This window comes from Plecotus auritus, assembly GCF_963455305.1.
Source record: "Plecotus auritus genome assembly, chromosome: 7".
Taxonomy (NCBI): Eukaryota; Metazoa; Chordata; class Mammalia; order Chiroptera; family Vespertilionidae; genus Plecotus; species Plecotus auritus.
Genome location: NC_137774.1, coordinates 11,989,881 through 12,132,268, shown reverse-complemented (window position 1 = coordinate 12,132,268; position 142,388 = coordinate 11,989,881). Strand labels below are relative to the sequence as shown.

General features: G+C 45.2%; 4 protein-coding genes across 12 annotated transcripts in view; 3 read left to right on the top strand and 1 right to left on the bottom strand.

Annotated features, from left to right (window-relative positions):
* Positions 1 to 3,144, top strand: part of FAM117A (family with sequence similarity 117 member A) — a gene marked incomplete at its 5' end in the record, with an annotated part of 41,888 nt that extends 38,744 nt beyond the window's left edge. Inside the window, one exon of the mRNA XM_080680578.1 lies at positions 1,887 to 3,144. Coding sequence (XP_080536704.1) covers positions 1,887 to 2,187 — 301 coding nt within the window. The 3' untranslated portion in view covers positions 2,188 to 3,144. The remainder of the gene's footprint in view (positions 1 to 1,886) is intronic.
* Positions 3,145 to 5,084: 1,940 nt separating this feature from the next.
* Positions 5,085 to 12,339, top strand: SLC35B1 (solute carrier family 35 member B1). 4 transcript variants are annotated; one of them, XM_080680585.1, is made up of 9 exons: positions 5,085 to 5,523; positions 6,441 to 6,544; positions 7,148 to 7,278; positions 7,568 to 7,598; positions 8,162 to 8,319; positions 9,486 to 9,612; positions 10,373 to 10,479; positions 10,644 to 10,797; positions 11,987 to 12,339. In XM_080680585.1, the coding sequence occupies exons 1-9, from the start codon at positions 5,318 to 5,320 to the stop codon at positions 12,037 to 12,039; spliced, it is 1,071 nt and encodes a 356-aa protein (XP_080536711.1). In that variant the 5' UTR covers positions 5,085 to 5,317; the 3' UTR covers positions 12,040 to 12,339. The 4 variants fall into 4 exon arrangements, with proteins under 4 accessions (XP_080536711.1, XP_080536713.1, XP_080536712.1 ...); XM_080680587.1 differs by having other exon boundaries at positions 5,298 to 5,523; positions 7,173 to 7,278; XM_080680586.1 differs by lacking the exon at positions 6,441 to 6,544 and having other exon boundaries at positions 5,308 to 5,523; positions 7,173 to 7,278.
* A 17,289-nt stretch (positions 12,340 to 29,628) lies between these two features.
* SPOP (speckle type BTB/POZ protein) lies at positions 29,629 to 104,193 on the top strand. Of its 5 annotated transcripts, none has more exons than XM_080680582.1 (12): positions 29,700 to 29,931; positions 56,541 to 56,599; positions 66,760 to 66,811; positions 83,075 to 83,218; positions 84,277 to 84,398; positions 86,208 to 86,359; positions 86,482 to 86,609; positions 93,797 to 93,974; positions 96,748 to 96,803; positions 97,288 to 97,410; positions 101,226 to 101,368; positions 102,934 to 104,193. In XM_080680582.1, the coding sequence occupies exons 4-12, from the start codon at positions 83,141 to 83,143 to the stop codon at positions 103,076 to 103,078; spliced, it is 1,125 nt and encodes a 374-aa protein (XP_080536708.1). In that variant the 5' UTR covers positions 29,700 to 29,931; positions 56,541 to 56,599; positions 66,760 to 66,811; positions 83,075 to 83,140; the 3' UTR covers positions 103,079 to 104,193. The 5 variants fall into 5 exon arrangements, with proteins under 5 accessions (XP_080536706.1, XP_080536707.1, XP_080536708.1 ...); XM_080680583.1 differs by lacking the exon at positions 56,541 to 56,599 and adding an exon at positions 75,997 to 76,062 and having other exon boundaries at positions 29,705 to 29,931; XM_080680580.1 differs by lacking the exon at positions 56,541 to 56,599 and having other exon boundaries at positions 29,629 to 29,931.
* An 18,205-nt stretch (positions 104,194 to 122,398) lies between these two features.
* On the bottom strand, positions 122,399 to 126,898 carry NXPH3 (neurexophilin 3). 2 transcript variants are annotated; one of them, XM_080680591.1, is made up of 2 exons: positions 126,463 to 126,898; positions 122,399 to 124,158 (listed from the first exon to the last, which is right to left on the bottom strand). In XM_080680591.1, exons 1-2 carry the CDS (start codon positions 126,514 to 126,516, stop codon positions 123,454 to 123,456), a joined length of 759 nt encoding a protein of 252 aa, XP_080536717.1. In that variant the 5' UTR covers positions 126,517 to 126,898; the 3' UTR covers positions 122,399 to 123,453. The 2 variants fall into 2 exon arrangements, with proteins under 2 accessions (XP_080536717.1, XP_080536716.1); XM_080680590.1 differs by lacking the exon at positions 126,463 to 126,898 and adding an exon at positions 126,132 to 126,457.
* Between the last annotated feature and the right edge of the window lie 15,490 nt (positions 126,899 to 142,388).

The following is a 142,388-nucleotide window of genomic DNA, read 5'->3' as shown; positions in this document are numbered from 1 at the left end:
TTGTGGTTTCCATGGCAGTCAGGAAGTTTGGTCACAGTGTATGAGTGGACATTTAGCTGGGACTGGGTTTGTGGCCTTGAGGACTCCATTTGCATCTCAGGTAAGGGAGAGGCCGGCCCAGGGTAGTAGCAGGAGGCACATATGTAACCCAGAGTAGGAGTTAAGGAGAAAACCATAGCCAACTGGGGTGTTTCTCGCATCACTGTTGCCTGGTATCTCTCCAGAACCCTGAATCCTCTGGGTGAAATGGAGGGAAGAGGCCAGATTGTGTAGCAGACTCTGGACTTTTGTGCCCTTCTAGTCCACGTTATAGCTGAGTATTTACAACATCGAATTGCTTGTGGAAATTAGGCAGTTGCTTGCTCGAGTCTTTTGTAGACTCAGTGTTGGAAGAGGTCTTAAAGTCATCTCATCTAGATTCCTGCCCATGTCAACCCTTTAAGAAAGGTGCTAATCCATCACTTCCCGGGATGGAAGTTCTCAGCTCATTGGGGTCTCTTCATTGTGTCAACTTTCCTGTTGGGAAGTTCTCGTATTTAGTGGTTCTTTTGCCACATTTTCCTCTTCTTATCTAGCTGCTGACCCCGTGAGATGGCCTGGATTTCCCAGGGAGGGAATCAAGCTGTTCAAGGTCATGCTGGTTGCCCTCATGTCCCTCACACGTTGCTTGGTCTCTGGGTCACCTTCCTCGCGTGCGTCAGCGCACCCCGAGAACATTCCCTCTCCTGCCCATTCCACTCTTCTTCCTGGGTTTGGAATTCTTAGAGTTTACACCTAAAGTAGTAACCAACTTATCAGGCTCTACACTAAGTGCCTTTTTCTGTACATACTATACTTCAAGGAAAAGGTAGTTGATGGGAACCATTGGCGACAGAGCTTTCCCCATCTTCCTACACATTCAACTTCATTCAGGATCCTCACAACCAGCAGCTTCTCGGGCTGTTTAAACCTCAAAACATGTTTATACACTTCCTTTTTTTTTTTATCATAAGGATTCCTTATTCTAGAACTCTCCGACCTAACCTCCTCTTACCCTCCCATTTCCCCTACATGATCAGAAGGGTACAGATGATTCTTTCCTCGTTAAAGGTGAGACAGTTCAGGCCACGACCACATGGTGAGTTAGAACCTAGAGCTCCTGATGAGGTCTGGCTGCCTTCCCCACAATGGTTACGATCTTTCCCTCCTAGTACATATTCTAAAAATCACACCTTTCCAATGTGCTCAAGAGTGAGATTCTTTAGGCCAGGAGATTTCAATGGAGGACAATTTTTACTCCCACAGGACATTTGACAATGTCAAGAGACATTTTCGGTTGTCACAGCCTGGAGGGAGGGGTCAGGTGCTACTGGCACCTACTGGGTAGGGTCCAGGGATGCCATTAACATCCTATAATGCCCGGGACAGCCCCCACAACCAGTGATTATCCAGCCCAAAATGTCAATAGTGCTGAGGCCAAGAAACCCTGCTTTAGACTGTAAAAAGTCTTAGAAAGTCCTTTGCCTGGATCTCTGCTTTCAGGCAAGGGGTCTGCCCCCAAAACACGGTTTTACTGATGAAATCTCCCAAATTAAAAGATCTCTTAGTCTCTTCTAGAATCAGATTGTCAGGAAGTTCTCCTTCCTGTCTAGCTTTAATCCCTCTTGTTTCAATTTCCTGTTGTTCAGCCATATTTCTAAAACACAAGAGCCAAGGAGCCTAAAAACTGGTTGTTGCTCAGTACCCTTTCTATTTTTTGGTCAAGTTACCATCCTGTTTTAACAGAGACCCAGTTTCTCTATTCCCTGAACGCTGGTGGTTTCTTTTTTGCTCCGAGTGTGCATGCGCGCGCGCGTGTGTGTGTGTACACATGTGTATATCTGTGTGTTTCTTTCTCCATCCTCCAGGTCTCCAGGTCCTGATGTGGCCTTCCTGACTTCCTGTCCCGACAAGAACAAAGTCCATTTCAACCCGACCGGCTCGGCCTTCTGCCCTGTCAGCCTGATGAAGCCCCTCTTCCCCAGCATGGGCTTCATTTTCCGAAACTGCCCCTCAAGCCCAGGGTCCCCTCTCCCTCCCGCCAGCCCCAGGCCACCGCCTCGGAAGGATCCAGAGGCCTCCAAGGCCTCCTCGCTGCCATTCGAGCCATGGCAGCACACCCCGCCATCAGAAGAGCCCGTGCTTTTCCACAGCTCCCTGGTGGTCTGAGGGCCACCCCCACCACTTTACCATGGAGACCAGTGCCTTGGTGGCAGGCCCCTCCCTAGCTCCCCTGAGGTGGGGGATAAAGGAGCCCTTCCCTCTCGGCCTTCGAGCACTTTCATTTATTGTGTCAAAGCCCTGGGTCCTCTTTCTGATGGACGCTGTCCCTCCTAGTGGGAGGGGACCTGCCTTCTCCACTAGCAGCGGGGCAGCTCACAGATCATACCTGTGTTCTTGCCACCTCTCTTACTTGGTGGAAAACTCACCCAGAGGGTCTTGGGCCCCCTGCCCTTGGGTGTGAGTCCAAAGGACTGTATTTGGGACCCTTGTCCTTGTCATGGAGCAAGCTGGCCATGATCAGGGTAGAGGGGACACCACAGATTTCTTTCCCTCTCCTCCATAGACATAGAAGAGGAGACGGGAAGAGATAGATACCCACATCTTCTCAGCCTCCATCCCATGCTTCCCTCTCATTGGAAGAGCTGACCAAAGCAGCCCTAACGGGCCGTAACACTTGACCAATCCAGCTGCTGGCAGAGAGGGGACCTTAGCGTTTTCCCAAGTGGCATTTTCATCTCACTTTCATCCTAAGATTGTCTTAAGCAGCAGCTCAACCTGCCCAGCCCCAGGTGGGTAGGGGGAGGAAGGAAGAGCTGGCATTCCTCCAGGTGGCAGGTGGGGACTCTATACCCTCCACCTGCCCCAGGACTGGGTTGGATTAGAAAAATGCCTATTTTTCTTGTATCGATGTAGAAACTCTATTTTCTCCCAAAGACACTATTTTTGCAGCTGTTTGAAGTTTGTATATTTTCCGTACTGCAGAGCTTCACAAAATTGAAGAAGAATGTTAATGTTCAAGTTTTCTTATCCTGTGTTTAGAAGTTGTTGTTTTTATTTTGTGTTTTGTTTTTTTTTTTTTGCAGATCTTGGTGTTAATAGACCAAATAAATAAGTATTCCCAGCAGTTTGAGGTTCTGTTCAATAATGGGGGGGGGGGGGTTAGGGAGAGATGGAAATTGAGGGTATTCTATTGATTACTTCATCCTTGTCTTTAAGAGGAGCCTTAACACATAATGATGTCAATGAACAGAGTCCCTGTCCTCAAGCCACCAGGCTTGGATTCTTTACATGGATGAATAAACAGTGGATCCATGGAAAGAGCGCCCAGAATGAAGAGTGTGGTGGAGGTTTGGTGAAGGAGTCATCTTTTTCTTGAATGAGTCTGGAAAGCTACCTTGGGAGGGTGGGTTTCAGAGGGGAAATTAGGGTGACCAATGGAAGACAATCTGACATTGTGGGTGCTCCTTGACTAGCAGAAGAAATTTTTTATCCTTCTGCTGCCTCTCAGCTATTAACAGGGCCACACCTGTAAGAGCTCTTAGACTTTTTGGCGAAATGGAAATAACCATCCCAACATTCTGATGGTGCTTTGCGGTTTACAAAGCATTTTCACAAAAGACACTAATCCCCAATGTATGGATGAAAAGTTGACTACCCCAAGGGCAGTTATAATAACTACAGTTATATCTATCTGAAAGACCTCAAGACAAACTCCTATCCCAACTTGGTAAACATCAGATAACACTTGCATAATAAATCCCACTGTACTCCTGAGGGAAGGACAGAAAGACTGAATACGTTTACCCCGAAGACAAAGAAAGAGACAATGCTGGGATCGGGAACCAGATCATTTGAATCCAGTGCCCATGCTTCTAACCACAGTACTGTCCCACTTGTTATTCCATCCCCATTCATTTCAGGTGAGGAAACGACTTGGGTAAGGGAATTGTTTGAAATCCCAGCTAGTGAAGAGGCAGAGATGGGAACTGGGAACTGGAACCAGCTGCTGCTCAGTGCCCTGCAATCACTGACTGATTCAGTGGATAGACACAGTGCGAGGGCTAATGTATGGAGGTCTCTCCTCCCCCACTAATATGAAGGAGAGAAAGGATTGAGGACAGACCCCATCTTCTCTCTCTTACCCCTCCCCCTGAAAGATATTTGGCCTATTCCCTAAAGCCTGATTAGTCAGCCGGGCCTGGAGTGATGGGTGTGGTGCTGCCCTGAGTTTCCTTCCTTTGCCCGAGGCTGTGCCAAAGGAGCAGGCTGCTGGAAGGGGAGAAGGAGCCCAGATAGCCCAGAGTGCAATGAAGTGGGAGTTGGGGGTGGGGAGTGGAAAGACCTGGGGTCAGTCTTGCCCCGGTTCTTGGTGCCAGCAGGTGGATGCCCCACACTTGGATAAGGGAGGGGTCCAACAAGGAGCTCGTTAATAGGAAGGAATCGGGAGGGCAGAGGGAGGGTTTGCTCCATTGTTGGTAAGTTGTAAGACCCCAGAGAAAATTCAACAGCTTCCATTTCCACCTCCAGGTTGTGAGGAAATAAGATTGGGATTGAGAAAGAGTAATTAATACTTTCGCACAGCACACTTTACAATTTATAAAACACTTTCACAAACCTCAGCTCATTTGATCCTCACTACAGTCAAGAGGTGACAGGGTGCTTTTAGTAATTATCCCTAGTTTACAGACAGAAAACTGTGGCACGAAATTAGGTGACATACGTAGGTTGCCCTGCCTTTAAGTGAAGGAGGGGACAAAAGCCCTGCCTAGTGAAGTGCCATAGGAGGAGGATCGCTGTCCTAAGCCGGGCCTTGAACGTTCTGGTAGAGTTGGGGGTAGACGCTGGGGGGCGCTAAAGCTCCACTAAGCATTTCATGGCGTTAGGACCCAGTAGAAGCCTGACGGCCGACCGGGAAAAAGACTATTCGATTTGCCCAGCCGCCCGCACCGCCTTCTCCCCGCCCACATGTCAGTCTTTACACGGCACAGCCAATCGGTGACCTCCACATCCTTCTACATCATCACTCCACGCCCGCATAACTTGTAGGTCGTCCCGTTGAGCTCGGGGTTGTAGTTGTCCTCGGAGTTGCCTGATTGGAAAATCTCGAGGGCAAGACATTCACCTTGGGGCAGCTGCCCCTCATGGCCACTAGAGACGAAACCAAGATCCCAGGGTGCTTTTCCTTTCCTTGGAAGCGGTTTCTGGGTTCTGAGAAGTTTCCCCCTCGGCAGCCCTGAGCTGGCAGTTGTGGCGGTGGCTGTTGGGCCCTGCTAAGCGGCCGTCGCATGCAGCTCCTATGAGGCCCCTGTCGCCGGTCGGCGATGTCCGGCTGGAGCTGTCGCCGCCGCTGCCGCTGCCGGCTGTGAGCGGGTCTCCAGTGGGGTCTTCTGGGCGTCTCATGGCCGCTAGCAACTCCCTGGTGCCCGACCGGCTGCGGCTGCCGCTCTGCTTCCTCGGCGTCTTTGTCTGCTACTTCTACTATGGGATCCTCCAGGAAAAGATGTGAGCGGGTCCCCGGGTGGGGAAGCAGGCATTCCCCGCTATCCTACCTCCTCCCCGCAGCCTGTGGTGGGGTTCGCGGTCTTCACGCCCCTGCCCTGGGTGTTCCCTCTCGCCCTCCCGCCCTTCCAGCACCCCAACACCTTTGCAGCGCCGCTCAGCCGCCTTAGATTTCCAAAATGCGAAAGTTGGTCTTTGGATTCTCGGGACCTGGTGATTTTTCTTCCCTTGATTCCTTTCCCCCCCTGTTGGTTCTAAGGGCTTGGGTTTTACAGGCTGGGATTTACTTCCACCCCCACCCCCACCAGGTTTTCGTGACCTGTGCCGGTTCCTCTTTGGGCTCCTCAAACTTTTTAAACGGGGGCCAGTTCACTGTCCCTCAGACCGTTGGAGGGCCGGACTATAGTTAAACAAACAAACAAACAAACAAAAAACTATGAACAAATTCCTATGCGCACTGCGGGCCCGGGACGAGTCGGTTGCTAAGCAGGACAGGCAGTGGCACCTGGCGGGCCGGATAAATGTCCTCGGCGGGCCGCATGGACCGCGGGCCGTAGTTTGAGGACCCCTGTATGCTTGCAGACAGCTGACTCGCCCTCCGTCTTGCTGCTGTAGCCCAAATCCCTTCTGCTGCCTGGGGTACCTCGTTTCACCATCTAATTTTCTACGTTTCTTCTAACTCCATCCTTTAAGGACATTCTTGTCCTAGGCTACAGGATTAGCAGGCTGGAATGTCTAATTTCTAAATCCAATAAGGTGGGCCCCTTCTGTAAATGAGCCCAGTGATCCTTACCAAATTCTCCCTACCTCCAGCGAGACAAGATAATTTCAAAGTTTAAAGTGCCTCTGGACATATTCAGTGACACTGAAGGAAATATACTGATTCCTCCCCGTTCTTTTTTCATGCATTTCATTTCTAGAACAAGAGGAAAGTATGGGGAGGGAGCCAAGCAGGAGACGTTCACTTTTGCCTTAACTTTGGTCTTCATCCAATGTGTGATCAATGCTGTGTTTGCCAAAATCTGTGAGTACCTAGATAGTATTCTGTTACGTGCCCGCCCCCCCCCCCCCCCTTTGTATCCGGGACTTTAGGCCGTGATCCAATCGTAAGGTCTAACTCTCAAGATCTCCCACCCCGCTTAGCACTTACATGGCCTTTCTGTTGAGTCTATAAAACTCACGGCTTTGGAATGGAGTAAAATCCTGTTTCCTTAAATTAGACCAACTGAGTCAAATGTGCAGAGAATGGGTCCTCTGTATACAGATGCCCATTGAGAATACTTAATTTTTCTTTGTCCCTTTGGTTTTCCTTTCTGTGTCAACTTCAAGCATGTTTTGAACTTTCTCCCTGTTCCCTGGGGCTAACAGCAGGCTAACTAAGGCCCTTGAACGGAATGATTCAGTGCCCCACCTCTGCCCTGCACGTGGTCTTGTGCTAGGCTTAGGTGGGATTGGAGAGTTGAATACTCTACAGATACTTCCCAGTGCAAGAGAACAGAAATAGCTTGTACTTACCTTATTTGACAGACAAGTGTGTTTTTTTTTTCATGTGGCTTCTACTTTTGCTCAGTGGTCCACTCTAGGCCCACCAGGTTTTTCTTGCCTGTTTGTTTTTGTCTTCTCCCAGTGATCCAGTTTTTTGACACTGCCAGGGTGGATCGTACTCGGAGTTGGCTCTATGCTGCCTGTTCTATCTCCTATCTGGGTGCCATGGTCTCCAGCAACTCAGCACTACAGTTTGTCAACTACCCAACTCAGGTGAAACCTCAGGATGGGATGAGGGTTGGATCAGAAGTTATTTGAAAAGGACTAAGGATTTTTCCCTCAGGTCTGTGACTTAAATAAAAAGAATGTATGTCTGAGGAATTTAGAGTGCAAAGAGCCGTAGCTCTGAGGTTTAGCGGTGGTGGGTTGGCCTCAATAGGGCTGCTTTTTGGAGGCTGCAGTCTCTGATGCAGGCCCACACTTACTCATCTGAATGCAGCACTTAGCACAGTACCTGGCAAATCACAGATGCTCAGAAATTATTTGCTGAATTTAATTTCAGGTCCTTGGTAAATCCTGCAAACCAATTCCAGGTAAGGAGAAGAAGATGGTCTCCCATCTTCCATCCTCCCTTCTTATAATAAACCCTCACCTTTTCTGCTGGAGCTCTGAGTCTCTACAGGCTTCATCATCCCATTATAGCTCCCTCCAGGACTTCCCTCCATTCCTTCCCCCTGCCCTCCTTCATCTGTGCCAGTGCCTTTGGTGTTGGATGTACATGAGCTGGGAGCCAGAGGCTTCACGTGGTCAGTCACTTTGGTGTCCCAGGTGTTTACATTGTCACCCTAACTTCCGTTTTGACCATCAGTTATTTTGTCTCAACTTTTCACTCTTCCTCACTGCACCCACCTTTGCCCTGTTCCTTCCTGGACCTTTCATCTTGGTTATCTACCTTTTCCTTCCCTTATACCCTGTTGCTCCCGTCGTCTCTATCTAGGTGCCAACCTCATACCACACCCTCCTCTTATCCTCTATAGGCCTTCCTTCACGGACATACTTTTCTCCCATGAGTCTTTTCTTGGCTCCTAGGAGGAGAGTGTTGGGCTTATCAGTGTCTGCGGGTTCCTGAATTTTCCATTCTCTTTCTTCCCTGTAGTCATGCTCCTTGGAGTGACCCTCTTGAAGAAGAAGTACCCAATGGCCAAGTACCTGTGTGTGTTGCTAATTGTGGCTGGAGTGGCCCTTTTCATGTACAAACCCAAGAAAGTAGTTGGGATGGAAGAACACACAATTGGCTACGGAGAGCTGCTCCTGGTATGTGTTCCTGGTGGGAAAGGCGACCTTTTTCAGTCATCTTAACCAAGGAAAAACCCCATCGAGGCAGGCAGAAGGCCCGTTACAGGTCTTGAGAGAGGTTGTGGTGTTCCTTGCCCCCATTTTTGGTCTTTGTCTCTTGCTGCATGACCCCTGGATCTGCTAGTTCCATAGTAGGGAACCTGAAATATTTAACTGCAGCTCAGCTCTCCTGGGAAAAGGATGACACTGAGGCTTATGTCTAAATGCTCCTGTGACTTTACAGAGATCTGAGAACAAAGAGTGAAGAATTAGTATGTCTCTCACTGTGGCTTTCTGAGAAACCTGAAGCCAGAGTTAAAAATCTATAATATTAAAAGTGCAATATGCTAATTAGACCGGACAGCCGAACGACCTTTGGATGAAGCCGGGGCTGTGAGGGAAGCCCGGATCCCGGGTGCCAGAGGGAAGCCGGTGTTGGCTGCCGGCAGCCAGGGGAAGGAAGGCCTACTCTTGCATGAATTTCGTGCATCGGCCTCTAGTCATACTATAATAGCTATTGCTTACTGTATATAGGCACTGTTTCAGGTGTTTTACATACTAATTGATTAATTTTTGCAACAATAACCTCATAACATAAATAGTATTATCTTCATTTTACAGATAAAGAAACTGAAACAGGTTAAGTTACTTGCCCATGATCACATAGCTACTAAGTGGTAGTTAGTGGCTAACATTGCTCAGATTTCTAATCCAAGCTGTGTGACCACAGAATCCAGGCTCTCAAGTGCTATCTTCTATGCCAGCAGGCTAATGTGCTGGGAATAGATTTTCTCTCTCTAGCGTTAATGGAAGAATGTATGTGGCTCACCACAACCTGTCCTCTGTCCTTGCACGTCAGGCTCCATAGCAGTGTGTCAGAAAGTGGTAGGCTTCCTGCCCTGTCCTGATTACATTACAACCATATGGCTCAGGTAGCCTGTCATTCCAGTGCCTGGGGGACCAGGCAGCTTGTATGGTCTCTCCCCATCCTCCACCCATGACCAAAAGGCAGCATTTTGTTCTGAGGACTCTGTCTTAAGGCAACAGCTTTCTGGGGAGTCTCAGAAAGGTGAGAGTCCTGTGTCCTGAGTCAGGGAGGGGCACTGTTGGCCGTCTCACCGCAAAGTACAACCTTTCTTTTCCAGTTATTATCTCTGACCCTGGATGGACTGACAGGTGTTTCCCAGGACCACATGCGGGCTCATTATCAAACAGGCTCCAACCACATGATGTTGAACATTAACCTTTGGTCGACATTGCTGCTGGGAGCTGGTAAGGAGCAGTTCTGCTGTTCTTTCTGTGTATCACCAGAGGGCAGACTGCCCTCACTCAGTGGATCTCTAGCTCAAATGACAGTTGCTCACTTTGCCCAAGCCAAAGTCCTCCCTTGACTCTAAGATGCCCTATGTCCACGCCGCTGAGAATTGTCCTGGGTAAACCTTCGCCGCAGGCTCGGCTTGCTCCTCATTCCTGGCTCAGTCGGGGCGCACTGTGCTAAGTAACATGGGAGGACACACAGCGGTAGAACCAGGGGTGCCTTGGGAACTCGTCCTCTTCTAAGGGAGGTGAGACATTGGCATGTGGTGTATGTTGAATATAGTTTGAAAATGGCTGTATCTGCTTTTAGATCAGTGCTTCATAATCTTTTCCAAATCTGGGCACATGTAGAAAGTATGTATTTTTTTATAGTATAACAGAGGAGGCTGCTGATGGCTGGCAGTGACCAGTGCTTGGGGCTGCCTTGAACTAAGGATGTGTGGATCAGTATCTCCACAACATCTGAGGATCTCTGCTTTCGACCACTTTTGGCAGAAGTAACTAGTTAATTATCAAGCCATTTTAGGAAGAGCCTTTAGTTAGTTTCTCTAGTCAGAAAAATAGAAAAAGGATGCCTGATGGGAAGATAAAAGCTCACTCCATGCATTTCCCACATCCTATCCTCTTTCAGAGTACTTTAGTGGGCCTTGTGCAGGTGTATGCAAGGTTATGGGCACACAGGATGCACCCTTCACCTTTTGACATTTCTCCCTAGCAATCCTGTTCACTGGCGAGCTCTGGGAGTTCTTGAGCTTTGCTGAAAGGTACCCTGCCATCATCTATAACATCCTGCTCTTTGGCCTAACCAGTGCCCTGGGTCAGGTGAGTGCTTTGAGAGGGGGTGGCTTGGCTTCCCTAAGAGACTGGCCTGGCTGGGAGAGGAGGGGTGGCAAGATTAACTCAGATATCCTGTTTCAGACTTTAGACCTTCTGGCAGATACCCAAGAACCAACTCGACCCCCCCCCTTTTTTCTGTCTTTCTCTAGAGCTTCATCTTCATGACAGTTGTGTATTTTGGTCCTTTGACCTGCTCTATCATCACTACAACTCGGAAGTTCTTCACCATTTTGGCCTCTGTGATCCTCTTTGCCAACCCCATCAGCTCCATGCAGTGGGTGGGCACTGTGCTTGTGTTCTTGGGTAAGTTCCATGCAAAGCAGGCATCCCTGGGCCATACAGAGAGTGACAGAGCTTTATTTTTCCTCTCTAAAATTTACTTGTATAATTATGAAATTTATTTAGTTATTTTATAGAAAACTTAAAAATTTTAAATTAAAGTATAGTTGGCATATAATAGTGTATTCATTTCAGTTGTACAACATAGTGATTCGACATTTTTATACTTGATGTGATCACCACAATAAGTCTAATAACTGTATCATGCCAAGTTATTACAATATTATTGCCTATATTCCCTATGCTGTACACTACATCTCTGTGGCTTATTTTATAACTGGAAGTTTGTACATCTTATTCCCCTTTACTTTTTTCACTCATCCTCTGCCCCCCCAGACCCCTTTTGTTTATTGCCATCAGTTTATTATTTGGTTTTGTGAGTCTGTTTTTTTTTTTGTTTGGTTTGGTTTTTTTAGATTTCACATATAAGTGAAATCATACAGTATTTGTCTTTCTCTGTCCGACTTATTTCACTTAGCATAACACCCTCTAGGTCCATCCATGTTGTTGCAAATAGCAAGATTTCATTCTTTTTTTATTACTAACATTCCATTTGTGTGTGTGTGTATCACATTTTCTTTATCCATTCATCTACTGATGGACACCTACGTTGCTTCCATGTCTTGGCTATTGTAAATAACCTTGCAATGAACGTACATTTTTTGAATTAGTGTTCTCATTTTCTTTGGGTAAATATCCAGAAGTAGAATTCCTGGGTTGTAAGGAAACTTCTTTTAATCTAGCCTTTCTAATAAGCATTTAATTTTAGTGATTTCCTTCCAGTGACTCAGGTTTCCCCAGAAACTGATCAGGGTAAAATTATTATATTTATTCTGTATTTTATGCTTTCTATGGGTGAGTTGAAAGGATGAGCTTAGAAATTTTGACTGTTCCTTTCAGTCTTGCTGTAATACACACACACACACGTGTGTGTGTAATTACCTGTGTCTTGGTGATTTTTTTTTTTTCCATTTGATGCCTTTCTCTTTTCTCCGAGGGAGCTTTATAAAACCCATGTTTGGAAACTAGTTTTATATAAAGCCCCAATTTTGGAGAATCAAGGCTGAACTTTTCTCCCTCCCCCACCCCCCCAAGTCATTAGTAGGTTTTCTTTTCCCCCATAATTCTCAGCCCATTTTCTCCCTTTCCATAGGTCTCGGTCTCGATGCCAAGTTTGGGAAAGGAGCCAAGAAGACATCCCACTAGGAAGAGAGACTACCTCCACCGCAGGAATATTTAAGTTATTATTTCAAATAGTGATATCTTTAGCAAAATGGACACAATAGGGATAAACGACTGGGTTTGTCTGTTTTTTTGTGTTGTTTTTTTTAAAGGAAGCAAAATCACATATTCTGGGTGGGAAAAAAGCACTTGGATTTTAACAAGACAGCGTTGGCAGTTTCTGTTCTTGATGACCTGGAGCACAGCCTAACGCAAAGAGAAAGGGGGCGTGTTACCCTTTTATTAAGATTGCTTCTGGAACAAGTATTGTCGGCAAAGCTCTTCAAAAAAAAAAAAAAAAAGAGAGAAAGAGGGAAGAGGCAGACCTTGATGCCCATTCCCCAAGCTGCTTCCTCTCAGGTGTGGTTACCTGGTTGGGTGGCTAATTCCTTCAAGAGTCTAAACCATTATAGGGAGGAACTTTAATAGATTGCATCCTCCATCCCACAGGTGAGAGTCTAAATGTGCCAGGAGAGGTGGCTGGATTAGAGCCTTAGAATGTAAAAAAACACTTTCCCCAAGCTCTGATGGGGAAATATTTCTTTAAAAAACTAAATATATTCTCGCCTGAGGAAACTTCTCTTGAGGTTGGGGTAAACTGAGCCCAGAGCCTCAGAGTCTGCTGTTTTCACATTTTCCCACTGCCTCCCCTTCAGCCAAAGCTCATCCAAGAGCGGAGACCCAAATGTATGTCATGAACAGCTTTGGAAGGTCTGATTCCCTCTCCATCTCTAAGTCCACCTGGTCCCCTCCTGGGGAGGCTGGATTAATCCTTCCTATTCTCCTACCCTCTTCAGCTGCCAAGGTATTGCAGTCCTCTGCTGTCCTGGCTGAGCCAAGGTGTCACCATGCCAGCTTCTGTCTGTTGCTGGCGGAAGGCATGGTGGCTGAGTCCTGGCACAGAGCCGCTGCTGAGTTTTCTGGGTGGCAATGAGGGGAGAAGGCGGAGCATGGACCAGAGCCACCTGCCTACTGCTGCCTTCGGAGTTGGAAATCGCAGTCCTCCAGGGACCACACTTTACACATGAAAGTGCATTTCTACCAGCTGCAACTTTCACTCCATCTGTTCAGCAGCCCCGGCCCTGGGCTCTCCAGATGGGAGCCCAGCCTCCTTCCTGAGCCCTGCCTTGCCACCCCCCGCCCAGTCTTTCAAGCCCTGCCTCATTCGCACTCATCTCCCTCTCTAGGGGCCTGGGTGTTGCTGCAGCTCTGGCGCTAAGGCCCCCTCTCATTTTGAACTTGAGAGAAGAGGTTTTAGGTACATCTACTGAAATTTCTTCACTCTTTACCCTACTTTTTTTTCTTTTTTTTTTAATAATATATTTTTATTGATTTCAGAGAGGGAGAGAGAAACAACAATGAGAGAGAATCATCAATCGGCTGCCTCCTGCACGCCCCCTACTAGGGATCAAGCCCACAACCCAGGCATGTACCCTTGACCAGAATCGAACCTGGGACCCTTCAGTCTTTAGGCTGATGCTCTATCCACTGAGCCAAACCAGTTAGGGCCCCACTCTTTTTCATCCTGAAAGTTGCGTCAATTGCTGATGGTTCTTCCAAACTGTCGACTCCTGTGGATCAGTTGGGTAGTATGTTACCAGGGGCAGTGTCTACTGTTTTAACAAGAGACATTTTCCCAGCTATCAGAACACCCCCCTACCTCTACCCCTGCCATTTCCAACTAGCTGTCTCAGACATGCCTAATACTAGTCACCAAGAACAAGACAATTCTCAACAACCCAGCATGGCTCTCACCTGTTACTAAAGCAAGCATGCCCTACCAACAGTGGGCTAGGAGACAGGTTCTGGTATGTTCATGCAGTCCCCTGTCCACCTAACACTCCCTTTTGTGTGCCACATGCTGGGAAATGCTAGGAGCTCAAAGTTGAGTAGGACCAGCACTTACCCTTTAAGGGTTTATAGTCTAATAGGGAGATGGGTAAACAAATCGTTGCATCTCAAACGTTCAGGGGTAGCAAGGAAGGGAGGTGTCTGGGCACGGTGAGGCTTGAGCTGGAGAGAGTGTGGGAAGATGAAAGGAGGAGGTAGTGAGCTTTGGGTCCACTGCCAAGCAGAGCATGGGGTTGTAAACTGGCTTCTCCCGTGCTTCTCCCTCCAATCACTTCAAGTGAGAGCTCAGGCAGAAGGGTGGCTCTGCAGTGAGACATCTTCCAATTGAATTGGGAGATATTTGAAAATGTGTGAGCTGCCAGCTTGTTCGGGGTGGCATACTTACCTACAGGATCACGGGAACTGAGGGCCAGGTTAGACAAGTCAGTAACACTGTTAGGTTTAATAGGGCTGATACCAACGAAATGCCAGCCAAGTTCAAACAAAAGTATGTTGATCCCTAACCTTGGGCGGCCTGATGCCTCGTGTTTCTAAAGATCAAAGGACTTCCATGTGCAGTTAATTCTCGCTATGTGTGGGAGGGAGGGAACCAGCACAGCTTTCCCCAGACACTATTCTCTGAGTTTGAAGTGTATTGTACTGTGTCTATTTTGGTCAAACCATCAGATCCACCTCCTCAGCTGTTTGTTTTTGTTAATCCTCACCTGAGGATATTTTTCTATTGACTTTTAGGGGAGAGTGGAAGAGAGGGAAAGACAGAAACACCCATGTAAGAGAACACATCGATTGGTTGCCTCCTGCACGAGTCCCGACCAAGGCCCAGACCGGGGAGGAACCTGCAACCAAGGTATGTGCCCTTGACTCGAATTGAACCCGGGACCTTTTGGTCCGCAGACCAATGCTCTATCCACTGAGCCAAACTAGCTAGGGCCGTGGTCGGCAAACTGCGGCTCGCGAGCCACATGCGGCTCTTTGGCCCCTTGAGTGTGGCTCTTCCACAAAATACCATGGCCTGGGCGAGTCTATTTTGAAGAAGTGGCGTTAGAAGAAGTTTAAGTTTAAAAAAATTTGGCTCTCAAAAGAAATTTCAGTCATTGTCCTGTTGATATTTGGCTCTGTGGACTAATGAGTTTGCCGACCACTGGGCTAGGGCAAGCAGTTTTTTCGTGTCCTGTACACCACTTAGCCTCTGGCAAGGGGCGTGACCCACAAATGTGATTTGGGATAAAACCATGGGGAAAGCTGTTCCGGAATTAAACTTTAGAAGAAACAAAAATTATACATTGTTTTCCAAAGGACTTAAAGGGGCAGGATTTAAACACTGGCTAATCTTGAAAGTGAGGTATTTAGGAATGGATGGTGTGCTTTCTCACAGCCCTGTGACACCCTCATGAAGAGGACTGAGCAAGCATCTGCACCTAGATAAATTAGTTTTTTAATTGTAGAAATGAAAAAACAAGTTAGGGAAGCTTGTGTGACCTGCGGGAGGTCCCTGGGCATGTCCCTGAGAGATTAGCTAGAACTCAAGGTTCCCTGAGTTTTAGTATCTTGGACCTGTGACCTTGGAGAGGAGCAAAGCCCCTCAGGAGACACATTGCCTCTGCAGTCTGTCTGGTCCCACTTGCGGTGGAACAGTTTGCACATTTTATGAGTGGTGCTGGTCACTTTCCCCAGATGCCCTGGCAGAGAAATTGCCCTGGGTCTCTGCGGGATCATTCGGCCCTTCCCACTGAGAACACACCAGCTGTCCTTAGGAGCAGCAATCTCATGTATTTATTGAGCTCCTCCTTTCCCAAAGCTTTTTAGTCCGTGACATTTTATCCTTACAACACTCCTGGGGAGAGCTTGGGCCAGAAACAAGTCTCCCCACATTTGAAACTGCATTAACTGAAGGTCACACGACTCTGTGGGAGGGCAGGGCCCCAGAGTGAGTCCACTCGACACAGGTCAGGTCAGCGAGCTAAGCCCAGCTGTTTGGATTTCCTGATCTAGGAGAATTTCCAAATAATTTGGAGGGCTGACAGGTATGCTGTTTTTTTAATCTTCCTAAGTAAGGACATTTGAAACTAATATCACCATTATGGCTTAGAAAAGGACATTTTAACTCTTAAAGGTATAGCCCTGGCCCGTGTGGCTCAGTTCAGTGTCATCCTGTGCACCAAAAGGTTGCTGGTTTGATTCCTGGTCAGGGCTCGTACCCAGGTTGTGGGTTTGATCCCCAGTCGGGTTGCATGTAGATCAATGTTTCTCTCCCTCTCCTCTCTAAAATAAAAAGACGTATGTATTTTTAAATTAGGAAAAGCTACCCATATCAGAAAAAAAGACCTTTCCTCCAAAGAAGTGATCGTTTCACCATATAGAAAAAAAGATAAATTAATTTTTTAATTGCAGAAAATGTTCAACATAAAACATCCTAGGGTAATACATGGTTGTGCATTTCATTATGATTGTTTGATACAATTAGGTCAATTTGGGTCTATTTCACAATTCAGTTCACTGGAACTGGAATGTCCCATAAGCATGCTGACAAAGATGGAAGCAACCTGCAAAGAGGTTTTACATCATTTAGCACACACAGAGAGTGAAAACAGCACCCCCTGACCTAGGCCACTCCTGCCTTCTCTCTATAGGGCCAGGAGCAGGCTATGGGGGCCAAGAGGCTTCCAGGTTAGGGCTGCAAGAGGGAGACTCGGATCCTCTGCTCCAAAATCTTTTGCTCACCCAGCTGAGAGTATCCAGAACTTATTCTGGAAGGTTTCACCCACTAGTGAAAGCCAATTTCTGACAGGCACAGCCCTCAGACTGGGAACCAGTGGGCTATGCCTGCTATGGCAAGAAAGATGGGAAGGGAAGCCAAGAGAGTCTGGGAATGACAGGTTATTTCATTCAGGGCCTTCCACTTGGCTGAGGCGCAAGTCCATGAGGCCTGGTGGGCTTTCTGTCCCAATACGCCTGCCCTGTGAGTTCTGGGAGAGGGAGGAGGTCAAGGCATTTACCAAGGACAGAAATGGACTCCTCTGTGTTTCGTCATGGTATGTGGGTGGCCTGAGCTATAGAAGCTCCATGTTTCCGCTTAGGTTCTGACGAGCTCCATTTCCTCCTCAGGATCTAGAACTGCCACATTCATACCACATCCCTAGAAGGAATGCATCCCTTTTACATGAAGGCTGGGAACTCCCTGAAATTTCTTGTAAAAGTGTGTGTGTGTGAGCCATGGCACAAGTGCTCACACATGTGTCGAGCTAACAGGTTCATTTCACTGTAAAAAAAGAATCCATGGCTCTCTTCAGTTTCTCAGAGGCTCTCTTCAGATTCTCAAATATACAGGGTCCCATACTAATGGGACTCATTTCATTAAAAGTTATTTCCCAAATGGAGGTGAATAACTGGGCACTACTGCAAAATATACTAGTAAGAAAGCATCATTTCCCGCGCTGCTTATATGGAGGGGTGGGGTTGAGGTTGCAGAGATACCCAAAGAGAGGAATCCATCCAATTTCATTTCTGCTTGTCTCCCAGCTCCTACACACATTTTATCTAGGATTGTCAGTGTTAGTGAATAAAAATAAAGGATGCCCAGCTAAATTTAAATTTTAGATAAACACAATTTGTTAGACATACTTATACTTCAAATTGTGCATTATTTGAGACCAAACGTTTTTGTGTTGTTTATCCGATAATTCAAATTTAGTCAGAATTCTGTATTTATCTGGCAAGACTGTTTGTGGCTTTAGCCATTGTCACATACATTCTCATGGGGCCTCTCTTTTCCTAGGAGAAGGAGGCCCTCTAGATACATCACGATTCTGTGCGCAGGGCTTCCAGACGCTGTTTTTCAGGGCCGAGCATCATTTCCCTTTTGGTCCCGGGAGGCGCAAGCCCGGACTTAGTCAGCAGGGGGCACCATTTTCTTAAAATAGAACCCAGTGGAGTGTAGGGGCCTTAGAAAGGTAACGGGGAGCTTTGACTTGAATTCTATTTGCAGCTTCTGTCTTTCTCTGGAGCTCACTTCTCTCCACCCACCACTCTGCCAGAGTTATCTCTGTGAACCAAGAATCGGATCCTGTCACTTCACTCCTTAAATCACTTCCCAGGTTCCCTGGGTACCTTCTTACTGCGGCATCCAAAGTGCTTCAGGATCCCACTGGTGTTTATTTTCTCTGCTCAACTGCTGCTGCTTCTACCCTTCATGATCCCACCCACCTCACACTTCCGGCACCTCCATTCACATGAACTATTTGCAGTTTCCCTGTGCACTATTTACTATCATGCCTTTGTGCCCACAGTTCTCTCTGCTTGGAATTGCCTTTTCCACCTGGTGCTTCTAGTAACTCCATTCATTCAACACATCTCACAAGTATGCATTGAGACCAACTGTGTACCAGGCTTTGCTACTCTCTGGAGATACTGTGGAGAAGATAGCCTTCCCTTATGCCTCTCACAAGGGGAGGGGGGAAACAACAACTAATTAAATCAATGAAGTATTTGGACCTAGTTCAAGGGTTAACTCATCTGACTTCCTGAAGCAGAGTTAATGGTTCTCTACTTGGGACCCTTTGATGCCTTTTCATTTTAAGGGCCCATGTTCTCACACCTGCACAATCATTGCAAGGAACATGAATGGATGAAGAGCCAGTTGAATTAATGGTGAAGAGTGTGGGTGGGAGATGGGAGTGTGTAGCCTGAGACAAACTGAGAATGCCTTTCCCATCTAAATGGGACACTTTCACAGCCTTCGAGTTGTTGCTAGATTTGTTTTGTGTTTTTTAAAAATATATTTTAATTGATTTCAGAGAGGAAGGGATAGGGAGAGAGAGATAGAAACATCAATGATGAGAGAATCATTGATTGGCTGCCTCCTGCATGCCCCACACTGAGCATCGAGCCCACAACCAGGGCATGTACCCTGACCGTGACCTCTTGGTTCATAGGTTGATGCTCAACCACTGAGCCACATTGGCCAGGCCCAGATTTGTTATTTCAAAAGAAAATGGAAATACTGGTTTCCACGTGAACTTTTCCAATTTTTAAAAATTCCTTGCCCAGCTACATTAAACATGCCTACAGGTCAGATTTGGCCTGTGGCCACCATCATGTAACACTCTATTATTGTCTTGCATTTGATTAGTATTCATATATACTTTCTCCCCCGAGACTGTGTCTTTAGCTCCTAACACAATGGCTGGCACATGGTAGGTGCCAGTCAAACATCAACACATGTCGGGGGAAGGGCTGAAAGAAGGGAGGAAGGAAGGAGACAAACTGGGAACAACAGTTTTATTGATGGGAGTTTTTATTACAACTGCTTTGGGTGTGGGGCACATGGAACAAGAAAACTTGAAACTATTTCTGAGTGTGTGTGTGTGCATGAGTGTGAGTCCCCATGTGAGCAGGTGTGACAGCTGAAAAATGTGTCTAAGAACGACTAGCTCCTTTCTTGATGGGCTCCCAAGCCATCCCTCCCCATTCTTGGCGGGTGAGGGGGAGGAGAAGAATGCAGGCTCTTGGTGGCCTCCTGGCTTCCTTCCAGGGCCTGTAGTCACTGGCACAGAGATCAGAAAGAGCTTATATGGGCTTTTGGCACCAACTGAGACATCCTTGGGGGAAGGTGTCTGGCAGCTGTTGCCACCCACTGCCTACCCGCTAGAGTGCCCACTGCATAGCAAGCAGTTGTGGGGATCAAAGTAAAATGCTTTCTTTTCTCACTTGTCCAAAGTAAGATTGTCGGAATGACCCTTCACCCTGCAGTGGGGATCAAAACTCCCAGATTAAAGGGAAGCTGGGGTGGCTTAGACGGCCCATCACAGCTCCGAGACAGAGCAGGGGCTTGGCCCCTGGAGCAGTCTGCTGATTGTTGGTAATAGTATGCTGTCCATTTTTTGTTTGTTCTTTAATTCCTCACCCAAGGACATTTTTTTTTTTTTTTGCATTGATTCCAGGAAGAGAAAGAGAGAGAAAAATCAATCTATTGCCTCATGCAGGTATCCTGACCCCCACCCAGGATCGAACCCACAACCTGGGTATGTGTCCTGACTGGGAATTAATTGAACCCAAGACCCTCCAGTGCACGGGATGATGATCTAAACACTGAGCCACACTGGCCAGGGCTGGCCTTGTGTGTGTGTGTGTGTGTGTGTGTGTGTGTGTGTGTGTGTGTGTGTGTCAAGAGAGGATGCTGCCTTGAGCACACACAGAGCATCCTGTATGTATTCTTGGTACCCCAATGAATATGGACATATCTTTGGAAAATAGACATCTGAGATTTATAAAGTATACTTTGACTAATTTTCAGGAGAAGTAACTAGATCATTTAAGAATCAGAGCCTGCATCTTGGCTCCGAACTCTCATGTGAGGCCTGGAAAATGCAAGTTTCTGAATCGGAGAGGATGGAGGGTATTGGCCAGCTTGAAGTACATTGGAAGCACTCATTAAGCTAGACTATGGAAATTTCTATCCCATGATGCTCTCTCTGGTGAGAGGTATCTTGAAAGCTAACGCTGCCTCCAGCCTCCAGCATGCCTCTTGCTTCCTACCAGCACTTGGCCAGCCAGAAGCTTTGAAGCAAGACTTTCCAGGAAGCAGTCTCTCCTATGGGCACTGCTGACTCAGCCCAGACTCCGAGCTCTTAGCCTGGTTCCTGGCCCAGAGTAGCAGGAAGGGGCAGTGGCACATAGGGGGCTGTGACCCTAGGCTGTGTGTGCTGCTGGGAAAAGGTGGGGGGGGGGAGGGCAGAGAGAAATGGGGCATGGACCCTGAATTGTTTAGGCCTTTGCTAAGGCAAGGGGAGGGAGACTCAATAGTAGTCTGAACCCTGGCTGATGCAGCTCCATTGGAGCGTCAGCCTGAGAACCGAAGGGTCTCGGGTTCATTTCTGGTCAAGGGCACATACCTGGGTTGCAGGTTCCCTTCCCTGGTTGGGGCTAATGTGGGAGGCAACTGATTGATGTGTCTCTCTCACATCGATGTCTCTCTCCCCTTCTCCCTCTCTCTCCTCTCTTTCCCCCTCCCCGCTTCCTTCCACTCTCTCTAAAATCAATGGAAATAATGTCCTCCAGTGCGGATTAACAAAAACAAAAACAAACATACACAAAAAAAACTAACAGTGGCTTGAATCCAGCACCCTTGGACGAAATCTCTTTCCTAAATTCCCAGAGGCAGGGATGGTAGCAAATTCAGTACCTTGAATCTGGGAGTGAGAACATTCTTTGATGTAGTCCCTGGCTCTCATTTCTAATCTGCTGTGGGGGGGAGGAGATGACTATCTCTCTGGGGCCTCCACCTGACTCTCCAACCTCCTCTTTCCCCAAATGACTCCACTCGGATTAAAGGGAATTCATGCTCCCTCTCTCCTCTTTGCTTTCTCCACAAACTACCTGATTCCTTCCATCTGCACTGCTGCTTCCTGCTTCCCTCCTGCCTTCCCTTCCTTCCTTCTAATCTTCACTGACATTTTCCTTTTCTCCAGAATTTCTCTCCCCTCCCCTCATCCCCTCCAAATCTGATGGTGAATTCTTTCCCTGGCACAGCCCTCCACTTGTTCGCCAACCCTGCTGGGTTGCTTTCCTCATTTCTGTAGCTTCTGTCCAATTATTTCTTTAGCCAGGCTCATTGGGAGCCCTCTGCTCTGGCTACCCTGCCTCCTTCCTTCCTGCTGCTGCTAGCAATGCTATCACCCAGGATTCAAACCCATTTGGGGAAGGGGGTGGAAAGCTGGTTTGACTAAACTGGGAGATGTTTGGCAATTTGTTCTGTGTCCTGCTCTGAGGGTCCCAGCAGCGTTAAGAGAATCTTAGGGAAGACGACACCATTTCATAGACCATTAAGGGCTGCAGGATCTAGTGTTCACGAAGAACGTGGGATCAAAAGCCTTTTTGCAGTCAGCCAGTCCTTAAAAACAAGGGCCCAGTGACGGGAAGGAATGGAGGCCTTTGCCATGGAAAACAAAGCTGTGACTCAAAGGCATCGTGTAGATGCTTCCTCGCTCATCCACGTTCCTGAGTTTAATGTCTTTGGCTTGGGAATTAACTTTGAAACTTTTCCAACATAGATAAAAATAGACCTCATAAATGCCATCATAGGCACTTTTCAATAAGGTGGCCTTTTAAGGGAAGACTGGGCTCCCAGCACTGGGTGTGAGTCAAGGAGCCTCTTGAGCCAGTGTTCAGCATTCTCACAGGCTGCTGACCAGCCTGTGGCCAAACAGGGGATGCAGGAAGAGGAAGCCGCTGGAGGTTTCTGTGCCTGAAACTACAGCAACCAAGTTCCTGAAAGGAATGTTTATTTTACTCATTCATCCATTTATTCATCACACAAGCATTTCTCTGAATATTTATTATGTGCCAGGAATGCTGCTTGGTGCTGGAAATACCATAGACAAACAGAAAAAGGAATTCCTGTCTCCAAGGAACTCACTGTCTAGTGAAGGACACAGAGAGGGTATCAGGCAACCAAGAATCAGGAGGTATTGCCATGGGAGGAGAATTATGGGGAGACATAGCTTAGAGTTAGGGGACATGCACAGCTTCCTGAAGGAACAGATGGATACATCAAAGCCTGAGAGTCAGGAGAGAATTAACCTGGGGGAGGTGGGAGTAGGGGAAGGTATGGAGATGACTGTTCCGGGAAGAAGTAACAGCATGTGCAAAAAGGGAGAACTTGGTTTACTCAAGAAATTGAAAGTAGCTCTGTGTATGACTGGAAACCATATTTTTTTAAAAATATATTTTATTGATTTTTTACAGAGAGGAAGAGAGAGGGATAGAGAGTTAGAAACATCCATGAGAGAGAAACATCATCAGCTGCCTCCTGCACACCCCCTACTGGGGATGTGCCCGCAACCAAGGTACATGCCTTTGACCGGAATCGAACCTGGGACCCTTCAATCCACAGGCCTCTTTGGCTCTGAGCCAAACCCGTTAGGGCTGACTGGAAACCATATTGCTAAGTGGCGTTGGGAGGGTAAGAGACAACGGCATGGCCAGTGGTAAAGAGCCTTTCACTCCTGTTAAGGAGTGTAGACTTCATCTGGAGGGCAATGGGAGCCAGTGAAGGGTTGTATGCAAAGAAGTGACTCGGCCAGATTGGCATTTTAGCTGCAGAGCAGAGAATGAGCTAGAAGGGGGAAGGCAGGTGAGGAGGCTTCTGTGATCCAAGGAAGAAATGAAGACGTATCAGGAAGATGGAAGGAAGTAGACAGAACTGGGAGATAACTAAAGTATAGAATTGTCAGCACTTGGTGTTGAATTAGAAGCGGGCTTGAGAAGTCAGGAATAATTCCCAGTTCCCAGGCTGGCGCTACTTGATGAGACAGAGAACACTGGAGGAGAAACCAGTTTTAGATCTGCTGACTCTTTGTGTCTATGGAATATCCGACTGAAGATATCAGGTTGGTAGCTGGGTGTGTAAATCTAGAGCTCTAGAGAAAGACCTGGCTCAAGATAGATTTGGAATATTCTTCAGCAGATGGATGGCAGTGGAGCTGTGAGAGTGAATGAGCGATCTCAAGGCAAGTGAGGACAGAGTGAAGAGGAGAGGAAATGAACAGAGTCCAAGGAAAGCCGATATTCAAAGGATGGCCAAAGGAAGCAGCCAAAGAGGCAGAAGGAAAACCAGGAGCAATGGTCTGTTGTTGGCCTCCAGCATTCATTTCCCCCTTTTTCTGCCAAGAGCGCTCTGACCTTCCTTTGGGGAATTCACTCCTCCCACATTCTCAATCCTGTGGTTTGGATCCTAGGGCAGAGACGCTGGCTGGTTCTGCCTGACCCTCCTAACTCACTTCCTACAGCCTCCCACTTGTTCTCTATTCCAACCACATTAATATTCCTTGAGTTTTTAAAAAAACCATGCTCTCTGACCTTAGGATCTTTATCTCTCTGGACTGCTTTCTTTCCTCATACCCCTTCTCTACACCCTTTGTCTATTAACCTTCCCTCAGGGTTCATACCTCTGTTCAAGCCTTTTCTAACATTCCAGATAAGACCAGGACATTCATTCATTCATTCATTCATTCATTCATTCATCTGTACTACTAGTAAGCACCTCTGTCCATGTTTTAGCACTGTGCTGAATGCTGGGACATTATGGAGAACAAAATAGGTCCCTATGAGGCTGACAAATGAGTAAGGGAGACCAATAATAAACAAGTAAACACTCAAAACAATTACAAATTGTTGTTAGTTTTGTAAAGGAAGTAAACAGAGTACCTTGATAGAAAATAACAGAAGGTCCTTAGCTTGGATTGGGTGGATGGTCAGAGAAGGCTCTCTGCAGATGTGAAAATTAAACTGAGATCTGAGAGCAAAGGCAGAACCAGCCATGTGAAGAGCTAGGGAGAGTGTTTCAGGAAGAGGGGACAGTGAATATGAAGGCCTATGGAGGGAAAGAGCTTGATGGGTTCTAGCAGTTCTAGAAATTGATAGATGCCTAGCGTGGCTAAAGTGAAGATGAAGAAAGTGACACAAGATGTGGTTGAATATGAGAATCTTGTAGGCAGTGATACAAAGTTTGGATTTTATTCTTGTTACAATGAGAAGACATTCAAAGGTTTTGAGCAGGGGGCAGCATGATATGACTTAAGTTTTAGTTAGATTGGCCTGGGTGCTGAGTGAAGAAGGGATTGAGGGTTAAACAAAGAATCAGGAAGACTAATTAGGACCCTCTCATTGTGGTTCAGGCGAAAAAGGATCGTGGCTAGTTGTTGGATAGGACTGGGGAGATGGAGAAAGTGGGTGGATTTAAAACTAGAATATATGGGAACACCTAATAGATTATATATGAGGTATCAGGGGAAAAGAGGAGGCAAGGATGCCTAATTTCTGGCCTGAATGAGTGTAAAGAGAACCAGACTGGCTTGGCTTGATCTGCCCCAGCCCCATTTGACCCCCCTTGGAGACCCTGGGACAAATCTACAGTAGCCCAGAGCTTGAGAAGCAAGAACCATTCGAAAACCATTGGGATGGGGAATCTTTATGGTTCCTTCCAGTTTTAAATTTTATTTTTTATTTGAAACTGAAAACTCTCTGTGAATAGGGATAATATTTCTATTTCTTTTTACTTCTGTAGTTACCTAGGTAGAGCTCTGTACCCAGGGAGCATTCAGTAAGTGCTAGTTGACTGTTCACTTTGGCACAGACCTTCTATAATTGAATTTTAGATTAAATTTCCTTTTTAAAATAGGATTCTAATGTAGAGTAAACTTTCAATTGAAATAAATTCACTTTGATAAAGTAGAGCCCTGGCAAAGATAATCCAAACTGTAACATCTAAAGTAATTTCTATTTGAGTTGAGTCAGAGAAAAAAATGTGTTTGTGCTAAACTAATTGTCTACACTTAGGTAAAGGTTATTTTAGGGCAAATGCCAACAGTTGGTGGATCAAACCCACTCAGAACAGGACCAAAAAACCCACTGAAAAGAATACCTAACAGTGAATATAATCTATATTTTTGGTAATATATTCTTTGTTGAAAACAGATATTAATCCACTAAAGATTTATTTTGAAGCAATGACTTCAGGCAATTTTTAGACCTGTTTTAAAGATGAATGAGACAGAGATGGAGGTGTGTTGTCAGTCCAAGACCAAAAATCAAAGACAAGCTAAATTCAAGCATTTTCTCTTCGCTCTTTCCCACTGCTGTTTCTTTGCCCAGCACTCCACTCTTCAGTATCATGTTTCCTAGCCATCTTTCCAGGTTGAAAACTCAGAATGTCATAATATCTAAGCACACTGATCAAATCCTCGGATAACTACACCATTCCAAGCCTTTTGTTTTATTAAAGAGAGAAGTAAAGTAACAGAATGCCTTTTATATGCCAAGCACTTTTGGACAAATGTCATGCTGTCCCATGCTGCTTATGACCTGTAATGAATGTCCGATTTCACAGATGAGAATGGGACGGTTGGCAGTCCAGCATCTGACCCACTTCCTGTTTGGGATGAATCTGCTGCTGTACTTAGTGTCGGTATAAAGGAGTACTGGATCTTACTCCGTGGCCACCGGGCCAGCGAGACCTTTCTTTGTTGCCCAACATGGTGATCAGTTCTTGGCCAACAGGTTTCTGCGTTTGCAACATGGGGCACAAAGATGGCAGGAAAATTAGACATCCTTTCTAGTGGCAGAAGTTGTGGCCATGAGTCTGGTGGTGGCACTTTGGGGCAGTGCCCAGCAGTTGAAATCCCTGGCCAGAATGTCCTGCTAAAGATTGTTCTTCCTCTACTAGACTTTGGTTTTCAGCTGCATTTCCAAGTCTGATTCTTCAGCTCCTGTCAATTCTGGAAGCCAGAAATATTTGTTCAGTAAATTCCAGTTTGGGTTGGTATAGCCAGAGTTGGTGCGATTCTTACAACCAGAAACCCTGACTGATCTGTGAGGAAACAGACTCCTCAGTCAAGGAGCTTGTTCAGGAAGCCGGCTAGCAAGTGGCAGTGTTCTGGCTGAGTAGTCCATGTGGTTTCCTTGATTTCATGTTTCGCCCAGAGAAAAGGAATGAGCATGGTGCACAGATTAAAGGGGGGCTTGAAGACCAGAATGTACTTTATGAACACTTATCCTGAAGAAAACACACACACACACACACATTCAGTAACAGATCTATAAATAAGTGGGATCTACTCTTTACCAGGGACTGTGCTATGTTCAAATAGTATCTCAGTTAATCTTCACAACAATATGATATGTTGGGCATCGTTTTCTCCATAGGTTTGATGGAAAAACTGAGGCTCAGAGACATTTGTCCAAGTTTATATTATATAGTAAGTGCCAGTACTGGATTTGAACTTACGTCTCCAGATAATGAGGCTGGATCTCATTCATTAAGCCACATCTGCCTCACTATGAAATTTAATCAATCAATCAATATTTTTCCACTGCTCATTTCTATTAACCCCATGGTGGTCCCAGAACAGCCTCATCGATGTGTTCTTGTTGTCATGTTTCCTTGTGTGTGGTCTTACACCTGGGTCCCAGAGTGTGTCATCTGTCTTTGTTTCTTTAGACTGGAGACCCCCAGAGCACAGGACGGTGCCTCTACTAAAGATCTTCCTGTATATCCATCTCTAATGTCCACGCGGGGCTCCGCCATGGCAGGCCACTGGGCTGGGCATTCAGTGACTGATCAACTGAATAACTGTACAGAGAGGAGAGGACTTCATTTTCCAACAGTGCTTACTACCAAAATGGGAGTTTGTACTCATCTTCTGTTCCATCCTGTCTCCACCTCCCCTCTGCCTCCAGCATGCTTTTGCTTACTGGAATGTAAAATGGAGCCAAAGGTCCTGGTTGGCAGAATAAATATCAGACTTCTCAGGGTCATTTGGGACACAGTCCTTGCCCAGACCTGGCTCCTGATAGCCCATGAACACTGTCTTTTGTGTTTTGGAATTAAGAAAACGAGTTCTGCGTGTTTCCTACCATCACAAGGAGCAGTGCATTGAATTGGTGCCATTGTAAGCTTGATCGTTGTTGCATAGATAAAAGCCTCATTAAGTCCCTCCTGAGGAGAGAAGAATCTTATTCTGAGGACAGAGTTTTGAGGGGGGTGGGAGGGGTGGTGGGGGGCTTCTTGCTTGTCATGGTTGCAACAACAAAACAGTAAATGGAGGAAATAATTAAATACCTGCACTTCCCCCACCACCACCCCGCAAAACTCGTCAAGAGGCTGGGTGAGTTTTTAATTAATGCTGCATTTTCAATAAATCCGTATCTGTACGTGGTGCCGATTTTCCCTGGATAAGGAAAGATAATAATGAGAATCCTATTTTTTCAGTCCCACACTAAAGGGATGCCTAGTATATTTAATCATGCTGTAGAAATCCTGGCAGCTTTCTCTGAGCCCAGCCTCTGCTCTAATTACATTTCTAGATTTTAGTAAATTGAAAGAGAAAATGTAGGAACAAAATAATTAAAACCGAAGAGGAAGTGCATATTAAAAAGGAGAAGCTGTTTAAAATTCTTCCACACAGTGCTTCCAAGGACATCCACAGTCATTTAATCAGATCCACACCAAATCAAAGTCCTTTGTACAGAGGCTGGCGGTAGCACATCGCAGGTGGGCGGTAGGTCCCCCCAGTAGCATGGGAGCCTCATCGCACCAGGCTACAGATGGGGATAGGACTCTTAGGCCCTTCCAGGTCTCGGGATTCAGAACCAGCCTGGACAAGCTGCTGGCAGATTCACTAGCACCCAGGAGCCCCCTCCCAGGCCCCAGGCAGAATATAACTAAACTGTAATGATTAGCTCAAGTTGGGAGTATATTGTCCATGGCTCCAAGTTTCCTCTTTTTGCAGCCCCTTCCCCACCTCCACGCTCCTCCCTCCAAGGAATGAGTCCTCCTTTTCTTTCTTTTCTGCCGTCCTGTGACATCTCAAGTCAAGAACTGAACAGCCTCATGACACCAGGAGTCAGTCACGAACAACAGGTTCCTGGGCTACCCGTGGGGCACTGTGAATTTTCACAAGGACCGAAACCCTTGCTGGCTTCAGCTACAGGAATGAATGTTGATGATGATGTTGAGTGAGATCTCGTGGAAAAGTTTCCCAGCACCAGCCTGATAGGTGACAAAAGCTCTTTTTGTGTCAGGAGGGGCCGGCACGGTAACTACCACACCGTTGTCGAATGGAGGATCTCCACTGCTTGACCAGGTTACGGAAATCGGGCTGGGCTAGGAGTTGGGCGTGCTGTGTCCATGGCTCCTAGAACAGGCTGAGCGGTGGGATGACAGGGTCTGCGTGCATTACTGGAAAGCGGAAGGCTGCCTGGTGCTGTCAGGGGTTCCTTTCCAAACCACCCTGGCTTTGCTCAGGACACCCGCCACCCGGTGCCAGCACGCACATGGCAGGAGACGGGGAGCCCAGTCCCCTAGCACCAGGGCTCCCGGAAGCTGCTCCCGAGGCTGGGCCCACGCCGTCACCCCAGGATCCACAGGTTCATTTGGTTGTTCTTTTGAGCCCGGTGCCTCCTCAGGCATCTATCTGTGCGTGTCTACATAATGATCTTATCTGAGTATTATGTAAAAGACACAGTGCCTGCTCTGCATTATTTGGCTTGATTCAGTAAGAATAATTTTTAAAGTTTAAACTAAAGAAAAGAATTGTAGCAATGATGAATATCCCATCACTGACGATAGGACTGTAACCGGGAGATGACTTCTTTTTTTTTTTTTCCTTGCAGGACCAAGACACTCTGAGACTTTTTTCTTTCACTAAACGCAGGAATCATTGATGATCCTGGGGAGCTAGGACATGAGGCCAACTGGGGACCCAGGTGCTGGAGACAGCAAATTGTCACCCAATCAGCTTCCTTTCAGTTAAGCCACTTAGAGGCTCCCCCGCCCTCCCCCAAAGTGGTCCTTCTTATTTTTGTTGCCAAATGCTGAAGTTTAAGTTACTTAAAAGAGTCTCTAGCATTATCATAAAGTCTGAAAAACATTCTGACAGTTGGTTAGGAAAAAATTAGGCAATGCAAGTAAAAGTCATTGGTAATTCATAAATTACTTGCAAATATAAGATGCTGTTGTGAAATGCCTTTATTGTTACGCTGCCCACCCCGCCCTCCCCTCAGTGCGCCTCTAGTTGGCCCTCGCACCTCGGAGTAGCCCGCTGGGGGCCCTGCACGCAACCCCCTTGGAGTTCCCGCCTCTTCTTCTGAGGCTCCTACTTCTCTTCAAATCTCCGGCCCGGTGAGACCCCCGGGACGCATGCGCGTAGGGGTTAGTAGGCGGAGTCTAGAGGGAGCGGGAGGAGGGACAGGAGAACCCAGGGAGGGGAGTAGAGTGGAGAGGCCGCGCGGGGTGGGGCTCGGCGGGTGCGCGCTCGCTGCGTTGACGTGCTGACGCCACGACGCCCCGGCCGGTGTGTGTCCGGGTGTGTGTGTGTGTGTGTGTATGTGTGTGTGTGTGTATGTGTGTGTGAGTGTGCGCGTTCCGAGTGTGTATTTGTGTATCGGCGGTCCCGCAGGTCCCGGATGTTGCGGACAGTATGAGGCGAGCGCAGGGGGACGGGGACCAGCAGCTGTCGCCGCCGCTCTGAGGTGAGTGGGGGGGAGGAGAGTCGAGGGAGAGGGTTGTCCTGTCGGAGTGGGGGGCGCCTCCCTTAAGAGGTGACTGACCCCTACTCCCCGCCCGCCCCCCCCTCCCGCCACACATATACTCTTCTCTGCCCCATATCTCACATCCCGGGTTACGTGGCTTGTAAATGCCAGAGCCTCATCAACCGTTCCTTCTTCCAATTCGAAGCATTCAGGAGACACAAACGCGCCCCCTGCCTTCAGCCCCCCCACATAATTTTCCCAGTCCCATCCCCCTTGCCAAATAGAGAGCTGTCGCCTGCGGCGAGGTGGGTGACTGCGCATGCGCGAGTGTGAAAGAGCTCGGGGTGCTTGTTCGCTGCCCTCCGGGCGCATGCGCACCACTGTGTTGCAGGGACCTGCGGGATAAAAGAGCCCCTTGACCACGCGCCCGCCTTCTACCCAGGCAGTGGGCTAGACTTACTGCCAGATAGTGAGCCTGTTGCTCCTGTCCCAGAGGGAGAATTTACGTTATTTGAGGGGCTTATTGACAAAGCACTGTTTGCATCCGGGGTTGCCTAAGATACTCACAGGCTACAAACGCTTCCCAGAGCCAACGTGCCCCGCGCTGACCCTTCTGAAACTGTCACTACAACTTCTAGTTCTAGCGTTACTTTTCTTTACTCCCATGCTGTACCTTTAACGCAAACATCCCCTAAATTTTGGAGTAAGTAGGTGCCCAAACCCATTCAATTACAATGGCAGGGGATTTTGGAATGCTTTCTGAGGAGGACTAAGGGTTATAAAAAAGAAAGTAAGAGGGGGGGTTTCCTTTTAGCAAAATTCTTAATTATCTTCACAGAACTAGTTAAGGTATAGATAAAGAACACACAATATAAGGCTTAGAGTAGTAGTTGTAAATCAAGATACCAATGTTCTCTCATCTCCAGCCCTCTTATTTGTGTGACCTATTTACCTCTTTCTGTGTAAAAGAAGATCTTCCTTAGCACTTTCGTTTTAGCTGTACATTATTGATGCCCCGTGAACGTCACATGAAAACAAAAGCAATCTGAAACTACTGGTGGATGGTATCTTACCCAGTGCAGGTTTTAACTCTTAAGTAACGAGAGTGCAAGTAACAAACAGCAATTTAAAACTAGGAACTTTAAAGTACAGTAATATTTCAGTGATCTAGGCCCTGGGTTTTCAGTTGGCCGATTATCCATGGTCCTTTAATGTCCTCCCGTGTTGCCACTCTTTTGCATACTTTGCTGTTTCTTGCCTCTGCCATCAGAACAGGGTGAGGGAATGATAAACTCTTAAAAATTGAAGGTGTGCTGAAAAGCACTGAAATGAATAACTAAATTGTTGGGCACGGGGTTTGGGGTGGGGGGGCGTATTTTTTGTGTTTGTCAGTTATCTTTGCCAACCATGTCATCTATGTGAATAATTGGGAATGGGATATATTAGTAAGCCTTATTTTCTTTTCTTTTTCCTTTGCGTTCTTTCTTTGGTATTCTTTGCTCAAGGCTTTTGCGGCTGCCATTTTTAAATGTAGGACCTTATGTTCTTGGGCTTTAGAGTATATATTCTTTTTTCACTTCCTCATTTGACTCGGGCCTTTGCATAGTTCAGCTGTCCTTTGTGCTGTTTTCTGTTGCCATGTGGTTGCAGTGGAGCCTAGAGATGACACAGAGGAAGCATGGGAATTTGGGGGCATACGTTATCCTTGCCCTGGGAAAGAGGTGGAAGCTCATCTTTTCCCCCTTATGCAAATATGAGGAGTGCTCAATTACTGTGACAACCCCCACGTAGGGTGGGGTGGTTGGTGTCCATTTGGTCCTTTAGTGACTTCTCCTTTTAGAGCTCTTCATAATGGTTAGTTTGGTACTTGAAGATGATTAATGCTGTCTATGTCCAGACTTTGATCAGGTTCTGGGCTAAAATGTTGAAGTGAAGCTATTGAGGTAACCAATGTCCATTTCTTTCCTCTGTAGACTTCTGTCCTTTAGAATGCTTTGTTTTTATGTGGAAACATTTCATCTGGTTCAATTTGAAGCCTCATTTAAAATTGTTATGATACGAAGGCATGATATGCTTTTAGGATTAAGATGAGTATCATTAGATAATTCTTACTGGTGCAGAGCCACGTTTAAAAAAATAACTCTTTAAAATGGGTAACACATGTACATCCTTATAAAACAAAATTGGAAAGGTACACAGAGAGAATGAAAAATCTTTTTTGTACTATCCTCCTTTCATCCATCTAGATACCCTCCCCAAAGGAAATTGTTGTAACCTTATTTACCCTTTCAGAGATAGTCAGTGCTTTTACAAGCATATACAACTACATATTCTTTGGTGCTTTTGTTAATTGTTGTTTTATGCACATGGTAAGAAACTATATCCATTATTCTGTATTTTGCTTTTCTCATTTAATATATCTTGGCCATCAGTTAATACAGTACATAGAGTACCTCTTTTTGAAAGCTGGTAGGTATTCCATTGTATAGATGTACCATAATTCATCCAGCTGTTTTTATTGGATGCTTAGGTTATTTACAGAGCTGCAATTAATTCCTTACATGTAGTTTTTATGTACATGGTGTCTTGGGTAAATTCATAGTGGAAGTGCTTTCCATAAAGGTTGTATGAATTTATATTCTTGCTAGCAGAGTATGAGTCTGCCTCTTTCCTCACCAACATTGTATTGTCAAAATTTTTTATCTAGCCATGGCCATGTGGCTCAATTGGTTGGAGTGTCGTCCTGTACTTGGAAAGGTTGTGGGTTTGATTCCCTGTCAGGGCACATACCTAGGTTGTGGGTCCAACCCCTGTTGGGGCGCCTGCGGGAAGGCAACCTATTGATGTTTCTCTCTCATATCAATATTTCTCTCTCAAATCAATAAGCATGTGCTCGGGTGAGGATTTAAAATTGTTTGTAAAAATCTATGTGCAGTCTTTTATTTAAGATTTTAAAGTTAATTATATAGCTTGTTAAGCTTCATTACATCCAGGAGTTGAGGATAAATACTGTCTTTGCTTTGCAGATGGGGGTGGTGGTGGTAGTATATTATTCAACTGAAGAATAATGTCATGGGAATAAAGTCGTATGCCTGGATAACACAGCAAACCATGACAGTGTTAGGAAGACATGTAAAACCTGTATTCTAGTTTCTTTAACTTTCAGATGCCAGTTTTTCTATGTGAAGTTCTATAAGCCCATAAGTGAGGTTTTATAATCTTTTGATAGCTGTGATTCAGAAACAGTTTATACAAGTGAATTGCCATTCTGTTGAGGAATTGAAAATGCTAACTCACTTAAGGTGCTTTTTTACTGAGCTCCTATGCAGAATATTGGCACTAGTACTTTTTAAGTCTGCTGATTGCAGAATACTTCACTATGAGCTGTGAGGAAATAGAAAAGAATTAAAAGATCTGTTCCTGAAGGAGTTTACAGTCTTGTTGGAAAACTAAATCTACTGAACATATGAAATAATAAGGGAACATTAATACACTGCGTTTTATGCTGAGAGGACTTTGTAAATAAGGGATTAAGGATTTACGAAGAGTTTATTTGGGATGCCTTCCTGGAAGAAGTGCATTTTGAGTCCCTACCCCCTGCCTTTTTACAACTGTTTAAGTGAAAAATTTAAACATACAGAAAAATTTAAAGACTAGTACAGTTATCCCCTAGGTTCAGCAGTTGTTCACCTTTTGCTGTATTTGCTTTATATATGTGCATGTATGTTATATTGCAGACATCATAACACCTTAATACTTTAAATATGTGAGATGCTTCTTAAAATACATTGTTTTACTTAACTGTTCTTACAATACATTGCCAATTGCCACAGTTTAGGCAATTAATGGTAATTTCCTAATACCATCTAATATTCAGTTCATATTCAGATTTTTCCAGTTGTCTTGAAGATGAACCTTTTAGCTACTTGTATTTTTTTTCCTTGTAAACATGTCTTAAGTCTCTTTTAAAGTCTAGAACAGTTTATATACAGGGTATCCCCCAAAAATATATACAGACTTTAACATACCATCACGTTCAGTTTTGAAAATGAAATGTACTCTGCCTTTATAATTATTCAAAGTGTGTATACATTTTTTGGGACATCCTATAGAAGCCACAAGGTAAGAATTACTTCATAGGTGTTGCTCTGTACTTCATATTGCATCACAATAAGAGAAACGTAATGTTGTAATGTCCCACTAGGGTAATGATGCTGAGTTTGTTTGATCATTTTTAAAGATGATAAATACCATGTGTCTCCACTGTAAAGACTTTTTTTTTCTTTGTAATTAGCAAGTAATCTGTAGAGTGGTGACACTTTGGCACCATATTATTTTATTTCTCCAGCAACCTTTCATCTAATGATGATGATCCTTGCCAGTTATTTCTTTGGTTGTTGCAAAATGATAATTTTCTAATTCTCATTCCCCCAATATTTTGTAAGTTTCCCTCATCAGTTAGGAATAGATTATAATTTCTACCAAAAAGTTCAGGTAAATTCTTAATTTTCTCTTTAACATTTTTTTTTTTTTTGAGTAAGGAGATGATATATTAATCACCACTAATGGTGGCGAATTATTTCTTTTTCTTGCTTTTTGTTTTAGTATTATTATAAACTTATGAATTTTAATTTACTCTATGTTTTACCAAAAATCACTTTTCTTTGATGTTCAAGATGTCCCATATTTGGACAGTGGGAGCCCTTTAAGCTTGGTTTATGAGCACTTCCTTGCCTTCTAGTATAAGAAGTTACTGGCTCACTCTGTATTTTCCTGTCCCAGATGTGGAACCCTTGTGTGTGTGTGTGTGTGTGTGTGTGTGTGTGTGTGTTTCACATTTTCTTTCCTTTTAATAAATTACGTTGTTCATCTCCTTATGGAGCTTCTGGAACCAAATGCTAAAAAATAAAGATGTCTTTATTTTAATATAATGCACCTAGTGTTTGACTCATTTCAGTGCTACTGGCCTTGCTGGATTCTGGATCTTAGACCTCACAGATTCCTTGTCTTGAATACTCTGTGAAAGACAGGTAGTATCTCCAGCAGAACAGAGCACTGCTTGCTTAACACTCCTCCTGCTCCCCCACTCCCATGGCCGCCCCCCGCCCCCCGCCCCCCGCCCTTAATATAAGCCTAGCTGTAGAAGAGACTGGGGAATTTCTTCTCTCATGAGCAGCGTTGCTTTTTTTCTGAGATGAAACGTACACAGAATGAAATTTAGAGGCTGAAATTGTGTTTATAAGGTTTCTGAGAGATGTGGAAGTTTGATTGTTATATAAAATCATCTTTGTGTGTGTGTATGTGTGTGCACAAGTATGTATTTGTCTTCCCTCTTTTTTCTTTGTTTACATGCATTTCTCCACACAGTTGAAGTGTTATGTATGATTATGCTGTAGTAGCATATTTTTCATTATTACTATATTTTCATAATAAAAAAGGAGCAAGACAGATTGTTCTTAATTAGGGTAAATTTTCAGATAGCCCATGAACTATAACTAATATCTAGCTGTCTTAACTCAGGGTTTGGAACAGTGCTGAATCCTATGGATTTCTACTGTGTACTGTAGACTCAGGAGAAATGTTGGTGCATTCACAGTGTTTTCTGGAACTCCATCACACTAATGAAGGTTAATACAAATGAAAGATAGTATGGAACTGCATTCTAAAGCTGGTTTTAAGGGCTAGACTAATTCCCTTAGACTATTTCTGCCTTAGCAGAAAATGTTTTATTGGACTCTTATGATATAGTGGTATTTTGAGTAATCTTATTTGAGTAAACTGATTTCACATTACTCAAATGACAGTAACAGTATTCTGATATTTATCTGAAATTTATTTTTCTTTTCACCATCTTGTCATATTTACTTTCAGACTTTGTAAGGTTATTCTCAACCTGGTTTCATAAAACAATACTGGCCCCATATTAAATTTTGGTTGTGTATTCAGGGAAGCACACCTGTTTCTTGTGTTGGTTTTCAGGCATGGAGAATCACTCTGAAAGGCTCTGCTGACACATTTGCTAAGATCCAGTACTTTCTTTTACTTTCGTTTTCAGTAAGCTCACATTATAGGTAAAAATATTCTAGAGTAGCCTCTTTAGGAAATGCTTAGGCCTTCATCCCTACAGCTGTGGTCATGTTTCAATAGAGCGGGAGCTGCCTTCCTTCTCTGTGTGGCAAAGCTGGCCATGCCACTTTGAGAGAGCTCGATGCAGACCTCAGAGTGGGGTTGAACATTCAGTCATTAGCCCTTATTTAACCATGAAGACCTTTTTTCTTGTCTGTTTCTTTCTAAGAAGCTCTTGTCATAAATCTTGCTGTGGCACCAGCTACATCAAAGGACTTGGAGTAGTTTTCTGAAAGCCTTTAATTCCTTCTGTCTGTCTATTTATTTATTTGTAAGAAAAAATGTAAATGTAATCATTCATCTCCTTAATTTGAGATTTATGTAACTCTTAATTGGTATTTAGGAACAGGTACTACTTTCTGTTTCTGTGATTTTGACTACTTTAGTTACGTCATATGAGTGGAATCGTGCAGTATTTGCCCGATTGTATGTGGCTTCTTCCACTTAGCATAATGTCCATGTTGTAGCATGTGTTAGAATTTCCTTCCTTTTTAAAGCTGAATATTTCATTGTATGTGTATACCACATTTTGTTTATTCATATGTCAATGGGCACTTGGGTTGCTTCCACCTTTTGACTGTTGTGGATAATAAAGGTATAAACATATCTTTTTGAGACTCTGCTTTCAATTCTTTGGGATATATACTCAGAAGTGGAAGTGCTGAATCATATGGTAATTCTCTTTTTAAATTTTTTTGAGGAACTGCTATACTGTTTAATGTAGTGGTTGCTCTATTTCACATTCCTACCAATAATACACAAGGATTCCAATTTCCCTACATCCTCCCCAACATGTTATTTTCTGTGTTGTTGTTTTTTAATAGTGGTCATCCTAATGGGTGTGTTTTAATTTGTGTTTTTTTTTTAAACTTTATTCTTTTAATTAAACTAAACTTTAATCTTTAACAGAGTCAGATTTATTATGTTTTTCTTTTGTAGTTTTTTTTTTTTTTTTTGTCTGAATGAAGGACTCCTCCTCTATACTGAGGTAATAGTTACATACCATATTTTCTTCTAAAAGCTATAAAGTTTTGCTTCTCACATTTAGGTCTCTATTCCACCTAGAATTTATTTTGATATTTGGTGTGAAATATGGATCTAACTTTCCCCCCATAAGAATAAGCCTGAAGTCGGAATTTAGTTTTCTTTCCATAAGGATAACCCCACTACCCCAGCATCATTTATTAAATATTCATGTCTATCCTTTACCATTTTATGTTTCCATAAAACATGAGTTTTTGTACCTGTATTCTCTACCCTGTACCATGAGTCTGTTTGCATGTCTTAATTATCATAAGACATGCAATAATTGTTCATATTGGGTAATATGAACATGTAATAATTGTTCATATTGGGTAGGACAAGTCTCACTAACCTTGTTCTTTTTCTGTTTATCAACCTCCCTGAAAAACCCTGTTGAATTGGTATATTTTAATGAAGCCATATGCTGTCTAAGATATGATATATAGAATGGCTTTCTTCAATAAAGAAAAGAAATCAAGTCTCCCTCATCTAGCAGCTGATCATTAAGTTTGTCTCTTGTGAATGAGCCTACAATTTCCATTTAATTTTTAGGTTTTTGGGAGGAATGATTTTCATTTAAGCGGATCTGGTCTTTCAAATGGAGGAAAAGAAACTTATTTAAAATAGCTCATATAAAAGATTTATCAAAAGGAAGAAGCTGTTACAGAATTTAAGGAAAAAGCTGAACAACCAGGCTTCAGCAAGGGCTGGAACAAAAACAATTCCGTGGACTTTAGCAGTCTAGTGTTCCACCATAAATAGATCTCAGTATCCGTGAGGCTTAATTCAGATTCCTGAGTGATATCTGATTTGGTCAGTGTAAGGCTTGATTTCCCTTGGGCCAGATGTCTTTCCCAGGTTCAACTGTGGTTGAGGATGGGGGAAGGGAGATTTGGTATAAACAGCAATGTTGGGAGTGGCTTGAATAAGAGGCAGATGATTTTAGAGTAGTGGTTTTCAAACTTTTTGATCTCAGGACTCTTTATACTCTTAAAATTACTGAGGACCCCAAAGAATTTTTGTTTGTATAGTGTATATCTGTTTATATTGACCAAATTAGGAATCAAAATGGGAAAACATTTTAAGAAATATTGATTACTTTAAAAAACACACCTATATCATGTTAACATAAATAATATCTAAATATATAGAAGGCTAAGTGTCCATCCGTCCGACTAGTAGCTATGATGTGTGCTGCCCATCGGGACAGACACTCAACGCAGGAGCTGCCAAGATACGCACTGGCCATCCTAGCCTATCTAATAAAAGGGTAATATGCAAATTGACCATCACTCTAACACACAAGATGGCTGCCCCCATGTGGACACAAGATGGCCAGCAGGGGAGGGCAGTTGGGGGGGACCAAGGCCTGCAGGGGAGGGCAGTTGGAGGAGACCCAGGCCTGCAAGGAAGGGCAGTTTGGGGGGACCAGGCCAGCAGGGGAGAGCAGTTAGGGGCGACCAGGCCAGCAGTTAGGGGTGACAGGGCCAGCAGGAGAGGGCAGTTGGGGGGGACCAGGCCTGCAGGGGAGGGCAGTTAGGGGCGACCAGGCTGGCAAGGGAGGGCAGTTAGGGGTGACCGGGCCGGCAGGGGAGGGCAGTTGTGGGGGACCAGGCCTGCAGGGGAGGGCAGTTGTGGGGGACCAGGCCTGCAGGGGAGGGCAGTTAGGGGCGACCAGGCTGGCAAGGGAGGGCAGTTAGGGGTGACCAGGCTGGCAAGGGAGGGCAGTTAGGGGTGACCGGACCAGCAGTGGAGGGCAGTTAGGGGTGACCAGGCCTGCAGGGGAGGAAGTTAGGGGTGACCAGGCCGGCAGGGGAGTAGTTAGGCATCGATCAGGCTGGCAGGGGAGTGGTTAGGGGGTGATCAGGCTGGCAGGCAGAAGAGGTTAGGGTCAATCAGGCAGGCGAGCAGTTGGGAGCCAGCAATCCTGGCCAGCAGTCCTGGATTGTGAGAGGGATGTCCGACTGCCTGTTTAGGTAGGATTGGGCCTAACCAGGCAGTTGGACATCCCTTGAGGGGTCCCTGATTGGAGAGGGTGCAGGCTGGGCTGAGGGACACCCCCTCCCCCCCGTGCATGAATTTTGTGCACCGGGCCTCTAGTATTTTTATAAAGTAACTTAAAAAAAATTAGTGAGAAGAGTAGCATTTTTTTTACACTTTTTCAAATCTAAATATACACTTAATAGAAGACAACTAAGTTCTCATGTCTACTTCTATATTCAATCTGATATAATAGATTGTTTTGGTTAAAGTATATGAAGAAAATATGGCCTCAAAGGTGTAATTGGACCCTGGCTGGGTGGCTCTGCTGGTTGGAGCGTCATTCCATACATCAAAGAGTTGTGGGTTGGATTCCTAGACAGGGTGCATACCTGCATTGCGGGTTTGATCCCGTTAGGTAGCATATGGGAGGCAATGGATCGATGTTTCTCATATCCATGTTTTTCTCTCTCTTTCTCCCCCTCCTGTTTCCTCTCTCCCTGTCCCTCCCCCGCTCCCCCATCCTCTCTATTAATAAAAATATATATTCAAGTGAGGATTAAAAAAAAAAAAGCCCTGGCCAGTTTTGCTCAATGATTAGAGTGTCAGCCTGTGGATGGAAGGGTAGTGGGTTTGATTCCCAGTCAAGGACAGTACCTCAGTTGCAGGTTGGATCCCCAGCCCTGGCCCTCCCTGGCTCCTGGGGAGCATGCGGGAGGCAACCAATCAATGAGTCTTTCTCTTTCTCTCCCCTCCTCCCTCCTGCTCCACTCTCTCTAAAAATCAGTGGGAAAAATATCCTTGGGTGAGGGTTAAAAAAAATAATGAAAGAGGTAGTTGGAAAAAGGAGGAGTATTTTTAGACAATTATACATATTCTTCTATGGTACTACACCAAATCTTGACAATTGGTAGTTTCTTAAATGTTGTAGTGTGGAATCTGAACTAATATTGATGTTACTGTTACATTAAAATCCACTGGTCTGTCTTGCACTTTGAATGGATCTTTTTCCTATGCATGATTTTATATTATCATGCATTAGTTGTTTGGGAAATACTGGTTCACTGAGTTAAGCAGATCTTTCAAATGACACATTTTATAGTGCCATATTAAAAAACCACATTAGTTAATATCATCATTCTTCTCATCAGAAAAGTTATTGGAATCTGTCAAGCAGCTACACGATTTCCAAAATTCTAATCCTTGATTAAAAGTTCTGATTTTATCCTTGGCAGCATGTATTGTCAGTTTTTTTTTTGAAGTGACAGACTTACTTCATTTTCAAGAAAATGTCTGCTACATAGTCATGTCTGAATAACCACAGTTTGTGCTTTGTTCCAAGTAAAAGTAGTGTTCTGTGAAAAAAGCAATTCAACTTAAAACTCAAATAGAGTCACAAGTGCTTTTTCTTGAGACAACCATTATACTTGAGTATCCTGTAAAAGTGCTTTTTGTTTTTTTTGTTTTTTGTTTTTTTTTAAATATATTTTATTGATATTTTACAGAGAGGAAGGGAGAGGGATAGAGAGCTAGAAACATCGATGAGAGAGAAACATCGATCAGCTGCCTCCTGCACACCTCCTACTGGGGATGTGCCCGCAACCAAGGTACATGCCCTTGACCGGAATCGAACCCGGGACCCTTCAGTCCGCAGGCCGACGCTCTATCCACTGAGCCAAACCGGTTTCGGCTAAAAGTGCTTTTTGCATACTCATTTCATCACACAGAATTTTTAAAAGACCTGTACTCAAGGTTTTAGACTTATAAAATTAATATTTTTTATTGCTTCATCAGGAACATTCTTAAGTGAAATAGACTTTTTATTTTTTGTTAAATATATTTTTATTGATTTCAGAGAGGAAGGGAGAGAGAGAGAGAGAGAGAAACATCAATGATGAGAATCATTGATCAGCTGCTTCCTGCACCCCCCCTACTGGGGACCGAGCCCACAATCTGGGCATGTGCCCCCAACCGGAACTGAACCCAGGATCCTTCAGTCCACAGGCGACACTCTATTCACTGAGCCAAACCAGCTAGGGCTGAAATTGACCTTTTTCAATTAATTTTTTTATTTATTGAATAAGGTATTACATATGTGTCCTTAAACCCCCATTACCCCCCCCCCCCACACACACACACACCATCCCACTCATGCCCTCACCCCCCTGATGTCTGTGTCCATTGGTTAGGCTTATATGCATGCATACAAGTCCTTTGGTTGATCTCTCCCTGAAATTGACTTTTAAAAATCATCAATAAGTAGTGGTAAAAGACACATGACTTTAGTACAGTTTGATGCCATTACCTTGATTTATGCTAAGGTATCAGCAGTTTTACTCATTATTGATTTTATACCACCAGTGGAAATGTCAACATAATGAAAAGGCAAGCAATGTCTTAGTATTATGAAAATAGTTTCAACTTCACCGACTCCTTAAAAGGGATCTCCATCCAGGGATATGCGGACTACACTTTAGGAACTACAACCTTATGGTGGGTGTGGGTAGAGAAACAAAGATCGGTTACTTGAGGTATAACAGTGTTTCATGGTAGAATTCTACTGGGTTAATAGGATGTTACTAAACGTCACTTAACATGATGTATAAATGAATGGGATTTTTAAAAATACCATAAAGTGTCACAGATTTCTTATTGAACAGATATGTTCTTCTAGTAATTATCGTTTTCAGACAGCAGAGTTTAAGGTATTCAGGTTTTCAGCCAGCTACTCTTTCAAGTATGTGATCATCTTAGGGTAACCATTTTAATATAGCTTATGAAATTTATGTCATCATAGTAGCACATGGCAGCTTAACATTTTTTTCAAGCAGTTGAAATCTGAGCTCCAAAAATTGCATTTGGAAAGATTTTGCCTTTTCAGAAAAGGCATAGGAGGGACGGCCATTCCAGCTTTGTATCTTTTAGTCATTATAGAGAAATTCTCCTTCCTAATTTAAATATGTTTTATGACAGAGACGGGAGTAATGATGTTATCTGACTTCATTTCAACAAAAATCTATTAAGTGACTATAAAGAAAAGATTTTTGTGAAGGTGGGAGAGGGATGTGTTCTGAAAAGAGTAGGGGGTTTAAACCAGTATTATATATTTTGGTGTTTAGAAAAGGAAGGGATAATTGAGTTGGGGAAGTTGGGGTGGGAGTCAGGACTGTCTTTGTGAAGGTTGCATTTGAGCTGGGTTTTGAAGGATAGATATTTTGAAAGCTGGAATTTTATTGGCAGAGACGGGAAGGGAATTCAGGCAGAAGGAATGTCCTGAACAAAAATGTGGAGGTGGGGAAATGCAGTGTTTGTTAGTATTGGGTATGTACCAGAAATAATGAACAGGGTAGAATAGCTAAAGCAAAAGACACATGGGATAATGGGAAATAAGGCAAGAAAGTAAATTGGCCCAGAACATAGAAGGTTTTCTACCAAGATAAGTGATGGAGAGACTTTGAAAGATTTTGATTGAAAAAAATTACATGATCAGATATGCTTTCAGAAAATGTGTTGGGCCTCATTCATTAATTCATTCATTGACTACTTTTTTAAAAAATTATTTTTATTGATTTCAGAGAGGAAGGGAGAGGGAGAGAGAGAGAGAAACATCAATGATAAGAATCATTGATCGGCTGCCTCCTATACACCCCCTACTGGGGATTGGGCCCTCAACCCAGGCATGTGCCCTTGAGTGGAATCGAACCCAGGACCCTTCAGTCCTCAGGCCGATGCTCTATCCACTGAGCCAGACCAGCTAGGGCCATTGATTACTTTTTAAAATAGTTACTGTGCCACGTAATCATAAGGAATGGTGTATACTTATAATGGTGAGCCAAACAGAATATCCTTATTCTCATAGAATTTACAGGCTAGGAAAGGAGCTTCAACAAATAAACATAATTATAAATTACTGTAAATGTTATGAAGGAAAGGAATAAATTAGTATTAGGGAAATAATGGGGAAATTAAATTTAGTTGGGGGAATCTGAGAAGGCCTTGCTGTGGAGTTAAGTATTAATTATCTACCTTATGTCAGATGCTATTCTGGGTGCTAGGGATATAGTTAAGGATCAAAACATAAAAATCCCTGCTCTCATGAAGTATATAAACAAGATAAAGTATATGGTATGTTAAAAAGTGGTAAGTCCCAAGGAGAAAAATAAAGCCGGAGAAAGAGATAGGGAATGTTGGCATGGTGATGGGGTTGCAGTTTTAGATACAACGGCCAGGGACCATCTCACTAAATCACTGAAATAGTTGAGTAAATATCTATAGGAGATGAAGGAATGAATCAGAACTCCATACAGAGGGCATAGCAAGGGCAAAAGCCATGAGGAATGTCGGTATGTGCCTGCAAGTTCAAGAGACCAGCAAGGAGGGCCAGTGTGGCTGGAGAAAGTGGTAGAAATTAGGTCAGAGAGGTTAGTGGGAGTCCAGAATCTATAGAGCAATGGTTCTCACCTTTAAGTGCATGTTAAAATCACCTGGGGAGCTTTTAAAATTTTTGATGCCTCGGCTGCTCCTCCTGTCACTTAAATAAGAATCTGTGCAGCCCCAGCCGGTTTGGATCAGTGGATAGAGTGTCAGCCTGCGGACTGAAGGGTCCCAGGTTCGATTCTGGGCAGGGGCACATGCCGGGGTTGTGGGCTCGATCCCCAGTGGTGGGCATGCAGGAGGCAGCCAATCAATGATTCTCTCTCATCATTGACATTTCTATGTCTCTCTCCCTCTCCCTTCCTCTCCAAAATCAATAAAAATATATTTAGAAAAAAAAGAAAGAATCTGTGCAGGTGGGATTCAGTGGCAGAGGTGATGGAGAAAAGTAGATGGATTTGAAGTGTGTTAAATAAATAATTCATTTAATTATAGATTGAATGTGGGAGTTGAGGGAGAAGAAGGTGTCAAGGATGATTCCCAGGTTTCTGGCTCAAGCAATTGGATGGGTAGAGGTGCCACTTACTAAGATGGGAATGGGGATAGAGGAATAGGAGGAGTAGGTGTGGGATTTGGAGGGAAGATCGGAAATTAGGAGTTCAATTTTAGACATGTTAAATTTCAGATGTGAATGAAGCTAAGTATAAATATGTTAAGTATGATATGAGTGGAGCTTGAAGTCAGAACTCCAGTTAATAAATTTATATATTACCTGCTTATTGGTGGTCTTAAACATATCTAAATGACATCATATAGGGTAAATTTGATGGAGAAAGAACTGGTTAGCCTATTCCAGTAATTTAAACATGAATTGGTGATAGTGTGAACAAGGATAGTGGCAAGGGGACTAAAATAGAAAAGGGTAGATTGGAGATTTGAGGACCCATGGAGCCCATATCTAGTGGCAGTGGACATTAAGAAGCAATGAAAGTTAGCTTTGAGATATCAAGTCTGAATGAATGATCAGTCTGTTAGCAGATATAAAATAGGCAGGAGGAGCTGGTTTTGGAAAAAAGGTAGTGTTAGACTTTGCATGTATTGACACTTAGGAGAGGCTGGCTAGCAGGCAAGCAGTTGAATCCATTGCATTGGGTTTTGGAAGAGCAGATGAGGTTTGAAACATAGATTTAGGTTTCGTTTATATAAAATTTATTCACCACGGGAATGACAAATTTATGAAAATAACAATGTCCAAAATCTTTATCATGACCTGTTAGATCCTCTGAAATATATATGATCCTTGCCTATTTCTTGTACAGTGTTTTCTTTGTTTACCATGTTAAAGCTGCAATGGATTTCCTTCTGTTCTTCCAGTATACCCAACTAGGTCCTCTTTCTGGGCTTTTTTTGCACTTGGTGTTTTCTCATCTTAACTCTTCCCTTCTTCCCTTCCTCTTGGTAGAAAGAATAGGAGTTCAGAGGGGAAAATTCAGAAGTTGATATCTGGAAAGTAGAGAAAATTCCAAGAGATCCTTGCTAAGGTATGAGTGTGGATGAGTATCTGAAGTGGAATGTCTGTGGGAGCATTGAAGTGGAAATCCTGTCAACACAAAGACACAGTGCCTTAGTGTTAGACTTTGCATGTATTGACACTTAGTTTACCCCAGTACTCAAATCTGTGGACCAGAGATATTAAATGGACCAGTGGTAGTTCCTGTCTACCTTGGTGGCCTGATGATGTGGTGGTGGTGGTGATGGTTGACCTTTGAAATATAATTTGTCTTGATGACTTGACTCATTGCCATCTGTCACCACTTATGGAAACCTATTCTGTATAGACTAGAGACCCGGTGCACAACATTCATGCACTTGGGGGGGTCCTTCAGCCCGGCTTGTGCCCTTTTACAGTCCAGGAGCCCTCGGGGGATGTCCGACTGACGGCTTAGGAGCCCTCGGGGGATGTCCGACTGACGGCGGGCCTAAGCCGTCAGTCGGACATCCTTAGTGCTGCCACGGAGGTGGGCCGCTGCGCTTGCCAGCCATCAGCCCGGCTTCTGGCTGAGTGGCGCTCCCCCTGTGGGAGTGCACTCACCACCAGGGGGCAGCTCCTGCATTGAGTGTGTGTCCCCTGGTGGTCAGTGCACATCATAGCGACCCGTCGTTCCACCATTTGGTCGATTTGCATATTACCCTTTTATTATATAGAATGAGAAACTTCCTTCAGTGAAAATCATTGGTCAGTTATTTCAGAAACTTCTTGCTTGAAGAAACAGCATGAAAACAGCAGGGAAGTTAATTGCATGTATACTTTGATACTTTGTTAGGGACTACTGCTCTTCATGAGCTAGCGTCACTTCTTAAGTGGTGGCGATAATAGTAAATGTGAGTAATGCACAATACACACAAATTCTTAAAAAGAGTTGTGTGTAATTTCAAAATCTACAGTTTTTTTCAGAATAAAAGATTGTTTTTATTCTGTAATGAAAAAATAGAAGAAAATAAAGAAAAAAAAATCCTATATAATAAAAGCCTAATAGGCAAATGGAGGTAACGGCAGGATGGTCTTTCCCATGACCTGTCGCTCTGACGCACACTGACCACCAGAGGCAGATGCTCAACGCAGGAGCTGCCCCCAGCCCGCAGGCCCCAGGCCAGCCAAGGGACCTAACAGAGCAGCCCAGATCGCCGGCCAGGCCTAGGGACCCTACCCTTGCACGAATTTCGTGCATCAGGCCTCTAGTTAAAATATAAAAAGCTTTCATGTTACTAAAATAATCATGTTTTAAAGTAACGATGTAGAATTCTGTTGTATTCTGTTGTATAGGCGCATCATATTTTATTTGGCCAGTTCCCTACTAATGAACTTCCTTTTTCTCCAGTTTTGCGTATAAATTATGCTATGATGAACTTCCTTATATATAAGTTATTATATACTGATTAGGAATTTCTGTATTAAAGGGTATGCAATGTTCTATGTTTTCCCAACTTTAAGTATTTTTATAGTTAAAAGGAAATTTAAACAGCATTAAAGGACATTTTAATAAAGGGAAAAAGAAATTTTATTCTTCTATCAGCTGTTTTGTTTTGGTTTTTAAGTACCTATTCCTAGGTCTCATTAGACCTACCAAAAGAAAATTTGGGGGATAGACAAAGACATATACACTGGGCATCCTATGTTAATTATCAGGTAAGGTATTCTAAGTAACATTATTAGCTGCCAAGAAAGTAACAATAAGTACTATAGGAATTCAGAGTGAACTGGGGTGATTAGGAAAAGCTTCAAGGCAATGTGGAACTTGACCTGGATCCCAAAGGGTGATATTCAAATAGGTAGGAGAACATTCCTGGCTTTAGGAATGGTATGAACAAATTTGAGGAAGACACATGGAAAAAATAAAAGACACATGGTTGTACATATGAGCTCACAAATAGTAGAGTAATGCGAAAGGATGATGGTGGTTATGGTGTAGTGGAGAGAATGTACAGGATTAAAGTGATATCCCAGAGGACCAATTTTATTACTCGGACATTTGAAGTTGTACAGTATGGATCTATAAAATAAAGCAGATATATAGATGTGGCCCAGTTTAATTAAACTGAATACATTAAAGTCTCTATTTACATGAAATATAGATGGTTATTTATTTAAGTGAATTTTTTAAATAATGAACTTCCTGTAGCCCTTAAAATTTCTCATCACAAGGAAAAAATGTTTTTTTATAACTATGTGTGGTAATGGATGTTAACTAAACCTATTGTGGTAATTATTTTGCAATTTATATACATATATCAAATCATATGTTGTTCACCTAAAACTAATATAGTGTTATATGTCAATTATATGAACTTCCCAATACTTAAATATTTATTTTAATTTGTAGTTTGACAGACATGTTTCAACTTTTGTGAATCTGTTTCTTCTATAAAATCAAAGGGTATTAGGTGGTCACCGAAATACTTTCTGGCACTGAAATTGTTACATAACCTTTAAAAAATACCTTGATTTTATAAAATAAATTGGCCTGTAGTTAGGCTGATACTCACTTCTGGCTCTTTAGGCGCAGTAATGCATCTCCACATTTGTGGGAGCAAAAATCCTCAAGTGGATGATTCTCTCATGGCTTCCCAGGTCTAGATTGATTCACCTTTAAAAACTCAGTTCTCATCATTTATTTCTAAATGACATTTAGAGATTTTTGTTTGAAAGAATTTCATAGCTAAGATTGAGCCTCAAGAGGATACTGTGAGGTTGAGAGGAATTATATAACAATACTCAGTTTTAAATTATCATCATGTAAATTATCTGTAGGAATTTATCTCATGCTGGCTTCCTTCTTTTGTGTTTAATTCACTCCCATGATGTTTTCAATGTATGGCCAAGCTATGTAAATACATTTTATTATTAGTTCAGATACAATTTGAATTATGCCATTTTTCACCTCTTTTAGTGTGGATAATTGAGAGCTGACTAGTACTTTTTAAAACTCAGAGACTTTCTCTTTAAAGTACACAATCATATTCAAAGCTAATTAGTGGCATACTTTAAGTATTTCCCTTGTAACATCACATTCTTTTCACTAAATTGTACTATATTTGACCAAATGTTGCCTTTTAGAGAAAACATTAGGTAAGATGTCGTAGGTGACCAGCTAGCTCTTCTTACAAGCCCTCTCAGGATGCTGTCAACTTGATGAATGTGGTCTTCAAGATTGAGGATCCACTCCATTGTCACCAGAGTTGATTGGTCTTGTGGAAAGGTAGCTAACCAAACTGCAAGGGGCAGACAGATAAACCAGAATATCACTTTATTCATGTATGTTGAGGGAATGGTCTTTCCCATGACCAAGAAAACATGTGTCTGCTCAGTCCATTCCCCTCCTAGCACTGGGTATTATTAAAAAACTAATAACAATAGGTAATGTTCACTGAGCACTTACTGCTCTAAGCATTTTACATGTATTTAACTCATTTACTCTTCACAGTAACCGTATGGGGGAGGTGTTCTTACATGTATTTTACAGGTAATGAGTTTGAGGCACAGAGAGGTTTTTAGTAACTTGCCTGCAGTTATGCAACTACTGTATTGGACTAAGCAAAAGATCACTTGATAAGCATAGAATCTTAGCAAAGGGAAATCATTTTATCTGGGTCATGATACATACACTTACTCATTTTTTACACATTTATTAAGTATCTACTATTTGCTGGACAATGCCTAGACACCAGACTTACAAGGTGAATATAACACAGTTAAGTGCTCTCCTGGGACACTCAGTCTGGTGGAAAAGACAATAATTACAAAAGCAAGAGATTTACACATTGAGAGTGATGAGGAAGCATTTAATTTTACTTGGAGTGATTAGAGTAGATATTTACAAAGATGAAAAAAAGGCATTCTGGGTAGAGGAAACACTATATGCAAAGATGCTGAGGTGAAAAAAAACAACCAGCTTACTCTGCAGGAATGAAACAAGAAAGTTTTGCATTAATTAAGATAATACTGCAGTATACTAATGTCCTGAACTGATTAAGCTGGTTGTTGGTTGTGGGGATCAAGAGGAATGGTTTATTGGGATGTATTTCTGAGGTGAAATTGACAAGTCATGATGATTGACTAAATTGGGGGGTAGGAAGTGGAGGTGTGGTGGTAGTGAGGGAGCGTGGGGAGTTAAGGCTAACTCTAAGGTTTCTAGTTTGAGTACTTGGTTGAACGGTAGGATTATGGAAGACAAGTTTTGGGGGTGGGGAGAGATGGGCTTCCATTTTGGACTTGATGAGTTTGAGAGGCCTTTGAGATAGCCATGAGATGTCTCGTAGTAGGAAGTTAGTCTGTGGTACAGAAGAGAGACGCTTGTACATAGTAACTGATGCCATGGGAGTTAAAGAAATGGGCATGATTGTAAGTGATTTGGATTGGCTAGAAGGGAGGAGTTAAAGCAGAGGCCAGTATTCCTCTATTTTCAATAAATCCTTGTTTAAATTTTTAGGTCCTGTTTTATCTGCTTGTACTTGGTAGAGATCTTTTAATGTAAGTTATTTATTTATTTATTTATTTATTTATTTATTTAAAATCCTCACTGGAGGATATTTTTTTCCATTGATTTTTAGAGAGAGTGAAAAGGAAGGGAGGAGAGGAGAGAGAGAAACATCAGTGTGAGAGAGACACATCAACTGGTTGCCTCCTGCACTGGCACTGACCGGGGGCAGGAGCAAACTTGCAGCTGAGGTTATGTGCCCTTGATCGGGAGACCCTTCAGTCTTGGGCCAGCATTCTAACCACTGAGCAAACAGGCCAGGGCTTGATGTAAGCCCTGTAGATAACTCTTATTTGTGGTTATTGTCCTAAAATTAACACAAAAACTTCTATTATTTTGATTGTGGTGGTGGTTACATGTGAATTTTGTCAAAATTCACACTCTAATTTTATACAAAAGAAATTTTACAGTACATAAGAATTGTTTAAAAAATGCATTCAGACTTTATCTGGGAGTTTTGTGGGTGCTCTTCACCTATAGTCTTTTAACATTATGATTAAAACTTTTCATAATGCTAAAACCTCATTTTAAGAAATTCTTCTCAATTTTATCACCAATTCTTACAAATAAGAGAATGGGTGGGCTTAACTTTATTCTCTTTCTACTTGGTTATCACTATTTGAAGACAGAGAGGCAACATAGGATCTGAAGAATCTACAAATTGGATAGTGAGCACTATGTTGACTCTGGTCTTTTTCCCTGCAATAAATTGTGAATGACTTCACTGTAGATATCTACAGTATTTAAAAATTTTCTTTTTAAATAAGTTTTCATCTTCAATTATGGTAGGAATTGAAATAAAGATCATACTTTCATTCTATAATCAGGAGGATAACTATCATCTTTATTGCCAACATAATATAAAGATACTAGAGGCCCAGCGCACGAAATCGTGCAAGACTCAGAGTCCCCCTTGTGCTGTGGGACCCAGAGCAGAGTCCCGGCGCCACGGGACCCATCAATGCATCTCCTGGTGATTCCGGTCGTTGGGTGTTATGGCCACAGGCCTTTTATAATATAGATTTTGAATTAGCTAAATTAACATCAGTTATGAAAGTCAAAGTTTATAGGTGTGCAATATTTATAGAAGTGATTGGGTTAATTATAAATTATGTGGAATTCTCAGGGACATTGGACATTAAGTTTTAGTAGTTTTATTCAGCATTAGACTAAGACACATCCATTCCTCTGTACTGTGCCTTGACTACTGTGTCTTGTATGGAGTACATGCTCATTAAAAACTCATACCAAAAAACCCCACAAAACTCATACAGTGGAAAAAACACTCCAAAGTACTTATTTTTGGAAGTTATTTGCATTACATGATTGGAATGGGTAAACTGTTGTGGCAAGTATGGGCTGTAAACCATAAATATGCATCTTGGTTACCAGACTGTCTACAGCCAATCATGAACCATTATTTTCTTTTATGTCATAGTAGTTTGCCATGTAACATGGGAACCCAACCAAATACTGCTTTAGTTTGTTTTTGACTTATGTGCTAGCTCAGTGTTAAATTGGATGTTTTTAGATTTGATTTTTGGATTAATTTCAAGTAGTCGTTTATTTTCTCCTTCATCCATTGCCACTTAATACCATTCTCAAGTCCAAGAAACAGATTGTGTGTCTTGGAAACAGTGGATTGTATTGAAGGACCTAATTATTTCATTTTAGTCTGAGGCCCGCCTCTTTATGTGATTGGAATATTTGTTTTTCTTTGATATATAATTTTATTTGAAAACTCCTAACCTAAAATTTTTATCTACAAATCTGTAGAATTCAGTCTGGTAGACAGGACATTGAACTCCATTCAGTAGAATTTGCTAGCACCTTAGACGACTTTTTCTTCAGCTGCAATCAATCAATCTTAAAGGGCCTATTCATATGCCTACAGGTAATGGTTTCTTCATTAATATTAGAATTTAAGGACCTCCCACATGACTTTTTGATAATGTCATAGACTGGACCCTTGCCAAGTAACCCCCTTTTTTTTGTATGGTATATTTCTTTATTGATTTCAGAGAGGAAGGGAGACAAGAGGAAGGGAGAAGGAGAGAGAGAGAGAAACATCAATGATGAGAGAGAATCATTGATCAGCTGCCTCCTGCACACCCCCTACTCGGGATTGAGCCCGCAACCCAGGCATGTGCCCTTGGCCAGAATCGAACCCAAGACCCTTCAGTCTGCAGACTGACGCTCTATCCACTGAGCCAAGCCGGCCAAGGTGCCAAGTAACCCTTTTATCTGACTTTGTGTCCCATTTAGTTCAATTCCCCACTCCCTTTCCCAGTTGATGCCTTGTTGGAATTATGTGCTCTGAGTCCAGTGTTTGGCATTGGGTCCCATTGATCATTTGTGATGTAATCAGAACAAGGGTTGAGAAGACCACTTCATTTTATTTTATTTTTTAAAAAATTTTAAATATATTTTTATTGATTTTAGAGAGGAAGGGAAAGGGTGAAAGATAGAAACATCAGTGATGAAAGAGAATCATTGAATGGCTGCCTTCAGCACGCCCCTACTGGGGATGGAGTCCACAACCCCGGGCATGTGCTCTTGACCGGAATTGAACCCAGGACCCTTCAGTCCACAGTCCGACGCTTTATCCACTGAGCCAAGGCTAGGGCAAGGCCAATTCATTTTAAAAGAGATGCTTCTGGCCCTGGCCAGTAGCTAAGTTGGTTAGAGCATCATCCCAGTACACCAAGGTTGTGGGTATGATCTCCAGTCAGGGCACATACAAGAGTCAATGAATGCATAAATAAATGGGACAAAAAAATCAGTGTTTCTATCTCTATTTCTCTCTATCTCTATCTCTAAATCTCTCTCTCTATCTCTCTATCTCTCTATCTCTATCTCTATCTCTATCTCTATCTCTATCTCTATCTCTATCTCTCTATCTAAAAAAAAAAAAAAAAAAAATCAATAAAAGAGATGCTCCTGGCCCTCAACATAGGACTTTCTGTGGTTGGTTAGTTTTATATATTATATAAGGATTGCCTTGATTCTGAGTGCTTCCTATAGATGCTTAAAATTGTGAGTTTTTTAAATTGATCCCCTGATAATAGAAGAAATTGGGGGCAGTTTTCTTATGAAAATTAGTGCTGGGTATGGTTGGTTGGTTTACTTGGGTGAGGAGAAGATATAATGTATTCGGAATAATCTCATATTGAGTGTTCCTAAATTGTATTTCCCCACTTTTCTTATAAAATTAGACGGAGCTTTTGCCGGAAACAAACATACTGCATTAAATATACTGCATTTCCCTAATTATAAATTAAATTTTTTTTCACATTTTAGAGAAAGACCAAAGTATAATTTGGACTCTAAACACAAAAAGTATAATTTGCACTCTCCCTCCAAAACGTGATAACAAACTACAACTGAAGATATAATAAATACTTATACAATTGACCATTGAACAATGTGGCATTAGGGGTACTGATCCCCACACAGTCAAAAATCCATATGTAAGTTTTACTTAACTACAGTCATCCCTCAGTATCTGTGGGGGATTGGCTCCAGGACCCTCGTGGGTAGAAACCAAAATCTTAGGATGCTCAAGTTCCTTATATAAAATGGTGAAGAGCAATGGATAGACTTGGCTCTCCGCATCCACAGAATCTGGGGATGTGAAACCTGGGGATACAGAGGGCCAACTGTATAGTTATTGAAAATGTTCTGCTTATAAGTAGACCCATGAGATTCAAAGCCATGTTGTGCAAGGGTCAGCTGTGATAGCAAATTATAGGACAGTAAAATGAGAATGTTTGTCTATATTTATTTTATTTTTAGAAACTTAATGTAGTCTCCCATACATACACACATACATACTCAAGTTCATACACATACAGATACGTATATTCCTAGAGTTGCCTGATGTTCACATGGTCTTTTGCAAATACTTACTGTTAAATGAAGATGGTAATTTTCAAAGTGGATAGTGTGAATAACTTAACAGTTACTTAGTACAGCATGCTAGGCATTATTCCAATTGTTAAATAAAAAACACTTTTAAAATATAGCAAGAGTTGCTTCCTATGTGCTTTATTAACACTTTTATAACCTCTGGAATCATGCATTATTCCAATTAATTTTAGGGTAAAAGGCTGAATAGGAATCCTTTGTCAGTGATAAAGATAAGGAATTAAGTTGACTTTTTACTGTGCTGATAATCATCTCTGGATAAAAGTGGCCAGCTTATATGTAGAGGAATTTATTCATACATGTTATTAATCCATATCATGATCCAAGACAGAACTGAGTCTCCTTGGAATTATAAAATCTGCAGTACAAGTTGCTCACCTACTCTCCTTGTGTTTCCTCTCCACACCCCCAAAATTTATTTTCTATCAATATCTTCTTTTGCAAACATCTGAAGGAAACAGCTACACATAAATCTTGTACACAGACAAGTACCGCATATCATTTCTGATATATTTTGACTGAAGTTTTTCCACTTAATTAATGAAAGACAAATTTCTGGCCTTTTTTTTTTTTTTTCTTTTTTTGGGGTCTAGTCTCACTGGCTCTTCTGCCAAAGGTTTGTTTATGTCTCTCTGTCTCTAATCATACTGGATGAAAAGTGTGTATTAAGATGGTAGATGCTCAAAAGTGTGGGGAATCAGGCACTTATGTGGGGAATATGTATCATTGGAACAGCATTTTGTAGGGCATTTTGGTAATATCTATCAAAATAAACAATGCACAGGTTCTTGGTCTTGCTTGCACTTATATTTAGATATACCTGTTTGCTATATTACTTGCAGTAGAAAAATCCTGAAAACCGCACATTAGTGTACACTAGAATTCTTTGCAAACTTTAGAAAAAATAAGGTGTATGTGTGCCTACAAGGGAATATAAGAGAGAGAGAGAGAGAGTTAGTTTGCTGGTACATGCCCCCTTTTTGGTTTTGTGTGGTTTTTGTATGTTTCTGAGAATAGAAAAGAAAATAGTGGTTATCTTTAGGCTTTGGAAAAGGGATTTGGTGTCTGGATTTGGGTGTCTATAATTTTGAATTTGTATGTTATATGTATTGTTTTTAGTTTTTAAAAAGCATACATGAAGAGAGGCAGGTATAATTTTAACAGTATTTCCAAAGGGACATAAAACTCTAGCTCTGGAAGGGACCTTAGAGATTCTTGGACAGTTTCCCTCAATTTAAAGATGAGAAAACTCAGCCTGGCCAGGTTGCTCAGTTGGTTGGAGCGTCATCCTGTGCACCAAAATGTTGTGGGTTTGATTCCCGGTTAGGGCACATACCTAGGTTGAAAGTTCGATCCTGTATAGTTGGGGCGTGTACAGGAGGCAGGGGATTGATGTTTCTCTCTCATATCAATGTTTGTCTCTCTCTTCCTTCCTCTCTCTCTAAAGATCAATAAATATATATCCTCAGGCGAGGAAAGAAAGGAAGGGAGGAATGGAAGGAAAGCAATAAGGCAAGCTCAGGTTTCGGAAAGTATCTACAAAGCTTGCGCTAGAGTTCAGGTTCTGAGGACTACAAAAGCTTAAGAATATATTGATTTGTTCTATTCTTAGTGTAACAGTTTACTTAAATGATGTCCTCTTCTTGTTGCAAAGAATTGATTTTGGAAGACCCAATAAAATGTTGACTTTTCTAAGTTCTTTTTTTTTTTTTTTTTTTTTTTTAACATTTCTTCAAGTCACTATCTTCTCTGGCAATAAAGATAAAGTGGTAGTGGTAACTCTTACCCACATATTGGAACTTTGAAGACTCAATCCCCTAACAGTGAATTTATTTATGAGTCCTGTAAGTATTTAGTATTTGAAGTGAATTTGTGTTTAGAGTCCAAAGCTTCCCTTTTTTGTTTGAATACCTAACTATTCTAGATTTGTAAAATTGGCTTTATTGAGTTTTTGTTCATCTAATATTCATCTAATTTTTGTGACTTCAAAGTGACTTGCTATTTAAAGGCAAAACTTATTTTCTATCAATATCTTCTGTAAAAGATGGTAGTATATTTTTTAAAGGAGGAAAATTTATATATTGGTAATTTCTCAGTTCTTGAAAATATGAGCAGTTTTTCTTTTAATTATAAGTTAAGTCTTTTCCTGGCTCTTTAAGGCCAGAAACTTTTTCTCTTTATTCAAATAAACTGATTGGAAAGTCATTCTAAAGAAATCTGTAGTAATGAGGCTGGTAGTTCAACATGGGACTGGACATCCAAATTGCATTTAAAGAATATTTTTTATGGTTGATTGACTTTAGGGCTCAAGCAATAGAAACATTAATATTAAGATTGGTTGGTTGTTGGACTTAGGATAAAAATATATCTTTGCTTGCCCTGGCTGATGTGGCTTGGTTGGAGCATCGTCCTGTACAACACAAGGTGGTGGGTTCAATTCCTGGTCAGGGCACATACCCAGGTACAGGTTTGATCCTTGGTCAGGGTGCATATAGCAAGCATCCCACGTCGATGTTTTTCTCCCTCTTTCTCTCAAATCAACTTTTTTAAAAGTTTAAAAATTATCTTTGCTTGTGAGTTTACTATTTTATAGGTGGGGAATAAAATTTAATCTATAGGCCTCTCTCAAAATGGATACTTTATAATAATAAAAGCATAATATGCTAATTAGACTGCACAGCCTAACGACCTTCCGGGCGACTTTCCAGATGACCTTCTAGACGAAGCCAGGGCTGCGAGGGCCCAGCCCCTTGCATGAATTTTGTGCATCGGGCCTCTAGTTTGATAATAATTTGATTAGGCTGATAAGATGAATCTTTGTTTTTTGAAGGAAAGGGTTTTAGGAAATAGAGTAAAGAGACCTTTTCCCATCTTAAGGATCAGAGTAAATCATGTCTGTGCAGTTTTAATCAGTAACTTTTTTATTGAATTGAAAGGAAGAAAAGGTTATAGAGGGCCAAGAACAAATAGAGTTGCAAATTTGTGTTTGTAACCCTGTGTACTTAGGGATGAATCCAGTTTGTATAATCACTTTACTTCTGTTGGAATTAGTTAGTTTGACAGTTGACTTAATTTGGTTAGGTAAGACTTTAAAGCTAGGTTGGAGGATGTCAGTGTTACATGTGTTTTCTGGTTTGTTTTCAGTATCCTTTCTGATAATGGAGAGAAGAATTTGGTTGGTCCATTTGGACTCTTCAAATTGGGTAACTATTGTGCCTCGTCAAGTTCTTTTTTTTTCTTTTCTTTTTTTACATTTCAAATCATTATTGAACTCAAATGTCCTTAATTATAGTTTGACTATTTTTCACTAATGCATTATCTTTCATTTACTCACATTGAAATTCTTGAGCCCAGCACCTGTATTTTTCAATGTAACTGTAGTGAGATAGTAGAATAGCTTGGGTTTTGGTCTAAGCTCTGCTCTTGGCCTCCTGTGTATACTATGTTACATTGGGCAAGCCACTAAGCTGCTTTGGGGTTCATTTTCCTAATCTGTAGAACAAAATCATTTGGGTGTTCATTAAGTCCTTTTATATCTTTAGAATTATTTTACTAATTTCTTCATTCGCCAGATGTTTATGAATACCTTATATGTGCCAGGCACAACACAGGATATTCTAGATGCAAGTCCCTTGCCCTTAAAGAGTATTCAGACTAATAGCAAAGAACTCCCTTCACTTTGTTCATATCACTTCAGTCTTTTACTTTTGAAAAATTAAGTAGTATTAGCAAGTTTTCTTGATTTTTTTTATCACTCAATAAGGCATTTGTTAAAATTGTTGGTATTATTTACATCTCCATCTCCAAAAATGCCCTTATATCTACCTTTATTTTTCTATTTGTAAGCCAGTTTCTTATCTTGGAAAACAGACCCTGGATCCCCAGTCCCATTATGATTGGATGGTTTCTTTAATTGATAGACAGTAAGTCATGTATTATAGAGTAAGGCTTGGTGGTCAGAAAAACTGGTGATTTCTTTAAGGCAAATAAAAAATAATGACAGAGAGGCTTGATACTGTTTTTTAAAATAAAAGCATAAATGGATATAATAGAAGAATTTTCAAAAAGATTAACAATGGCTTTGTTTAAAAATGTTTATACCTAAAAGAAAATTTCTGTTGGATGCTAAAAAGAAAAAGATCAGTGTGCAGCTTCTGGCTTTGAACTGAGTATTATATTTACACAACCCCCGCCCCCCACACACACACTGCCTACATCCTGGTTTTCAGCTTTCCAGGACCAGAATGTCAGTATTATAAATGCACTCAGAAGAGATGATCAGGCTCTAGACTGTAAACAGTGTAGTGGATTAATTTACATAAAAGTTCACATAAAGCAAATTCATAGAAGGTGTGGGTAGAACTGCTACTTTTGACTGTAGTCAGAGTAAACTAGGTGACTTTTGAGCTAAGACCAAAATAACAAGAAGCAAGCAATGTATCTAGAAGGGTTTTCTAGGCCGAGGGAAAACAATACAAAGACCCTGTGATAGAAACAGCCATGGCTTATTTATAGAAAGAAGGCCAGTGTGTTGAGAGTGAAGAGAGTGATGTAGAAGGGTAGGTGGTGAATTTGGTATAGTGGGCCAGCACTTATAGGGTCAGGTAAAGATATTGAATTTTATTCTAAGTGTGGTTAAATGAAAGAGAGACATGATCTGATTTACTTTTTAAGAGTTCATTGTGGCTGCTATGTGGAGAATAGACTGTGCTATAGAGGAAGCTGGGAGATCAATTAGAAAACAGTTAACACTGGTTCAGGTAAGAGAAAATGGACAGAAATGGATAAAACTAAAATGGGTAGATGTGTGGAATATATTAGGGAACAAGACAGCTGACAGGACTTGCTGATAGATCTGATATGAAAAGATAGGATTTGGGCCCTGGCTGGGGGCTCAGTTAGTTGGAACTTTGTCCCATACACCATCCCCGCTTCCTTTCTCTCTAAAAAAAAAAAAAAAAAAAAAAAAAAAAAAAAAAAAATCAATAAAAAACCATATCCTCGGGTGAGGATTTTAAATAAAAAAGGTTTTGGGTTGAGCAAATGGATAGAAGATGGTGTCACTCAGTATTTTAGTCATATTAGATACCTGAAATGAGTATAGTTAAGTAATGATAGAAATTATATTTTTAAATTCTGTAATCTTATGGCAAAACAGAGAGATCTCTAGAGAAAAAAAAAGACTGGATTCTCAGAAACTCAGACTAGAAAATTACTCTGGCATGTAAGAACAGTAGACATTTTATTTTTTTTAATTAATGATGATTAGGAACCAAAGCATGGAAAGGCATTCTAAAAGTATTAGGACCTATGATTTGTGCCCAGGGCTCAGTCTTGAAAGCAGATAGGCATGAGCCTATCAACAATTTGCCCATTAATAATGGTGCATAGAATTCATTAGAACAAAGGGCATACTTTTCGACAGAATTGCCACTTGAAAATGAAATTGGAATTGGAAGCTGGGGTGTATGAATGTCTTCATATCAGATATTTTTCAAATTCTGTATGTTGAGTAAAAGACTACCTGATCAAAGAATCACCTAGTCACATGAATTATAAAGTATTGGGTTAGGAGTTGAAAGATTTAAATTCTGAATCCAAACCCCTTAATAGCTGTGTGACGGTGACAGATTGTAACCTCTGAGCTTCTGTTTCCTTATTTGTAAAATTCTTGTCCTGCGTGCCTCACAGAGCTGTTTAAAAATCCCAAATAAGATCATGAATGTCAAAGTACTTTGAAGACTGTGAAGCGCTGAATACCGCTTGCTTGTGAGAGAATGCTTATATAGCTTAAAGCTTTTAACAAAAAGGACCTTGGACTTTTTTTTTTTTTTTTTTTTTTTTTTAAGAAGACCAGGAGGATGTGATGGGGGAGTGTATGGGTTGTACCTCTACTGTGACTCTTGAGGTTATCTTTCTACTAGGCTATAGAACTCAACTGTACATACCTATTCTCAATGGCTTTATTATTCTTAACCCAAGTGCCTTGTGAAACAGGACTCCAGATACATTTAAATGCTATAAAGATGATAAAATGTACAAGCAAGTGTGGTTTTGCTCTTCCATTAGGTAGTTAGAACTTTATCCCTAGCCATAATGTCAAAATGAAAGGCAGGAAAATATGGTTAGTATTTTTTACTTTAGTTTTTTCCCCCTTTACTTGACCTTTGGGCTGTGGAGTGGGAGTTTGTTTGGTTTACTTGGGAATATCTTTTTCTTAAGAAGTGAAATTTATAAACATCTAGAGGCTTGCTAGCAGTTGAAGGCAACTATTGGTCAGCAAGAGAATGGAAGGGGAAAAATAGGTTGGGGTGGGAAAAGTAAAGGAATAGGGAGGAAAAACATATTTGAAAAAAGAGGAAAAGCTTAAATCATTTCAGAAAGTCTCAAGTTTTTTTTTTAAATAGGTATTAAAATTTGAGGTGATTAAAGAAGTAGGGATTGGTCCTTAGAGAGGGGCATAAGTAAAATTAGGGAAAGATGGAGGACATGTCTATAGTAGGTTAGAAGGTAGAATAGAACAGAGGTTCTATAGAGGTTAGAAGGTTAGAAAGGAAAAGAGAAGGTACTTTGTAGAAACATGGTTCCTTATGAGGATTTACAGCCTCTCTGAAGATATGCTGGGTTACTATGGTAGTATTATTTTTATTTAAAATGTACTTTTTTACTGAAGTATATGAAGTCAGTCTGTTTACTCTCTCCCTTTTCAAGTAACCCTAGTGCTATGTAATTCCCATCAACCAGGAAAAATATTTTACCAACAAAAGCTGGACTCTTCATTACTGAGAAGATAAGGGCTGAATTCGTTGGCTTTTTTTGTTTGTTTGATTCCGATTGCAGTATTGTCTGTTTGAAATACTGCTCTGATATCGATTTTTCAAAGCTTTTCTAATTTACTTTTTCCTCTGAATTCATTGTTTTTGAAAAGTTTTTTCAAAAAACCAAACAAGTAGAGAGATCGTGACAAACACCTTCAGCTGAAGCCCCTTTTTTTTCCACTTTCTCAGTTCTTTTTCCCACCCTTGCTCCCTAGAGACAACCTATTACCATAAATGCAGTGTGCATTCCTCCAGCGCAGTGTGTGAAATATATAAATGTGTGTATAAATATATAAATAAATTCTATGGAAGTCATTTTTTTCAGTTATTCTTGTTTTTCAACATCTATTCATCTGAATATGTATAGATCGAGGTCCCTCATTTTAGCTGTTTTATTTTTATTTCACTGTATTACCGTTTCACAGTTTCCCCAAATCCCTTTGGTGGATATATAAATTGTTTTCATTTTTTGCCATTAAAAACGAAACTCTAGTGAACAAAAACCTCATACATATCCCTTATGGTTTTCTCCTCCCCTACCTCCTCCTTCTTCTCCTTCTTTTGGTTGTTACTGCTTTGGTGTTTTGATTCTGTTCTAAGTATTTTTTTTATTTGAATTCTTCCACTTGGTCTAGCACTTTGAGGAGAAGGAGGGATCATTTGAGGGAGAGGGAGTTATGAGGAGAATCTTCCACAACTTGGAATGCAAATCTTTTTTTAAAATTAAATTTATTGGGGTGACATGGTTAATAGGATCACATAGGTTTCAGGTGTGGATTTCTATGTTATAAGAACTGCATATTGCACTGTGTGCCCACCACCCAACAGTCTTCTTTTACTAGGGCCAGAGGCTCTGAAAATTTCTTTTCCGATGGATTCATTTTGGAATATGATAAATTTGGCAACCCTTGCTTGTTAATATTTTGTGATTTTATTGTCTCATATGCAATAGCTGTTTTTCATAGATGTCTATAATTACTCACCGTTTCCCCTTCTCCCCTCTGTTTTCTTTCACTACTTTTTTTTAACTCCTACAATATTCCCTGCCCACTAAATGTAGGCCTAGCTCCAATCCAGTTCATGCAATTCTTTTTTTTTTAATATATTTTTATTGATTTCAGAGAGGAAGGGAGAGGGAGAGAGAGAGCCATAGAAACATCCATGATGAGAGAGAATCATTGATTGACTGCCTCCTGCATGCCCCCTACTGGAAATTGAGCCCTCGACCCAGGTATGTGCCCTTGTTTGGAATTGAACCTGGGACCCTTCATTCTGCAGGCCAATGCTCTATCCACTCAGCCAAACCAGCTAGGGCAAGTTCATGCAATTCTTGTGTCACCGTATAAGTTCATCATGATCCAAACATAGTCGATATTTATGAAGAGTTCTTGGAGCATTCTTAGCCAAATTAAGCATTTTAAAAATATAAACATTCACCTTAGATTAGAATTATTACAGGTAAATTTTAATCTGGGACCATATGTTTCAATGACCAGTGTTTTTCACTTATAATTTTTTTCTGGAGTCTTTAATCCACTATACTTTTATTCATTATTGTGAGGCTTAGTATATTTTTAATTTTTATATTCCATATTTCCCCTCCCACTTAAAGGTGGATTCTATTCAGAGCTTTGAGCAGTTGGAATACTGAAGTGTTACAAATGAAAACTGTTACTCTTCTCTAATAATACACTCCGCCAGCTGCAAGTATTTGTGTAGGAATTCCTTAACTAGTTTGGGCAGCCACCTCATGTATCCTATATAATATATTATATAATATAAACCTATATGATCCTATTAATAACCATGTCACCCCAATAAATTTAATATGTCTGGTCATCCGGTTGGCCATTCAACCAATCAAAGTGTAATATGCTAATGATATGCTAAAGCCACTCGCTATGATGTGCACTGACCACCAGGGGGCAGATGCTCCAACCAGTAGGTTAGCTTGCTGCTGGGGTCCAGCTGATCAGGAGTGAGCAAGACAGGCTTGACATGCTGTCCCTCCCTGGCTGGCCAACCTCCCACGTCCCTCCCTGGCCCCAATCATGCACTGGTGGGGTCCCTCGGCCTGGCCTGCACACTCTCGCAATCCGGGCCGAGGGACCTCCCCTCCAGTGCACGAATTTCGTACACCGGGCCTCTAGTGAATATATATTAATGGTAGCTTCACCTCATGACTGTATCAACAATCTTAAGACTTTGAGAAGAATTTATGTGCTACATATTTTTAAAAACAATTGATAAAACTTAAAATGGAAATCTTAGTAATAAATATAATTGTACAACATGAGATAGCTGTGTATTTTTTTTCTAAGATTTATTATGCCTTAAGAAATGGTTCAGGTCACAAGTTATTCTGGTTGGAAAGTAACCTTTAGATTTAGGCTTACTCCGACTTTAACTTGTCACCCCGTAGACTTTCTTTAGTGAATTGTCCTCCTTATGCCATTGTAATCACTAAGTTTGAATGGAGTTCCTTACCTGCACTTTATCACATCAGTCCCACATTGTATGCTGTGTAGAAATGTTCCTATTTTAAATATTTCTTTAGAAAAAAATTATATTCTTGTTTGGAATGCTAACACCATGGAGTTTTGTTTTCCCTTCTACTCTTGAAACTCCATAAAAATTTAGTTCCTAACTAAAAAATAATTTTTTTTCTAACTATAGTTTCCTTCTTGGGCTATTTCATCTAGATATACAACAGGAGCCTTTATTGTTTCTGTGTTAGTAAAAATATAACGTGAAGAACTTCTTGAAATTATATTTTATTTGCAACATTTTTAAAAACCTGTTTTTCTGCTTATAAAAGTAAAACATGCTTTTTTTTTTTTTTAAGAACTGAAAAATAACAAAAAGTATAGGTAAAAGAAGCAATCACTCAGTCTTCATGCTGTATCTTATCAGGCAGTTCCCACAGTGATTATGCCATTGTGTACCTGCACCAGCAATTCAGGGGAGTCCTTGTGTCTCTGGGCTCTCCCAGCATTGCTGTTAAAACAGGCACTGCACATTTGTTAGGGGAAATATAATTTCATTTTTATCAACTTTATATAAATCTTACCTGTGACTCATTAATATTAATAAGAACACAAACCTGAAACCTGTTAGTAAAACAAACTTTATTAATTTTAACATATAGAAAGAGGAAACTTTGTTTTTTGGAGTGTATGGAGTTACTGTTTAATCTTTCAAGGATAGAAATCCAAAAGAAAAGGAAATTAATTCAATAATTTATTAAATAAGTATTTATTTCTGGCCTTCCATGTGCCAGACACTGACGGGTGCAGCAGCAAAATAGACAAGAGTCTCCCTTCTTACATTCCAAATACAATAAGGTAGATGACTTTAAGTGCTATAGAAAAAAGTAATGGAGGAGTACTACTGGGGCTATAGGCGTGGGGATTACGTTTTTTAGTGTGTCAGGGTAGGCCTCACAGAGATGGTGACCATTACGGAAAAACCCAACAGTGGTGAGGGTGTGTGCTAAGAGAATATCAGGGAAGAGTCGTAGAGAAAGGCCAAGTACAGAGCCCTGAGACAGGAACGAGCCTATTCTGTTTGAGGAACGAGAGCAAAGAAGGGCAGTGTGGCTCAGGAGAATGTAATTGGAGATGAGGCAGGAGAGGTAATGACGTCCAGATTGTGTTGGGCCTTTAAGCCATTGTCAGGATTTTGGCTTTTACTCGGAGTGAGATGGGAAGTCATTGGAGGTTTCAGCAGAGGCCACAATTAAACTAAAACAGTAATACCAAAATATACTTGTATCCTGGCTTTGCTTTTCAGAAGCTTTTGTTTATTTCTTACAATACTTTGGGTATTCAGTAATGGCTCCTGGTGGGTAGTCATACAGACATAGATTTAAATGTTTGTGTCTGTATTGAAAATATTCTTGAAATACAGATCTTAAGTGTTATTGCATATAAACTCAAAGAAAGCAAGTATAGTAAGAAAGCCTGTCTGTAGGTATTCATTTCTGAGTAGCCCTACTCTGTTACCCAGTTCTCATCCTAAATTGTCTTAGGCGGGAAATCAAGGGTGTATTGTGCAAGACATTTATTTTCTCTTAGACATTGGAAGAAATAAATAGATATTATTTATAATAAGTATTAAATATATTTAGTAAGTAAATACGTAAATAAAACTTAAACACACACACAGTTGACCCTTAAACAATGCAGGGTTTAGGGGCACCAATTCCCCCATGCAGTTGAAAATCCATGTATAACTTTGACTCCCCCCCAAATTGAATTAATAGGCTACTGTTGACTGGAAGCCTTACTGATAACAGTCAGTGGATACATATTTTGTATGTTATGTGTGTATATACTGTATTCTTACACTATAGTAAGCAAGAGAAAAAAATGTTAAGAAAATCACAGAGGGAAAAAATACTGGAGTATTTTTGAAAAAAATCTGTTCATAAGTGGACCCAAAAAGCATGTTTTACTTTTATAGTCAGAAACATGCGATTCGAAACTGTGTTGTTCAAGGGTCAACTGTATGTACACTCTTAGATTATTTTAACATATGTTTTGAACATTTTAATTATGAAACATAACAGAAATACACAAAACATAATTGTATAAAGATTAATTATAAAAACAAGTATCTATATAACCACCAATAGGACTTAGAAATATGTCATTGCTACATCCTGAAGAAGCTTGCTGGGTGCCTCTCCTAGCTTATAAACCATACTTTTGCTCAGAGGTATGACTAGTCTGACATTTATGATAATTATATCCTTACTTTGTGATGTTACTATCTAGGTTTCATTGCAAACCATATAGCTTAATTTTGTCTGCTTTTGAACTTTATATACATGGAATAATACTGTAAGTGTTATTTTGTGTCTTCTTTCAGACCTAATAGTATGTTTGTAACTTTCATTCATGTTATTATATAGAACTGTAGTTTAATTTCATTGCTATATAGCATCATAGTATTTGAATATATGTAGCCATTCTAGGGTTGATGATGTTTTTGGCTGTTATGAATACTACTGCTATGAACTTTTTTTTTTTTAATGTGTGCTGATGGAAATGTGCAGGAGGAGTTTCTCTGGGCCATATTTGAGAGTGAAATTGCTGGATCTTTAGTTTTATTAGTTAATAAACCGTTTTTCCAAAGGGTTGTACTAATTTGTCCTACCAGGAGTGTGAGAGTGTCCCTGTTCTTCCTAATCCTTACCAGTATTGTCAGACTCTACATTTTGCTAATTCTTTGGGCCTAAAAATGTTCATTCTAGCAAATTAACTGAGAAACCAAAACTTTAAACTTGAGAGAGAGAGAGAGAGAGAGAGAGAGAGAGAGAGAGAGAGAGAGAGAGAGAGAGAGAAAGAGAGAGAGAGAGAGAGAGAGAGAGGACGCAAAGGACTAAAGGTTTTGACTTTAAGAAACATAGATATTCTGAGCATTTTTATTTAAGTTTGATGATAACTTCTGCCTAAGGAGTAGTTACTTACAAAGTCTTAAAGGCATGTTATCTGTCTATACCCTCAGAAGATCAGGAACCTTGTCTATTTTTTTTGGGATGTATGTGTGTTTTGAAACCACTATATCTCAAATAATGCCTTGCACAGTTAGTGTTCAATAAATATTAATTAAATGAATTCAGCCTGACTCTTGCTACTCTTAAATCTTCTGATCATGATTGTCCTATTTTAATATTAGTAGTTTAAGACAATTTTTGGTGGGGGCTCATTCCATTACTGATAGTAACCAGATTTGGTTTACCAAAATAAGAGAAATTCATTCCATTACTGATAGTAACCAGATTTGGTTTACCAAAATAAGAGAAATTCATTTGTACCAGTGTAACAGTTAAAGATAATGTTTACATTTTCAGGAAAAGATGCCATTTTTAAGGAATTATCCCTAATATATGCAGTACTTCTTTTCCTGCAAAAGAGAAGATAGCACCAGAATTTTATGCCTACATGAGGCTCCTGAAGCCTTGCACCCGTATTCCTGTTTCTATTTTGAGTCACTTTGTAGGATATGGTAGATTATTAGGTGGAGCAATGGTGGTGTTTAGCCGAGTTATCTCACCAGTCTTCAACAGGAACCTCAGTGTTAAAACTGTTTATCAAAACCATAGGAAACATGGCTTTGTTTAAATGCATCTTGTTTTGGTGTAATTGACCTACAGAACATTTTTTAAAAGGGTATTTTACATAAAAACTTCATAGTAATTCTTTCAATATTTTGTGAGGGAGCTGGCAAAAGTGATCACTCTTCTCATGTTATTGTGGGGCAAGCCACTTATTTCATTTTGCTACATTCGTAGGCCAGTTCATTAGAATAATTAGCTTTGGATTTTCCTGACTTTAATTTCTAAATATTATCTTTTTGAAAGATCACTAAAAAATAGAGCACACAGGACTACAGATATAAGAATGGTAATTTGACTTGTAAATCCTAGCAAATGTACACCTGCTTTTGTAAGATTTCCCCGTTGCAAAATAGCCAAAGTAAGGATTTGTATGAGATTCAGAATCTAGTTAAGTCTGATTCATCATCTCTATTTCCAACAGAGATTTCCTGTTAGACAAGACAAATTGGTCTTCCTACTACTGACTTAACTTGGTGAGTTTTCACATAGTTTTATTTTAAATATAGTTTAAGATGAGGAAAAAAAGAGGAATGCAATGCATAGAAATACTTACCATGACTTTAAAAAATGCACATCTTCAGTGCAATCAATCTATTGTTTCATTTCAGTGCAAATGGTATGTAAAGTTGGAAGTCAAAAAAGGTAAGCATGTAGGGTGGTATTTAAAAAAAACACACGAGCATTACAAACTGTGAAAGAAACACTTTTATAAGTGCCTTCAAAAGAAGTTTTATTCTAAATATTTATCCCTGGAGTAAACTAGAGTTATTCTTCTGGTGACTGTTATATACAGATAGGATTAGGCTATATAATGATGGTGGAGAGGAGAAAAGATGTTTGGATTTAAATTTTTAATCAACAGTTGGTAATGCATGATTTTGAAACCTTAGAGTAAGATTATGTTTCTCCCAAGAAAAGATCTTCAGGGAAATTAGAATTGCAGTTTAGAAAAGGAGGTACCTTAAAGCAATTCATGGGCTTCATTTTACTCTATAAAAGGAGTTTGATGTTGAGCAGATTGCCTTTGTTGTATGTACTCTTAGAACCCATCTCTTTGTGGGTAACTTTAAAAAATCTTTCTACCATTCTGGCTAGCATCTTAAAACTTTGACTTTGTGGTATGAGATTCTTGCCTCAAATGCTTAAGTATGTTTTTAGAGTGTTTCAATGGGCAAAACAGGTGTTATTGCTTGTTTCTAAATTCTGACACAAATCATTGGGAGTCAGGAAATTCTGGTAAAGCCGACTTTCTGTCTAACTTTCCCTTATTTTGTCTGCCTGTGTGTGGTTTTACTTTATTCTTGTGTCATGAATTTTGGAATGAACATTTAAAGCTGAGAACTTCCTGCCCATCCTTTGTTCCATTTATTTTAGTTAGAACCTTACCATTTACATAGAAATGGACTTATTTTCATAACTTTAGAAGAAGAGAGAATTTATTTTCTGCCAGTATTTGCTAGGCAAGGAGCATGGGTTCATGTAAACAGTCATCAGATTTCTTTAGTTAAGACCATAGTTAAAGGAGAAGATAAAAGCATATGTATACCTCAGTCTCTTATAGTTAGAGGGAGGTCTAGGTGTCTCTCATAAAGAGGTAGCTCCAGAAAATACTGAATTCTGTTAAAATAATTCTTTTTTTAAACTAGATAGTATTACAGTAGTTCATGCTGAAGAAAATTGATTGCCCATGTATTAAATATACCAAATCCTCTGGAGTCATAGTGAGCTTTTTCAGCTTCTAAGTTAATGAACTTATTCCAAATTGTATACCTTAAGACGAACTTAGCCTTTCTTCTTTGATATGCATTCTTTGGGCCCTTTCTATAGCCAGATTGTGTTAGCAAGAAATATTTTTAAATGGCTTGGCTAAAGTATAGATGGCCAAAGAGAACCACATGTTGAATTTGGCTTCTATAAAGGCTAGAGGAACCTGTGGGTTATGCAACCTCTCCCTATTTGTTTCATAAAATGACTCTTGTTTTTGAGGTCCTTGCAGATTGGACACACTTGAATTGCATTAGGGCCAAGCCTTTCATCTGTTTACTATTTGGATTTTATAAGGTTCCTCATAGTTGTAGTGGAAGGGAAAGGGTGAAAAGCCTTTCAAATCTCAAAACAACTTTGGGAATATAATTATATAGAAATAGAATCTTCTTAGCCATAAGGTTTTCTCTCTCTCTCCTCTCCCCCTCCTCTCCCTCCTTCCCCCTTCCCACTCCTTCTTTCTTTTTAATAATTCTGTTCCAGTTCTTGTTTTAGAATAAATTTTCTCAACCTAGAGGAGAAATCTTTGATAACATGTGGGATGTGTTAAAATCTTCATCTTTCCTAACTTTGCTCTTTGTGGCCTTAGAGATTTTCACCCAAGCCATTCCGTTGAATTAACATGTTGTTAAAATTTTTGAAAAGATTGGAGTTGCTGATTGTTTAGTTTTGCCTATCCAACTTCATTTCTAAAGGTGTTTTCCTTTGGAACTGAGATCCACTTTGAAGTGAAATAGCCCTGTTATAATCAGATTTGTTTGCTGATTTGGATTCATGTCGTTCTATTTCAGACATCTCCCAAATGATGGATTTTGAAAGTGATGTGTGGAGAAGCTTAATCTGATGAACCCTATCTGCCTTTTTAAAAAAAGCAGTTGGAGGAGTTTTTCTTTTTCCTAGCAGGGTTCTAATTAAGAGCAGCACATCACCTGATGCTTTTAAGCCAGGTCTTGTGAAATCTGTGGTGGTTGTAGCCATGGTTTATTCTGCTGTGTCCTCCATCCAAGCGGAGACAGGATTTTTTTCTTCCATTGTTTTGTAGATGTATTTAGCTCAATAGTAATTTGTATTTAAATTAAAAGCAAAAATAAAACTCAAAAAGTCATTTTAAGGTCTAAGGAGACACAGTTCTACAAGGCTATTGAGTTGCATCTGCCCGTCTCTTTCCAGGAGAGACCTCTGCACATGGAGCAGAGCATGCATTGCATTGCCCCGGGACGTATTTTTGGGGTAGAGAATTAGGCTATTTATGTCTATGTCAACAACTCGAACATAATGGATAGTTTTCAGTGGAAGGGAATGATTCCCCAGACCTTAACTTAAATTGGCAATACATTTTTCTGCTCTTTGATTATTTTGCTACCTGGAAAAGTTGTATCCAAAGTGAAAATTATTCCATATTTTAACCTTTGAGCTGGCTGCTAAGGTCTCCTTGGGGACAGGGACACTTTGTAGTTATTTATAACCTTAGAAAAGGGCAGTACGACTGTAAACAGCCAGCACACACTGAGGTTTGGGAGTTGGTTGGGAGCATTTGTTGGTTATCTCACTATTTTCTATGAGTTGAAATTCATGTACCTTCTTGTTCATTCTGACTTTGTCTGGATGAGCCTTACTAGCCAGGCTAGTCCATAAGACTCTGTCTTATAACACTTAGAGTGAGGAGAAGAAGGAAAAATAACCATTTCAGGTACAAAAGCATATCTAATCCTCACAATCATTTTAGATTCTATGCTTGTCTAAAAGATATCTGTAAACTGGAAGATCTTAAAGGTATTGACAATGCATACATAATACTATGCTTGTTTCTGAGTTTTCCTTATATACAACAGTTGCAAGAGCGTTTTCCTTATATACAACAGTTGCAAGAGCAGTTCAACTCTTAATTAGATAAATATTTGGCTGTGGCAGAAAGTATGTTCTACATCTTAGTCTGGTATAGGAAAAACTTAGTTATGTATCTAGATATGTTTTAAGGTATGTATTTGTGTGTACATATATTTTTATATATATTTACATAATAAATAAAAATCTTAGATTTTTTTTAATCAAAGAAGAGTGTAGTTTTGGAATGTATTCTTTAAAATTGGTGTGAGATCAACTGTTAATTTTCTTTGTTTAATGTTCTATTGTTTTAAAAGTATGCCTGGGTTCCTATGCTGTTATTCATTCAGCAACGCCCAAACTTTAACATTTTAACTAGAGCTCGTTAAGGAAAAGCTAGGATTTCAAGACAGTGAGTCTAGTTATTCAACAATTTTATTAACAAATATTTATTTACTTTTTAATACATTTCTATTGATTTGAGAGAGAGAGGAAGGGAAACATAGAGAGAGATAGAAACATTGATGAAAGCGATGATCGGCTGCCTTCTGCACAACCCCCACCCAGGATAGAGCCTGCAACCCAGGCATGTGCCCTGAACGGGAATCGAACCGAGGATCTCTCAGTGCATGGGTTGATGCTCAACCATTGAGCCACATTTGCCAGGAACAAATATTTATTGAGTGCCTACTATACCATTAGGCAGAGGGGGATGCTCTTCTCTCATTGAGCTTAACTTCTAGTGGGGAAGACAATAGACAAGTAAAAAAAATTAAAACGATAATTTCAGATGGTGTTAAAGAAGAAAATAAAATAGGGTAATATGAAGAAAGGAATGGACTAGAAGTGGGCTTTAGATCAGATGGTCAGAGAAGACCTCTCTGAGGATATTACATTTGATAGAATATCTAAAAGACAAGAGGGAGCCAGCTATGAAAAGAACCGAGGGAAGAAAGAGCTTTTCAGGTAGAGGAAAGAGCCTGATGTGTTCACCAAATCGAATTAATGGCCTGAGTGGCTGGCATGGTGCTTGAGAAGGCTAAGTGTTAGATGAGGTCAGGGAGGTGCAATGAGGCCTTGGCTGTGATGACAGAAGGTACATTTTATTCTGATAGCAGGGGAAGCCACTGAAGAATTCCTGTCTTGTCTCTCATAAGATTTAGAAGCCGTCTCATAACTTAGAAAAATTATTTGTAAATGCTGCTTATTCCTTTAAAATTTTTAACTTATTATTTGAAAAGGTAATATAGTCACATAGTTAAAAATTCAGAAAGTACAAAAGGGAATACAATGGAAATTCTCCTTCCCAACCAAGTACCCAGTTTCTTTCCTTAAAAGTAACCAATGTCTCTAGCTTTACATATACTGTATATAGCTTTTAAAAATATATGTTAAAACAGATAGCTTTGCCTCTTTAAATAGAAAGAGCTTCCTCCTTCCTTTTTAAAATTTTTAAATTTTTTTGTTAATCCTTACCCGAGGATATTTTTCCATTGGTTTTTATTTTAATTTTATTTTTTTAATAAATCTTTATTCAGATTATTACAATTGTTCCTCTTTTCCCTCCCATAGCTCCCCTCCACCCAGTTCCCACCCTACCCTCTGTCCTTACCCCCTCCCCACTGTCCTCATCCATAGGTGTACGATTTTTGTCCAGTCTCTTCCCACACCCCCCACACCCCTTCTCCCCTCCCCAAGAATTGTCAGTCCACTCCCTTTCTATGCCCCTGATTCTATTATTTCACCAGTTTATTCTGTTCATCAGATTTTTTATTCACTTGATTTTTAGATTCACTTGTTGATATGTATTTGTTGTTCATAATTTTTATCTTTACCTTTTTCTTCTTCTTCCTCTTCTTAAAGAATACCTTTCAGCATTTCATATAATACTGGTTTGGCGGTGATGAACTCCTTTAGCTTTTTCTTGTCTGTGAAGCTCTTTATCTGACCTTCAATTCTGAATGATAGCTTTGCTGGGTAGAGTAATCTTGGTTGTAGGTTCTTGCTATTCATCACTTTGAATATTTCTTGCCACTCCCGTCTGGCCTGCATAGTTTCTGTTGAGAAATCAGCTGACAATCGTATGGGTGCTACCTTGTAGGTAACTAACTGTTTTTCTCTTGCTGCTTTTAATATTCTCTCTTTGTCTTCTGCTCTTGGCATTTTAATTATGATGTGTCTTAGTGTGGTCCTCTTTGGATTCCTTTTGTTTGGGGTTCTGTGTGCTTCCTGGACTTGTAAGTCTATTTCTTTCACCAGGTGGGGTAAGTTTTCTGTCATTATTTCTTCTAATAGGTTTTCCGTATCTTGCTCTCTCTCTTCTTCTGGCACCCCCATAATTCAGATGTTGGTACACTTGAAGTTGTCCCAGAGGCTCCTTACACTATCTTCATATTTTTGGATTCTTTTTTCTTTTTGTTTTTCCAGTTGGGTGTTTTTTGCTTCTTTGTATTTCAGATCTTTGACTTGATTCTTGCAATCCTCTAGTCTGCTGTTGGATCTCTGTATATTATTTTTTATTTCAGTCAGTGTATGCTTAATTTCTAGTTGGTCCTTTTTCATATCTTCGAGGGTCTCGCTAAATTTATCGGCCTTTTCTAGAAAATTCTTGAAAAACCTTATAACCGTGGTTTTGAACTCTATATCCAGTCATTTGCTTTCCTCCATTTCTTTCATTTGTGATCTGTTTCTTTGTCTCCACATTTTGGCTGCTTCCCTGATTTGATAGAGTGGCTTTGTGTTCTAGGTGTCCTATAAGGCCCAGTGGCTCAGCCTCCCCAGTTACCTGAGGTGGACACTCTTGGTGCACCCCTTTGTGGGCTGTGTGCACAGTCTTGTTGTAGTTAAGCCTTGATTGTTGTTGGTATCACTGGGAGGAATTGACCTCCAAGCCAATTGGCTGTGAGGATCAGCTGTTTCTATGCTGGGAGAACTTCTGTGCTGGAGACACCCTTATGAGACAACACTTGCAAAAGCCTCTGTGCTCAGCTTGGATGGGGCGGAATCTCAGGGCGGAGCAGACAGCAATGGCTTCCTGTCAGCCCTGCCCTAAGAGGCCCCTGGGTCTCAGTGTTCCTCGGTAATCACTGCAAGCCACCTCTGAGAGAAAGCCACCCTCGAGTTTCGCCCGCTGCCAGAGAATCCAGTTTCTCCCCGAATGAGCCTGGGTCCCCAGAGTCTCGCCCGGAACTGGAGTTCAGAGCAGTCGGGAGCTTTTGTCTCCCTCCTGCTTGAGAAAGCCAGCCGCACACTCAGTTGCCAGCCCTCTCCGCGCGTGCGCCTCCCTATCTCTGCCTTTTGCAGCTCCTCTGAGTCTCAGTGTGCTTTTCTCTTTCCTTCTAGTTGTAGAATTTCCACTCAGCCAGCCTTCCTGTGGTTCTGGATGATGTCTGTTTTGTCTTTTAGTTGTAGTTTTGAAATTGTTGTGTGAGGCAGCAATTTAGGTGTTTACCTATGCCGCCATCTTGGTTTCTCCCTCCATTGATTTTTAGAGAGAGTGGAAGGGAAGAGGAGAGACAGAGAAACATCATGGGTTGCCTCCTACACACACCCCGACCAGGCCCAGGGATCAAGCTTGAAACCAAGGTACATGCTCTTGAGTGGAATCAAACCTGGACCCTTCAGTCTGATGGCCAATGCTCTATCCACTGAGCAAAACCAATAGGGCCCTCATTCCTTTTTATTAAAAACAGATGCTTATTACATTGCCTATCTGTATCATAATTTAATCTCATCCCCTGTTCATAGACTTTTAGGTTGTTTCTATTATTTTGTGATTACAAATAGTGCTATAGTGAGAAACATTTTATATTTATCACTAGAGGCCCATTGCACGATATTTGTGCAAGAATAGGCCTTCCTTCCCCTGGCTTCACTCCCAGCCACCTGGGAGCCGGCAAGTCCCCGCTCCCTGGCTGTCCAGAGCTGGCAAGTCCCTGGCCCCGGGCCGCACGGGAGCCGGCAAGTCCCCGCTCCCGGCTCACCCAGCAGCCGGCAAGTCCCCACTCCCAGGCTACTCGAAGCCGGCAAGTCCCTGCTCCTGGGCCGCCTGGGAGCCGGCAAGTCCTCTGTTCTGTCTGAAGTACCACTACAGTAGCTCCCTCCACCGTCCCCCTTACCTCATAGCAGGCTTCACTCTGCTCCGGGCCTGCATATGCAAATTAACCTCCATCTTTGTTGGGTTAGTTTGCATACTCACTCTGATTGGCTGTGGGCGTAGCGGAGTGATGGTTAATTTGCATGTTTCTCTTTTATTAGGTAAGATATTTATCATATAGTAGGGTAAATTTCTAGAAGTGGAATTGCTGGATCAAAGAGTATATGCATTTTTTATTCATTCTGATATATATTTCTCTTCATGGAGATTGTAACAATTTATGCTCTAATCAGAAATGTTCTTCTTACCCTGGGCAAGTATTATCAAACATTTTGATCTTTGCCAACTCACTGGGTGAATCAATGTGCAGTTTAATTTGCATTTATGTTATTATGAATGAGAGTTGAACATATTTTCACATATTTAAGAACCATTGGTATTTACATTCCTCTAAACTATTGGCTGTTCTTTGCCCATTTTTCTTTTAGGCTGTTGGCTTTTTTCTCATTGATCTTTAGATTCACTTAATACTAAATACCTCTTAAAGATTTCAAAAACAAACATAGTGTTATATGTCAGTTTATATCTCAATTTTTTAAAAAAGCAGTTATCTTTAACTTATAAATTTTGTTGTTGTTAATCCTCACTTTAGGATGCTGTTTTCCATTGATTTTTAGATAGAGTGGAAGAGGAAAGGAGGGAGGGGAAAAGGAGAGAGAAAGAAACATCAATGTGAGAGAGACACATTGATTGGTTGCCTCCTGAACGTGCTGGACCAAGGCAGGGATTGAACCTGCAATCCAGGTACGTGCCCTTGACTGGGAATTGAACCCGTGACCTTTCCATGCACGGGCTAATGCTCTAACCACTTAGCACACCAGCCAGGGATAACTTACAGATTTTATAAAGAACATGATAAGGGACATAAGAGAAACCAGATCTTTCCTTTGCTGATTGAGGTCTCTCTTTGATGACTCTTAGTTTTATTTTAAGAAGTATCTATAAATTTTAAAAAAGTGCATTTAGTATTTGGTTATACTAGATTGAACTAAAAAAAGTTTACCTATAATAAATATTCAAAAGTCATTCAAACGTTGCAACAGAGAAAGTCAGTATGACCTATAATAATCTGTCCTTGGGGTAATGAGAAAGAAGTTATTACCTCCTGGGCTGTATATGATTGAAGACACTATAACAGAAGAAACACAAACCCTCCTTTGAAGTCACATCAGTTTCGCAAAAATGAGTATACCCAAATCTTTCTATAGTTTAGTTTCTTCTTTCTCTCCCCCTCCCTTTCTCTCTCCTTCCCTTAATTGTCAACAATCCTTTTGGCTTCTTCTGTTTGGAAAATGCAAACGTCTCTCAGATTTAAAATAGTTATGACATTGGGATTTTTCCTTACTTGGAAACTGTACAAGTCTTTAAACCAAAAGAAAAAGAAAGTGACAGGCTTTTAAAAAGTCCCTAATAAACCATTCTTTGACAAGAAGCTATGTTCCCAGCCATCTAACTTGTGCATGTTTGTGTATTATGTTGAACCACATGAAATTGCCCGTATTTGGCTATTTTCAGCCCACTGAACAATTACATGGATCTATCTACTATATCCACAATCTTATTCCTGTAATTTTAAGGCTGATGGATAGAAGGCTAATGCATAGATATCATGTGTGGATTATGCCTGTTTTAGTTGTTGGTTAAAAAAAATTCTCTGAATGATTAGATTAGATTGAAGATGGAAGAATGCTTGTAGAGAATAAAAGAAAGATAAAAATAACTGTATAAATTGTCTATGTAACATTTATCAGAGACTGTGCTAGCCTAGCTCTGTGTATACTGCAGGTTAAACTATTGCAACACTTCCCCCTGTTGTATCCTGTAAGAATCCTGGTTATGTAAGAGTTTAGTTCAAATTACTGATTTTTGTCTTCAGAATAAAAGAAATTATAGCCAGTCTTTTTCTCCATGTAGAATGAAGATATACTTAATACTGGATGAAAAATTCACTTTACCAGGGCTGAAACTTGAGAGTGCCAGGTTAGGAGTTTTTGGCTTTGTTTATAACTCATTTAAAAGAACAAATTAATTATTTTCATTACATTGCAAATCTAATATACTCAGCACTGTTCAAAGGGCTCTTTTAGAGATATGTGAAAGAAACAAACAGAAAAGTTAGTGGACTTGAATGCAATTGGATAAATGTTTCAGCCATCAAAGTATTTTTAAACATTTGTTGTTGTTTTTTTAAAATATATTTTATTGATTTTTTACAGAGAGGAAGGGAGAGGGATAGAGAGTTAGAAACATCGATGAGAGAGAAACATCGATCAGCTGCCTCCTGCACGCCCCCCACTGGGGATGTGCCCTCAACCAAGGTACATGCCCTTGACCGGGATCGAACCCGGGACCTCCAATCTGCAAGCCGACGCTCTATCCACCGAGCCAAACCGGTTTCGGCCATCAAAGTATTTTTGCTGAATGCCTTGTTCCAGGCAGGCTGCTAGGTGGTGAAGGGGATACAAGGAATAGTTGCAAGTTCCTTTTAAGGAACTTAAAGTCTACTAGAGGCCACAGAAGTGTTCATAAGTATAAAAGAAGGCAGAAAAGAAGTGCACTGTGTATGTTCAGTGAAAGTATCTGCATCATAATACCTGCTAGGAAACATTCTGTTAGAGATTGTTATTAGTTGCTATCTGATATTACCTTCATTGGAATTTGAGCAATTTTACAGTTGACAGGTATTTTAAGTATATTTCTTGGTCTACTCAGAAGAGGTGTATCCTCACAGATCAGGATTTAATAGAGTGAACAGAAAAATAAGTGGTGGTATATAACAGATATGTTCAGCCTCAGAGTTGTCAACATACTGGGAAGTTTTGCTAAGCTTTGGAGAATAAATTTCTCATTTGAGAACTTGACAGTTTGTCCTAACTTGTTTGAAGCCGGGAACAATATATTTTGGTGCTAGTTGTCTCCTACACAGGTTCTCAAACCATGACCCTCAAATAGACCTCCTCTTTTCTAAAGTTGTTTTTCTGCTGGGTATCTGCCGAAGTTGGCGTAAAGTGCTGGAGAGTTCATGTAACACCAGGCTGCTTTGCTGATCAACACTTCGCCCATGGTGCCTGCTATGAGTGAAATTAATTAGACTTGTGCTATCCTAGTCAATTTCCCTCTCAGCAGGTTGTGTGGTTAAAGCTCCTCAGAATCTAAGGCTGATTCTGCAGTTCTTTTAGCTACCAGGTTGGACATTTTTTAAAAATTGGAAGAAAGGTGATATTATTAAAAAACACACAACAACAATAAAAAGACTTGGCTACAAAATGAGTGAGAAGCAAAAAAGAAAAAAAAATGGCCAACACTGAAGTAGTATTTTTTTTTTTTTTCTGGTTGTAATAATGGACTGTGGTTCAATAGCAACAATTAAGCCATTAAAATAAACAGGTTTTTAAATTTGTTCTTTTCTTAGACCTAGAGAATTCTTAAGTTGTTAATTATTAGATAAATTTGAAGTATTTTTAAAACTTTAAGATAAACTCAAATTAGTATGTTATGATTGCTCAGGATAGAGCTGAGTCTGCACCCCACACCTCCAGAGCCAAATTTTATGCTCTTAACTAACATGTAAATTTCACATCTTTTAAGATTTTGAAATTTTATTCTGGCCTCTACTGGCAGTAATGGTAACTGGGATTTGTAAAACTGCTTTTTGGTGATTTACTCATTGCTAGACAACCAGTTCTGTGAGAATGTGTTTTCCCTAAAGTGCAAGCCTACCTTGATCATAGGTGATCCAGTATAGCATTTGGTCTCTTTTCTTGATGTTTTCATGGAATCAGGAATTGCACCAGCCAAGGAGGCTCAAATGCCAATGCAATGCTTAGTTTGCTAGCTTAAGTGAAATAGCACATCATGTTTAAGATTGTTAACTCCATCTCTGATTATATGGGATGCTTTCGTTGTAAATGACTGTAGAATAGTGTTTAAAACCAGTGGGGACTCTGGTCAGACCAATGGTATTACTCTGTGAGGGTAATTACTCCCCCTCCATGATCTTCTATAATAATAATAAAAAGGTAATATGCTAATTAGACCGGATGTCATTCCAGATGTCCTTCCTGATGAAGCCAGGGCCAGAGGGAAGCCAGCCCGGGTTCCGGGTGCCTGTGGGCAGCCCAAGGGAAGCCAGCCTGGTCCCGGTTGGGAGGCCAGAGGAGGGAAGTAACCCAGGTCCCGGGTGCTGGAAGGAAGTCGGTGCCAGCAGCCAGGGGAAGGAAGGCCTACTCTTGCATGAATTTTCATGCATTGGGCCTCTAGTTATTACATAAGTGTCAGTGACTGTGTATGAGTTGAGTGATTTTTTTTAAAATTCATTTATACCTATTTCTTCAAATGTTTTGAGGCAGTTTCCAAAAACACTTAACATAATAGAAAAGAATAATCAGTTGAAGGAATTATAGTAAAGGGAATAACAATGTTAAGTAAATAATAAAGCTATTATAGATTGAGCAGTTGAATCTGTATAGACTATAGCATATAGAACAACCTATAGTTTCAAAAGATAGGTCACAGATTTGTCTCAGGGCTTCTTAATAGCCAAGCAAACAACATAATCCTATATAATAAAGAGGTAATATGCAAATTAACCCTCACTGCCCTCACAAGATGGCTGCCTACGACCAGGCTGGCAGAGGGGTTAGTGAGGGACAACCAAACAACTGAACAAGCAGGCTGTGTAGGGCGACCAGGCCGGCAGGGGGGTTAGGGAGGGACAACCAAACGACTGAACAAGCAGGCTGCGTAGGGCGACCAGGCCGGCAGGGGGGTTAGTGAGGGATGACCAAACGACTGAACAAGCAGGCTGCGTAGGGCGACCAGGCCAACGGGGGGGCCGTGAGGGGCAACCAGGCCAGCAAGTGGGGCAGTTGGGGGCAACCAAGCTGGTGGTGGGGGCAGTTAGGGGCAACCAGGCCAGCAGATGGGGGCAGTTGGGAGCAACCAGGCTTGCAGGGGGAGCAGTTAGGGGCAACCAGGCAGGCAGGCATGTGAGTGATTAGGAGCCAGCGGTCCCAGATTGGAGAGGGTGCAGGCTGGGCTGAGGGGACCCCCCGCCCCCCATGCACGAATTTCATGTGCTAGGCCTCTAGTAAGATTCATATTGTCTGTCCATAGCTAAAAACAATCCAGTATTTAGGAAAGAAATTTCTTCCTTGGGTATTATAAACCAGATAGTGTGTGATATAATGGAACACATCCTTACTTTATCCCTACAATTAATACAATATATTTAAAAAAATAAAGCAGAACAGTACAAAGAATAATACACACTCAAGTAGTTATCATCCCAAATTCAATAGTCATTTGTATTGTTGTATTTGCCTCAGGTCATCCTTATTTTAAAAGATATATGAGATTGCCCTAGCTGATTTGGCTCAGTGGATAGAGCGTCGGCCTGCGGACTGAAGGGTCCCAGGTTCGATTCCGGTCAAGGGCACGTACCTTGGTTGCGGGCACATCCCCAGTGGGGAGTGTGCAGGAGGCAGCTGATCGATGTTTCTCTCTTATCGATGTTTCTAACTCTCTATCCCTTTCCTTTCCTCTCTGTAAAAAATCAATAAAATATATTTTAAAAAAAAAAGATATATGAGAGATTAACTTGAAATGTCTTATTTTCCCAGCCTTATTGTTCTCCTTTGGTCTCCCATCATGAATCTGATGCATAGCTTGTCTTTTTTTTTTTTTTTTTAACTTCTGTGTGCATACACCTGTAGATAATACATCATCTTAGATTTGTATAAGTAATGTACTACACATAGCATTACAAAAGTTGTTGTTTTTTTATTAGCATTGTGTTTGATCTCATCTCCATGGTGGTGTAGAACTAGTTAATTAATTTTAATTCTAAAATATAGTTTTCCATTATATAGAAACTAGAGGCCTAGTGCATGAAATTCGTGCACAGGTGGGGTCCCTAGGCCTGGCCAGCAATCAGGGCCGATTGGGGCCAGGCTGATCAGGGCCCGGCCAGAGAGGAGGCGATGGTCGCCAGATGCACTGCCACCATTGTCGGTGCCCCACCACCATGTGGTTCCCCACCTCCCCGCCTCCTCCTTCCCTTGCCACTGCACCGCCACTGTGGCAGGTGGGCAGCGGGCCGATTGGGGCCTGCCAGCCGGGGGGAGGGACAGGGCATGGGAGGTTGGCCACCAGCCCCAAGGATGGAGCTGGCCCTCGGCCCCCCTGGGAAAGGGGCCGCAAGGAGGGGCCACGAGAGGTTGGCCAGCTTGGGGAGGTTGGCTGTGGGAGCACACTGACCACCAGGAGGAAGCTCCTGCATTGAGCATCTGCCCCCTGGTGGTAAGTGTGCATCATAGCGACCAGTCGTTTTGGTCTCTTAGGCGCACACACACACACACACACACACACACACACACACTAGGGGCCCGGTGCACGAAGATTCGTGCACGAGGGGTGGGTCTCTCAGCCCAACCTGCACCCTCTCCAATCTGGGAGCCCTCAGGGGAGCCCTCTCCAATCTGGGAGTTTCTGTCTGTCTTTGCAATCATATGAGCAAATTGTCTGAGACCCCAACCCAGTTTGGTTTGTTGCTCACAGAATAATAGAGGCCTTTTTTTTCTTTGCTTCATTGGTGGAGATTTCCTGGAAGTTTTAGGATATTTTCCCTTTAATTTTTCCTAGACACTCTGATTTTACTTATGTCTCTTACCTTTGCTTTCCTTCCATCCCCCAGCGCAACAGTAACTTGCTCCAGGCTCACTTTGCTCTAGTGTCTAGGAGATCCGTCTGCCACCAGAACTACAATTCCCAGCATTCCTGGTGCTCTCCGCGCTCTGAGTTTCTGCTTTCAGTCCTGGGGCTGCTACCAGAACTACTACTCCCAGAATTCCTGGTGCTCCCTGTGCTCTGGGTTTTCCCTTCCTGCTCTGTCTCCATCCCATGGCCTCCCACTCTGCCAAGTCCTCCAAACAGCCAGCTCTCCCTCTCTGCTCTCCATCTGGTGGCTTGGGGAGCCAAGTTCACCAAGCCACTCCACTCTCCGCCCAGTGCCTATGTATGCAAATTAGCCCACCATCTTTGTCAAGTTAATTTGCATGCTCACTCCTGATTGGCTGGTGAGCGTAGCGGAGGTATGGTCAATTTACATATTTCTCTTTTTTGAATGGATTTTCAGTTTGCTTCTAGTTTTTTCATTGTTATAAACAATGTGACATTGAATACCCTAGTCTATGTCTTCTTGTGTCCATGTGCAAATTCTCTAGATCAGTGATTCTCAAAATGTGGTTCCAGGACCAGCATATCAGGATCATGTGGGAACTTGGTTAGAAATGCAAATTTAGAGGCTCATTCCAAACCTTTGAATCAGAAACTCTGAGGGTGAGGCTCAGTAACCAGTTTACTAGGTGATTCTGACACACACTAAAATTTGAGAACCACTATTCTGGTGCAGTATTACAGTTAAAGGTAGAATTGCTGAGCCTTAGTGTACACGTACACTCAACTTCACAAGATATGGCCAAATTCCCATCCAAATATACTTTCCCACCAATAGTGTATGAGAGTTCCCATATCCCCATACACGGTTTGGTTGATTTTTTTTTTTTCCTCCTGCAGGTCTTATAGATGTAAAATGTTTTAGAGCGATTTCCTTTCTTCCTCCCTCCCTCCCTCCCTCTCTCTCTCCCTCCCTTCTTTCCTTTTTTTAAAAAAAATATTTTTTACAGAGAGGAAGGGAGAGGGATAGAGAGTTAGAAACATCGATGAGAGAGAAACATCGATCACCTGCCTCCTGCACACTCCCCACTGGGGATGTGCTCACAACCAAGGTACATGCCCTTGACCGGAATCGAACCTGGGACCCTTCAGTCCCCAGGCTGACGCTCTATCCACTGAGCCAAACCGGTTAGGGCCTTCCTTCCTTTTTTTGTTAACGATATTTTTGTAAGGTAGATGGCCTTTTTCTTAATGATTTTATAGAAACAATTTACATACCAATTCATATATTAATGAAATTATTTCTTTGTCATGCATTGCAAGGAGCTTTTTTTTTTTTTCCAGTTTGGCTTTGTGTATAATACTTAAAAAATTGTAACCTGATTCACCCATTTTTTGAGTGGCATTGGAGGGGAGAATTTTTAATTGAATTTGATTTACTACTGGGACACCCTGCTAAGATGTATAGCAGTTATTTGAAATGGTCTGAGGCTTATGACAGAGGTCAAAGTTAGAGAGATTTGGGGAATATTTTTATAAAGGCAGAAATTTGACACTGTTGGGATTGATAAAATTTCCATGAAAGAGAATGTTGGGAAAATTGAGAAAATGACTGAGGATTAAACCATATGGAGCAATAGTGGGGGAAGAATATCCAACAAAAGAGATTGAAGAATGTTCATAGAACAGAGAGGGCAAGAGCAAGGAAAAGAATCTGGAAAACTGAATAGTGATGGAGTATAAGTGGGGAGAGATCTCTGCTTCACAGAAAGTAACACATGTAAGAAAGGGGAAAATGTTGCCCTTCAAGAGAGCAGCTAGCAATGGGTTGAGGAATAGAAACCTACTCTTCATTAGTTTGTACTGAAGTATAAGAGAAGATGAGACAGTAGTTCGAGAGGTAACAAGGTCATTTCCCCTCAGGAGTAGAGTATTTGTGTCTCAGGTGAAGGAGCTGGTGGCATAGTGTGTGTGGTGTTCACTATGCTGTCTCCTCTTCAGGCAGCCTTTCCCTAGATGTACTTCATATGCCCATTGAGTAAATTCATTCAGTAAGATAATGTTAAGTATTGTGCAGAGGATTAAAATAGGGTGCTGTAATTGTTATTAGTAGACTATATTAGATTAGGCGATCTTCTCCAAGGTTAACACTTAAGTTTGGGATCGGACTTCTAAGTAGCTATTTGAATAATAAGAGTAGAGAATTTTAGGCAGGAGACAAAGTTTCCAGTCTTTGTCTAGACTAGAAGGTCAAACAGAAATAGTAGGATCATGTGCCATTAATCTAAAACATCCTTTTGCTCCTTGTGTCAACCAGGGTGAAAAGAAAACAGAAATCTTTGTCCTCTGACTTTGGAAATCTTGTTTAACCTTCAAACTGGCGATGTCAAGGGTTCCAAGTCCTCCACCTCCGGCAGAAATGTCGAGTGGCCCTGTAGCTGAGAGCTGGTGCTACACACAGGTAAGTTATGTTTTCACCCTGTAAATCTTTGCATTTTGGGAGGATTTGATGGGCGAAAGGAATAAGATTTCTTTCTGCATTGGGTTTTCTGCTTTCTCAGGGACATAACTGCCAAATAGTAGATAGATATTTGTCAGCTTTCCATTCCTTGGTTCTCCAAGTGGAATCTGAATACCTTAGTCCACGGTCTTTCACTGGAGATTAAAAGGGGGAACTCTGAAATTAGATCCACTTACATCCTCCTTGATGGAAATGTGTTCCTGTGTTGGGCAACTCAAAAGGAAACCAGGTTTGAGATTTTCGACCCCAGGTAGTCGCATCAACATCTCAATTGTCAAACACTGCTCTGAACAAAGGCTCCTTACAGGTATGGCTTTGTCATCTGCTTTCCCACTCCTGTCCATGTTTTTCCTACTTTCCATTCAGTATTTCTCAGAAGCTGAGAAAAGTTATGAAAGCAGTTGGTCACTGTGAGATTTCTTAAAATGTGGATGCGGGCCCTGCTGGTGTGGCTCATGTGGCACATGCCCAGGTTTCAGGCTCAATCCCCTATGGCAGTGGTCAGCAAACTGCGGCTCGTGAGCCACATGCGGCTCTTTGGCCCCTTGAGTGTGGCTCTTCCACAAAATACCACGTGCGGGCGCGCACGTACAGTGTGATTGAAACTTCGTGTCCTATGCACAGAAGTCGGTTTTCGGCTCTCAAAAGAAATTTCAATCGTTGTACTGTTGATATTTGGCTCTGTTGACTAATGAGTTTGCCGACCACTGCCCTATGGGGGTGTACAGGAGGCAGCTGATTGATATTTTTCTCTCATCGATGTTTCTATCTCTATTTCTCTCCCTTCCTTTCTCTTTCTTAAAGTCAATAAAAACATGTATTTTAAAAATGTGGATGAGGGACCTACGGTGAGAGAAAAGCTGAGCCTCCAGGTTGGCCAAATAGTGCTATCTTCCTCTGGGATCACGTAGAGGGAGGAAGCGGAAACAATGATCTGATCTTCAGCCTGTTTTTTAGGTCACCCACTTATTTAATTACTTCTGGTTTTCTATCAACAGATCAAGGTAGTGAAATTCTCCTACATGTGGACCATCAATAACTTTAGCTTTTGCCGGGAGGAAATGGGTGAAGTCATTAAAAGCTCAACCTTTTCATCAGGAGCCAATGATAAACTGAAATGGTGAGGAAGAATACATCTAGCTGTAAAAATTTTTCTAAAAGTTGCCTGTTTTGCTTGGTTTTATGGGGAGATTGACTAGAACGTAAGGTCCTTGGAAATAGGGACTTTACTTTAAATTCCCCAGTATCTACGACTGTGCCTGATACACATAGGTGCTTGCTATGTAATTGTTGAGTTAATTTAATGAGTATATCAGGGATCTGCAAATTCAAATGGCTGTAGGGTAATGTAAATGAGTAAAGAGGGCCAGTGTTGTAAAAGATAATCCATATTTGGTGTAAGTGTTGACTATTAGGCAAACCAGCTAGTGTCCTTCTAAAAGGGGCAGTGGTCACTGAGATCCAGCTGACTATAGCTATATGTGAATAAGGGCTGACTATTGCCATATTTTCTGATTGTTTAAGAAAAGCAAGAAATCCAGATTTTAACATACAGTCTCTTGACTTTTAAATTGCCTGTTTTTAAAAAATAAAGATTTATTTGCTTATGTAACGAATGCACAGGGTGTAGGATGGTTTTGAAGCTTAGTTCAATCCAGCATCCCAGTGTTTAGATTAAGGCCCCCATTTCTCTCTGCTCTGTCCTGTTCTCCATGCTGTTGGAGATCTCAAGTGTAATTTCCCTTGTGGTTGAAGGATGACTTGCATTAGCAATGGGCATAACCCACCACCATCCAACAGAAGTCTTTGAACTTCCTCTGAACTAACTGTGTGGCCAAGAGTATATCATGCATATACTGATTGGTTTAGGTCTGGGTTCCACCAATTAATCCCTGTGGCAAGGGGGTCAGTCCCATCTAAACCAAGTGTCCTCTTGAGGAGGAGCAGGCAATTAAGGATGTAATCATGTGCTCACTGCAAAGACCAGAACACATGTTTGTGAACCACCAGTTTTGACTTCTGATAGCCCACTGGAAGTTAAATAGCTCCCCATTTAGTGTTTGTTGGCTATATACATTAAGCAGGGTACTACTAAGGGTTGAGAGAGAATGCTTATTCATAGGCATCGTATTTAAATCTACATCTTTAACACAATGTATAGTGATATAAGTGGCATATGCCCTCCCTAGAGAGGCATTGGATTGAGCCACCTGTTTGTGAGAGGTGTCATAACACTGGCAAGGCCTTAGGGATGCATATGGCCTATCTGGTAGAAGCAGTATCTGAACCATGTGCAGTTCAACTGACATTTACAACTTAACTCAGTTGAACCTATTAAATTCTGTCTGAATTTTGTTTTGATTCATTGGTAACAGATTGGCATCTCTGACTATATAGCTTGGAGCTATACCCTGGGAGTTTACTTTTATCTGTGCTCTCAGTGCTGCCTCCTTTATTTTAATCTTATAATATTATTGCCAGATTGATAAAGTATCTGTAAATGATTGGGTACTATTCACATATTGCTCTCAAATACTTTTTCTTTCCCAAGGTGATATTTAAGGGCTTGTTGACATTTTTTTCATGGTTTCATCACAGTCCCAACAAAATTAGGGGCTGCCTCTCCTGAGATTGAGGATTAGAATAGCCTGACTTTTAAAATATTTTAGGGGGTAAAAGTGATTTGGGAGATTATGAAGACAGAGGCAGAGATGTGTTGTCAGATTCTAGTTGACTCAGGTTGCTCTAAAAAAGTGGCTCCAAAGTAGTCATTCTACTAAATCAGAATTTCCTGGTTATGGGGCCTGAGCTTGTTTATATTTTAAACATCTCCCTCTCTTGATTCTGATGTTCTAGTTCTGTCACTTCACCAGCCTATAAGCATGGATGTTTTCAACATTTTACCCCCCCCCCTGTCTGTTTTGGGCAGGTGTTTGAGAGTAAACCCAAAAGGGTTAGATGAAGAAAGCAAAGATTACCTGTCACTTTACCTATTACTGGTCAGCTGTCCAAAGAGTGAAGTTCGGGCAAAATTCAAATTCTCCATCCTGAATGCCAAGGGAGAAGAAACCAAAGCTATGGGTAAATGTTGTCTTCTTTGTTCAATTCTTTATTTTCACATCCAGAAACTTCATACACTGACAAGTTGTAGATTTGATCTGGTTTTTTGAGTAACCCTAAATATAACTTTTTTTTCACCTCAGAGAGTCAACGGGCATATAGGTTTGTGCAAGGCAAAGACTGGGGATTCAAAAAATTCATCCGTAGAGATTTTCTCTTGGATGAAGCCAACGGGCTTCTCCCTGATGACAAGCTTACCCTCTTCTGTGAGGTGAGTGCTTCTTCTCCACTGTGAGACTAGCAGTTCCCAGGCCTGATCAGTAGTGGCAGATTTAATTGTATTGTATCAGGGATGGAGAATGGGAAGAACCCCCAAGTGGAATGGTGTTGCACAAACGTTATTGATGTGACTGGTTGAAAACTGCCATGATTTCAAGGTTGTTGGGCATCTCAGCTTTCCACTTGTTACTGTTCTTAAAAACAAAGATTGTGTACAATCTTGGTATTTATGATTTTTTAATTGCTTGGGTCAGGATTCTGGCTTTTTCTTTGCAGGGTTTTTCGGATAGCATTTGGAAGGACTGTTACTTCAAGCTGAGGAGGATGGCCAGCAAATATATATGTATATTTGTTTCTTAAACTTTATGGCTTCTCCTTGAGTATGAAGTCCACATATGTTTGACTGTACATCACTTTTCTTTTCTGCTCTTTGAACCGGATGACTTATCAGGAGTTGAATGTCTCTGGTATGTCTTGCTAGAGTGATTGTGAAATAGGAAGGTGAGAATCCTCTATTCTAGAGTGAAGGTTATATAAAGCTCTCTAACTCATAATAGCTGAGAGTTATCTGTAGTCTGCTAGGCAAGTCCTTCTCACCAACAACTTAAAAGCCTTTTTTAGGTTTACAAGAGAAGTCTTGAAGTAAAATTCCCAAACTGAGAGTGAGTTGGAAAGTGGTTTCTTTAATGAGTATATACTAATGTGCTGTTATCAACACATTTATAAATATTCATAAGCTCACAGTGGAGTAAACGAATAAAACCTCTAGTCAACTTAGATGGCAGTGTTTCCTATACATTGTATGGTCAAGAAGCCATTTCCTGGCAGCAGCGCTTGATGAGAATGACCACTGTATTTTCCTGGGGAGGGCGCAGGCAAGTTCCCTACAGTTGTTCTGTCAGATGATAGGCACGCACTGTGAGTTAATGACAGTCCCAAAGCATGTCACCACCTGTGCAGCCGGGGAGGGTGTCCCTTAGGAATCTTGCCCTTTTGTAGAAGAGGACTGGTCCATTATGGTAGCTGGCTTCTTTTCTGAGTCACAGCTCATTATTTCCACAGAATAGTACCTCGTGGTTAGGAAATTTTGGGAGTATTAAGATACCACACTGAATACGTAAAATGCAGTTTGTATAATAGCTGCCTTATCTCCTTTTTAATTTCTAAATAAAAGAAGGAAATACTAACATGATGACATCTAGGTAAATACAGAAATTGTTGCAGTTGTTTTTTGTCTGATGAACGTTAAATTTGAATTCCATGTAAATCTAACTAGTTACATACTCAGTTGCCCAAGTAAGAAATGAATACAATTAGGTGGTTTTGTATGAAGTTAAGTGTTATATAAACAGACCATCAATTTAATCTTCACCTATCTTAAAGACCTAAATTTCAGAAAAATTTAAATATAGTGGAAAATTCTAATTTCTCTTGGAAATGAAAGCCAATCTTAACTGTTCTCTGAAGAAAGATATCTCCTCTAAATATTGCACCTGGTATTTTAGGCAGTGCCATGACCTTTACTGCATTATTTTTAAGTCCATAGTGGGTCCAGCCTTTTCTCATATGCCCCCCCCCCCCCCCCGCCCAAATCTGCTCCACCTTCTGTATGGACATTGTTGATTTGGAGGCCAATTGTCTTGCCCTCACTTGGCAACCTCTCATCCTGTGGTGAAGACTGAGGCGCTCTCTCCCACTTCGCTTCCCCATGTAAAATTCTCTTAGGAGAAATCCTGTGGTTAAGTTTAGATTTGCCTTACTGACTTAGAAGGGAAGTGAGATGACACTTTGGAAGTGAGGAGATGTTCAACAGGGAAACGTCTGCTGGGTTCTGCTGATGCCATCAGTTTCTTACCATCGGACCAGGTATGCCATCTGTTCTTCTCACACTTCTCTGTTGGCCACAGGTGCTGAGTGTTACTTATCATACTTGGGCTTGTGCCTAGTGAGACTCGTTTCTGTTCCAAGGCTCTCTGTGGACTTAGTAGCATTCAGCATTGCAAGACAGTTGCGTGGGGGTGTGTGTTGGATGTGTGGGTTTTAAAAATATATACAGCTAATCTGAGTTCTTAGCGCTTTACAAAGCTAGATTATTCTTCAGTGTAAGTTCAGTGTAAGTCCTATCTCTTTGACCTGTTGCTTCCTTTTATCAATGGGGGGAAAAATATATATATATATATATATATATATATATATATATATATATATACATACATATATATATACACACACACACACACACACACCAGTTTATTTTAGTTCATATTCATATTTTATTTATTATTGGGTTAAATAGTATTTTGTTATTATTTAGAAGCTTTTGTGAAGTTGATGCCCTCATACAAATTTAGATTATGAATACTCCACTGCTCCATTCCTCACTCAGTCTTTGGCCCAGACACATGTCTGTCCTGTCGTGATGCAAGTATAGTTTCATTAATTTTAAATTTTTTTTTATATTCCCAGAGGTTGCAGGAGGAAATTCATTCTAAGGTGCAAGACTAAGAATCACACATTTGTATGTTTGGGCTTTATTTTAGTAATATTACTGTTAATGAATATTTAAATGAAATTAGATTGCAAACTCTGAAAATGCCGAATGGGTGGTCTTGTTTATAATGTGCCACACTGGGTTCACATTCAATTTTCAGTGATGTTTTTGTCTGACTATTAGGAAATGTGGCAATTCTTCCAAGTTGATATTGCTTAGCTAATGTATTTGGAAGCATTTTCAAAGCATTCCTTGAATTGTCTCTTTTCACAATCCTTTGAGCTAGGTTAGTTCTATTATCTTCATTTCATGTTGTTGGGGAGAGAAGCGGTGCCTGGGGAGGTCAGGTAATTTTTTCCTAACATTGTGCAGCAAATTAGTATCAGCCTCCATTTTCTATCTCTAGGCTGCTGTGCCATGCTAAGTGGAGCTAAATGCTATTTAGCCAGGGAAACATGGGCTTTACCAGGTTTTCTTAACAGAGAGTATTTATTTTGGTAATGAAACAGAATCATGAAAGCTTTACACTTTTAATAATTTGGACCATGGAAAATCTACTTTTAAGCTTCTGTTGACCCTTCTTCACTCCATTTCTTATATTGAAAACAAATAGATGTTAGCAATAAAGATGTACATGTTCCACCTTCATTGTATATGACTTTGATAGGTAGAAGATTTCAGTGTTTCTTTGTAATGTTGCAATTAAAATTGAAATATGAAATGCCATAGGAAATATGAAATATCTAGATGCTACTAAACTCTTTTTTAAAAAATATATATTTTTATTGATTTTAGAGAGGAAAGGAGAGGGAGAGAGAAACATCAATGATGAGAGAGATGCATTGATCAGCTGCCTCCTGCATGCCCCCCACTGGGGATCAAGCCACAACCCAAGCATGTGCCCTGACTGGGAATCTAACCGTGACCTCCTGGTTCATAGGTTGATGCTCAACCACTGAACCACGCAAACCAGGAGATACTACTTAACTCTTAAAACATTTCTTTCCTTCTCAAACATAGAATATCCCTTCATAGCCTGGGAATATGATTTTTGCCAAATTTTAAATGTGTGGATCTATAAATATTTCTCGCTTTTTCACGTCCAGTGGGGCTAGAGAGTAGTCCGGTTCCTGAGTAGGGGCAGCTGGGGATTGAGAAAATGAAAGAGAGACAGACACAGAGATAGAAGGAAAAGGCTGGGGTCGGGTGGGACAGCTGTCCTCTGCTGGAGAGACAGAGACCCAGAACCCTTTATTTTATAGTCTGATAATGTAAGATTAACACGTATACAAATGTTCTTGTTTTGGCAACACTTGCTGCACCTCCCACAGCCCATTAGCTACTTAGGAAGGAATTAGGGAGGGCTACAAGGTCAGGCTTAACAATGCTAGGAGAGCTCTGCCCTCCAGGCTGGGACTTGTTTGTGGCCCTGCCACAAGTCATTCCGAGGCTTGACCTTAGAGCCGCTCCCTACATGGATCTATTCATTTATTTCCTTATTATTATTATTAATGAATTATTGGGATATTTTAGTTGAACTATGTCAAAATGCCAATATTTGATTGTTTTTGTCCTACAAAAATGGTGATTTAATATGTAACATTATTAACCTATATAATAAAAGGCTAACATGCAAATTGTCCCCTCGACTGGGAGTTCAACTGGGAGTTCAACCGTGAGTTCAACCCAGGGGGGTGGGGCCGGCTGGCCAACAGCCCACAGATCCTCCCCCGGCCGGCCGGTCCGCCCTGCCAATAGCACCCCCTCCAATCAGGGGCGGGGCCAGCCCGCCAACCACCTGTGGCCCCTCCCCCAAGCTGGCTGGGACCCCCCCACTGGTGCACAAATTTGTACACCGGGCCTCTAGTAGGTTATAAAATATGATAATGTAATAAACTACAACCAACCCAGCAATAACTTGGAATTAACTTGTATGTTTCTCCCCTATTCCTTAAACCTATTGTCTTCCCCCCTCAGGATATACTATTTGATTTACATGTTATCATCCCCTCATTTATTATTTGTAGCTTGAATAATATATTGTTTACATTTGATTGGCTTTGAGCTTTATAAAGTTGGTGTCAGAAAGTATGTAGTCATCTAGGACTTGCTCTTTTTACATTATGTTTCTAAAATTTATATTGTGGATGTAACTACAGTTCATTCATTTTTACTGCTGTATAATATTTGTGTGAATATGCAACAGTTTATTTATTCTTTTGTTGATGGGCATTTAGGTTGTTGCTAGTCTTTTGATTAGAAACAGTGCTGCTGCTATAAACAGTCTATATGCAGAGTCTTTTCCCACCTCAATTGTTTTAATGATATAGAAGTTAAAAAATATATTTCCATTGGTTTTATTTTTTATGTTTAAGTAAAATATTCAAGAATTGGCACAATCTTTAGTCTTTTATGAAATTTTATTTTTTAAGAAAAGTAATTGACTTTAAAAGTGAGGCCCTTTTACAACTTGAAATTTAGAGGGTTATACAGCCTTCCTGAGACATTTTCATGCAGTCATTTGTAAGACGGCATAAATGTCACAGTCACGTCATCTTCGCAGCTGTAATTCTGAATGAGTCTCCATAGTCAATTTTATAGGCATTAAAAAAATCTTTAGTTTTTCTCAAAATGGTTTCATTTTAGCAGCATCATTTGCAGAGGAAAACAATCCCTTTCTAAGTTAAAAGTTTGGGCTCTGAAGACTCATTTGTGAATGCCATTTAAAATTTATTTTTAATTAAGCGTATTTAATGTTGGTAAGAGGTGCCAGACATTCTGAGCTCTGGAGACTCCAGGCATCCATATATCTACAGAACAAGTCTGGCTCAGACAGTAAAGGTACATTCTCCTTCCTGCTGAGTTCCTATTTGTGTCTAGAGAGAGGAATTGTCCCTGCAAGAGGAGTCACAGTTTTGGGTGCCCCACTCATTACCAAGCATGCATCTAACCAGCAGAGGGTCTGTGGTAACCATAGTTTGAAATTCACTTTGTCTCTTGCCAATTCATTTTACTCAGACTAGTAAATTGCCATCAAGTGTTAATGACTTTGGGCTCCTGTCAGCCTGGTTTAATTCAGGCTTAGCACCTAGTGCCAGAAGCATTCTCCATTCCCTTCATTGGTCATCCCAAGAGAGTCCTGCCTTTCTCTATGAGGAAGCTGAATTTACTTGGTCTTCTCCTTTTTTAAAAAAAAATTAATCAGCGGTATTTTTAAGCTATAACTGGAAACAGGCATCTTCTACTTTGATATTAATATTATATCAAAGAAATAAGAGTATTAATATGAGAGAATGGCTGACCCAAATTAGAGATCTTACACAGGACAAGAGAAAATCTGAGCAGTAGTTGGTGCTGGGTCTCAGGCTATTAAAATAATGTTATAATCTGGCTCTGATAAATGTGCTGCTAATGCTAAGCACATTCATAATTGATTAACTTGGCTGCTTCATCGCTCAAGACTATAACAGCTCGTTTTAAACAAATGAATAAATTTCTTGACCTGGTAATAAATATCTCACTCCTGCACAGAAGGGACTGCGGGTCATTTGGATGGGGCATTAACTTTGCTTCAGGGTTTATGACTGCATTTAAGGGATGACTTCTGTCTTGAAGGTTAAAAGAAATTTGGGTCATTTAGGATGTTCCTAAGCTGCCTTTCTCAACTAACTTATCAGAATAGCAAAATGGGGGAGCTGATTCTCAAGGTTTATGAATTCTGCTTTGATTTTAACATTTCTAACCTATTACGATGTAGAAGATGAAGCATAGCAGTGATTGCTAGGCGGAAGACTGATCTGCTTCAGTTTGGTAACTTACATTTATTTGTAACGGTATATGATTTATAAATTCTTGTATTGGTATACTAACAAACTTACCTCACTTTCACTGACCCATCTAGAAGTTACCTTGTTTTGTTTTAAATCTAAATTGAACTGTTAATTCAACTGGTTAAAACCTGCTGCTGAAGCCATGTGGCAAGTTGGATCCCTCTTTAAACCTGTTCTCATCATTCCATTCTAAAGCTATGAGTGCAAGTCTAGCAGAAGCCAGCCATCTTGTATTTCATTGTCACAAATGACTAAGTAAGGGTATAAATGGTGTGGGATACCCATACAATTATTTCTACCAGAAAGATCTTCCAAGCCTAGTCCTGTTCATTAAATTAACGCTTGCAAGGAAGTGCCAATTACTTACCATGCCATATGGAAGTTGCATTTTATTTTCATGTTCCAGACCTAACTAAAGTAAGTGAAGTGCTTTTAGGTGTACTAGATTTTTCTCTCTAAAGAGTTTAATTTAAATGGTAGTTTCTATAGGAGTTCTTTGTATTTAACCTTGAGGCAGAATAAGGTAAATACTTGAGGTTTAACATTTGTTTCTTTTAGTTTTTCCCTCTGATGGTTTTGCCCAGGTTTTCAGGGAAGGGGAGGTGAGGCTTATTAGAAGTTGGAGGAGAAGGAGATTTGTGGGGCTCTCTCCCTATTTTCCTGAGATGGTGTAGACTAAGTATAATTGTGATAGATCGAAAATTACGTGATCCAGAGGATAAAGCCTTGATTTGTGGAGGTGGTTTCAAGAGAATATGACTAACATTAGTATCTGAATGAGGTAAAAATCATCTCTTTTCCTGCTGGGAAGAAAATTCCTGATAACAAAAGCTTTGGACTGTTTCCTTGTCTTTACAGGTGAGTGTGGTGCAAGATTCCGTCAACATTTCTGGCCAGAATACCATGAATATGGTGAAGGTTCCCGAGTGCCGGTTGGCAGATGAGTTAGGAGGACTTTGGGAGAATTCCCGGTTCACAGACTGTTGTTTGTGTGTTGCTGGCCAGGAATTCCAGGCTCACAAAGCAATCTTAGCAGGTTAGTATCTATTCGTGGGGAGCGTTCGTTTTGGTGAAACAAGGCAAACCAGTGGCTCTATAATGACCTTTTGAATAACTTCAGCCTTTTGAACTAGTGAAAAAAAATTGCAACTAAATATATTTTTATATTGTGGTGACATTAGTTGTCATAACCAAAAAGGCAACTCTGCATAAAAATGGTATTTCTTCCTCTCTGTAGTGGACTTAGGCCACCATTTTCAAGGAATGGATGATGATATGTATTGAATGCCTTTGCACCTAGAGAACAGATGTCAAAACACTGCTTAGGATCAAGTATTAGTCCCTAGACAGGGACGTAGGATATAACAGAGAGGATTCTAGACTCAGGATAAACTACGTTCTAGTTAAGTCCCCCACCCTGGAGATCTTAGCCCTCTCTTCCATATAAACATATTAGAAGGATAAGAATATTGCCAGTGACATGGAGGATCAGGTCTTATTCTAATAATAGGCCCTTAGTCTTTGAGACCAGAAAGACTGACACAGAGGGGAACTGATAAGGCAGGGCTGACTTGACCTCATGTGAAAGCATAGCAGTCAGCCACAAACTTCTGTTCAGGCCATCAGACATAAAAGGAAATAGCATGAACCTTCAGCAACAGATTTCTTACCAAGATTCTCAGCTCTCTCCTAAAATACACACCTGGCAAACCTCACCCTGTCTCAATCTAACCATCTTTCTGTTCACTCTCTGAACTAGATGTTACCATGTATTGCTAAAGAAAGTCATCAACTCTTAGGTTAGCGCTCCATACTCAGGCCCTCATCACTGCCAAGAACTCTTCCTTCAGTTAGCTCCCTTTCTTTTTCTCAACAACAGCTACTTCAAAACTTGACTACTCTCCTTTAATCTCCAGCTCCTAAAAGATGACCTTGCTACTTCTTCCAAGAGAAAATTGAGGCCCTGTCTCTTAGCTCTTGCCTCTCACCTTACCTGCATTTTCCCTGCATTCTCTATGGAAGGGGTGTTCTTCCTTGTGTCCAGAGCACTGTACTTTCTACTTCCGTTCTGTTTCATATCCCATACTGCCTTCTTCTTCTTACTCTGCCACTTATACCCTTGTTAACTGGTATCTTCATCAACTCTCTTTCTCCTATTGCCTATTTACCCTCAGTCTATAAACAGGCTCAGGCTTCTCCCTCTAGTTATCCTCTCTCTCTCTCTCTCTCTCTCTCTCTCTCTCTCTCTCTCTCTCTCTTTCTCTCTCTCAGCTAAATTTCTTAAGTTAGCACATTTACTGTCTCAACTTCTCTCCTCCCATTATCCTCAGTTCATCTACATGCAATGAAAGCAGTTTTCCAAAGTAATATGGCCGGCTAGTTCTTATATTTGAGGGACTCTCGTTCATGTATTATTTGGCTCCTTCATTCTAGTTTTCTTCTGGTTCTCTGGCTACCTCTGATGTGTGGCCTCCCTCTTCTTCACGCATCCTTTTAAACATTGGTGTTCCCTCAGTTCTCTTTTCATTCTATTTATTCTCCCTGGGTGATTTTATTATTCTCATAACCTCAGCGTCTGTCTAGCTAATGATGACCCTCTAAGCAAATCATTGCTTTGGACCCTTCCCTCTTTATGAAAAGCACCAGCCCTTTAGTCTTCAATTTCTGTAATGTATTTATTTAGTACCTTTTAGTCTGTAGCCCTTCTGAGACAAGAACAAGGAGAATTAATATTCTTTGGAATAGATTAAAACATTGAGGCTCAGAGGGTTTAGTGATTTGCCCAAGATTGTGTGGTTAAAAAATGGCAGATATAAAATTAATCCTTCCTAACATAAACTATAGGTCAAAGTTCCAGTTACTTGTTAGCTCAAAGTCCTGTATATATTCCATCTATCTTCCTCTCTCAGGTAGAGATTGGTAGTCTTAACTTTCACCAATTCCCCGATTTGTCGGACAACATGATAAGAGTTGAGTTCTTAGCCATTTTATTACTTTCATAGTTGAAATTAAGTTTACTTATTATTTATAGTGTTCATTAGACTAGAATTGGGCATGAGTTAGAACACTGTTTCTTAACCTTTTTTCATTATTCCCACCTTTAAGGAAAAAATTAAATTATCCCCAATGAGAGACATTAAATAGTAAGGAATAAGATTTTGTTAGGTAGGGTTGAGCTTTTTTTAAATTTTATTTTACTTTTTATTAGGGTTGAGCTTTGAAAGGCTACAAATGATGTAATCCCTAAGATTTCTTTTTCTTGCCTCTTTGGGAAGTTGCCATCTCTGTTAGAATGCAAGGCTGGAAGGACCAGAAAACCTGACGTAAATGAGCATGCATTTCATCTAGTTAGTGGATGCCGTTGAGCCTTGTTCTCGGCCTCCTTGCTATGTGGTCCCTGGAAGTGGGGAAAGTAGGTGTCTTTTTTCCAGGCAGAAATGTAGGTATCAAGACATCCTGCTTAGGACCCTAAAGGACCTTCCATTTGAACCCCCAAATCTACCCAGAGAATATCATTGTCATCCAACATATAGAAAAATTTGAGTAATTTCCTTAAAACATGAAAGTTTGGAATCTAGCTAATAAATTACTTTGAAAGTAGCAATTTCTTTTTTTTAGCTATGTATTGTAATTACTTGTTGGTATAATATAAAAAGAAATGAATTTTATAATTCTGATATAATTTGAGGCTTAAGACCCTTTCCTATACCAGTGCGACGGGAAGGAAAATGACCTCTTCTACATAACAGAAGAGCCAAGTGATTACAGTGTGATAACCACATCTGTCTCTGTTGCCATTCACTTTCTAGCTCGTTCTCCAGTTTTTAGTGCCATGTTTGAACATGAAATGGAGGAGAGCAAAAAGGTATGTATCAGGGTAAAAATATGTCTTCTAGCTAGGTGACTAGATTCTGATGAGTTTTCCAATTTGGCAGCAGATTTATTTTCCTAGTTATCTTTTCTTACTGTGTTACTGAAATGGAGTACGAATTCCCTGAAAGGACATTTTGTAAGTGTGAGAGTGGAGAGAAGTCCAGAAGGATTCTAGGTAAAGGAGACTCACTCTCTCCCAGGCAGATGATCCAAAGGATTTGGGGTGAGGGTATTAGACATGTGTTTCTACTCAAGAAAAGAAAGGTAAAAAAATGAAAGCTATAGTTGTCTTTGAAAACAAAGGTGGTACATATGACGGAGAATATTATAATCAAATATGGCAAAGAGCAATTTTCCATTCATGTTAGGTTTTAAATGATACAAGCTTCTCTCCTCACCAGAGCTTAACATCATGAAAATTGTTTAGGGAATTTGTTTTGCTGGAATGTTTCTGACTTCCAGTTTTTCTGGCATAGAATCGGGTTGAAATCAATGATGTGGAGCCTGAAGTTTTTAAGGAAATGATGTGCTTCATTTACACGGGGAAAGCTCCAAACCTGGACAAAATGGCTGATGATTTGCTGGCAGCTGCTGACAAGGTGAGATAGGAATAGAAAGTATTAACAAAACTAGGAATTTCTGTAACTTCTTGAGTTTCATGGCAAGGCTTCTATGCTGCATTGGTAAGTAAGATGAGCACCTATCTTAGTTTGGCTGGACAGTCCTGTTTTATTCTTGTGCTGCAGCCCAATTATTGATAGCACCCTTTTTATTTTCAAAAGCATCCTGCTTTGAATGGGTAAATTATATATGGTCACTCTACCTATGGAAAAGAACAAGTCTGCTAAATTACCTCTCAGATTTAACCATAGTTAAAAAAAAAAAAAAAAAGATTTAACCATAGTGATATTTAAGACTCACATTTGGATTTATAATTTGGCTTTATAATTTATAAAATGTTCTTGGGTTCATTAACTTTTATTGAAACTTTTTCAATAAGAGAATAATCTTTTTTTCTAATGTCCTGGTTAGCATTTTTAACTTTCCCCTAAGTAGTTTTTGAAATATTCAAAATTATAAGATGATTAATAGCTTTTTGGGAAATGAGAGCTACTACTACAGTAAATGTATACTTCGATTGTAAGATACATTTTGATTTGAGATGTTAAAGTGTGAAAATGAAAATGTGGATCTTAGCAAGGAAATGTGATTACCTAAAACAATAGACCAGTGGTTCCCAAAATAAGCTTAGGGTGGGGGGAAAGGCATGTACCTCAGTTGCAGGCTCACTCCCAATGAAACACTGAGTTTAACCAAGTGAAATGCGAGGTTTTGTGTATTGTTGCTATTTTATTGCAGGATTTCTCAGAACCTTTAGTATGTTCATGTGCACTATCATAGCATTTCTCCAATTTAGTTAACCCTGGAATTCTTTTCCTAAAAGATCCCCCCTAGATTAGTGTTCCCCAAAGCACACTTTGAGAAACTGACTTCCATTGTATAAATACATTAAAGAAAGCTCAGTGACCTGTCTGTCCTCCAAGCCCTTGGGCTAAAGAAGCATGATGGGGGTGTGTGTGTATGATTACTGTTTATCCTGTGGGAGCTTTTCTTGTGTTGGGAAGCGGGGGTTGCGGTAAGAGTGTCAAAGAACTTAAACCCATCCAATAGTACAGCCTCTGAGAAAGATGGTTCTCTGCTGGAAGCGTCTCTTCTTTCTGCCAGGATGCTGCAGTGCCCATCTGAGGCAGAGCTGGCTCTGGCTCTGACGTAAGGGCACTAGCGCCTTTTCAGGATTTGCTCATGGGACTAGTCTCCTTCCACCTTCCTTTGCACCCCTGAGGACAGAGGAGGAGGCTTTGTCTTTATTGATCAGCGTTTTGGAGTGTTAGTAGAGGATAAGGCATGTAAACCCAATCAATGCTGCAGATGAAAAGGATTGAATAATACTGTATCCTGCATATTACCTTTCAAGACTGAATTAATACAGTTAAGCAATGCGAACATCCCATACCATTTCAGTCTAGCTCAGCCCTGACCAGAGGAAACTTGCTTCCAGTGGAGACAGTAAGGAAATACACATTGTGAGCTCTGAGGAAGTGGAAGGCACACAGCCTAATACCTGCTGCTTTTTTTGTTGTTGTTGTTAATCCTCACCCGAGGATATTTTTTCCATTGATATTTGGAGAGCATGTAAGGGAGGAGGAGAAACAGAGAGAGAGAAGTATCGATGTGTCTCACGCATTGCTTGGTTGCCTCCTGCACTCACCCACACCAGGCCAGGGATTGAGCCTTCAACTAAGGTACATGCCCTTGACCGGAATCCATCCTTTGACCCTTAAGTCTGAGTGCCCACGCTCTATCCACTGAGCCAAATTGGCTAGTGCCCAATACCTGCTTTTTATAAATACAAATTTTATAGTGATTCTGACTCATCTGCCCTCTAATTTTCAATGAAGCAGTCACTTGGTGCTTATACACAGGCATTTATCTCCCTCTCATCTTCTAGTTCCCATAATGGTGAGTAGTATCGAAAGGCCCACTTTTTAGACAGAAATACTAAGGTTCAGAGTTGTATATTCTTAGAGCCAGGGTTAGACATCTGTGTCCCTGGGTTTTCATTTCTGCTCCTCAACCAGAGAACTTACTGGGAACCTACTATTATCAGAGTTCAGAGCATAGGGATCAGCCTGAAGGGACATTCTAAGGATGGTATTTTCGGTACAATTTGTTAACTTGGGATTTTAAAGCTAAAGCAGTTGAATCACAGCAATACTTCAAATTTATGAATGAGAAATAACTAAAGGGTGTGTTTTCAAATTCCATTCAGAATTTCCCATTAGACACTCTTTGCTCCAAGCTTATTTGAAAATATTCTTACCTTTATACTTCCTTGTAAGCTTCAAGAAAACAGAATAAGAAATCTTTCATGGAAGGATCTAAACATCTAGAATTTACCCAAGAGGCTGCAACAGCTTCTTCTGAGCTTTTCCAGTCTCCTGGGGACATGTGTAATTAGACCAAAAACAAAACAAAACAGGAGACACAATTTCAATCTCTTGGGTAAGTACTGCCATTAGGCAGGTTTTTCAGAAGTATAATTAAGAAAAAAACTTTGTCCCCCAAGGGACAGCAGTGGCTACTTTTGTCTAATTATGCAGTAGGGATCAGAGCTATTCACAGTAAAAGTCCTTTTAAAAGAATGTACTGAGAAAGGATAAGAGGAATATTCTGTGCAGCACGGTGTAAAAACTGAACATTTACCAAACCCTTTTCACCCTTTTAAAACAAAAACCTAATTTCTTGCTTGTCTAGTGTCATTCCTGTTTTCCATGGAAACTGTTTTCCAGTTACTCAAATGTAAAAATTAAAGCTGCACCAAAACCAATAAAATTCTCTTTTTGCTGCAGGAGATCATAGTGCCAGCAGATATGCCTCCTCACCCAGAATTCATAAAAATAAAATTGGTCTGGTTTGATTGCCATGATTCAGCTTAGAGGAATATTGTGCCATTGAGTTCTGAGGCCCCTTAAGATGGGACCGATAGGGAGACTGAAGACCCTCAACCAAACCCCTTTCCTGTAAACTGATTAATGACATTTTATTTTGTGCCTCCTTTTATGCCTTCCTCCTCCTTATCCTTGAAGTTCCTTAGTAAGTTCATAATCTCATATTTGAGAGCAAGGAGTACAGTTGCGTCAAAACAAATCAACTAAATGAAATGTGCCCAATATTAACCTAGACTTTCATTTATAAAACATTTATACCCTTTGCTTGGAAGAATTTTTAGACTGAAACTGGATCCCAGGGTCTTTGTTGCTTTGTTTTTCTACCCTGAGAATCTTAACCTCAACCCCAATAAAATAGGACTCCATTTATCCTCTGTTTGAAAGGAGGCTGGGGTTGACCCTCATTCAGGAACAACTAGTGGCAGAGATGCTGGTGAAAGTCACCACAGGGCTTCTTTCCACAGCCCAGTGGGCCAGTCGGGATATCCTGCTCTGCCGGCGACTGTGCTTCACCTAGTGTGGCTCTGAATGAAAGGATTGCAGGCGGTGAACATGTCATGTCCCTTGTGACCTGAAGCAGGGTGATCCGTCATTGTATGGGTGGGGAGTGATGGTTTAAGAAACACTTGAATAATATCGGGTTATGATAAACGTGAGGATGTGGGTCTATTTCCTAATTGCCATTTTTCTCCTAGGTATACTGTAGAACTGGAATGGTAGGTATGCACGTTATTTTAGCTGTCTTCATCTCAGCATTTGGAGTATGGTTATGTTTTATAATTGCAGTATTAGCCTTCTCACAGTCTGCACAGTTCTGTTCAGGTATCCGTTACATGATGGTACAGCTTCAGTAGCGGTCAGCCCAGAGCTATTCCTGCTCTGACAGCAGTGCTTGTGTTTTACAGTATGCCCTGGAGCGCTTAAAGGTCATGTGTGAAGATGCCCTCTGCAGTAACCTCTCTGTGGAGAACGCCGCAGAAATTCTCATCTTGGCTGACCTCCACAGCGCAGATCAATTGAAAACGCAGGCAGTGGATTTCATCAACTAGTGAGTTGGCATCTTCAAAGTTCTTCTTTCAGGGTAGTTGGGATAGCTAGAGAACTGAAAAGACTTTGAATTAGTGAATAAAATAGACGAGAAGCTTCATTAACTTCTAGTAGTAAATATAGTTTTCATCTTTCCCTTCATCTTGACAGTGTGGAAGATGGTTTTGCTTTCATGGGTCTAACTTGATTGCTGAGTGAGGTGTTTTACTTCCTTGTAGTGATCAGATTGATGAAAACGATAATGTGCTGCCCGGGAGAAGCTGTGTTCCCCAAATGACAGCATCTTTACTTCACATTCACTGGCCTGATGAAAGGCATGCAGATCTCTGAGTGAACAGAAGTGTGTTTTTATGAGTTAGTAAAATATATCTAATGGTCCATTGTGGAATGGGGGAAAGAGAAGGGGTCATCAGTAGATGGGGTTGTTAAATACTGTTTTGAGAAAGAAATGTTCATTCCAGTAGATCTGTTCCTTCAACCTTAAATGACAAATGACCTGGCCATATTACTTTCTGAAATAATTCTCAGTGAGGCATGTTCTACTCCCTTGCCTGATAGGGAACAGCAGTTGGAGAAAACTCAAAAAAGAGCAGGCTTCATAAAACCCTCACAACAGTTCTCACAACAACCTCAGAGATGGGTCTAAGACAGTGTCGCCAACCGGTGTCCGCCCATCACTGGTGGTCCATGAGGCCCGAAAAGTTGGCGACCACTGGTCTAAGAGGTGGCCAGGCAAATAGTGAACATTATTCATCAAGGAAAATGCCCCAAATCAGGAAACGATGCCCTCTAAGGCCGTTTGTAAGATTGTTTCAAAGGAGTTAACGATTGAGAAAAAAGAGGAGACCACCAAGTGATGGTCCTAGTGAGTGCTCAGTCTGTGGTAGACACTTGCCTGGTACTTTGTAGATTGAACCATTCAAGGAAGTGCGGTTAGTATCCCCTCCTTTTCATTCAGATAGACCCCAGGCTCTGATCTGCTCTGTGGTTAGGGCACTAGGAAATGGCTGAGCCAGGTGGAAGCTCCAAGCTGTCTCTTGTCTCTTCATTAGCAACATAAAGAGCATTGACAGTCCTGGCAGGTGTGGCTCAGTTGGTTGGAGCATCATCCCATGCACGGAAAGGTTGCAGGTTCGAGCCCCTGTCCGAGTCCCTGTCCGAGTGTATGGGAGGCAACCAATCGTTTATTTTCTCATACACTGATGTTTCTTACCCCATCCCCCTTCCCCTCTCACTAAAATCAGTAAATCATATCCTGGGGTGAGGATTTTAAAAATGTAAAGAGCTTTGACAGTGTAGAGACTAGCCTGAGGGACATTTCACCTTGTAGTTAGTAATATAGTAGGTCTAAGTCCTGGTATTCAGAGTCACAACAGCCACAATCTGGTCACCGGTCTGCATACCCTCTAACAAGCAAATTCTCAAGCATATTAAGGGTTTTCTGTCTGAGTGTTTCCTGCATTGACACCCTTTATAGCAAACTCTGGGAAATTAGGCTGTCTAGGCGGCTGTATAACCCATCCTTCACTCCCTCCTTTGGTAACCCATCTCTCACATTTCTCCTAGTCATGCCTCGGATGTCTTGGAGACCTCGGGGTGGAAGGCAATGGTGGTGTCACATCCCCACTTGGTGGCTGAGGCATACCGCTCTCTGGCTTCAGCACAGTGCCCCTTTCTGGGACCCCCACGCAAGCGCCTGAAGCAGTCCTAAGATCCTGCCTGTTATAAGACTCCGTTTATTTTCCAGAAGCAGCAGCCACTGTTGCTGCCATTGACCACCAGGTAGACAGCGCAATCTGTGGAGCTTTGACTCTGCTGTGGGGGAAAGACTGCATCTCGGCCCCAGACTTTTAAAACAGCACTAAATAAACTTGGGGGAAATGGGGGGAGGGAAGGGCCGGGGACTCGGGGCTGTTCAACCTAATGAAAACCCTGTTGCTGCGTCACTGTGTTCCCTTTGGCCTGACCGAGTTTGATCCTGTGGGGATTCGGTTAGGCACTGGCCCTGAGGACATCCCTGCGGTGGTACTTGGAGAAACCTGTCTGCATCTGACTGAGCAGAACAAATCGTCAGGTGCCTGGAGCAAAAAGGAAAAAAAAAGGAAGGACAGTTAGTTTTAAGAGAAGGGGAAAGAAAAGGAAACAAGAAAGGATTTTTGCAGAATTTCTCAAAAATCATTTTGTGGATTCCAGTACTATTTATATTGAGAGAAATTTCAGTCCATCCAACTGTGCTAAAACTTGGATATTTGTGAAAACTTCTCACCACCATACAAGTCTCAGAAGAGCTCTCTTGTTGTTAGCACTTACTGTTTGCAAGAACAGAATACGTCCTTTTACCCCTTTATGAAAACGACCAAGGCGAAAGGGGAAGGAGGTTATTTGATCTGGAAGATGAGTGTTCTGATGTGGTGGCTTTTGCAAAAAATCTTTATTGGTGTTGAAACTGGAAAAAAATAATTCACCCAGAATTCATACTGTCTTGACAAGAACTATAGCTCTCTGTTTTTAGATATTGTGGAAAATGTTTTTTTGGCATTTTTCTCTGATTTTATTTCTCCTTCCTCCCCCCTTTTCTAAAACACACACACACACACACACACACACACACACACAAAACATAAAAAGAAGAGAAAAGAAAAGGAAATTTTATTATTAACGCTGTGTGAAAAAAATCCCAGCCCCGATTGCTCAGCTGTTCGTACCTGCGCCTGCATAGGAGCCAGTCCTGTTCCTTCCAATTCACTCCTCTTCCTACAGGGGAGAACTTCCAAATGTTAATTTTTTTCTTTTTGAAAATATAAATAATGACTATTTTGTACTGTGTGGTATCTCTGGTCTTTTGTTTCACTCATCTGATTGGTGTTTGGGGTCTGAGTTCCTTAAGGGATTTTGAAGGCCTAGTTTGATCCTGCAGTTTGCAGAGATAATGTTTGAAAGGTCTGAGTGGTGGGGTTTATTACATCTCCCTAATCTCAGGTTCCTTGGCGAGCTACCAGCATCTGCCAGTCTCTTGTCCTTGAGGATCTCACAATCCACATCCTACTGGGGATCAGGCTCCTGCCTCTACCAAGACAGGTAATGGAAGTGGGCTTTCTGCACCCTACAAGTTCTAAGACCTACTCTCAATGTCCTCCCAGTGAAATATAAAAAGATCAAGGGGACATGAATGTGGACATTAAATAAAGGGAAGTTATTCTCTCTCATTGGTTCTGTCACTGACTTGATGTGATGTCTGAATTCCCAGCGAGCTCACAGGAATGCTCTGGGCTCCTCTTCTGCCTTGGTCATAGCAGTGTGGGTCGGAAGGTGGGATACACTGGGAAATGCATTGGCCATGTGGCCAATATGACCTTACATGGAAACTCGACATATTTCATCTTCTAATTCCCTTCAGTGACTTTAGCCTTTGCAAATATTCCAATTTTCATTTATCTTGCCACCCCTGGAATGGAGTAAATAAGATCTATTATCAATATAATCAAAGACAGGATTTGCTTCTTGGAAACCGACCAATCCATTGCACTCTTCATTGTCCTTCTAAGCATCACCTATGTGAGGACCCGCCCAGTTCTCCAAGTTCTGGCTGCTGTCCCTGTGCCTCCTTGGTCCTTACTTCCCAGATCAGCACACAGTTCTGGCATTACACAGCGTCTCCTGCACCCACATTGTCCCTCAGGTGACTGCATTTGCTCAGCAATTCTCAAGTTTTCAGCGAACCTCCCATGCACAGTATCTCATCGGAACTTCCCAACAGCTTGATGTTTGGTAAGACAAGTGATAGCATCTTCCCATTTTATAGATGAGAGATGTTGAAACCCAGAGAAGTCACGTGACACGCTATGATCGCAGAACTGTTGAGCGACAGTTCTAATGTAGAGCCCTGAAAAGATTGTCAGTGACTGTAGGAAGTTTCTTTTCTGAAGTGTTTACGGACTCCAGGTAAAGCTTCCTTCCTGTGGGGTCAGAAGGGCGAAGCTCTGGGAAGGTGCCTTTGCTGCTTGCTCTCCAGAGGCTCCTGGAAGACAAACCAGACTTGGGATTTGCTTTCTTCCTCACTCACAGAGAGCAATGGGCCTGGGGCTGGTGAGCTCGAGGAATATGTCCTCGGTGGGGAAGGGGGCGTGTAGCAATTCTGGCACCAGGCTTCTGGCAGGACGAAGATCCCTTGTAGGATTTTTCAGTCTTTATGGAATTTCTAACGTGGACTTCACTGAGGGTACAAAGCTGTTAGGATTTCAGGTCCTGGTGAAGCTACTCCATGCTTCTCTTGTCATTATTACATTATTTCTGGATGTGTTTGTTTTTGTTTAAATGATACAGTTGAAGCCATCTGGTTGTGACAACATCAGAGCCCCAGCATACTGTTTGTAACCCTCCCACTGCCACCACCCCCTCCCTTAGCTCCCCCACGTCTGAAATTTAATTCAAGTTAACTCCACAATCTGGGGCATGTGCTGTCACTGCAGAGATGTCCATGCCAGTGGAACAGTTGGAGATTTCAATTCCGCAAGGATATGGCTTATTTATCAAAACAATATTTCAGGCAAGCGGTTTCACAGCACCTTTGGCGTCGCTGTTTCCGGTCCAAATAGAGTTTTCTGGCATCACTTCCCAGCTCCCCTCCTCCCCTGTCGTCAGCCCCTCCTGTATCTGGACATGGAGACAGTGAGCCATCCATGGAGAATCGTTCCCATTCCCTATGTGGAGATTAAACCTCTCTGTTGTCATTGGGCATCTCAAACGCCTTTCTGGGTTTTAACAATTTAGGGAAGAGATGCCTCTTTTCCTTATCGCTGGCAAGTCAGTTGGCTTTTAGGCCTTTGAAGAGATTCTTCTTTTAAAAAATATTCCAGCCGGGGACATTGAGATCTTTTCTTAGGCCCAAAGATCTCTGGCTTGACCACCACTCTGCGCATTTATTTATAAATCTGGTTTAAACCTATTATGGATTCTCCATATTGCATGAGCCCTGTGCAGAAGAAAGAAAATAGCTTGTATGTTTATGAACAGAACAACAAACAGAGGGGGAGTTGAGCTGCACTTTGAAACTGACTGTTGCTTTGTTCTGGCTCTTCAACTCCTATAAAAGAACAGCTGAATTCCCCCAACATGACTGTATTAGATCCTTCGGTTTATCTTTGTCAAAAGCAAATTCTTAAAAACACACACACACACAAACACAAATACTGGGCTGGAGTCCAATCTTTTTTTTTTGGGGGGGGGGGTGGTGCGGTTAGAGATACTTTTATAACACCATAACAATCACCCTAGCTGGTTTTGCTCAGTGGATAGAGCATCGGCCTGCAGACTGAAGGTTCCAAGGTTGGATTCCGGTCAAGGGCACATGCCCAGGTTGCAGGTTCTATCCCCAGTAGGGGGCGTGCAGGAGGCAGCCACCGATCAATGTTTCTCATCGATTCTATCTCTCCCTCTCCCTTCCTCTCTGAAATCAATAAAAATATTTAAACAACCATAACTATCATATTTTGGATACAATTTTATTTTTACTCGAATTTCACAAAAGAAAAAGAAGTTGATAGAATTGCTGAATTCATATAAATATTTCCTGTAGACAAGAGATACTTCCCCTAAAATAGCCCTTCAAGATAAAAAAAAAAAAAAAGAAACTCTGAGAACATTAAAGGTTGAAGTCATTATGATTTTTTTCCAAGGACATAGTTTCAGTTTTGTTTGTATAGACCACTGGTATAGACTGACTGAGCACGCAGTTCTGGAAATACTAGTTCTGGAAATACTAAAGCTCTTCTGTACCAGTTAGTAACTATCAGCCACTGGACTCTCCCCAAGGCTCTACCTCTCTCCTGGCTGCCCCATCCCACTGCCAGGACCAACCCCAGCCCCACCCAGAGCTACAGGGGGAAGGGGACTCTGGTCCCCTCTCCCAGGCGCCTTCAACACCCACCACTTAGCACTTCGCCCCAAGCAGCTTAGTTTCCATCTTTTTTATATAATGGCCATCAGGTAAGGCTTTGTTTGCAGAAAGTATTCAGTTTGAAAACCCCTGCTCAATGTCAGCCCTCAGGCCCTTGCAAGTTTGCACAGTCTGGGATTTCAAGAATGGAGGCTTTTCTTCCAAACACACTACCTCCTTATGAAGTCAAGTGCACATCTGCATCCTGGTGTAATTACCTTGCATCCAAATGGGCAACAGACACAGGCCTACAGGTATGGAGATGACCCCTGAGCCCGTTCCAAACCAGATGAGGCAGAAGGTGCTGGAGCCCAGGCTCAAGTGGAGGCGGCAAGAAGGCGGTGAGTGGGCTTTGCTCTTGCCCAGCCCTGGGCCAGGTGCTCATGGTCCAGATCCTCTCCAGTCCTATGAGAGGTGTTTCTTTGCTCCCTTCCCTTCCTTCTGGAATTACTGAGTACCTGTCTGTGTCAGGGGCTGGGGTACAAAGGCAAAGCTAGCATCCATCCCCAAGACCTCACAGCCCTGTGAGAGCATCATCAAGAAAACAGCTGTGACTGGGGTGGGTGCAGGATACAGGGGTAGCCCTACCTGACTCAGGGAGGGTTCTCCAGTGGAGTTAAAGCCGAGCTGAGATTTGAAGGATGAGGAAGGGCATTTGAGATGGAGGGAACTGCACGTAGGAAGGCAGGAAACAGCCCGCCTGGTCTGGGAACTGTGGGAGGGCGTGGAGCCCAGGTCTAGGAAAGATGCTGGGTGACGTTGGGGTCCCAGAACCCACTATGTGGACCCTCTGCCTCCTTGACCTTTGCTCCTGGCTGCCTGGCCAGGAAGAGGTCCCTGCTTACCTGCACAAAAGGAGGCTTTGAAGCTGGAGAGAGGAAGTGAGGAAGCTGGTGTGTTTTTTAGATTCTCAGAAATCTCCTCCTCCTCTAACACCATGGCAACCAGGCAGTAGCTGGGGTAGCCCCCTGTGAGCTGGGCTGTGTTGAGGGAGAGGTGGGCTGAGGCTAGGGACCTCTGCTCCCCTTCTCTGAGCCTCAGTGTTGGCATCTAGAATATGGGCACAACAACCCAGGTGCTGGCTCCTGTCAACCCAGGTGCTCCAGGAAGCGGAGCCCCAGGCTGGACTCATTAGCGGGAAGGCCCGGGAGGTAAGGGTGGAGCTGGAGAGTACCCTGCATCATCCCGAAAATGGGGGCTGGGGGCTGGGGGCTGGGAAAGGGGAGGAGTCCCTGAGCCACATAGCCTGCCCTTCCCACCAAGCAGCCTGCCCTGGTGTGCACACTGCACTGTCACTGCCAAGGAGCCCCCGGAGCAGCGAGAGACCTGGCCGAGGCACAGACACAGGGATGAATCTCCCTGTGAGCCCCCGCAGTGAGAGGTCTAGGGGGTCTCCTGTGCCAGGGCACAGGGCTCAGCTGTTCCCAGAACCCGGTCAAAGCCCCAAAAGGTGGGGCAAGGAGGTGTGCATTTCCTGAGGCTGCTGCTCCCATGACTACAGACTGCTCTCCCCGTTCTGGGCCCAGAGTCTGTCTGGGGCTGTGGTCCCTCGAAGGGCTCCAGGGGAGGGTCCTTCCTGCCTCTTCAGCTTCTGGGGGCTCCTGGCCACATCCCTTCAGTCTTCACATGGCCTCTCCTCGTGTGACTACTCGTGCTTGAACATGTGGCCCCACTCCCTTGTTCAAGTGCCCTCTTCTGGTTGATCGCAGCCCCCTTGAGACCTTGCATGGTCTCTATTTCCGGGGTGCCCACTCCCTGGTTGGCTGTCTGCTCCTGCCTCACACCTGTCAACAGTCCCTTTTCCAAAGTCCTTCCAGAAAACCGTTTGTGCGTGCCATCTCTTTCCTCCTGGGACTGTGGCAGCTGGGATTGTAAAAGAGACAGAGCAGTGGCCCATCCAGAGTCCATGCAAGAGGTCCAGGAAGGCCCTTCTGAAGGGTAACCAGGTCCAATATGATTTTTTACAGCTAATTATCTTTTTAATCAGCCTGGACCCAGTGTGTTCCTTTATCCCATGACTTCTCACTGAACTCTGCCCTCCATCATTTAGATTCCTTTCTGATGGTTTGCTGACTAATCTCACATTCCGGGGAGTGTGGCTGGACTGCTCTCTGTATGTGTGTGATGCCCAAGGAGGATGTGTTTTTCCCCTTTTAATTTCAGAGGTGACTGCGGCACGTTGGGGCCTTTGACCCAATAGGCAGACACCTTGTGCAGACAGTGAGCAAGAAAGGCAAAGCAAGGACGGTCAGTGTTTTTGGATAATGAGCTGGGCGCCCCAGAAGCTTTGACCTCAGATGAGAGTGGAAACTGGAATGTTGTTGACTGGTGGGATCTTTGTGCCACCAAGCCATTAGCGAGATGATCCCTCCCCTCTGTAAACCCCGGAATGCCGGAGTGGGGACTGGCCTGTGGGACACTGTTTGGTTCTGATTCCTGCAACTCTGCGGAAAAAGTAGTTTAGATTTGAGGGGATCCAATACATGCAACAGAAATGCGTAACGAGTGGAAGGGGATCGACTCGAGGGGAGAAAGATATAAAAGGCGTGACTCAGGGATGGGAATGGAGCACCCGGCCCACCGTGAGCGGAGCTCACCGGAGTTTTGAACACGTGTGGGCGTGTCTTGTGCAGCCCCCTTCATCCGGCCGTATAGCTTGGGAAGGTGATCATGCAATGCCCTCAAGGTCCCTCAACCTGGCTGTAAGCCAAGAAGCAACAGAAGGCAAAGGGATAGTTTGGGGGCACGGGCCCAAGGACCAAAGAGAAAGCGAGAATCCAAGAGTGTGCCTGGCAGTAGAGGGGACATACCTGCTCCTTTTGCTCAGGTGAAGTGGGGAGAGTTCTGACCCCCTCAAGACCCTTACAGGTGAGCTCTTAACAAACCGAAGGGAAAAAAGGGGCCCCCCACACAGTTCACCTTCCTTTCACGACTGAGAAAACAGACATCCAGACAAGTGAGATGACAGACTCAGGGTCACAGAAAGGAAAACTCGGGCCCCTGGTTCTGCAAACAAGAAGGTGTCAAACATGGGGCGAGGCTGGGGTTGAGGTGGAGGGTAGGATTTCTGCTCGAATTCAGTCTAGTGGAAGAGGCAGGGGGACGGCACAGAGGCAGGGCGGGGTCATAGCACTGAGGACATGGCCGTAAGGAGGTCAGGGGTTGCCTTAGAGCAGTTTCTGGCCAATGATGGAGGCAGAAGCCGAGACGGAGGAGAAGGTAAGCAAACCGACTAAGTATAACCCCTGTTTCCCGACGTCGGGCTGGGAGAGAGGAAGGGAATCTCTGTCGCCCACTCTTAAGAACTTGTGTCTCAATTTAGTCAACACATTTATTTTTGTCTAGAAGTCATGGCATGCAGGTTGTTCCATAAAGTTACAGACGCTTTCATAACTGGTATTTGTAATGAAAGTCATGTTTACAGGATAATTATAGCTTTAAATCGAGAAAGAAAACAAGCACCTTCAACCCTAATTCAATTTTGAGAATGGTTTCCTAAAGACAGACCCATGGTCCTCTGCTTCTTCAACCTAGCCATCTTCCAAGTAAAAGTTTGCTCCGTGCTTAACTATAAACTCTTTACAACCTGTTTTCCTGAGCCAGCGGCTTGGTTCAGGGGGATGTAGTAAAGGTATAACATTCATTTTCCCAGTTTGCTACCAAGCCCTGATTGGTGACATTTGTCAGTTCCCATGGCCCATTTCAAACTTCCAAGGTGACATTCCTGGGCACGGCGTTGGAAAGGGGTCGCCATTATCTCAGATTTCCACCACGCAGGTAAACTGATGTATAGAACCCCAAGAGCACAGATAATAGTAAAGTGTAAAATAATTAGGAAGAGATGAATTTTGAGTATTACCTTTGCTGTTAATATTGTGTTAATACAATTTGGTGTTTAATGAGCCACTCCACGACCAGCTCTTGGAATTCCTGAACATGTAACAGTTGGCTCTAGAGAGCCGGTGTAAACCAGCTCCGACAAGCCGCTCACTGACGTGGCGTCAGGTCGGTCCTCCAACATCTGTGCACCTCGTTTTCTGTCATCCCTCAACACTTTAAAATGCACGTACCGAGTCGCATGCCTTCTTAGGATCTATAGATAAATCGACATTGATACATGAACCAATAGTCATATGACACAGATTTAATCTCTCCAGTGACGTTTTCCTGTCTCTTACCAGTATGAGAAGTATGTATTTTATTGAAACACGGATGAGAAATGGGCATATCCCCCGGTACATTACCCCATATAATCCTCAGTCATTGCAGGGGGTTGTGGTCTCCGTAGCGCAGCCTTCCTGCCCCCTTTACCTCTGTACAAAATTTAAAGAGGAAGACAAAGACAGATCCGGGCATGTGAGAGTGGTCAGCATACAAGTGGGTGACCCCTGGGGTCTTCTATGCCCACCAACGTTTTAACAACTGTGCCTTGGTTTGGCCTTTTAAGAATGAATTTTTAGAACTTTGTTTCCTTTGCTAGTATTTCCTTTACACGTTTGACCTACGATGTGCCAGGGAATGTGCTAGTTTCTATGGATGACCGGTGAGTAAAACTGCTCCCTGCCCTCATGGGAGTTTAGCATCTAATGGGGAGATAGTGTCCCCGAAAGACATAAGGTGCAACCATGCACGGTGAGAGCCTGGGAAAGGGGAATTCATCTCGTCGTCAGGGAGATCCAGAAAGGCTTCCCAAAGAGAGCAGCTTTTGAAAGGGAGAGCTGAAGGATGAGGAGCTGTCAGTGCGGTGATGTTGGGGAGGTTTTCCTCGCAGGAGAAGTCGCATACATTAAGCCCTGAGTCAGGGGGGAGCTCGGTGTGTTCCAGGAGCCCGGAGCAGGGCGCGGCGAGGCCTGAGAGCAAGTTAGCAGCCAGCCCGGCAGGACCCGCCTAGGTCCTAGTTAGACCTGACGGGTCTTGTACTAAGAACAGTGGGAAATGGTTGAGTTTTAAGCAAGAGGGGGTGACAAGAATTTCATTTTAATAAGATCTTTAGCTAGAATACATAAAAGTCAATGTTGGGAGCAGGAATGGAGGAAGGCAAGAGATAATGCAACTTGAACAAGGGAGGGGGCAGAGATGGAAACGCATAGGTATATTTGAGAGATTTAGGGGGCAAATTTGGCAGAACTTGATGATGGATTGGAGAGAGTAAGGATGAAGAGCTGACTAGGATAGATTCACCAAAACAGAGACCAATGGGAATATAAACAAGCTTGAGGGAGATTAGAGCATTAGTTTTTTGTTTTTTTTTTTTTTAATTTATTTTATTGATTTTTTACAGAGAGGAAGGGAGAGGGATAGAGAGTTAGAAACATCGATGAGAGAGAAACATCGATCAGCTGCCTCCTGCACACTCCCTACTGGGGATGTGCCCGCAACCAAGGTACATGCCCTTGACCGGAATCGAACCTGGGACCTTTCAGTCCGCAGACCGATGCTCTATCCACTGAGCCAAACCGGTTTCGGCTAAAGCATTAGTTTTATTTCACTTTTAAAAAATATATATTTTTATTGATTTCAGAGAGGAAGGGAGAGAGAGGTAGAAACATCAATGATGAGAGAGATCATTGATCAGCTGCCTCCTGCACGCCCCACAATGGGATTAAGCCTGCAACCCGGGCATGTACCCTTGACTGGAATCGAACCTGGGACCCTTCAGTCCGCAGGCTGACACTCTATCCACCGATGATAGAGTCTATCCACTGATCCGAACCAGCTAGGGCAGTGGTTGGCAAACTGGCTCGCGAGCCACATGCGGCTGGCGAGCCGCGGTTTGCCGCTCTGTTGACTAATGAGTTTGCCGACCACTGGGATAGGGGCTTAATCACAAGGAACAACAACAGCCTGTAATTATTGGAATCGAGAGTCTAGGTCAGTGGTCTGCAAACTCATTAGTCAACAGAGCGGCAAACCGCAACTCGTGAGCCGCATGTGGCTCGCGAGCCGCAGTTTGCCGACCACTGGGCTAGGGCAAGGAATTTTTACATTTAAAAGCCAGTAAAGGAAGATAAGCCACAAAGAAGGAGAAGTGGCCAAAGATCAGAAGAAAACATATAAGTGAAGAGAACCAATACAAAATTGTTCAAAGTATCAAATGGGGTAGAATTAAAAAAAAGAATTTTAAAAAGCCCTTTGGAGCTAGCATCATGAAAGCCATTGGTGACTTTAGCCAGAGCCATTTCAGGGAAGGGACCCCTGTTGGGATGAGATGAGGAGTGAGTGGGAGGTGAGGAAGAAGACAGGGAGTCCAGCAAATCTTTGAAGTTTGGCTGTGAAGGGGGGGACCAAGTTGGGGCAGTAACTGGAGGAGGGAAATGAGTAGAGGGAAGTGTTTTATTTTTTTCCTGTAGAATGAAAGTGGTGTGAGCATGTCTAAAGCTGATAGGAAGGGCCCAGCCCAGGTTGATGTTTGCAGAGCACAGCATCCGGAGTCCAGGAACCTGGCTCTGACCTTCCGCCACATTCATGGTCCTGACCAAAGTACTTACTTGCCTGTGTAAGCCTTAGTTTTCTCATCTGCAAAGTGGGCTTTATAGAGTTCTGGGAAATTCATGAGAAAGTGCATGTCAAGCGCTCAGCACAGGGTCTGCCATTGAACAAGGGCTCCAGGAAGGTAAACTGATGGGAATGTTATTGTTATTGCTATTTCATTCTCGTCGGTCCTAACCTAAGCCATAGGTAATATTCTGAGTCCATTTCCTTGTAGGATTTCTTGGAATGGAATCTAAACATGCGAGGAGACACCGAATGGGCCCCTTGGGGCGTGTGGGAATCCTGGAGCAGGATGACCTATGGAGAAGGCATCCTGGGGGCTGTGAGGGGGAGGCCACAGAAGTCTCGGGAAAGTACCAGCCTGCGCCAAATCTCTCCGTCACCGGGAATAACCCTTTCATTCTTCATTTATGACCATCGCTGTCATCGTCAGCGTCTCCGGAGGCTCGGAGTGCTTGACACCAGGCACTCAGAGGGAGGTGAGAGGCAGGGCAGCAGCTGGCAGGTGGGAAAGCGGGGCCTGGGGAGCGGATGGAAGTCACTTGGGGCCCAGGAGCCCTGTTTCTGGGGCTGTTGCTGCCTCCAGGGGGCCAGGAAAGATGGGTGATGCCTCCCTGCTCAAGCAAGAACCTCTTTTTTTCTTCAGTTTCTTTTCCCTTCCCTCCTCTTCTGCCCCTGGTCTTCCCTCCTCCTGGAGCACGGAAGCTTCCGTGTATTCCCCTCCTGTTTTCCTAGACGTTTCCCTCCCCCACCTCCAGTCCTGCTCACTAGAGTGACATCTTGAGCCTGATCCTGCTGCATTTAAAAAAAAATGTGCCTACAACGGGCCCTCCGGTGCTGATCTCCGCTGAGATGCGGCAGATGGCAGAGCCCGACTGAGCAGCAGCGGCCCCTCCTCTGCTAGGCCTGGGAGCTGCCAAGACTTGGAAATGGGGCCTCTGTGTACCTTTCCACTCTCTCGTACCCCTCACCTACCCCGGTTCCTCCAAACCAGCATCCTCCTCGTCCATTGCAGATGCCGCCCGCACGGTTTAGCTGCTCTGACCTGTGTGCGTCTTCCCTTGCCCCGTCCTGGTGAAAGGCACCCGCGAATGCAGTTGGATTCAGAGTCCATCCGGGAGTCCAGGTTCACGGCCAGGCCTTCTGTGCACCCCAGGCACTCGGGAAGAAATGGGTCATGCACGGCGCCGGCCCCAGGGACTCACTCTTGGGTACAGTTCAAGCGGTCTCTTTTCACACTCCCAGCTCCCCGGGGTGCCAGCGAGGGCCCGCAGGCCATCCAGGCTGATGAGAAAGTGCCCTGTCGGTGGGGGTGACCTGAAGACGGGGCAGGGAAAGAAATGAGGTGTGTGGGCTGGGGCGATGGGCCAGGACTGGGGAGTGCGCGGGGCTGGCTACTCTGGGCGTGGAACTCTGTGCTTCTACATGAAGACCCTTGGCCACCTGCACTCTCTGATCGTCCTGTGATGTTCACGGGTAGGGGTCCCGGGGGCACTGTACACACGCACCCCCGGGGTGCCACGGGGGCTTCCGGAGTGCAAGGCGAGAGTCTGGGCCCAGCTTCTTGGCCAGAATCAAAGGAAACCAAACAAATAGGTGTCACCTTTTGCAGGCACGACAGAGTCCAACCTTCCCTGTGGGGTTTCCCCGGCGCATTGTTCCTGCAGCAAGGACGGAGTGCCCAGGGCCATGGCAGGAGCCCGGGCACACACAGCGCTCCCTGCCGCGCCACCTCGGTGCCCAACAGTTCCAGCTGCTCACGCGGCCCCCCTCACAGAGGCCCTCTGGCAGGCAAGATGGTCCTCGCTTTACAGACGGGGAAACTGAGACACAAAGGTGTCAGTCACTTCCCCAAGGTCAACCTGGCTCCGGAACCCGGGTTCTCAGCCGCTGCGCTCACAGCCCACCCTGAAAAGAGAGAAACCAGCCTCTCCCTTCCCAGGAGGCCTCAGCATGCCGTGAGCCCGGGAAGCGGGGGGGGTGGGGGGTGGGGGGGAGCTGATGGCACTGGCCCCGCACTGACAGGATGCCACGTTCGCAGGCCAGTTCGCTCCTCAGTCACCCGGGAGCAGGTGTGGGGAGCACTGCCATCCAGGACCCATCACAGCTGGGCGGGGCCTTGCTTCGACCCCAAGGCGGGGAGCCCCGGCTCCTTGGCACTGAGCAGCCCCTCTTCCCCAGGTGGGGCCACCCCACAAGCCATAAGCGCGACATGGGGCCAGGTATGACGGGAAGAGCAGCTGCTGGGTGAGGAGCCAGGGGCCCCAGCTTTTCCTGTGACTCCCAGTGCCCCCCCCCCACTGTGCCCCAGGAGCTAACCGGGGTCTCTTCTGGCCTGAGGACCGGCATGAGGGCCTGCGAACGGTGCAGTAGCTTGTCCCCCTGTTGTCACCTCGACTCCCAAGGTGACAAGGCCTATTGGGGAGTCAGGACGCCGGGCCCAGGTAGCTCACTAGATACACCTCACAGGAAGGGCCTCCTGCCCCTGGGGAGCCTCCAGGCCCTCTGGACTGGGGCATGTGGCCCCTGCCCTCACGAGCCTCCCACATGAGGGTCAGACAGCTCTTGTGTCCAGCTTCTTGTTAGTCAAGGGGAGGCGGGGGGACACCTCCACATCTCCTACTGTCCCCGAGTTGGCAGGTACATGGCACTCTAGACTCAACCTGAGTCAGAGATAGCAGGAGGCTCTTTAGAGGGGCTGTGGGTGTGAGGGGACCACGGAGGAAACAAGAGGGGCGCAGAGCTGCAGCCCGATGCTGGCAGACAGGATGGGATGGGAAGCGGGGAGCAAAATGGCTGGGGACTGGGGGAGAAGGGCGTGTTCCACACAGCAAACCACGGAGTCTCCCGGCTTCAGCTCCTGGGGAACCTTTGGGTTGCGAGTGACGGGGCCTCGGGACCCCTTCTCTTCCCCCCGAGTTTCTCCTTCCTCTGGGGGCGTCCTCCTTCCACTCCGGCCACTGACGTCACACGGGCCCCAGCAGAACATGTCCTTTTAGGCAACGGCTCACATGTGAACCGAAACCCCTTCCCGGGGGCCCCTGGCACCCGGCCACCAGCGGGAACGTAGAGGCTTTATTAAACAATCGTCGTTGAATGAAAAGCACTAAGAGAGCAGGAGGGGATGGACGTGTGATGTCCTCGGGTTAAAGATAGCCCAGCCGCAGCGTCTGGGTTTCAGAAGCTGCCCCTGCTAAGCCTTGGCAACCTCTGAGCTGGCTGGCTCCTTCCTTCTGCCCTCTGAGGGAGGGGGAGCCCGTCGAAGCCCCGCACAAAGAGGGGGTGTCCTTCCTAACCCCCAAGAAACGACATGGCCCCTCAAAAGCCCACCTAGTGGTTCCCTTTCGGCCCCGCTCTCCGGTGGATGCCACCTTGAGGACGGTCCCTGTGTGCAGGGGCCTGGCTTTCCTTTGCTGGGTGCAGAGATCCCCCCGTTTCTTAAGCCACGACCATTCGGGAGGAATCAGAGCCACACCTGCTCCCACACAGGGTCCTACCCGGGCCAGGGCCTCGGGAGAGCTCGGATCCGTGCTTAAACAGCTGTGCTGTCTCTGTGTAAACACAAAACCAACACTGGCAGCTTCAGGCTCAAGAGCCCGGTCCCCTGCTCCCGAAGGCCTGGTTTGCCCCACTCCCCCGCTTGGCTGTCGACCAAGCCCGAAGCAGGGGCCACGCTGGCGGATGCGCGCAGTCTGTGCCCACCCGACCCCGGGTCCCCCACCGGTGAGAGGGCAGCCAGCACTCTGCCCTGTCACCCGTTCCCCTCCCGCCACAGGCCCCCTTCTGCACCGGACTTCCAAGGCTGTGTTGTCGCAGGTAATTAAAGGGTTTTAATTAAATTAGGATCCCATCTGGCTGGGATCAGTCAGGCCCTTAACGAGGATTGTGTGTCAGCAACATCAGAATGTGCATGGGGACGCGGACGTGTGGGGGCTGGATGGGGGCACTGGAAGCCTTTCAGAAAGGGGCGAAGAACCCCTCTGAGCCCCTGGGCGGCCCCCTGCCAGGCAGCAGCCAGTTGTCCCACCTCCCAGAACGGAGGCCGCGTGCCTGGATGGCGGGGAGAGGGCGGAGACCAGCGCTTTCCCTGGTTTGTTCTTGTCTGTGAGCCTATAAAACCTCTGAGATGTGAGCACGATCTCAATTCTACAAGCGAGGAAACGGGTCCACAGGAGTGGGGTGCTCAAACACATCCATCCAATCAGGTGGAACGAGACTTAAGTGCTAGATGGAGACCCCATGGGAGAGAAACTTGGTAGGAATCAGACAGAAATTGGAGTTTCCTCTAGTGGAAAAGTCTGACGGTAGGCAGCCTAGGGCTGGCATGGTATTTCCAGCCCATAAAGTTTTCAGGGACCAAGACATTGCCGGTCACCTCTAGGCTGTGGTGGTCCTCGTGGCCCAAGACGGCGGCTGGAGCTCCAGCGCTCACACACGTATTCCAGGCAGCAGGACGGAAGGTGGGACAGAGAAGGGCCACACTGTCTTAAGGTTTCTGGAAGTTGCCAAATAACCCTTTGGCTGTGTTACTGCTCATATCTTAGTCCCATGGCCACATCTTGGTGCAAGGGAGGCAGAGAGACGTGTGTATTTCAGGCAGCCACGTGCCCAGCTGAAAACGGAGGATTTCGTTACTATGCAGAAAGGGGGAATGGATATCAGGAAACAATGAGCGGTCTCTGCCACATGCATTATGGAGCAGAACCAGGTCTCCCACCTCTGGCCCGAGCCCTTTCCCCTCCCCGTCCGCAGCAAGGCTGCAGTTAACGTCAACTCACCTCCAAAAACAAAGAGGAGGAAGCAGCATTTGTTAAGCAGCTCATTTAATTTTCCCAACAATGCTGCAAGGGAGGTAGGTGCTAGCTTTTCACATAGGGGGGGTTGGGGAGGTTATAGCATTTGTCCAAGCCCCCAGCTATAAACAACAGACCCAGGGATGGGACCCAGACAGATCTTCCCACAGCATCAGGTTGCCAGCTCACGGGAACTGCCAGCTTGTCCCTTGGGACCATCCGGGGCGGGATGGCCCCGAGACCATGAGCTGGGAGGCTCGGCCAGGCGTCCTTCGCTTGGATTGTTATCAGGTCAGCCTTTGACCTTGGCAGGCCAGCCTTTGACCTTGTGGGACCAGAAGCCAGCCCCCCACTGCTGAGTGCCAGGTCTCCTCTGACATTTGTGCCTCTGTGGAGAGCGGCTGCAGCGTTTGGACAGATTCAAGCCTCGGACTAATGAGAGGGCACGGTCCTCTCGTAACAAAGCCAGGTGCAGGTCCCGGCTTGGAGGGCAAAGCCCTCCCAGCACAGTTATAGCCAAAGGTTATAGCTGTAACCTTGACCTTATGGTCCGAACCTGTGGTCCCAGGTGGCTAAGTGATGTGGGCTGTGGGAGGTGCAGCAAGTGCTGCCAAAACAAAGCTTGAGAGAGTTCAGCTGCATGTAATTGAGTAGATTCGGAACCCGAGAGAACATCTTGACCATCTTGACCACGCCCTTACTTTGCCTCGTGGAATGTGGCTATAAACTAAAGACTCGGCTTGCAAGCTATGGCACTGTCTCTCCATCAGAGAGCAGCGTCCCACCTAGCCTCAGCCTTATTCTCTTGTCTGTCTGCTTTAATCCTTCTCCCCCCCCCCCCCCCCCCACCGCTCAGGTTCCCCCCCGACGGTGCTGAGCGCGGCACATGCCTCAGTGACAGGGCGGCAGCTCCACAAGCATGTCAAACTCGTGTCCCGCAGGCTGCATGCCTCGTTTATTTGGCCCGTGTTAGCCTTTGAGTTTGACATGCTTGATCTAGGAGGCTGGCAGGTGCTGCCCCCACCTGATCTTGCCTCTGCCCTGTGGGCTGGTGGTGCCTCCCCTCGCCCGTCCCCAGCCCCCGCTTCTCCCCCCAGTACCATAGACTCGGAGTCCTAAGAAGCAGCGTCTCTCTCTCCCACTCCCAGCCATGACATTGGATCCCTTTCCAACACAGAGCAACTGGTTCTGTGTCCCCCACAGCCCCTACACATATCACTCGATAATCCAGGCCCCTGGTTACCCACGACCTTCGGCTGCCTCTACCCCCCCCCCCCCGACACACACACACTCCCTTCTCTGAGCTTCCCTACCCACCCACTGCCTCGTGCATCTCTGAGCAATGGGCCTTGCCAAAGGAGTGCCACATGCAAGGTCACTGGCATTCCTGCCAAGGAGGGGGCAGGGGGGGTGACTCAGTTCCCGCTTGCTCATCCCAGGAAAGGAGAAAGAGGGGGGAGGGAGGCAGGAGGGAGGAGGGACTCAGGCGTCCATTCGCTTTTGCCTGCAGCTTCTCAGGAGGAAGACAGCTTGCTGCTGGGTGACCTGATGTGTATTCCCTCCAATTAGCTTCACAGACTGCTGGGGAGATTCACCCCGTTAGAGATGGGAATGCTGAGGCCCAAACAGCGCCTGTGCCAAGTCCGAAGGGCAGAGACTCTCTCCAGGTGCTCCGATGCCCGGAAAAGAACAAGAGCTGTCATATTGCAGTTCCTGCCCGCAGAGAAACTCCATTCTGAGGAGGACAGCACAGACCCTGGCCCCCGGGCTCCCCGGTCTGATGCCGAGATACCAAGCCATGACCTTAAAGAGCGCCCCCCATCTGGTAGGCTTGTCCCAGGATGGAGGAGGCGAGGACCCGCCCTGGGGCAGCCCCTGCTAGTCCGAGCAGTGGGGGGCAGGGCCAGGACCAGCAGCCTGGTCACTGCAGGGCAGTGGTCAGTGGTGGGGGAGGATGAAGGGTGGGGGCGAGGGCAGGGCCCAGAGCCTGCTCCCCTGTGCGTGCTTGACCGGTAAGAGGGGTCCATCTCAGCGACTGGGGACCATCTCCCAGGGGGACGCTGTAGACGGTGCTCACCCAGGGGGCAGAGGTTGGCGCCTTTGTAGCCAGAGGCGGCTGGTTGGACCCCTCCCCCTGGGGAGGACCAATGGGCTGCAGAAATGTGGTGATGGCAAGAGGAGCTGGTTCCAAAAGAATTCCGATTCTGGAGGAATTCTGTCAGCAAGATCTAGCTGAGCAGCACGCCCGGTGATGGGGAAGGCAGGAAAGGAGGACGAGGCGGCGGAGTGTGCGCGCCGGTGAAATGAAGTTATTAAAATGAACCCACCCCCTGCGCGGGCAGAGCTGTGTGCCAGGCAGGCCGGCCCTCCAGCTGTCGGCAGCATCTGGCTCTCCACAGGAGGAAGGAGCCAGGGGCTGGGGGTCAGAGTGCCCCCGGTCCCGCTGTAGGTCAGCCAGGCCCCTCCAAGGAGGGCCCAGGACCACCACCTGCTGCTCCCCCGCTCTTGTCCTCCGGCACCCACAGGGCCATGGGAGGGGGTCCTGGCTAGTGTCCGGTGGGTGGGCACCTGCAGGTGACACAACAACCCCAAGACCCCTGCGGCAGGCCCGGGCCCCTGGGCCTCTCTGAACACTAAGTCCCCGTCCCCAGGGCGGGAAGGAGACAGTGGCGTGGGGCAGTGGGGGTGTCTCGGGCTCTGCCCAGGGACCACGGTGCAGGGCGAAGAGGCTGGGATAGGAGTGTGAGCTCGTCACGTGCCCTTTCCGAGTCACATCATACGAGGCGGCTTCTAAGGCCCCGTCCAGCTCTGCTTGCACTGCGAGGGGCGCTGGTCCGTGCTGAGCGCTGCTGGGCAGGGAGACAGGCTGGGGGCGGGGAGGCCATCTGCCCCTCATGCCAGGACTCTCCTAACCGTGGCTGCACGGCCAAAGGGACCCAGGGTGCTGCCTCCCAAAAGAGCAGAGCTAGAATGAGCCCCAGAGAGGACACTGCGATCTTGGTAGTGAGGGCCCAGCCTCCCCCTCACTGAGCCCCGAAGGGCCCAGCCACCTCCCAGGGAGGTGCCCCGGCAGCCATCATCCTGAGGGTCTCCTGTGGACGGCGGCAGGGGCATGGCTGCTTTCAAGTCCCCCTGTGCCCCGATCCATCCTGGCCTGTTCCTTCACCAGCAGGTCCTGAGACTGAAAACCCAACCCCCCGATTCTCTGAAAGGACCCTTCCCAGGAGCAGCAGGCGCAAGGCACAGCTGGGAAAGGGCATCGGAGGTGTCGCCGCATCCCAGGGAGCCGAGCCAGAAAGGACCTTCGAGGTCATCCGAGCAGCCCTCCAAGTGCGGCCCCTGAGCCAGGAGCACGGGCGTCTACCTGGCCACTGGTTAGAAGGGCACATTCTCGGGCCCAAGCCAAACCTCCGTGGGACTGAAACCCAGATCTGTCTTAACAAACCGTCTTGGTGGTTCGGAGGCCCATCTACATTCGAGAACCTCTAGGCTGGGCCAGCCCCTTGTTCTAGAGAAAAATGAGAGTGTGGACTTACCCAAGGGCACAGAGCGAAATACTGCCGGATCTGGGCCCCCACTGGGCCCATCCAGATGGCAACCCAGGCAGGTAACAAGGAACACCTTCGATGGCCCATACCACCTACCGGCTCTCCTCCCTGCCCCCCCCCCCCCCAGCTACTTTTGCAGATGCCACCCCATCAGCTCCTGCAGCTGTCCGAGCCGAGCCCTGCAGCTCTGGGCTCCAGCAAATGGCCTGCCACCGTATGAGAAACGCTGGCTGGACTCCGGGGCCCTTTCCCTGACAAGGATCCAATGCCTGGGAAAGCTTTATTCCCTGCTCCAAGAACAAGATTCTGCACACGGAAGCTGACAATCAGGCGATTTCACAAGACCCCCCACTCCCGCCCCCCACAGACAGACACCACGGAACAGGTCCGGCACACCCTCCATAGTCTGGCCTCCCCCAGCCCCACAGCCAAGGGGGAGGCAACATCGCCACCAAGCCCAGTGTGCCAGGCAAGACGATGGAAGGGTGGCTCACCGGACAAGGATGCTCGCAGAGGAGCCAGCAGGGGGTGGGGCGGAGGAGGGACACGGTGCACAGGCGTGCTTCCGCCTATGGCCTTGGTGCTGGGAGAGCCACGATCACCCTCTGCCTCAGCTGAAGGAAGGGTGTCACATGGGCATGAGGAGGGGTGAAGAGCGATGGCAGGAGAGGGAGTTTTGGAAAGGGGTGGCCTGGCTGGAGGCTGATGATCTATTTGTCACGACATCAAAGACTCCAAAGTCACCACTTCAGCCTCAAGCCGAGCTCAGTCCACAGTCCAGGACAAGGGGCTCAGGGCTGCCCACTGAGAGGGCCCGGGGAGTTCCTCCTGCCTCCGCCCCCCAGGACTGGCTCCCAGGAGGCCCCATATCACTACCTCCTAGGTGTCCACACTGATGAAATACCCCTCTCCTGGTTGCTGTCCTGTCTCAGGATGGCAGGGAAGGAGCCAAGGTTTTAGGCTCGTCTCCATGACTTCACTGGGGCCTCACTGGTCTGCCAGCCCCAGGGGCCTCCTGGACACAGCATCCGCCTGTCGCTCAGTGGGGACACCCGTGCGGCTGCGCGGAGACCCTCTCTGCCTCCAGGGCACCGGTGTCCTAGGGGCTCGCTCCAGGACCTCAGGATAGAGGCCAGCACTTGGGACCCCTTCCCAAACTCCTGAGACTCAGCCCTGGCCCCACCTGGCATCTCCTTCTCTCCACCCACTCCCTGCCTGAGGCTCCTCCCCTTCCCTGCCCAGTGTCCAGACAGATGGCCACCTGTGTGGGCAGGCCTGTCCTTCCAGCCCCGGCCTGGCCTCTGTGGCCTGCCCAGAGTCAGCCGGAGGGGTAGTAGGGAGTGTCACTGTGGTAGTTGTAATCTGGGCACACCTTCTGGACCAGCCTGTAGTCCGTGCTGTAGAAGGCGATGTAGACACAGACGACTTTGAAGGGCTGGGAGCAGCTCCAGGTGGCTGAGCTCTGAGCGTGGTCTCGGGAGCAGGTCTTGGCTGGGTCGTGGGTGCAGAGCGAGGTCCGGCGACCCCGTTCCACCTTCTCCCACTCCATTCGGCAGTTGAAGCTTTTGGAGGCCTTGGCTTCGATGTAGATCTGCTGTTCCTGGTGGAACCCCACGGCCTTACTGGGGGGCACGAGGCTGATGGAGATGTTGCCCTGGCCCGTGGCGTTGTGTCGGAAGTGGACGCTGAAGGTCCCGTTCCCGTGGTCCACGATCTTCCCCGTGACCAGCAGGTTCAGGGCGACCGTCTTGATGTTGGAGTAGAAGTCGCCCCAGCCAAAGATTTTCTTCACCTTGGCTGAAGGTGGGGGGCTATGTTTTGGGTGGTTGGGGGGCTGCCCAAGGAACCCCCATGCCTCCCCAGGTGGAGCCAGCAGCCCTAGGAGAGTCGAGTTGGTCATGGGGCGGGACTTAGGTGAGATGTGGCCCCGCTTCCGAGGCATCCGGGGTCGGGGCTGGCTCTCGGGGTCATCATGCTCAGGGTCCTCTGAGCCGGGGGGACCATCATCCTGGCCACAGATGACCTGTGGAAGGAGTTGTGATGAGTGTGAGGACTCTGTCCCCAGAGGACCCAGAAGTTCTGGTCCATTGCTCCCCACTGCCAGCATCATCTCTCTCTCTGTCTCTTCCACTGATTTGGGGCTGAGGGGCCCCTGCACTGCCCACTTATGCTGGGTGTCCTACTCCGACTGGTGTCACGGTCCCATCTCCTCCCCGCCACCTCCTCTCCCCACTTTCTTGCCCCTGACCATTATTTAAAGTCTAAAAGGATGGAGGGGCATTCTCTCCACTGGACCACGGCTCCAGAGATACACGTCCCTAACCCTAGGGAATGCCCCGTCTGACGGGGGAGGCCCAGCTCCTGCTCTTGGGCCAGCTGCTGTGTGAGGGCAGCAGCACATCCCTGCGCTGACAGAGCCCCAGGCAGAGGAGAGGTAGAGTGAAATCCCCGGCTGATGGGGGAGGAACCGTCTCTGCCCTCAGAGAGCCCCAACTCGGATAGAAGAGCTCCATCCCTGTGCTGGGAGAGCCCCCAGTTGGACTTGCCGCTTGGACTTCCTGGTCTGCTGGGAAGAGGGACACCATCCTCTCCTAGGGCAGTTTCTACCCTCAGAGGCAGTGGGAACCAACAGTGGAGTAAGGAAACGGAGCCAGTGACATTCTCTCTCAAGTCTAAAGCAGCAGGACTCGGGGGAGACCTGGAGTGACTTTCACCCTGAGGATGGCCAAGGGCGTGGAAAGCCTAACCCTCCCCCCGGGGCCACTGAAGATGACAGGCCAGGGCATGGCTTGCGCGATTCCCCAGATGAGGACATCAGCGCTCAAAGGTTACATCACCAGGAGGCTAAGTCACATAGGGTCAGCCCTCCCACTTCACCACACATTCCCAGCCTCACAGACCAGACGTCCTTTAACAGGGGTTTGATCCAAGCCCCATCCCCACCCCGAATCTCCTGTAAAACTGCCAAGGCTCTGCTGGACCAGCTCTGGCAGCCGGCGACACCGGGGCGGCTTCCTGGAGGAGCTGGCGGGGGAGGAGGGGGGGGGCAGCAGGACAGCCTGACCGAGCTGCTCGGGACAGCTCTGGAGGGCATCCAGGAGACCAGGTTTCCTGAGGGCAGCCGCCTGGCGTGTGTCTGCTCAGCTTTTGACCAGAGCACTCACCCTAAGTGTCTGTTACCAGCACCAGGGGCACCGCTCACAGCTGGGGGGCACCTGGATTTGCTGGCATCCCTGGGGTGAGGATGGGGGATGCCTGAGGGCTCGGGTCTGGAGGGCTCCAGAAGGGTTTGGGGTCTTCATGCCCCCCGTTCTGGCTCTGGTCATGCCGGTGGATGTGTGCGGTGACCCTGCCGCCAGGCCCCAGGGGTGGGTGGGGCAGCAGGAGGGGAGGCTCCTGGGGGCTGGACTAAAGGCTGCAGATCTGTGTGCGCTTGGCCCCAGGGGTCGCAGCTGAATGGGTGGAGGATGGGGAGAAGGGCCGCAGGTGGGATGTGAGAGGGAAGGGTTCTTCCACACAGTGAGTGGCAAAGGGGATTGTTGCTTTGAGGAAAGGGGCAGGTCCAGATGTGGGGCTGAGGCTTCTCCACGACAGGATGGGGGGTGGGGCGCGGACGGCGGGCGCTGGGTCGGAGGGAGTTAAGCCCTACGCTGGGGCCTGGGGTGGGGTTCCCCGGTGTCCGGGGCCCCCGGGCAGCCATGAGCGCCAGCACGGGGAGCAGCTCTGGGCGCCCGGCTCAGCTGCCGCGAGCGCCCGGGGCGGGAGCCGCCTGCCCAGGTCCTGTGGGGCTCGGGCTGCGCGCAGCCGGGAGAAGAGAGGAAAACAACAGGCGGGGAGGGCGGGAGCGGGAGGAGCGGGAGCGAGGGACGCGGGGGCCAACCCCGCCTGGACCGGCTCCGAGCGCTGGGGGACCCACAGCCCGGGGCCCTCTGGGTCCCCGAGATCAGAAAAAAGCCCAAGCCCCTGGACCTGGCGGGTCACCAGCTCACAACTCACCCCCTCTCCCCCTCCAAGCGGCCCGGGCTCCTGGAAGGGGTCGGGTAACCCTTGGCGATCTAGCGGCCGGCCTTTTCGCTGCTGCAGGTCGCACCTCCCGCCACCAGCGGCCGAATGGGTGGGCCAGCCAAGCATCCGCTCCCCGCCCCTATTAACCCGTTCTGTACCTTCTTCGGCCTCGGACCCGCCCTCTCCCCCAGCCTCCAGGCGTTCCCTCCATCCCGGGGATGTTGGGGGGAAGGGAGAAAGTTTCCGGGCTCGGAAGCTTCCCGCGCTCTCCCCCAGTCCTCCGAGCCCCAGCCCTCCGCACAGCTCCCCGCGGACCGCTCACCAGATAGAGGCTGCCCTGCACTAGGAACACGAAGCAGCAGCGAGTCAGTTGCATCCTCGTCCTTTGCTCTCGTGCCCCTTTCTCTTCTCTTTTCCTCTCGGGGTCCCAGGGCCCTGCCTCACCCCTGCGCTTTTCAGGCGCGCCGTCCCATGCTCCGGTAGCCAGCGACTCGCGGCCCTGGCTTCTGCCTGTCGCCAGGGACCGACCCCGCCCCCTTCGGTCCAGCTGTGCAGCCGCCGCCCCCTTTCCCCGGTCCAGCTGAGCGCCGCGCGGCCCCCTCTGGAGGTCCCAGCTGTGCGCCTCGAGGGGTCCCAGATGCACGGTGGCTCTGCCGCTCCAGATCTGCGCTCGGCAGCCCCTTTGGTTCCAGCGGCGCCGCTCTCGCCCAGATGTGCTGGGGACCCGCGCGCGCGCCCGTCCCTAGTGCTAATTCCCCAGACCAGACGGCCCCTCCCGCCCCGTCGTGGCGCGCCCCCTGGCGGACGCCCCTGGCCGCGCCGAACCCGGCCGCCGCTCCCGGCGCAGCACCCGCCAGACTGGAGCGCTCCAGGCGCCCAGGCGACTCCCGCTTCCTCGTCCCTCCTACAAGCGGCGGCGGCTGCGGCGGCAGGTACCGTGAGCTCCCCCCTCCTCCCCGCCTCGTACCTCCGGAGTTAACTCCTACCCTGCCGGCCTGGCCCGCAGCTCGGGACCCAGGACAAAGGGGGCAAGACTCGGGGGAGGAGAAATTCTTGGAAATACAGTGAGAGGGTGGTGACCCAGGGTAGGGACCCTACCTTCTCCACCCCTCTAGCAGGGCCTTAGGCATCTGCTGCTCTGTCCTCAACTCCAGAAGACCTGGAATTTGGAAAGATCATTTTTTCCAAACCCATTCCAACAACAACAACAAACAACTTCCTTATTGCAACCTCTCCCCACAGTCGAAAGTCCACTTTCTGTCTGCAAGACTTGCTTCTGTGCTGAGGGAAGTTCTTCTGGGTGTCTAGCCTGTACTCCTTTTGTTATGTCAGTTCCTTTCCTTTTCTACTTTACACAGTTATTTGGTATAACTGTTCTCTCCTCCCCCCGCCCCGCCCCCTGCCCCCAGTACACACACACACACACACACACACACACACACACACACACATGTTTGGCTAAAGCCCTGTGCGGAAATGGCCGCTAGGGGTTAAGCTCCGTTCTGGGGCTGGGGTCAGGGGTAAGCCTCCTGAGAAGCTGGGTAGTGAAGGGGGCAAGGACTCCGTGGGGGCTGTTCCTCTATTCTTCACTCCTGTGACCCAGGCAGTCATTAGGCTGGGATGTGGGACTCCTATTCCAGCGGGACCCCTGGTTATCTCTAGTTTCTGTAAACTTCCAGGGCAAGGAGGAAGAACAGGTCCCCGATATGAGGGCCCCCCCCCACACACACACACTAATCTTCACATCTCCTTCCTGGAATTTAGGGCTCCTTTAGTCCTTAGAAAAAGCAAAGGCCAGGTCCTAGCACCCTGTGAAGGCTGTGAGGGTGAGGAAGTACTCCAGCATTTGGGTGGGCACTCTGCTCTGTGGCCCTAGCAGGTCTCCAGCTGCAGGGCCCCCCCGCAGGCACCCAGCCTCCTCCCCCACCATCTGCCAGGCGGTGCGCTGAGAATGCAGATGAATCTTAACACCAGCCTGGGCCAAGCGCGATGAGGGAGACAGCTTCCGCAGAACCCAGACAGCATCACAGAGCCCCCTGCATTCCCCAGGCACCCTGGGCGGTACCAGGTGCAGCAGCCCTTCCCTAATGATGGTGGTGGTGGAGGGAGTGTGCATGTCTAGCTGAAGACCCCAAAGGCCAGGGGAGGAAGGAACAGCTAAATCCTGTTGGCCTCTGGTCCGGCTGGGAGGAAGAAGCTGCGGGCCTGAGCGTGGGCAGCTGGTTCCGGCGCTCGGCTAGGCAGAGGCATAGCTGGGCCCACTCCTTGCACATCTCCAGAAGGCCCTGCCCCCAGGAGAGCAGTGTGGGCCAGAAGAAAGAGTACAGCTTTGCAGGCCAGGCAGCTCTGGATTCCATTCCAGGCCCGGCTGTGTGACCTTGGGCAGGTGGCTTTGGTTCTCTGATGCCAGTTTCCTGATCTGTTGTTGCAAGAACTAAATGAGACGACATGTACAGACAAAGCTCGGGCACAATGGCTGGCAGGCAGTCGTGGGAGTGCAATAAAGGGAAGTTCTCGCTTTTCTACTTCCCACACATTTGCTCTGGCTGCTTCTCCTGCCAGGCTTGCCCTCACTGCCCTCTTGGCCATTCCTGGCTCTCACTTCCTTCAAGTTCCCCCCCCTCCCCCTCAGCGTTCATCCATCAACCACTCATCAAGCCTGTCCTCAATGCCAGGCACCAGGCCAGGGGCTGGAATACAGAGATGAATGGGGCACCATCCCTGCCTTCAAGGATCTCACTGGCTAGTGCTGAACTGAGACATGGAAATCAATGATTATAACTCACCGTGGTGAGTGCAATCACAGATCTCTGCACCAGGCATTCTGGATGCACCAATGATAGTAGAGATGGGAGCAGGGTGAGTCAGGGATGGCTTCCTGGAGGAGGTGATGCCACAGTGGTGAGGAGGAACAAGCCAGGCGAGGGCTGTTCCTGGCAGGGGGCACTGAATGGTCAAAGGTCTGGAGGCCAGAAGTGGAAGCAATTTGCTGTTACTGGCGCACAGAGGGGAGAAGAGGAAGCCGGAGCAGAGGGCTGGGACCAGCTGATGGAGGGTCTTATGTGTCAGGTCAAGGGGTTAGGACTTTTATGAGGATCTTTTGAAGGATTTTAATAAGGGGGCAGGTGATTATAGTCAGATTTGCATTTTGGAAAGCTTGTGGAGAATTCACTGGAAAGAGGAGAGACTAGAGTGGGGAACCAGTTAGGAGATAAATGCAATGGTCTGGAGTGAGAGAGAGGGGGAGGCCGAAAGCATCTTTAGGAGGCAAAATAATCAGGATCTGGTTGTTGCTGAGATGAGGGAGGAAGGGAGAAAGGAAATCAGGTGTGATACCCTGTGGAGAGCGGCTACAGCGTTTGGCAGGTTCAAGCCTGGGACTAATGAGAGGGCACGATCCTCTCGTGGCAAAGCCACATGCAAGTCCCCGCACAATTATAGCCAAAGGCTATAGTTGTAAGCTTGATCGTATGGTCCGAAGCTGTAGCCCCACCTGGCTGAGTGATACGGGCTGTGGGCCATGTATGTCCCATGGCTAGGAGTGGGAGAGCTGCCCATATTGCTCAGAATGTCCCCTTCTAACAAGTGCCCCGGTAGATGCTACATCACAAACCTGTAGCCCCACGTGGCTGAGTGATATGGGCTGCAGCAAGTAAACAAAGCTTGATCAGGTGCGTGTAATTGAGTAGATTCGAAACCCACCAGAACGTTGTAAACATCTTGACCACGCCCTTACTTTGCCTCCTGGAATCTGGCTATAAAAGAAAGACTCTGCTTGTAGGCCATGGCACTGTCTCTCTAATGATTGGCAGCATCCTACCTACCCCCAGCTTTATTCTCTTGCCTGTCTTTAATCCTTCACCACCCCCCTCAGGTTCACCCATGGCCGTGCTGGCGCGGCACAATACCCAAGTTTCTAGCTTGGGCAACAGGCAGGATGCTTACTGAGATGGGCACACAGGGGAGGGAAGGAAGATGGGCTCTGGGGAGAGAGGGTGGCAGGGTCAGCTTTGGGCCTGTCGAGTCTGGGTGCTGTTGGCCATTCCAGGGCAGAAGAAAGTCTAGCCTTGGGTGCTGAGGATGTGGATATACAGGATAGACAAGAGGAGCAAGCAGCTTGGGTGGACACTGGCATTTAAGGGGTGGGCTGAGGAAGAACAGCTCCCACAGGCCCCGGGCAGGAACAGGCAGCCACGGGAAGGAGGCAGGTGGGCTGATGGGGCTCTCCCACTTGAGTGCCCCAAGCAGAGCGGGAGTCTCTGCACACACAGGTTCCCGGGCCCATCCCAGGGACTCGTAGTCGGTATATGGGAGCCCAGAACCATGTATTTCCTTAAGCCCTTGTCCCATCCCCGCTGATGGCGATGCAGGTGGCCTCAGGGCTTCTTACTTTGATACACTCTGGTGTGTGTGTGTGTGCGCACATGCGGGGCGGGGATGGGGGGACGGGCATGGGGGAAAAAGGGAATGAGAAGCAGCTCAAAAGAGCAGAGTGGCCTGCATAGGTAGAGACAGAACAGAAAACCTAGTTTGGCTGAGATTCCTCCCGCAACTGTATCCAATCTCAGTCCCCACAGCTGCTCCCAGGGTGGGAAAACACACAGCTGTGCTGGAGGTAACCCCAGTCAGGTCTGCCATTCAGGCTCACCTCAGTGTGTCCCCCAACTCCCCAACCCCGCCACGCCCTGCAGACAGCAGATGCCCAATGAACAGGACTTAGTGCCCCTCGGCCCACACCCAGCCTCCCCAGTGCCCATTTGCACCCTGGATGTGGGTTGGCTGAGCATTTATTTGCTTAGCACGTCAATGCCTTCACCTGCTTCAGTCTCACCCTTGGAAGAATCCTACTTCCCTCCCCTCCCTGCCTCTCCACCTCTCCGGTGGTGGTGGTGGTGTTGTGGTAAGAAAACAACACAGTAGGGGCCTAATCAGTGCTTATTGAATGAATGGAAAAGAGGGTTCCTGATGGTTTGAAAGGCAGAGAGTGGATGCCCTTGAGCCAGCTGGAGCAGAGAGGTCCAGGGGGAGAGGTGGGAGCAGGTCATTATCATTAATAATCACTCATGTTCACCTGACAATCTGCCGTTTTAAAGGGTTACCTTAGAGTGCTGTGTAGATAGGGACTGCCAGAGCCCAGAGGGAAACCCTAATTTAAATGAGGGGCCAAGGACGAACCCTAGAGAAATTATCTTGTTAGATATGGATCAGGCTAGGTGGGAGGGGAAGGAAAGAACCTTCCAGGCAAAGGAAGCAACTCATGAAAAGGCCAGCGATGAAAGCAAGCCGGGGAACGAGGTTCTGATGAGGACGAGATGAAAGAATCATTTGTTCTACAAATAGTTAGCAGAGTGTCTACTTTTATGTGGGTCCTGGGCTGGGTGTGGGGTACACCTGTCAACGGAGAGGCTGCAGTACGTATTCGCATGGAGAATGCGGGCTTTGGGGGAGACCGAGATTAAGCAGCGAAGCACAAGAAAACAAGCTCTGAGGTGTTGGCAAGTGGCATGAGGAAGAACTGCACGTTCTGAGCCGGAGAAACCGAGGAGGGGTCCAGGGAAAAGTCTGAGAGATGCAACGCCTGAGATCTAAGGATGAGGAGGCCTTGGCCAACCGCAGAGCTGGGGAGGGGCTCCAGGCAGAGGGAACAGTGCATGCTGGGCCCGGGAGACAGGAAGACTTTAGTGCTTTGGAGAAGCTGAAGGGATTGAGTGTAGCAAGGGAGGTGGGGGTGGGAGTGGAGGGTGAGCCAGAGAGCCAGAGGGATGGGTGGGGAATGGATCTAGGGCTTTATGGACCTCGTCTAGGTGTGGGGTTTCATCCTGTGATCAAGGTGTGTTGTTTGTTTTTTAGTTTCAAGTTTTAAACAGGGGTCAGGTTTGCACTTGAGAACAATCACTAGAAAGATCACTCTGACCGTCGTGTGGAGGGTGGATTTGAGAGGCTGGGTGGAACTGGAAGCTGGGAGGTGCTGGTGGCCTGAATTAGGGCAGAAACCATTGGGATGGGAGGAGGCAATGACCTTGAAGGATGGCTAAGGGGTGGAACGGAGAGGAGTTAGACTCCAGGATACAGTCTTGAGGAATCGCAGATGACCTCTTGCCTGGGGACACAGCACACAGAGCAGGCTTGCAGGGGGGAGGGGCAGCAGCCTGACCTGGGCAGGTGGAGTGGAGGGGGTCAGGGAGCTCAGGTGTGTGGCTGAACAGCTGGGTGCGGAGTGGAGTTCCCACGGGAGGTGTGTGTATGAGCCTCGAGGATGACCAGAGGTGGAAGTGTGAAGAGCTTGCAAAAGACCCATCTTTGGAGGCACAAGATGGGGCTGCTAGGGCCAGTCATGTGGGAGTGAGGGGAGCGAGGTGGGACCAGGGTGGGGGGGCGGGGAGCAAGGGAGCCAAGGAAGCAGGCGGGAGACCTCTGGTCTGAAAATCCAGAGGGAAGCTGCCCACTAACATCCCAAACTGTGCCCGCCTGAGGCGTGGAGAGGTCATTCCGTCTGAGCCCCAGCCTGGAGGGACCTGCTGCCTGTAGAGGCTGCCACCTGAGCTGGTGTAGAGCGGGAAGGGCAAGGGCATGGAGGCCAGCGGCCCTGGATTAGGAGTCTGGCTCTGAGGTCTGCTTCCTGGGTGATCCTTGGGTGAATCTCCCATCTTCTTTGGGCCTCAGCCTCCCTGTCTGTAAAGGGGGGGAAGGAGTGGGGGGGTCCTACTGCCCCTCTCATAGGGTGAGGACGTGCCGAGTGTGAGCATCTGGCTGGGCACACAGGACGCCTGGTCTTCTGTCTGAACTGTGCTGGTGGAAAGCGTTTTGAAAACGGCGACGCACTGAACAAAACGACTCTGGTCACGCTCTTTCCTGCTACATCTCAGGCTGCTTCTCCAAACAGGGCCTGAGCTGGGCCGCCGGACTGCAGAGGACCTGGCAGGGAGCCGGCACCTGGCCTGGAGCCGGCACCTGGCACCGGGTCACCTGTCCGCCACCTGTCGGCTGGACCCAGGTCTCTGTGGTCAACTCCAACTCCCGCAGGGGGCGATGGAGAGGCGCGCGGGCGTGGCGCGTCGGAGGCCCGTGGGGTTCCTGCGCCACCTGGTGAGCACTTGGGGCGCCTCCTGTGGACGCTGTGTCAGAGCAAGGAAGGAGAGGCGGAACCCGCCAGAGCCCGCGGTCCCCAGGAGCCTGCTGGTGCTCAGGTCCTCTCCGCTCTCCGGGTGCGGAGGCGCTTCATAAAGATTCCTTACAACAGCGAATAGCTCGCAATCCTGGATTTGCCAGTGTCTTGGGCAGATGGCTTCACCTCTCCGTGCCTCAGTTTCCTCATGGGGATAATAACAGGATCCCCATGTAAGGTTGTTGAGAACAGCCTCTGGCACATAGTAAGTGCTCAATAAACTCCGGCTATTGTTGCATTGGCATTCAGTTACCCGTTCAACCACAGGTTTTCAGATGCCGGGAGCTCGCGGGGAGGCGGCTCTGTAGTGCAAATAGCCTCGGCTGGGATGGGGAGAGGGTTCCTGCGAACGGGCACGGAAACGGAGCCTCCGGTCTGTTATTTGCAAAGTAGGTCAACATAACATCTGCAGCGAGAAGTTCCGCTTCCTCTGCACTGGAGGGGCGCAGGATGGGGTAGAGGCAGGGCACCCCAGGGTCCTCAAGCGCTCCCGTACCCCTGACCCTCGGGTTTACCTCGTGAAACCCGGCACATCAGCCTGAATTTGGAGGCTCTCGCCCCTCTGGAAGCCGGTGGGCATTCGGGCTAGAGCACCAAGTGGCAGCCACCTCTGGGGGGTTAAGGCTTCCCTCCCGGAGTGTCCCCTCCCGCCTGCACGGGGGCTGCCGGGCGCTTCTTTTCTTCTGGTGATGCCCCAGGCGTCCAGACGGCCTGTGCCTTCCATTTGCAGGCTGCTGGTGACGCCTGGCGGCAGAGGGAAGCAGGAGCGCGACCCCCATTCCCCGAAGAACCCCTGCCGAGAAGCTTTTCACAGCCCGCACCGCTAGGCCAGGCTGGGTGGGGGCGGGAGGGGCGGGAGGGGAGCAGACACTGTCAGGGGGGTCCGGTGGAAGGGATTCCCAGAGCAGCCCTGACCTGGGCTTCTGCTGGGGAGATGGAACCTGAGGTCTTCCATCCAAATCAGGTCAGAGACGGGGCAGGGGGGAGTCAAGGGGCAGGGTTGGGGTGTAGCCAGATGACAGACCAGGGAGTTCAGGAGGAACATCTCCCTAGTTTTCTCCCTCCATTTGGGGTCATTACTGTTTCACGTTGGTGCCCCAGCCCGCACCAGCCAAGATTTCAATGGGGGGGGGGGGGGGCAATGTAGGGCAGTGCATGGGGAGAAATGAGCCTGGGGATGGTCATAGCCTGAGAGGGGCCTCAGTCCTGGCAGATCCCAGGAGGAGACACCTGCAACCACAAAGGCCCAGGGCCCAGGGCCCAGCGGAAGATTTGGAGAGGCAGCCCTGGCTGGTTGCTCAATGGTTAGAGCATTGGCCCACGCACAGAAGGGTCACGGGTTAGGAATAGGAAACCCAGAAGCCATAAAAAGAGAAAAAGAGCCCTAGCTGGTTTGGCTCAGTGCAGAGGGTTAGCCTGCAAACTGAAGGGTCCCAGGTTCAATTTCGGTCAAGGGCACATGCCCTGGTTCCGGGCTGGATCCCAGTAGGGGCGGGGCGTGCAGGAAACAGCTGGTCAATGATTCTCTCTCATCATTGATGTTTCTCTCTCCCTCTCTTTCCCTCTCCCTTCCTCTCTGAAATTAATTTAAAAATATTTTTTAAAAAGAGAGAAAAGGAAAGATTTGGTTATGGAGAAAAAAAGTATTTTTGACTGATGTAAGTTTCCATAAACAAAATGAAAACACCAACAACAGACTGGGGGAAAAAAAGATTTGCAACATGTATAACAAATGGTTAATTAATATCCTTACTGTGAGGCACGTTTTTAATAAACCAATAAGAAAAAGACAAAAATAAAGAATGTGTAGAAGAATAAAAAGCAGTTGGCAGGACATGCATATGAAAAGAGACAGCCTCAGCAGGAGTCGGGGAAATACAAATAAAAAGAACAATGAGATGTGTATTTTTTTAATCAATAGACTTTATTTTTTCAGAACAGTTTTAGGCTTACAGAAAAATAGAACAGGAAGTACAGCGAGTTCCCACAGACTGCTCCCCAACTATTAACAACTTACAAATGGTACTTTGGTTACCATTAAAGAACCAGTATTGACATGTTATTAACTAAAGTGCATAGTTTATTCAGATGTCCTCAGTTTTTATCCCACGTCCTTTTTCTGTTCCAGGACCCCATCAGTACATTTGTCTCTTTAGGCGCCTTTTGACTGTGAGTTTTTCTCAGACGTGTCTTGTTTTGGATGACTTTCCTAATGTGAGGAGTACTAGTGAGGTATTTTGTAAAATGCCCCTCTACTGGAATTTATCTGGGTGTGCCCAGGCTATGGGTTTCCGGGAAGGTGACCAGAGATGGAATTCCACTTTTATCACATCATCCCAAGGCTACATACCATCAACATGGTTTATGATATTGAAGTTGACCTTGATCACCTGGCTGAAGTAGTGTTTGTCAGGTTTCTTCACTGTAAAATTATCCCCTACCCTCCCAAGCCCGCCTCTTTCTATACTGTACGCTTTAGAAGGAAGGTATTGTGGGCAGCCCACGATTAAGCAGTAGGGGGTTATGTGCCCCCTCTTTTGGGATGAAGTATCCACATTATTTATTTGGAATTCTTTTGCAAGGGAGATTTGTCTCTTCTCCCCCCATTTATTAATGTGTTTGACCATTTACATATTTAAATCAGTGTGGGCTCATGAATATTTATTTTGTGCTTTAGGTTATAATCCAGTACTACTTTTATTTATTTGGTGGTTGTAATGTATTTTTTTTTTTTTTTTTTTTTTTTTTACCCTTCAGACTGGAAAAATTAAAAGATTAACAACCGAGGGCGAGGCAGCAGTGGTGCTGGCCACCCAGAGAGTGAGCTGCTGTCCTCTGGAGTCAGAGCTGCATGTTAGCCCTGGAAACACTGAAGGAAAAAGAGCAGAGGCAGAGCCATGTGTGTTGTCTGAGCCCATCTATACTAATAAAAGGGTAATATGCTAATTAGACCGGGAGACCTTCCAGACGTCCTTCCGGACAAAGCTATGGTGACAGGGCCGAGGCAGAGGCAGTTAGGGGCAAGCAGGCCGGTGGGGGGGGGAGGGGCAGTTGGGGGTGAGAAGGCCAGCAGGCAGAGTGGTTAGGGGTGATCAGGCAGGCAGGTGAACTGTTAGAAGCCAGCGGTCCCAGATTGTGAGAGGGATGTCCGACTGCCAGTTTAGGCCCGATTCCCCAAGGATTCGTGCACCAGGCCACTAGTTTTTATATAAAAAGAAGGACTATCTATCATCTATCATTTCCATTTGTGTCCCGGCAGCCACACTGGCCCACCTTCAATCCATTCTGCACCCAGTGGACACCCCAGGGGGTCCTTGTGCAACCTCCCCTGCTCTCCGGTGCCCTTGATTAACATTTACTTTCCTCCCCCACCCCCCAGCCCCCATCCCTACCTCCACCCTCACTGCCCCTTACAGAGCTGAAATGTCCCACTTCAGAGAGCCCTTCCTGACAATTCCCTCTAAAGCAGCCTGATTCCTGCCCCAGGCCCCATCACTCCCGGGCGATCACCGTACCATTGCTCTGTGCCCCCCGCCCCCGAATTCATTGCTATTTGAAATATTCTAATTCTCTGTCTATTGCCTCCCTTCACGCACTAGAATGTAAGCTCCATGAGAGTAGCGGGCACCACAGCTGTTGCATATTTGCCTCAGTAGCTCAGGCTTAGTACAGGGCCCGATGCATAGTAGGTCTCACAGATTCTAACTTGTTGAGCGAACCTCCTTAGAGAAATATAGGAAAAGACAACACTCCTTCAGCCAGGTTAGTGACCTCAGAGTTGTGGGGCTGGAAGGGGAGAGGGGAGAAGATTGACTTTTTCTTTAGACTCCTCTAGTTTAAGTTGTACAAAGAACATACAGTGCTACGGTTTGTAATGAAAAGGGAAATCCAATAAAGTTAATTAAAAAAAAGAAAAGAAAGAAATTAAAGTTTTCATTTCCTGAGGGGGTGGGGGAAATAAGAAAAAAAAAAGCAGAAGGCTTGATGTGGGAAATTGTTTGGTGTTTTGGGGAGCACAGGTAGTTTCCGAGGCTGGGAGATTGGGCTGGGCTGAAGAGGATGGTGGCAGAGGAGGGGGTTGGTGGGGAGACAGGAGGTTCTAGAATTGTTATAGGAGGGGGCTGAGTAGAAGGGGTGGGAAATAAAGGCTGGACTGGGAGACCGGTTTGGAGTTGGCTGGATTCGAGTTGATTTGGGGTGGTTGGCGGGGAGCATGGCTGGTGGGGTGACTATGGAATCCCCTGACATCCTATGGCGTCGCTGCTGGGACTTAACCCATCTCCACCCGTCTTGGCTTCAGTTTTCACAGCAATAACGTGGGGATTGGCGCAGGAGTCTCCCAGGTCCTCCCAGCTCTGTCGGGGCTGACTCCTGGTGCGGGAACTTGCTTTGGGCCAGTCCTGCAGGCAGCCGCATCCCTCCCCCCACCATGAAGCTTTGAGCAGGCGGCCTCCGCCTCCGGTCAGTAGAGGGCGCTGCGGTAGCGCGCATCGGGCCAGGCTCAGCGCCTTCCACAGCGGTTCTCCGCCGCTGCGGTCCTGGGTGCTTCGCTGCCCACGGGTCCTTCTCTCTACAGCTCTTATCACGCCATAGTGTCCGCTGGACTCGAGTGCCCGCTTCCCTGGGTCTGGGCTGAAGAGGGCAGGCTGGATCTGGAACTTGAAGAAGCTCAAGAAGTCATTCCTTTCAGGCCCCTCCCTCTAATCTCTGCCACCCGGCTCTCTCCCTGCAGCCCTCCCCCTGCTGGGCCCCTCCCGGGACATCTGTGAGCCGTCTCCGCCGTGAGCTGCGCGCTTCTCACTCCCGTGTGTCGCCTCATCTCATCCCAGGAAAGTTCCTCCTTCCCTGTTTCGTGCCCCTGACCCTGCCCTCTCAGGCCTGGCAGGCTCTTGGGCGTGTCTTGTCCCAGGATCAGAGGAAGCTTGTCTAGTTCGTCCCCCCTGGGGTTCTGGCTATTCGGGCCACCCTCCCTGAAGCTGACTGGGCATTCAGCGGGACCAGGCCCCCAGCAGGACATTGAGGACTCTGGCTACCTGTTGGCCAAGCCGCCAGCAGGGCCAGGCAAAGGGGGCCTCCATTGATTCCGGAATCTGGGCAGGCCCAGACTTGCTGTATGATGGGAAGGAATCACTCTCCGGCCTGGCTGCTGTCCAGCTGCCGCAGGGGAAACCCTTGTGCCCCTACCTCCCTGTCCCTCCACTGCCCCCAGGGCTCCCCAGCTGGACAGAGGGCCCCATGCAGGCTGTTGGCCCAGGGTATGCAGTGGGTGGGGGTGTGAGTGAGGCCTGGCCAGTGTGGCTGCAAGCTTCCCAGGAGGAGGGTCCCGGCGCTCACTGTGTGAGAAGTGGAGGGTGTCTGTCCAGCCAGCTGCTCTGGGCTGGGTGCTGAATGGACATGTGGGCAGGGTCCGACTGACCAGCACCTTGGGCCAGTGGGGACAAAGACCCCAATCTCCAGGCCCTCACCCTGATTCCCCCTCTCCGCATGGAATCCTGTTCTCAGGATTGTACCGATGAACCTCAGTTGGCCTTGGGGATCAGGCCAACGGGCAATTCTCTTCAGGGTGTCCCATGCTGTCTTCAGTTGCTGAGACCAGATGGAGCACAGGCCTAAGTGCTATAGGGACACAGGGGTGTGGCCATGTGTAAATCAGCGGTATCAGGAAGTCCTGGGCCTGACATTTGACCAGTTTGCCTAGAACTGTCACATCCTGTCATATGGTTAAGAGTCTACCAAATCCTTGCCCTGGCCAGTCTGGCTCGGTGGTTAGAGCGTCAGCCCTCAGACTGAAGAGTCAGGGGTTGGATTCCTGGTCAATAGCACATACCTGGGGAAAGGTTCGGCATCCTGTGAGATCAGAATTCTAGGGTTGCTTAGAAATGGCCAACCAGGAGGCACATGCAAATCATATGTAAGTAATATGCAAATGAACACACTTCTTCCTGGCCAGGGCTGGGGCCCAGGGAGTCCTCCTGGAGCCCTGGGGGCAGGGGAAGTGGAAAGTAGGACTCTGGGGGTGCTGGGAGCAGAGCTTCTCGCCACTTTGGTCCTTCCCAGTTTGTAGACTAAGGCTCTAAACCCCGTGAGAAATGCCATGGCCACAGAAGCTTCCAGGTGCCACCTGCCTTATTCCCTGCTGTGGGTGCCATGGGGAGGGAGAAGAGAGAACTGGGGGAGCTGGGTGGGACCTCCCAGACCCACCATGGAGAATGGATGTCACAGTAACAGCTGGCCTAGCCTGCATTCACTGGTCAGGCACAGTTGTTGGGCGCCAAGGCAAGGGATTAAGGGCAGACAGAAGGCCTGGAGGTGGGTGTGCAGGGCCCCTGGGGTTTCCCTGGAGCTCAGAACACAAACCGATGGGGTGGACCTGGGGAAACCTCAACAGCCCTCGCCTCTCCCTGTGTGCAAGGTACCCGAGGCCCAGGGAGGGCTTGCAGATCACCCAGCATGGCTTCGTGGGGCCAAGACCCAGACAGAGACCAGGCTCAGGCCTCCCACTTTGCCGGGGGTTGGCATTCTGACTCATGCACATGTGCTGCACGCGCAGTACACACACCTGCACCTCACATGCTTACGGACTCTGCGTGGAGCGTGCTCGCTAGCACTGAGGACCATGCACCTGGGCACACCCATCCCCCAGGCCTGAGCACAGGTACAGGACATCTGCCCACAGATGTGCACACAGCCTCCAGCTGGGTTTTGACTCAGCCCTCACTTACACCCATGCACATGCCTACGACAGGCCGGTGGGGAGGGGGGGTGCGTGGTTTGTTCACCCTCATGATCTCTCCAACATACTGCTGGGCATGTGGCCATCTCTGCTTCCCTGATCCAGTTTCAGATTCACATGCAGTGGGGGGGCTGGGCGGGGGGCGCTGCCTCCAGAGTGGGGGGTTGGGGTTTGCCTGACTCCTGGGTCATTTCTCCATGTGACCGTCTTTTCCCTGAGGCAGGGCTGTGACTCCTCTGATCCAATGGGGCCTCTGAAGATAAGAGCTGTGTCTCCGCCCCCCCCCTCCCCCCGATTAGCATTCCCTCAGGCCTGTCCCACTGTCAGGAGCTTCTTGAAGGCAGGGGCTGTGTCTGCCCCATTAGACAGCCTGGGGCAGACACCACCCGGGTGGCTGGACAGGAAACGGACCCTCTCTTAGGGAGCCTCCAGCCTCATGGAGAAAACACTGCCCTGTCCTCAGGCATCGCCAGGGGGAAGGTGAAACACAGCCCCTGTCCCCAGGGAGCCCAGGTCTAACGCGGACAGTCTGTCCCATTTTCCCTTAGTCTTTCATAAGCCATCCCTCCCAATGAAGTTCGTTTAATGTCTGTTTTGCCCACCGGCTGGCATCTCCCTAAGATGGCTCATCTGGCTTGGTCATGGTCGTCTCAACGCCTGGCCCCAGCAGACGCCATTGAGATGTATTGAATTGCACGGCACAGGCCAGCTCCCGTGGAGAACCCACTTCCACCTCTGCAGGTTCAGGCAGTCCCAGCAGCTACTGATGTTCCTCCTAAACACAGACTTGGCCCCTGCCCGGGCTCCCTGCCTCCCCTGGGCCCGCCCTTCCAATCTCTTCCTCACTGCAGCCAGAGTGATCTTCCCCAAACCCACATCTGAACAGTCACTTCTGGACCTCAAACCTCCCATGGCTCCCCAGTGCCCCAGGAGAATGTGCCAACTCTGTATCCCAGTTCCTTTCCCACGTGGTCTCACAGGGCTTCCCTATCTCATCCCAGCCTCAGACGTTCTCTCCAAAGCTCCAAGGTTTCTTCTGCCTCTGCCTGCCCAGGGGTGAGGGATGCCTGCTCCGTGCTCCTGAACCCTGTGCCTCTGAGCGTTTGCCAGGCTGCAACGTCTTGGGTGCAGGGCCTGGCTCGGCTCACCTGTGAGTCTCCATCTGCCCACCAGGACACAGTCTGGAGAGACAGGCAAACAGCCACTCTCGAAACAGCCCGGCCCTTCCCACGCTGCTTCCTACCCATCTGTCCAGACTCCTGCCCACCCGCCCTGAGTTCTTTCCCGTCACCTGTCACAGCCTGGGATGATGTTACGTGCTGGTTGTTCACCTGCTCCGTGTCTGCCTGGGCCACTAGAGCAGTGGTCACCAGCCTTTCAGACCTCACGGACCACCAGTAGTCCATGGACCACGGGTTGGCAACTGCTGCACTAGAGTGTGAGTTCCAGATGGCTCAGGCGCCGTCTCCACCTGGGGCTTCTCGGCACCGAGACTGTCCAGGTAGCACTGGCTGAGCAGTTGTGTGTGTCGGCACCAGCCTAGGGCCTTTGCACCCTGAGCCCGGCTAAGGCAGCTCCTACACTCACTGACATCTCAGAAACAGGTTCGCAGAGACCCAGGAACTCGTCCAGGGATGCACGTTAGTGGGTGAGGGGCCGAGATGGGAACCCAGGCTTCACCCGCTGCACGGTGCTGCCTCCACAGTAAAGCAGCACCCTTGGGACATGAAGGTGCTGGAGCCTCCTTCAGACCCTGCCTCCACCATTGCTCCTGCTCCTGCCATTCCTGGGCCCATTTCTCATTTCTCTGCTTAGAAGTTGAGGGGGAACCGGAGATCAGAGAGGGGCCGTCAGCAGCTGCCACAGCAGATGGACAGCAGTGACCAAGTCAGAGAGTGGGAGCAGGGTCAGCCAACGGGAGAACTTCTAAACCCTGTCTCCTTGGGGACCAGACCTATGTCTTATTTCTGTAATAGTGAATGAGTGAGTGAGTGAGTGAGTGAGTGAATGAATGAATGAATGAAACTGTTCCCCCGGGAGCAAGGAAAGACTCCTCTTGTTCAGCCAGAAGAGTCTGCTGGGATGGTTGAGGGGCGGGACATCTGGCTGGAGGGCCAGGGAATGGCAGTGATGAGTACAGGGGGGACTCCTGGGAGCTGTGTTGGGAGAGAAGCAGTTAAGCACCCCCCCGCCCCACTACCACCAACAGCCTGCCGCTCAGGCCTCTGACCAGTGTATGCTTTGGCTCAGGGAGTCTGCTGTTTGTCTGAGGTGTCCCCTGTTTGCCCTCCTTCCCAGGGCTATTGGCAGGCCCGTTGTCCCACAAGCCGATGGCCAGCTGTGCAGCTGT

Coding starts and splice junctions, on each gene's coding strand:
- SLC35B1 (XM_080680585.1), top strand. CDS start 5,318: ATGAGGCCCCTGTCGCCGGTCGGCGATGTCCGGCTGGAGCTGTCGCCG. Junction 7,279..7,567: donor TTGTCAACTACCCAACTCAG/GTGAAACCTCAG, acceptor ATTTAATTTCAG/GTCCTTGGTAAATCCTGCAA. Junction 7,599..8,161: donor ATCCTGCAAACCAATTCCAG/GTAAGGAGAAGA, acceptor TCTTCCCTGTAG/TCATGCTCCTTGGAGTGACC.
- SPOP (XM_080680580.1), top strand. CDS start 83,141: ATGTCAAGGGTTCCAAGTCCTCCACCTCCGGCAGAAATGTCGAGTGGC. Junction 84,399..86,207: donor GCCAATGATAAACTGAAATG/GTGAGGAAGAAT, acceptor TGTTTTGGGCAG/GTGTTTGAGAGTAAACCCAA. Junction 86,610..93,796: donor AGCTTACCCTCTTCTGTGAG/GTGAGTGCTTCT, acceptor TTGTCTTTACAG/GTGAGTGTGGTGCAAGATTC.
- NXPH3 (XM_080680590.1), bottom strand. CDS start 126,266: ATGCTTGGCTGGCCCACCCATTCGGCCGCTGGTGGCGGGAGGTGCGAC. Junction 124,159..126,131: donor CGCTTGGAGGGGGAGAGGGG/GTGAGTTGTGAG, acceptor CTCCTTCCACAG/GTCATCTGTGGCCAGGATGA.